Genomic DNA, 144,179 nt, shown 5'->3' on the forward strand with positions numbered 1-144,179 from the left:
GTTTACACACACATATATAGAGTATGTATATATATATATTTTTTGAGATTTCTTCACAATATATCTTTTTTACAAAGGTCTTCTCCGTTCCTATCAAAAAGGAAACAGAGTTGAAATAAGTGGGAAAGCTCTTGAAAAAATGGGTGGGTAACACCCTATGTCTACTATAGAAAAGAGGGGGGTTTTTTGGTTGAGCTGACCCTTGTGTGCCATAATCCTATTAATTAGAGAAAAAGGAACTCCATGATACAAAACAAGTTTGCTCAGGGAGATAGAGATTTAGTGGACTTTAAAGGCACATATTAAATGGGCAAAAGACTACCATAGGTATAAAAAACATATATTCTTTTATTTAACCAAAGTTTTTTTAAAAAAAAACAAAAGTTCAAGAAACAAAACTATACAATGACATACATATTATTTGAAAAAAGAACATTCATCGTATCTATAGGTCAAAATATTAGATATACAGATATTGTAGTAGTTACACTTTGTGAGTATTAGGATAGTGGTCTGAAGAGGTCGACGCGTTTCGCCTTAGCTTCTTCTGGACCTCAGACGCAAATATACAATTTATCTCTTTTAGTAGAAACAGAAACATGCAATTAGTACAAAGCATTTTATGTTACATTTTATTCCTATATCTTTTATTAAATTGTTAGTCAAAACAACACACCTCTCAAAATGCAGAAAACCGTGTGATCCGTGGTCATCAGTATCAGTATATCATATTGATCATAGAGTAGTGAAAAATAAGCGGGAAGTGAAGAGGGAGAACGAAGATAGAATAAAATAAGGACCAAAAAAATAACTTTTTCTAAAGTGATTTTTGGGGTGATAAGAGACATAATAATTATGATGTTATCCGATTTCTTTTATTTCCCTTTTTCTCCTTTCCTCTCATTGTTTTATTATACAATGTATTTGTTAGCAATAACTTTCTCCTTGACTTCCTGTAAAGAGTCCTAGATACAAGCCATATTCATAATGTAAAAATACCTTCTAAAGAATATTAATTCAAATGTTGATATATGATGTATATGCAAGTTATAACTAAAAGTATTATATATGCCTCAGAATAAACAAATATGAAATGTTCTCTCAACAGAGTGGATATATAGATTATAATATGCAATAAAAATGCAAATGACCTAATGATAATTTGACCCCTCTCTTTTATGCAGAAGCCGTTGTTATACTGGTCACAGTGATCTCATTTTGCATTCTGAGCCAGTAAGGACCTATCTGCGTTTAGTGACAGGGCGGCGATGACCCACCCTCCTACGAGGTTGTTGGTGAGCGCACGTCACTTCCGCGGATCATTCCTGACTTCATTGACGCTTCCGGCGAGTGCTCTTTCCGCCGAGCGTCATGACCGGATGTAAACAAAGGACGCACTTCCGGTCGCGTCCTAAGGTAAGAGACGAAGGCGGGAAAGTGACGCACTTCCGGTGCGCGGAGAGCAACAAACAAACACCAGATCACAATTCATTAGGTAATGATCAGGTATATATGCGACATGCACACACACCCAGGACATGGCGGGATACGAGCAGGCTGATGGAGGCTCTTGGCGCAGTAAGTTTTTTGAGCTTTTTAAAACTATCTACCCCAATCTTGGCAATATAGTCAAACTAATTTAGACATGCTTTTCTTTTGAAATCGTCTTAGGTCGCCCCCTTTTGAACCAGATGATTATACCTTCTCTATCCCTGGGAACTATATTCACAAGTAATTTCAGCTGTAATATCCATAATACCATTGCTTTACACTGGAATATACTCTACTATGTAAGTAACAAATATCTATATGTATATATGTATATACGAATATATACATTAACATAAGGGATTTAAATCGAGATATATACCCCCTTTTTGTGAATATAATCTACTATTATCTGATTACACCCTAGCGGATACACTACAAGTCTGGGGGGAATTTTTCCATCCAACGTTACAAGACACCTATATCTACTGCTATAAGGGGACTGGGTCCCAATATGGTCTAAGATTAGACAGAAGGATACAAAGGTAAAATGAATTAATTTGGAGATGTATTTATAAGTATAGAACCCTGTGGTTTTATATTTTTATGTTTTTGTCTCTCCACTTCTATTGAATGGATGAGACGGAGATATGGGGATACAAATAAATATATACACTACTTCTCTTATTAGACCTTCACGTGATACAGCCAATAGCAGCCTCCATATCATTGCTCTGATCCCGACCTGAATCCTCGATAGATTCCAGTGTGGGAATTGAGGTAAATATAACATAAATCATTACTAATATTTGAGGATACTGAGATACCCTTTTGATATTTATATGTTTCCCCTTTGCCCCATATATATAGGTGGCCCATTCCACCAGTTTTTGGGCCTTCGTTCTCCCTCTTCACTTCCCGCTTATTTTTCACTACTCTATGATCAATATGATATACTGATACTGATGACCACGGATCACACGGTTTTCTGCATTTTGAGAGGTGTGTTGTTTTGACTAACAATTTAATAAAAGATATAGGAATAAAATGTAACATAAAATGCTTTGTACTAATTGCATGTTTCTGTTTCTACTAAAAGAGATAAATTGTATATTTGCGTCTGAGGTCCAGAAGAAGCTAAGGCGAAACGCGTCGACCTCTTCAGACCACTATCCTAATACTCACAAAGTGTAACTACTACAATATCTGTATATCTAATATTTTGACCTATAGATACGATGAATGTTCTTTTTTCAAATAATATGTATGTCATTGTATAGTTTTGTTTCTTGAACTTTTGTTTTTTTTAAAAAAAACTTTGGTTAAATAAAAGAATATATGTTTTTTATACCTATGGTAGTCTTTTGCCCATTTAATATGTGCCTTTAAAGTCCACTAAATCTCTATCTCCCTGAGCAAACTTGTTTTGTATCATGGAGTTCCTTTTTCTCTAATTAATAGGATTATGGCACACAAGGGTCAGCTCAACCAAAAAACCCCCCTCTTTTCTATAGTAGACATAGGGTGTTACCCACCCATTTTTTCAAGAGCTTTCCCACTTATTTCAACTCTGTTTCCTTTTTGATAGGAACGGAGAAGACCTTTGTAAAAAAGATATATTGTGAAGAAATCTCAAAAAATATATATATATACATACTCTATATATGTGTGTGTAAACTATATACACACACATATATAATGGCGGACTATCTAGGCACATCTTTGGAAGGACTGATGCAAAAGGCACAAAAAGGTACTAAGGAGGAAGGCCTAAGTAATATAGACATCAATGACTTCTTTTTCAAACTAAAAAATACTTGATCAAAAAATCAAACCTCCACTGGCACATCAAATATTTTGAGCGCTATAATGAGGAGGGATTAAACCCCATAGGTTTAAGAGTGCAGATCTTTCCAAACCTTAGAATAATATCACCTGAATTTAGACAAAACTGGGAAAATACCCTCAAATTATGTTCAAAACAGATGATTACCCATCTATTGGAACAATATAGGGCTGAAATGCTAGAGTTAAATGATGAAATTAAAACGATCTATTCCAAAAACCAGGATATTCGGTTACTCCCAGAATATTTGGTGCGCAATAATGCGCTCCAGACTTTCTTGGAGAAATATAATGGAGAGATTGTAGATAGAAAGGAACAAAAGTATCTCCGGGACAAACTAGCCTTTAACAACAACATAGCATACAGGTGGCCAGTAGGGGGTTTTAGACGGCCCAGGACGTTTAAACAAAACATAAGAAATAGAGATTTTGAAAAAGGAGGCCATGAATCTGACTCCTCAAACACGTCTAATATGTCTCACAATTCACATTTTTCGCACGGTAACCACTGGAAATATCGACAGACACGTAAACGCTCAAAATCGGGTGATGGTAATACACAAGGCGGCGGTAAAAAACGCACTATGGAACATGCAAATAAAAAAGCTACACCTATCTCACAAAATGCACAAATTCCATCTACCTCAATGCACGTATTTCACGGGGATGGGTCGGTACGCCCCAAAACGATGTCCACTACACCCAACATACACAATCACACAGCCGAACCACTAGAGGATGATGGTTTTTTAGATCTAATGAACAGTCAATTGGACCTATCCAAACCACAAACAGATCTCACATTAAACCAAAGCACGATAGACAGATTCACAATCAAACTGAACCAACTACAGGCCTAGATATAATAAATATATCATCTTATGTTCTTACGAAAAATGAAAAGGAAGTTCTTTCCTTAGGTCTTACTTTCTGCCCAATTCAGGAGATGAATCTCTTTGAAATTGTCAAAGATCTAAACCTTTTTGGAAGGAAATTAACTTACAAATATTTATTTGATGAGGAAAGAAAAAAGAGGAAACAGGACCACATATTAAAAGAACAGTGGAAGGATTTCAAAGTAAGGGACTTCAGGGCTCTCAAAGACCTCATGGATCTCCTTGAGGAAAATGAGACCGCTGAATTGTCCTCACAAGCAAGTGGAATAGAACTCCCCAATATAAGAACATCTAATGACAACACAATAGAGACACCTACCCTAAGAGGAAAAGATTTGCCAATTCACAAAGTGAAAAAGAAATCAGATAAATTCCCCTCTCTACAGACGAATCCCAACATTGCAGCATTCATAACGCAGGTGACAAAACAAATTGAGGCCATTCAGATACCAAAAAATAGTAAAAACAACCTTACCCAACAGCAAAAACAAGCCCTGTTGTCTCTGAGTACCAACGACAAAATCGTGGTGAAACCTGCCGACAAAGGCGGCAATATTGTCGTAATGGATGTGGAACAGTACAGAGACATGTGCTTGAATATTCTAAATAACAGGGAATGGTACAGGCTGATAGAATCAGAAATGGTAAATACACTACAAAAAGATTTTGCTCAGCTACTTTTTAGAGCACAATTTGGAGGCCTTATAGATAAAGATACTTACCAGGCGATATATGTTAAAAATCCCAAAGTTCCAACTTTTTATGCGTTACCGAAAACGCATAAAAATTTAAGATCACCCCCGGGTAGACCGATAATATCAGGAATAGGATCATACACAGAGCCAACTAGTCAGTACATAGATTTAATTCTTAGAGAACATGTTACTTCTCTGCCATCATATATAAAAGATACTCCAGACCTTCTCAAACGTTTAGAAGGCCTAGTGGTACCACCGGGCACGATTTTGGTGGCCGTTGATATCGAGGCCTTATATAGTAGCATACCGCATACCAGGGGTCTGTCTGTGATAGAGGAATTTCTGTATGAACGTCCCCTCAAACAGAGGGGCTATATTGATTTTATTCTGGAGGCCTTGGCCTTTATTTTGACAGGGAACGCCTTCGTCTTTGATCGCTCCCACTACCTCCAGGTGCAGGGGGTGGCGATGGGGACCTCCTGTGCCCCATCGTATGCCAACCTGTACCTGGGGGGGTGGGAGCGAACCCTTTTCTCAGACGAAGGCCTAGCCCAATTTTTTCCGCATGTCCTCCTCTGGCTCCGCTACATAGATGACGTGTTCATGTTGTGGTCGGGGCCGGAGGAGGACCTGCGGAAATTCCTCAAATCTTTAAACAATAACCAATTCAACTTGAAATTTACCAATCAATGGAGTCACAAATCTATTCCCTTTCTTGATATCACAATATCCATCACAGAAACAGGAAAAGTAGAGACAACTCTGTATCGCAAACCAACAGCTGGAAACACTGTGCTTCATGCACATAGCTTCCATCCAAAATCACTGGTACAAAGTATACCGTACTCGCAGTACCTGCGACTTCGACGAATATGCTCAAATGATGAGCAGTTTCGTCTGGAAGCAAACAAACTTAGAAACAGGTTGCGAGCAAGGGGATATACAACCACAACATTACGAAAAGCGTATAACAGGGCATTCCAAAAAACGAGAGAGGAAACTCTCTTTTACAAAAAAGATAAAAATCAAGAGGGAAGGGTACGTATTATCACTCCATATCATCGTCCACATCACTTAGTTCGCAATATCCTACAGCAACATTGGTACCTGCTCAAAAATGATAGCATTTTAAGTAAATATGTGAACGATTACCCAGAGATTACTTTTAAAAAAGTTAAGTCAATCAGGGATAGAGTCATCAGAAGTCATTTTGATGATAAAAGAGAGAAACCAGTCGAGGATATACCAGGTACATGGCGTTGTGGGAATTGCAAATTTTGCGAATGGATCTACGAAAACCAATCATTATATCTACCTAATGGACAACTTCATTCTATAAAACACTATGTTGACTGTCAAACAATAGGCATAGTATATATTATGTTCTGCGATTGTGGCGCATATTATATAGGAAAAACAAAACGAAATTTCTGGCGCCGTATCAAGGACCATATAGGATACGGAAAAAATAATCTTTTGTCTACACCCATCGGAAGACATCTGGGGGTGTATCACAAAAATAATACAAAAGTAGTGAAATTCGCAGCCTTAGAACGTATATTGGAAAACCCGAGAGGGGGGGAATTCGATAAAATTATATTACAGCGCGAAGCACGTTGGATTTATTTGTTAAAAGCTACAACAAGTCCAGGACTAAATGAGGCACTAAGTTTCAAACCTTTTCTTTGAGGGGCTTCTCTAGAAGGGCCCCCCTGAGGAATCAAACCCCCCCCCCCCCTCATATGTGGAATAATCCTCCTTCACAGATAGAATAAAATAAGGACCAAAAAAATAACTTTTTCTAAAGTGATTTTTGGGGTGATAAGAGACATAATAATTATGATGTTATCCGATTTCTTTTATTTCCCTTTTTCTCCTTTCCTCTCATTGTTTTATTATACGATGTATTTGTTAGCAATAACTTTCTCCTTGACTTCCTGTAAAGAGTCCTAGATACAAGCCATATTCATAATGTAAAAATACCTTCTAAAGAATATTAATTCAAATGTTGATATATGATGTATATGCAAGTTATAACTAAAAGTATTATATATGCCTCAGAATAAACAAATATGAAATGTTCTCTCAACAGAGTGGATATATAGATTATAATATGCAATAAAAATGCAAATGACCTAATGATAATTTGACCCCTCTCTTTTATGCAGAAGCCGTTGTTATACTGGTCACAGTGATCTCATTTTGCATTCTGAGCCAGTAAGGACCTATCTGCGTTTAGTGACAGGGCGGCGATGACCCACCCTCCTACGAGGTTGTTGGTGAGCGCACGTCACTTCCGCGGATCATTCCTGACTTCATTGACGCTTCCGGCGAGTGCTCTTTCCGCCGAGCGTCATGACCGGATGTAAACAAAGGACGCACTTCCGGTCGCGTCCTAAGGTAAGAGACGAAGGCGGGAAAGTGACGCACTTCCGGTGCGCGGAGAGCAACAAACAAACACCAGATCACAATTCATTAGGTAATGATCAGGTATATATGCGACATGCACACACACCCAGGACATGGCGGGATACGAGCAGGCTGATGGAGGCTCTTGGCGCAGTAAGTTTTTTGAGCTTTTTAAAACTATCTACCCCAATCTTGGCAATATAGTCAAACTAATTTAGACATGCTTTTCTATTGAAATCGTCTTAGGTCGCCCCCTTTTGAACCAGATGATTATACCTTCTCTATCCCTGGGAACTATATTCACAAGTAATTTCAGCTGTAATATCCATAATACCATTGCTTTACACTGGAATATACTCTACTATGTAAGTAACAAATATCTATATGTATATATGTATATACGAATATATACATTAACATAAGGGATTTAAATCGAGATATATACCCCCTTTTTGTGAATATAATCTACTATTATCTGATTACACCCTAGCGGATACACTACAAGTCTGGGGGGAATTTTTCCATCCAATGTTACAAGACACCTATATCTACTGCTATAAGGGGACTGGGTCCCAATATGGTCTAAGATTAGACAGAAGGATACAAAGGTAAAATGAATTAATTTGGAGATGTATTTATAAGTATAGAACCCTGTGGTTTTATATTTTTATGTTTTTGTCTCTCCACTTCTATTGAATGGATGAGACGGAGATATGGGGATACAAATAAATATATACACTACTTCTCTTATTAGACCTTCACGTGATACAGCCAATAGCAGCCTCCATATCATTGCTCTGATCCCAACCTGAATCCTCGATAGATTCCAGTGTGGGAATTGAGGTAAATATAACATAAATCATTACTAATATTTGAGGATACTGAGATACCCTTTTGAGATTTATATGTTTCCCCTTTGCCCCATATATATCGGTGGCCCATTCCACCAGTTTTTGGGCCTTCGTTCTCCCTCTTCACTTCCCGCTTATTTTTCACTACTCTATGATCAATATGATATACTGATACTGATGACCACGGATCACACGGTTTTCTGCATTTTGAGAGGTGTGTTGTTTTGACTAACAATTTAATAAAAGATATAGGAATAAAATGTAACATAAAATGCTTTGTACTAATTGCATGTTTCTGTTTCTACTAAAAGAGATAAATTGTATATTTGCGTCTGAGGTCCAGAAGAAGCTAAGGCGAAACGCGTCGACCTCTTCAGACCACTATCCTAATACTCACAAAGTGTAACTACTACAATATCTGTATATCTAATATTTTGACCTATAGATACGATGAATGTTCTTTTTTCAAATGATATGTATGTCATTGTATAGTTTTGTTTCTTGAACTTTTGTTCTTTTTAAAAAAAACTTTGGTTAAATAAAAGAATATATGTTTTTTATACCTATGGTAGTCTTTTGCCCATTTAATATGTGCCTTTAAAGTCCACTAAATCTCTATCTCCCTGAGCAAACTTGTTTTGTATCATGGAGTTCCTTTTTCTCTATGTTGAAGTAGTGGTCTGGGTGAATCAACCTGAGGCTGCCTTTACCTGGTAACCACTCGGGCTGGGTGAGGTATGTGGCAGACAGCTATCTCTTCCTAGTTCTTCAGATTTAAAATGTTTGTAAAGTAAAAAAAAAAATAAAAACTGCATCTCTTTAAACAAAATAAATGTGATTTTTCATGCTTTCGCTGCATTTCACACTGTGCAAGTATGGGATATACCTGGCTGATCCTGCCTGTGCTGCTCCTCCTACAAGTAAACTGACCATGGTAGCATGGCAGCCAATCCAAGCTAACACAGTCAGTTTATATCTTGTGTGCTAGAACACAGCGTGCCTGTATCCTCCTTTGTCAGTGCTCAGACCTCTCAATCCAATTCCTGCTCTCAGATGGTGATGGGGAAGAGGTGGGGATTGAGTTTTTTTGCTGAGTCTGATTGTGTTACATTGTCACGGAGACACAGAAGCTCGGAGGCAACATCACTTCCTGTTCTTACGTAAGGCCCCAATATTGCACACACCCACCAGCAGGTCTGTGATCACTGTGGAGCTGACAGCAATCACGTGATCTGCAGTCCCAAGCTGGACAACACATCAGAGGCAAGTGTTTTTTAATAAAATATACTCACAGTCCAGTTTACTTTCATGTAAGCAGTGGCCACAAAAGGGTGCTTTTTAAGGGTAACAAGTTAACAACTACTTTAACAAGCAGTTAATTGAGGACTCAAGCAGTTGTGTCCAGATGTTCTTAATGTACTTGTATGTGAGGCCAACCACTGTACCGAAGAATTGAGTAAACACACATGGATACTTAACTTTGTTTATATTGTAGAAATTAAATGTTCATAGAAATAGGGCAATTAACAGTATTTGCGCCACATATGTTACAGGTCATACACTTTAGCCAGTATAGGACACTCTTCACAAAGCACTTTCCAATAGTTACATATAAGGCACTTAGAGAACAGAATGCCAGAGGAGCACTTCACTTGGAGCGACTATGATATTGCTTGGTCACACTGAGATCCCCAAATGTCCCTGCAGATGTCCGGCTGGCTGAGGGAGACAACCTAAAAGGTAACACCTACTCTTTTTCTCCTTGACAGGTACCTCCCCTAATACTGACACAGCATTCCACTATTTATGTAAATCCTCAGTTAGATTGGATTTCAGTGTCCAATCGGATTGTTGTCCTCCCCAAGGTGGCTGACTGTAGCCCATAGCAGGAGATTATTAGCCTTCAATAAGCACCTGCCAGCCTGAGGAAAAAGGGCACAGTGCCACCTTCTGGTTGCAGGACATACTTCAGCCTCCACCTGCCTACACTCATACGAGTCAAGCAATCATAACGCCTATATACACTAAAATATACACTTTGTGAAAATATTAATTTTCACAAAGTCTGCTGCCTCAGTTTTTATGATGGCAATTTGCATGTATTCCAGAATGTTATGGAGAGTATCAGATGAATTGAAATTCATTGCAAAGTTCCTGTTTGCCATGAAAATTAACTTAATTGCATGCAAAACATGTCCAGTGCATTTGTGAAGAAGGCAACAAGGAAGCCACTTCTATCCAGCAAAAACATCAGAGACAGGCTGATATTCTGCAAAAGTTACAGGGTTTGCATTGCTGAGGACTGGGGTAAAGACATTTCCTTCTGCAAATCCCCATTCTGATTGTTTGGCGCATCCCAAAAAAATCTTGCCCATAGAAGAAAAAGTGAGCGCTACCATCAGTCCTGTGTCATGCCAACAATAAAGCATCCTGAGACTATTCCTGTGTGGGGTTGCTTCTCAGCCAAGGGAGTGGGCTCACTCACAATTTTGCCTAAGAACACAGCCATGAATAAAGATGAAAAAAATGGTACAAAAACGTCCTCTGAGAGCAAGTTCTCCTAACCATCCAAGAACAGTTTGGTGAGGAACAATGATGGAGCACCTTGCCATAAGACAAAAGTGAAAACTAAGATGCTTGGGGAACAACACATCAAAAGTTTGGGTCCATGGCCAGGAAACTCCTCAGACCTTATTCCAATTGAGACCCAAAACCCTTTGGTCAATCCTCAAATGGCAGGTGAACAACCCCCCCTCCCCCTCCCCACACACACACAAATCCTAAAAAACTTCAAGCAATGATTATGCAAGAATGGGCTTGCCATTAGTCAGGACGTGGCCCAGAAGTTGATTGACAGCATGCCAGGGCGAATTGCAGAGGTCTTGAAAAAGAAGGGTCAACACTGCAAATATTGACTCTTTGCATAAACTTAATGTATTTGTCAATAAAAGCCTTTGACACTTATGAAATGCTTGTAATTATACTTCAGTATACCATGATAACATTTGACAAAAAGATCTAAAAACACTGAAGCAACAGACTTTGTAAAAATTTATATTTTATGTTATTCTCAAACTTTTGTCCACAGCTGTACTTAACACTGATGTGTTCAACACTGGGGCATTGTTTTCCTCCCGCTGATACTGGGGCATTTATTTAATCCTACTGACACTGGGGGATTTATTTCCTTCCACTTACACTGGGGCATTTATTTCTTTCCACTGACACTGGGGCATTTATTTCCTTCCACTGACAACGCTTATACTGGGGCATTTATTTAATCCTACTGACACTGGGGCATTTATTTAATCCTACTGACACTGGGGCATTTATTTCCTTCAGAGCCAAAAGCGGTAACCCCGAGCCACACTCGGGGTACCGCCAGAAGCATCGCTGGATCCTGTAAGCAGGGTTACTTACCTTGTTACCCGGATCCAGCGATGTATCTCGGCGGTGTCTGGCGGAGGTTCTTCCTCCCGATCCTCTCCGTGCCCCGGCTTCCGTCTCCTGTGACGTGACGTTCGCAGGGGGGTGGAACCGGCGGCAAATTCAAATGTAAAACACACCAAACACACTGATACAGTGCCCTTTCCTGAAGTTTTACTGTACTTTTTATGTATATATATATATATATATATATATATATATAAAATGTATACAGTTGGTTTGGGTTTTTGGGTTTGAAGCCTGAAATGTGGCAAAAGGTCACAAAGTTCAAGGGGGCCGAATACTTTCGGAAGGCACTGTATACATATATATATATATATATATATATATATATATATATATATATATAATGTATACAGTTGGTTTGGGCTGCTCATTCACAAGAATTACATGCAAAATAATGGTACCGCTTTCAGCACCTAAAATCCGAAAGAATCATACCACCAGGGAGGTTAAAGTAATGCAGTGCCGAATCGCAAAATATGGCCTGGTCATTAAGGGGGAAAATCTTCCGGTCCAGAAGTGGTTAATTTGTTAGTGTATCTAAAACGGATAGTACGTCTAACACTTCCCTCCCTACAGACTGAAAATGCCACTGTTCAAAGGTGCCTCTTGAGCTTCTTTATTCAGAGTGGAGGTACTCTAATACAGGAGGTGTGTTACTGGCCAGATTACCAGGTAAAAACAGAAGGAAAAAAAGGAAAATAATGCAGCCACCTCTAATGATTGGTAACAATATAACTTTTTTGGTTTTAGGTTAAATACTACTTTACAGTTCTCCATAAACTTGGAAGTAGTACCCTACATTTATATATTCTGAAAAAGACTTACTTACTGGTATGCACAATATACCTATGGAATATATTATAATACATACACAAAGCTGTATGTTGTGTATTTATTTGATTGTCACACATCAGATATTTGCAAAGTCAGAAGGCCATGATTTAGTGCAGTAGATCCTGTTTTATCAGCATATTATGTTGCTGACTCTAATGCCCCGTACACACGTTCAGATTATCGTACGACAAACCTCGCTTTCGACCTAGTCTCACGATAATCGGATCGTTAGTACACAGCTTTCGACAGCCGATCACGACAGTTGGTCCAACAAAATCCGAAGGGACAAACCTGAAAACATCTGTCATACGACATCTTCTCGAACGATAATCGTTTCGTCAGTACAGTATTCGTACGCTAAAAGTCAATCGACAAATACCACGCATGATCGGAAACAGTAAAATATTCCGCAGTGGTCAGACGTATATACATCACTTCCGTTACGTAGCTATGAAAAATACACTTGGTCAGTGAATCGTACGAAGAAAGTCGGATGGTTTTTAGGCAGAGTTGCTTTCGATTTTAGTAACATACAACAATTGCGAAACTTTAGTTGTACGATTATCGTACGATAATCGGAACGTGTGTACGGGGCATTACACACTCCTGTGTATAATAAATGAATAAATAAAAGGTGACGGGGTACTACCTTGTCTGTCAATATCACCCAGTGCATTTTTGGTTTGAAGTATACTGACACAAGTTGGGTAGACTGTCTTTTTAAGCTTCTCCAACACCAACTTGGTGGTACCTATGTTATCCAGCTTTGGCAGGGTGATATATGGTTAGCGGCTGTTTGAGGTATAAAGGAGGCAATACTGGACAGAAGAAGTGTAAATCTGACCCTATAAACACCAACACAGTCCTGTTTATTGTAGAGTGACCCTAGGGAACAACCTAACTTACCTTATTTGATAAGGGTCTACAAAAACCAATCAAGTACACAGTGCAATAAACCAAAACAAGCAATGCAACTTTAGTTTACTGAAGTAAGCTCAATAAAAATTCTGAATTTACGTGTTGCTCTTTGCTTACTAAATAAACATGCATAATGTATCCTACTTTCTTTTTCATTCCTGTTTTTCTCTTCTTTCCACCACTGTTCATGCTCATGGATTACTTCTGACGGTGTGGTTGTTGTCTGCCTTGTAAATAATGTTCCAGCTACTTTGTAATTGCTTCAGCATCCCCTCATTCTCCAAGGACCTCTTAGAAATGATTCTGAGCTCTTGGTTTCCTTCTGTTTGTAATTAAATTGCTGAACTGTGGGTAACATTTGTTTAGTTCAGCTGGCTGTATCAGCTGCTTCTTAAGGTTATTTAAAGAATTAGAAATGAAATAGAAAGGATTTTAAAGCCTCTGACTGTTATTATTCATTAAAGTGAAACATTATATTTTGGTACTGATACTTAAGCTCTGCCTAGAAGAAGAAATATAGAAATTCAGCGGCGGAGAGCTCACGTCTACCTCTCTATGACCCTCATTTCAGGTTACTATTACTTCTGATTTTCACTTATCTCGGGACCGTGTCTGCTTTCTCTCTAGGTTTAACATGCTGGAGACAATCAAAAAGATGCAGCTCCATGTACATAAATAGCTTAAACATCAATCTGTACTTTAAGACCCCTAGAGAAAAAAAAGATGTCTACGACATAAAGTTGGACTAAAAAAGAAGCACAATTTTGAATGGAGCCCACACTTCAATATATTTATAAAATTATTATCGACAGGTACAGTCTTAGAGATAGTCATATGAGAATACACATGCAAAATTAAAATGCATTCTAATCCCCTGTAATTGTAATCTAAGATGCTGATGTTCTGATTATATTTTACACACAGAGCTCTCTTGGTCGTCTGGAATTTTGTTTTTACAGGTTGAAGTCAGTCAATAAGTCAATATCTGTTCTGCCAACCTAATCCACACCTATAATTCAATCTTTGTTAATAAACTCATCATTCTTTTGAATGTATGTGTTGTTCCACAAAAGTTTAATTCAATATTAAAGTGTAAAAACCATACTGTAAAATACCCTCATTTACATAAAGCATATTAAGCAGTTATTTTCTTCCCTAGAGGGCCATATGCATAAGGCCCACCCTAGAGTACACCTGAAGAATAATTTATATGAAAAGTTATCTTTATATGAAAATATCTCCTCCAGAATCTGTCTCAAGCAGCCCTAAACCAGCTTCTGGAGCATATCTTTGTCAATTTGTATATAAATCATTTTCCAGGGCTATTTCTTACTTATCAATATTCTTTATCTGCTGTTGCCTTGAGCATATGTCAAGCCCTTATTAGGGACAAGCTTCTAGATGAGGTTGGGATTGTGATGAGCCAAACTTGATCACAGTTCGGCTGTTTGCCGTTATAGCAGTCAACCTACAATAATGCACTTCCTAGCCTCTGAACTTAGGTCAAGTGGCTTAAAATGGACAGTAATATGGGATTTGTTATGCACCAGCACTTCATTATAAAAAGGCAAGGTTCCCAGTAGCCATATTGAAATGATGCTTAGCTGTGATAGTGCTGCTGATAAATGACAGATAAAGGGACAGAAGGACAGATAAGTGCAGGAATTGTAGGCACTCGCCTCTTAAAGTTGACGTAAACCCTTGACTGAATATCTGTTAACCAGTTCTGGAACGGAAGGATTTGCCCCTTTAATGACCAGGCCATTTTTTGCCGTTCGGCACTGTGTTACTTTAACGGAAAATTGCATGGTCGTGTGACACTGTATCAGAATAAAATCAATGTCCTTTTTTTCCCCACATATGGAGCTTTTTTTTTTTTTTTTTTGGTGGCATTTGATCACCTGTGCGATTTTTAATTTTTGTGCTATAAACAAAAAAAGAGCGACGATTCTGAAGAAAAAAAAAAAAAAAACAAAACAATATTTTTCACATTCTGCTATATAACATTCCCAAAAAAATAAAAAAATAAAAATAAAATGTTTTTATCCTTTTAGGCTAATTTGTATTCTGCTACATATTTTTGGTAAAAAATATCAAAAAAAGTGTATTTTGATTGGTTTGCGCAAAAGTTATCATGTCTACAAACTAGGGGAAAGATTTATGTCTTATTTATTTATTTATTTTCACTAGTAATTGTGGTGATCTGCAATTTTTAATGGGACTGCAACATTTCGGCGGCCTGATCGGACCCCTAACTGACATTTTTGAAACTTTTGGGGGGACTAGTGACATTACTACACTAATCAGTGCTAAAAATATGCACTGTTACTGTAATAATGGCACTGGCAGGGAAGGGGTTAACCTAGGGGTGATCAAAGGGTTAAGTGTGAGCCTAGGTGAGTGTTTTCTAACTGTGGGGGGAGGACTTGTGAAATGATCATAGAGACCTGTGATCCTATATAGAAGGATCCCATGCACTCTGTGATCAATTCAGAGAGAACAACGGACAGCTGTGTTTACAACAGCTGATCGTCCTTCTCTCTCTTAGTGGGGAGCGATTGCGGGTGGCCGGTGGCAATCACGGCCATCAGTCCCGTTGATCAGCATCCCCGCTGCCTAGTGTACTCGCTCCCCAGCACCACTCCCGCAAACCGAAGTACCCCTACGTCGATTCGTGCAGTCGAGCCAGCCTGCCGCAGTAAAACTAGATAGTTAGTAGGGTAGAGACTGTAGATGTGTGTTCTGCAGCTTCTTTTCAGCCTTTCTAATGTCTAAGGTTATAACAGTCTGAATGTATGTTTTTAAAAGAGCATATTTTCTAATATTTTCTGGATGAAATGTATTTTTTTCACAGCCTTTCCACATATACTTTACTTATAACTGCCTGCATGTGTTCTTTTCATAGGAAACATTTCTTAATTGTTTCTGAGCGCAATTTTTTGTGTGTAATAATCCTGGGAAATGTGCACCAGCATGAATCGTTAAGCCATGTGACTTTCAGGCAGGAAATTATTGGAGACAGGGGCTGAGCATTTTTCACCCCATAAAACTAAGGGCACAAACAAAGACCTTTACACCAGCTGTTAAAGCTTATATTGTATTTTAGTGGTTGGGTTTATATCCACTCTACTCTACAAATGTACAGGATGCCAGGGATGAGTCCTGGATGGTAAATATGAAGCACCGTTGGTTGGGTAAAGGTCCCTTTTGGGGGGGGGGAGCGTCTTTGGAGTATCCAGAATTAAACTCACCTGTGAGACAGACTTGAAAAAAGCAGGAAGCAGCCAACAAGTCAGTGAGTAGGGCAGGACAAAGTAGGTTTGATTTACTAAAAGTGGAGAGTGCAAAATCTGGTGCAGCTGTGCACAGTAGCCAATCAGCTTCCAACTTCAGCTTGTTCAATTAACCACTTGCCAACCGCCGCACGACTATCTACGGCGGCGGTCAGCCCCTCACAGGCAAACTGACGTAGGTCTACGTCGCTTGCTTGTGAGGGTCTAGGGAGCGAGCGCGCGCCCCCGGAGGTGCGCTCCCGCGTGGTCACGGACCCCCCCCGCGCGTGTGACCGGCGGACTCGATGTCCGCCGGCCACTCTGCGATCGGCGGGGGAGAGGGAGAAAGTCAGGCAGCTTGTGTAAACAAGCTGCCTGTCATTCTCCTCGGTGTAAAGACACTGATCACACGGATCTACTATGTAGATCCGTTGATCAGTGTCCTTACAGCTCAAGCCACAGCCAATCACAGTAGAAAGCACGCCCCTAGGGACACACACACAGCCCCTCCCTCCCAAATAAAGTTAACCCCTTCACTACCAGTGTATTTTTACAGTAACAGTGCATATGTATAGCACTGATTACTCTAGAAATGTCACTGGTAACCCCAAAAGTGTCAAAAATGTCAGTCAAGGGTCCGATCTGTCCGACCCAATGTCGCAGTACCGCAAAAAAAATCGCAGATCGCCGCCATTACGCGTTAAAAAAACAAACAACAAAAATGACAAAAATCTTTCCCTTTGTTAGTAAACGCGATAACTTTTGCGCAAACCAATCAAAATACGCTTTTTGCGATTTTTTTTACCAAACATAGGTAGCATAAAACAAATTGGCCGAAAATGTTAAAAAATTTTGATTTTTACTTTTTTTGGGGTGGGAATTTCATATAAAAAAATGTGAAAAATATTGCTATTTTTGCAAAATTGACGCTCTTTTTTTGTTTATAGCGCATGATCAAAAAATCACACAGGTGATCAAATACCACCAAAAGAAAGCTCTGTTTGTGGGAAAAAAAGGACGCCAAATTCGTTTAGGTACAGCGTCGCACGACCGCGCAATTGTCTGTTAAAGTCATGCAGTGCCGAATCACAAAATACCCCCTGGTCAGGAAGGGGGTAAAATCTTCCGGGGCTTAAGTGGTTAAGCTTTGAAACAAAAAAACCCCCAAAAAACTGAAAGTTTATTGGTTTCTATGCAGAGCTGCACCAGATGTTTTATTCTCCAGTTTTTGTATATCAACCCCAGTGTGAGAGGACTGTGGGCTGTTTGTCTGACTGAGACTTCTATGCTCCTTTTCTGGAACTATGGAACATGCGGGAACTTCAAACTTCTGTAGTGAGTCAAGTATATGTTGGTGGCGAGCTGCAGCTTTGTTTTTGTTCCAAGAGTTTACAGACTGTTTTTGTCTTTTTTATATTGAAGACTTTTTTCAGCCTTTTGTAGAAATAAAGACTGTTTGTTTTTAACACTACATGGTTGGGTAAATGATCTGAACCTCAAATATCGCACAAACTATGCTTGAGTTTGGTGAAGTGCAGTGCTGGGGTACATTTTCCCATTGACTATGTGCACAAATCTTTGCAATCCAAATTATTTTTTAGGAGCAATATCTGAATGATAGTTAGCCTTTCAGTTGTCATAACCTTAGCTACTTTTTCTATAATTCTATAATTGATTTACTTAAACTTTTGAAGCTGACATTCATGCACAGCTGCACCGGATTTTGCACTCTCTAGTTTTAGTAAATCAATCCTTAAAGGCTCGTACACACTATAAGAAAATCAGGCGAATATTTTTATCCCAAGAATTTTCATACGATTTTCGTATAGTGTGTACAGAATTTAATACAGGCGATTCAGAATTTTCATACGAAAATTCTCGAAGGGACAAAATTTTTCTCGTATGGGAAAAAACTAAAGATTTTCGTTTAATGTGTACCGCTTTCGTACAATTTTTGTACAAGAAAAATCAAAAAAGAAAGACTGTGCATGATCAGAAACAATGAACAACAAAAAAAGCCTTTGTCGTACGAGAATTTTCGTACAAATTTTTGTAAGAAAATTCATGCATCGGTTCCAATATGCTGTGAAACAACGAGAAAAATTGGACAATCATTCGCCCGATTTTCTTATAGTGTGTACCCCAGTTAAGTTTTGAATGATTAGAGTGCATTAGGCAGTTGCTGACAATAATAGATTTAATGTTTTTTTCATTGTTTGAAAGAAAAAAAAATGCAAAAGCAGAGTGTATTTGTGTATTCTAAAACTCTTGATGCCATTACAAATAGGTAATTTTAAATAATCAGTTCGACGTAACAATAAAAAATTGAAAACTTTTTCCTATTTATAAACCATGCATAAAACAGTAAATGATTTAGTTTGTGCTTGAGCACACTTAGGCCTTACACAATAAGCTGCATATAGAGATAAAATATATATATTTTTTCCTTTTCCAGAACAGAAAAGATGATTCTTCCATAAGCATAGAATTTTTTTAACAAAGTAAGCTGGTGCATTCTCAGGAAGCTCTTCATGTTTGTCCGGCAAGTGAATAATGTGTTCTATGCAAAATATAGAAATATTCATGAGCTTTGAACTCCTTGATTTCCATGTGATCGCCACAACAAATTGAGAAGACCTTTTACCATGGCATCCACATCAATCCTCTTTAGATCAGGGAGTGCTATTGGTTTGAGTGGAATATCTTTATTACCAATGCAAGAGCACTAGCGCTCCCTGAAGCATGTCATTTAAAAGTATGGCCTGTTTCCTATGTCGCCTTCAAAGTCACATTAAAAAGTGTATCCTTCCCCCACTGTCTAATATTTAAAACTTTTTTGCAATGGTTCATTTGCAATTTTTAGGCTCCATGTACACGGGACGTTGTAAATGGCCGTTTAGGAGCAGTTGGGCATTTTTTTCAGAAGCCCCTAAACCCACCTGCATGTTATCTTATCTGTCCATGTACACAGGGTCGTTTACAGTCATTTGCAGGCAGTTGAGTTCAGGGATGTTTTTTGGAACGCAATTATTTGCGTTCGAATGTGTGTTTCCCAGAGTTTCAAATGCAAAAACGGGACCGAATGCGACCGAATTTGATGAAGTACGTTCAGCCACGTTATACGTTTTTTTTTCTTACATTCAAAATCAATGGTTCCCTATGGGAGCCTATTGATTTGAATGGAAGTCGCACCGCAAGTCGGATCAGCAAATGGGAAGTCGCACCGCAGGTCGGATCAGCAAATGGGAAAAAAACTGTGTGGGGCCCCCCCCAGGTTCCAAACCAGGCCCATCGGGTCTGGTATGGAATTTGAGGGTAGCTCCACACCGAAAAAACGGTGTGGGGTCTCCCCAAAATCCATACCAGACCCTTATCCGAGCATGCAGCCCGGTGGGGTAGGAAGGGGGAGGGGACGAGCGAGTGGCCCCACCCCCCCTGGACCATACCAGGCCACATGCCCTCAACATGGGGGGGTGTTGGTGCTTTGGGGCAGGGGGAGCTCGGCACCCCCCACCTCAAAGCACCTTGCCCCCATGTTGATGGGGACAAGGGCCTCATCCCCACAACCCTGGCCGGTGGTTGTGGGGGTCTGTGGGCAGGGGGCTTCTCGATATCTGGAAGCCCCCTTTAACAAGGGTGGCCCCCCAGATCCCGGACCCCCAAGAGTACAAAAACAGTTTACAAAATCACTACACAAAGGACAGCTGATAGACATTTGGCGGCTGATGCACCCAGGAGAACGAGACTATTCGTTTTACTCTACTTTACATCAACAATATTCCCATATAGACTACTTCTTAATTCCCCACGGTCAGCTACATGCAATAAAAGATACTGTGATAGGTTCAATAACTTGGTCAGATCACGCCCCAATTATCTTAACATATGAGTTACCTAATAAGAGACAAAGGGGAGAGACGAATTGGAGACTAAACGAAAATCTTTTACAGGACCAAGAGACCATGTCAGAGGTTAGAACAGAAATTTAATTTTTCTTCCAGACTAACACTACTGCAGATACAGACCCTGGTATCATATGGGAAACACATAAAGCATTTATACGGGGTATCCTTATTAAACACGGCACATGGATTAAAATGCAACAGACAAAACAATTAGATTGTTTATTTCAATCCCTACATAAACTGGAAGCAAGACATAAACACGCTCCAACAACCGAAGGGAAATCAGAACTTATGAAAATAAGGAATAACATCAATGAACTCCTATTTTTTAAGGCCAAAGCAATAATTCAGAAATCTAAAAGAATCTTCTACGAAGCAGGGAATAAATGTGGAAAATTATTAGCTAAATCCCTCAGAGATCAAGTTTCGACAACATATATATACCACATATAATAACTAATACAGGTCAGAAAATTACCTACCCAAAACAGATAGTACAGGAATTTAAAAAATACTATGAATCTTTATATAACCTACAAACCCCCAGAGTAGTACAGTCCCAAACGGAAGAATATTTAAATACCTCCCAAATGCCTCAATTAACAGAAGAAGAAAGCAATATCTTAGAACAGGTAATTACTCCAACAGAAGTAATGGAAGCTATAAAAAATACTAAAGTAGGGAAGGCCCCGGGTCCGGATGGATTTACCATTCAATACTATAAAAAATGAATTCCATACCTGAAAGATTTTATGGTAGATATGTTTAATGCAAACCAAAAAAGCACATATCAGTTATTCCTAAGGAAGGAAAAGATCCCACATCATGCAAAAGTTATAGACCGATTTCATTGTTAAATATTGACTTTAAAATCTTCACAAAGATATTAGCAACAAGACTTCAGAGATACCTGACGAAACTGATTCATCTGGACCAGGTGGGGTTTGTCCCAACCCGTGAAGCACGGGATAATACGACCAAGTTATTGAACCTATTACATGTAGTACATCAAAACCAGACCCAAAGTATATTTCTTAACACTGATGCCGAAAAGGCATTTGATAGGGTCAGGTGGGAATACATGTTTGCAGTGCTTCGACACATGGGGTTGGGAAAGAAAATGCTAAATTGGATAGCACAGAGTTACTCGACCCCCACAGCAAGGGTGAGGGTGAATGCAATACTATCGGAGGATTTCCAAATTACAAACGGAACAAGACAGGGATGCCCCTTGTCACCTTTTCTGTTTGTATTATCCCTTGAACCTTTCTTATGTAGAGTACGAATGAACCCAGATATTTCGGGGATCAAAGTAGGGAAGAACCAATATAAAGTATCCGCATATGCTGACGACGTATTATTTTCAATTTCAAATCCAATTGTATCATTGCCTAATTTGTTACATGAATTAGAGGTACATGGGACTCAATCAAATATGAAGATAAACTTTACCAAATCTGAAACAATGGGAGTAGAGATGCCATCACAACTCTTACAACAATTAAAACTGAACTTTAAATTGAATTGGACAAAATCGGCCCTAAAGTATCTGGGAACGCTGATTACACCTAAAATATCTCAATTATTTGCATATAACTTTAACCCTTTAATTAATTCAATACACCTATTGTTTCAGAAGTGGAGAGGAGGAACACATTCATGGTTTGGAAGATGCAATATAGTTAAAATGAGTATATTACCAAAATTCTTATATATTTTTCAAGCACTTCCTATCTTTATTCCATCCCGATATTTCAAGCAGATTGATACTTTGGTAATGAATTTTATCTGGGAGTTTAGACGCCAAGGCTGGGTAAAAAATATCTTACCAATCTTAAAATAGACGGAGGATTAGCGGTCCCAGACATGCGAAAATATTATCAAGCTGTACAATTGGGAAGACTAATCGACTGGTGTCGCCATGAGGAATATAAGCTCTGGCCAAGTTTAGAACAGGCACAGTGTGAGATACCCCTTAAAAGAGCTCCCTGGTGCTACGAAGTAGTGCCAACATCTATAAAAAAACATCCTATCATAGGAAATACAGTCAAAATATGCACAAAAGTACTTGAACAGACTGGATTAAGACGAAAAAACTCACTGCTATACCAAATATTAGGAAATCCCTATTTTGCTACAGGATATCAAGATAAAAAATTTAAACATTTGTTAAAGACAGGAATCTTTCAGGTATCCGACTTTGTAGCAGGGACAAGATGGGTGACAATGGATGAACTAACAGATACCTCAGGTCCTTTTTGTTTAGATTCATGGAGGGCATTCCAATTACGCCACTTTTTAGGATCTTTACAGCTCCCTAATAGAGGAGATCAAGAGTTAACATCGTACGAAAAATTATGTACACAAGATGGAACAGTAGATCATATAATATCCCAATTATATTTTTTGCTAAAAACAGCCTAGCCACATCCCTTTCTAAAGGAATGGGAAAGAGAAATGGATATTACACTCTCTTTGGAATGGGAAAACCAAATAATTAAATCAATATTTTCAACATCAATCTGTACAAAAGTACAAGAATTGAACTATAAAATATTGACTAGATGGTATTATACCCCAGCAAAAATGAATAAAGTGTCGGCAACAAATACTGACCGGTGTTGGAGGTGTGGAACAGAAAGGGGGACAATGCTCCATATTTTTTGGTCGTGCTCTAAGTTAGAGACATTTTGGGAACAGATTTGGAGCATAACTCAGAGAATTGCGAAATGTCAAATTCCTAGAGAACCGGCCCTTTTTCTGCTACATGCCTCCAGCACACCAATTCAAAACTATAAACAATCTATTATTCCACACTTGATAAATGCGGCTAAAATAGGTATTCCCCTCAAGTGGAAAGATGTGGATCCACCCAATGTTAATCTGTGGATAAAAAAGGTGGAAGAAATAAATCAATTAGAGAATCTAGTACTATCTGCTCATCAACAGATAGATAAATATCCAAAAAAAGGAGCAAGTAGGCGGGGCACTACGAGGGACTATAAACACCTGCTCAACCGGCGCTAAAAAACAAGTACCTTAAAATCTATTATATAAAAGATATATGAATGTTTGATACAAACAATATATCTAACAAAGCTGCTGCTATAAATGAAATGACATACAATAAAGGTGCATATATAATAATCTCACCAACAGGATATACTACAACACACTAGCAGCGCTAAGAGCATAAAAAATATATATATAAATGCAGTCCACTGGGATAAAGTCCATGTGCTCATATGATCATGCAGTGTGCCCAGAATATTCTCTCCTGACAATCCAAGGTCGTGAGTATGTTGGTGAATACACCGGACCCTCCACCTCACCAATGTGCTCCCCCAAATCAGAAACACTCACCAGAAGTCTGGTCAATAAGCGCCTGTAACATCAGCCAATCACAGGCTTAGAAACGATCTCCTCAGGAATTAACCAGGAGCGCCGGCACTTGAACCGTCTCAATCAGATCAATTCTTGTGGTATACCCACAGAAGGTTCCAATCAAACAGGGGTGGTACATGTGGAGATAATAACTCACATAGGGCAATATTGCATGGCTAAAACACCGCTTTATTATCAAAAGAATACCCCCAGTAGCTGATGCACTTACAAATAAACAGAACAAAGCAAGCTTGTCATAAAAGATGAGGCATAACCTGCGTGCAGAGGCCGGTCCCGGTAGTAGCAGTTCGCCGCTGGTACCAAGCGATGGCGAGCCTCGGGTGCAGCATCGGACGCCGGTCTGCCTCGTGACCGCGTGACCACGCCCTGACGCGTTTCGTTAGCAAGTAACTTCGACAGAGGGCGTGGTCACGCGTGTACGGTCTCCGCTATTTGACTGTACCAGAGGGGCGGAGGCACAATTCAGCCCAATGACGCTGGCTCTCCCAGCCTGTCGTCACTTCCGCCCACACAGGAAGTCATGTCATACAACACTGGCTTCCGCCCTTACAGAGCGTCACTGCCATCTCTGATCGAGGCTGTCCGATTCACACAGCGCCCCTAGGGACGAGCGGAACAAGCACTCGTCAGGTCATTAGCAGATCATATAGCCTGTATATACGTTTGTAGGCATATATAATACACAGTTCAATAGCGACATGTTACAAATATAATCATAATAAAGATTGCGATTACCATTAGATATATATAATCGCTAATAAAACACATACAATGTTTAAATAGATAAAATATCCTAAAACCATTCATAAAAGAAAAAATGATTACAAATCAAAATTAAAATTGAAATCATAATGAATTACAAAAACAGGGAAAGATATAAGGTAAAAGACCAAATCCTAAGCTTCAAAAGAGAATTGCATATTAGAAAAAGGGGAACATGATGTCAGTAGTCGCTTATGAAACAGTTGATATCTAAGTCAACGTTTAACCCTTTGGGGTGCAGAGAGTTGGTCAAAAATATCCAATGAGTCTCGCGCTTGGATAACTCTCTTACTCTGTTTGAGCCCCTCCAGACAGGTTTGACATTTTCAATACCCCAAAATTTCAACTCACTAGGATCTTGATTGTGATGATTTTTAAAATGTAGGGAGACATTGTGGTCCTTATAACCATTTCGAATGTTTGCAATATGTTCTGAAATACGTATTGCAATAGTTCTTTTAGTTCTACCGATATAAATTAAGCCACAAGGGCATTCCAGGCCATAAACCACATGTGTGGTATGGCAAGTGATGAGATCCTTGATGTCAAAGGTCTCACCATTCGCGGAAGAACTAAAAGAAGAAAACCCCCGCAGGTGGGTCCGCACCTGTCTGCATGTCTTGCAGCGACGACAGGCATAGAAACCTGTCCTGTCATCCCAAAACATGCAAGGCTTGGTAGGGGGGTCAAGGACCTTACACACCAGTTGGTCCCCAAAAGTGCGTGCTTTTTTGTATACAAAAGTGGGTGTAGGCGGGATGACATTACCCAAGATCCTATCCACACTCAAAACTCCCCAATGCTTCTTAATGATATCTTCCACTTCTTTATATTGGGAATTGTATTGCGTAAGGAAACTCCACTCCTGCTTATTCTCGGTTGGTCTCACTGTATCTGCAAGGCATTCCTGCCGAGAAATACCCAAAACTTCAGTGATGGTGCTGTCAAGCTTCCGCCCATCATAACCCTTCTCTAGGAAACGATGCCGGAGAACTTGTGCCTGTGTCAGAAAGTCCGTATCTAAGGAGCAGTTCCTCCTCACACGTAGGAACTGCCCCTTAGGGATATTCTGTAACCACCGGGAGTGGTGACCACTGTAAATGGGTAAATACCCATTTCGGTCAGTAGGTTTAAAGTACGCACGAGTCTCCAGTGTTTGATTTCTTATCATTACCTCTACATCCAAAAAATGGATGGACTCACGACTCCAATTAAACTCCAGTTTAACACCATTAGCATTGGAGTTAAGCGGGTCAGCAAAGTCTCGTAACGTATTTTCCGAACCTTCCCATATAAAAAATAGGTCATCAATGTACCTTCTGTAAACCTTCAGCTCATTCTTAGCTAGAGCGTAGATAAACCTGTCCTCCCATTCCCCCATAAAGAGATTGGCGAGGCGTCCGATGCTGCACCCGAGGCTCGCCATCGCTTGGTACCAGCGGCGAACTGCTACTACCGGGACCGGCCTCTGCACGCAGGTTATGCCTCATCTTTTATGACAAGCTTGCTTTGTTCTGTTTATTTGTAAGTGCATCAGCTACTGGGGGTATTCTTTTGATAATAAAGCGGTGTTTTAGCCATGCAATATTGCCCTATGTGAGTTATTATCTCCACATGTACCACCCCTGTTTGATTGGAACCTTCTGTGGGTATACCACAAGAATTGATCTGATTGAGACGGTTCAAGTGCCGGCGCTCCTGGTTAATTCCTGAGGAGATTGTTTCTAAGCCTGTGATAGGCTGATGTTACAGGCGCTTATTGACCAGACTTCTGGTGAGTGTTTCTGATTTGGGGGAGCACATTGGTGAGGTGGAGGGTCCGGTGTATTCACCAACATACTCACGACCTGGGATTGTCAGGAGAGAATATTCTGGGCACACTGCATGATCATATGAGCACATGGACTTTATCCCAGTGGACTGCATTTATATATATATTTTTTATGCTCTTAGCGCTGCTAGTGTGTTGTAGTATATCCTGTTGGTGAGATTATTATATATGCACCTTTATTGTATGTCATTTCATTTATAGCAGCAGCTTTGTTAGATATATTGTTTGTATCAAACATTCATATATCTTTTATATAATAGATTTTAAGGTACTTGTTTTTTAGCGCCGGTTGAGCAGGTGTTTATAGTCCCTCGTAGTGCCCCGCCTACTTGCTCCTTTTTTTGGATATTTGTTACTTTAAAACCTGGCTGCTATGGATGTAATATCCTTTTTAAAAAATAGGAACCTCAAAGAGGAAACTATTTTTTCTACCGAGTTCGTTGATGAACCATCACATGATCTAACCTCCAATCTCACCCTGTTAGGTAACTTGCTTGAAAAGCAAGTGAGAACATGGTGGTATATCTGTACCTTTAATCAATACATCAAAGAGGGCATCATAATGAGGAGTTTGAGGTGGGATGTTAGTCCCCAGGATGCCCTCAATGATGAGGTGTCAACTAAGGAATGGTTGGATTTCTTCAACAAAGCAGGCACTGAGTTGCAACAATTAGTATTAAAAAGGAAAAAACGTAAAATGGCTTTGCTCGAAAAGAGGATTGCCGAATTACAGGTAATCCTAGAGCCAGATAAAGATCTGGCTCAGGTTACTAAGTTCAATGTGGATGTAAAGAAGAAATTAGATAAAATAGACAGGGACACACATAAAAAGAAAATTAAGAAATATAAGAGGGACACACAGGACTTCAGGACTGGCAATGTATATGTTTGGCAAAATCCGCCTGGACAGTTCATTGCACAGTCCAGTGATTCTGTTCCTAGTACCCCGCTCCCATCCACTTCTAGTGGTGGGGGTGCGAGTTACTATGCCAATTCGGCACCACAGATGTCCAATAAAAAGGGAAAGAAAAAGGGAAAGACTAAATCCAATGGTAATAATTATCCACCTAACCATGATCAATGGCAACATGTTCCTTTTAGGAACGGTGGACAAGATGGATCTATTTATAGAGGAGGTCCTAATTCCCCCAAACCCCTCCCAACTTTTAACAGGTATGACGCATTGGGTGACACTAATGTGCCATTCACACCTGTACCCCCACCTCGCCCTTTTTTATGGAGGGGCGGTCGGGGCAGGGGAGGGAGACGGGGGGGCAGACCCTGGAGGGGGAGACCCATGGAATGGGGTCCCCCGAGTTACCCACCGAGGGCCGGTCCATCCTCCCAATATCCTCCTCGAGCGGAACACGCAAGCGAGGATGTCGAGCAGGGAGGAAGTACCAACAAAAAAAGAAGGCTGGTGGATTAACGGGTGTGTATAACTTGGCAGGCATTACTCTTACACAAAAAGAGACTAACATTCTAAATGCTGGTTTAAAGTGTGCCAAGCACAGACCCCTCAACAAATTTGATGTGTACGTCGATGTGCACAAGTATGTTAGAAAGATTAATCTAAAGAGACATTTTCTTAACCCTAACCGGGTCACCAATAATAATCGGTCTAATGATGTGATTACAACTGTGGGGGTGGATAGTGGTCTCAAAAACCGCTCCCTGTTTAATCCTCCACAGTCCTCTAACCATTGTGTTGATGTGTTCAAAAATCTGGTTCTGCAGGATGTGAGAGCCCTGCAGCCCAGAAAAGGGGTGAACCCGAGACACATCCAACATGGTTTGGAGGCTTTGGAGGAAAGGAAAAATATCATTATCAGACCGGCTGATAAAGGGGGAGGGGTAGTGATCCTAAAGAAAGATTTCTATCTGAATCAACTTAGTAATATGCTTTCAGACACAGAAACCTACGAGGAGTTGAGAGGTGATCCAACCCTTGAGTATAGAAGGATTTTGAAAGATCTTATACAGTTTGGTTACTACCATCGGGTTTTGTCCGATAAAGAGCAGAGATACCTTATGCCAAGTTTTAATAGAGTTCCAACGATATATACTCTACCTAAAATACATAAGGATGCACAAAATCCCCCAGCAAGACCCATCGTCAATGGCATCAATTCAGTGACCGCGAGACTGGGTGAATACCTGGACTTCTTTCTACAGACTAGTGTGGTTAGTCTGAGGTCATACCTCAAAGACACCAAAGACTTCCTCCTTGCCTTGAAGGACGTCCAGATATCCCCAGACAAAGAAGTCTTTCTAGTGACAGCGGATGTGTCCTCGCTGTATACTATAATTCAGCATGAGGACGCATTATTGGCTCTGAATTGGGCCTTCTGTAATCGCACCGACCTCCCAGACCCCCAAAAGAGATTTTTAAAATGCGCACTTGAGTTTTGCTTAGCGCATAACTATTTCTGGTTCAATGGAACTTTCTATAGCCAGAAAAGGGGCGTGGCGATGGGAGCCAAATTTGCTCCCAGCCTCGCCAATCTCTTTATGGGGGAATGGGAGGACAGGTTTATCTACGCTCTAGCTAAGAATGAGCTGAAGGTTTACAGAAGGTACATTGATGACCTATTTTTTATATGGGAAGGTTCGGAAAATACGTTACGAGACTTTGCTGACTCGCTTAACTCCAATGCTAATGGTGTTAAACTGGAGTTTAATTGGAGTCGTGAGTCCATCCATTTTTTGGATGTAGAGGTAATGATAAGAAATCAAACACTGGAGACTCGTGCGTACTTTAAACCTACTGACCGAAATGGGTATTTACCCATTTACAGTGGTCACCACTCCCGGTGGTTACAGAATATCCCTAAGGGGCAGTTCCTACGTGTGAGGAGGAACTGCTCCTTAGATACGGACTTTCTGACACAGGCACAAGTTCTCCGGCATCGTTTCCTAGAGAAGGGTTATGATGGGCGGAAGCTTGACAGCACCATCACTGAAGTTTTGGGTATTTCTCGGCAGGAATGCCTTGCAGATACAGTGAGACCAACCAAGAATAAGCAGGAGTGGAGTTTCCTTACGCAATACAATTCCCAATATAAAGAAGTGGAAGATATCATTAAGAAGCATTGGGGAGTTTTGAGTGTGGATAGGATCTTGGGTAATGTCATCCCGCCTACACCCACTTTTGTATACAAAAAAGCACGCACTTTTGGGGACCAACTGGTGTGTAAGGTCCTTGACCCCCCTACCAAGCCTTGCATGTTTTGGGATGACAGGACAGGTTTCTATGCCTGTCGTCGCTGCAAGACATGCAGACAGGTGCGGACCCACCTGCGGGGGTTTTCTTCTTTTAGTTCTTCCGCGAATGGTGAGACCTTTGACATCAAGGATCTCATCACTTGCCATACCACACATGTGGTTTATGGCCTGGAATGCCCTTGTGGCTTAATTTATATCGGTAGAACTAAAAGAACTATTGCAATACGTATTTCAGAACATATTGCAAACATTCGAAATGGTTATAAGGACCACAATGTCTCCCTACATTTTAAAAATCATCACAATCAAGATCCTAGTGAGTTGAAATTTTGGGGTATTGAAAATGTCAAACCTGTCTGGAGGGGCTCAAACAGAGTAAGAGAGTTATCCAAGCGCGAGACTCATTGGATATTTTTGACCAACTCTCTGCACCCCAAAGGGTTAAACGTTGACTTAGATATCAACTGTTTCATAAGCGACTACTGACATCATGTTCCCCTTTTTCTAATATGCAATTCTCTTTTGAAGCTTAGGATTTGGTCTTTTACCTTATATCTTTCCCTGTTTTTGTAATTCATTATGATTTCAATTTTAATTTTGATTTGTAATCATTTTTTCTTTTATGAATGGTTTTAGGATATTTTATCTATTTAAACATTGTATGTGTTTTATTAGCGATTATATATATCTAATGGTAATCGCAATCTTTATTATGATTATATTTGTAACATGTCGCTATTGAACTGTGTATTATATATGCCTACAAACGTATATACAGGCTATATGATCTGCTAATGACCTGACGAGTGCTTGTTCCGCTCGTCCCTAGGGGCGCTGTGTGAATCGGACAGCCTCGATCAGAGATGGCAGTGACGCTCTGTAAGGGCGGAAGCCAGTGTTGTATGACATGACTTCCTGTGTGGGCGGAAGTGACGACAGGCTGGGAGAGCCAGCGTCATTGGGCTGAATTGTGCCTCCGCCCCTCTGGTACAGTCAAATAGCGGAGACCGTACACGCGTGACCACGCCCTCTGTCGAAGTTACTTGCTAACGAAACGCGTCAGGGCGTGGTCACGCGGTCACGAGGCAGACCGGCGTCCGATGCTGCACCCGAGGCTCGCCATCGCTTGGTACCAGCGGCGAACTGCTACTACCGGGACCGGCCTCTGCACGCAGGTTATGCCTCATCTTTTATGACAAGCTTGCTTTGTTCTGTTTATTTGTAAGTGCATCAGCTACTGGGGGTATTCTTTTGATAATAAAGCGGTGTTTTAGCCATGCAATATTGCCCTATGTGAGTTATTATCTCCACATGTACCACCCCTGTTTGATTGGAACCTTCTGTGGGTATACCACAAGAATTGATCTGATTGAGACGGTTCAAGTGCCGGCGCTCCTGGTTAATTCCTGAGGAGATCGTTTCTAAGCCTGTGATAGGCTGATGTTACAGGCGCTTATTGACCAGACTTCTGGTGAGTGTTTCTGATTTGGAGGAGCACATTGGTGAGGTGGAGGGTCCGGTGTATTCACCAACATACTCACGACCTTGGATTGTCAGGAGAGAATATTCTGGGCACACTGCATGATCATATGAGCACATGGACTTTATCCCAGTGGACTGCATTTATATATATATTTTTTATGCTCTTAGCGCTGCTAGTGTGTTGTAGTATATCCTGTTGGTGAGATTATTATATATGCACCTTTATTGTAGATAGATAAATATAGGGAGAAATGGAAACATTGGAATGACTATGTTAACTCGGAAGAGTGCCAATCTTTAATCATGGAATACAAACCATTGATGGAAAAGGGATAAACGGAATACGATTAATGAAATGATGATGTTCATATGGCCTCCATGATTGGATTTCTTTTTCTTTCTTTTTTTTTTTGTTTGGGGTTAGTAGGGGTTATTTGTTTTAGTAGTTGATAGGAAAAGAGTAAGAAAAGGTGATTTGAGATTGGTTATAACTATATATAAGTAAGTTGTCTCTAGAAGAATTATTATGTTTTCTTTGTTATGATGTGGGGGAATTTAAAGATGGACTGTAATGTACAGATTGTATATGTAACTGAACTTAAATAAATAAAGACAAAATTTGTAAAAAAAACGCTGCTTAAAGCAACGTGGCCAAACGTGCAATAACGCCAATGGAAAAAGCTACTGAAATCACATTTAACAGCTGCTTTTTCCCGGCGTCAGAACTAGCTTTGCAGCACGTTTTTGCTAACGTCCCGTGTACATGGAGCCTTAGACTTCAAATTGGATTTAAATGATGACCCATAAATCAGCACAAACACATTGGGGTTGATTTGCTAAAGGCAAATAGACAGTGCACTTTGCGAAGTGCAGCTACCCTGTGCAAGTGCAGGTGCTCCAGAGCTTAGTAAATGAGGTAAGGTACACTTTGCAAAGATTACCCAATCAGGTGCAAGGAAAATAAAAAAAATAACATTTTTGCTTTCACATGATTGGATGATGGAAGTTAGAAAAACTTCTGCTCATTTACTAAGCTCTGGAGCAACTGCACTTTTCAAAAAAAAAAAAAAACGTTTTTTTGCCTTTAGTAAATCCACTACATTAGTTCATCTCTATCCCTAATAAAGAGAGAGACCTTTAAATTATTTTACCTTTCAAAAAAGAAAACTTTTGGACTTTATACATTTCTGACACTTTATGGCATGCACACTAAAAATACAAATCTGTCAGAGAGGCCCATCTAATCAAAAACTAAAATAAAAGTTTTAATTGAGTTTTACTTTAAAGAAGAAAACCTTCCAATAGCCTGTTGTAAGAATTTTTTTGGGAACTAAAAACCAAGGAAAACTGACAGGTAATAAAAAGTATTGATGTATTGATGCTTGATAGTATTCATGCTTATTTGAAATACAATATGTAATGTATATTGATTTATATTGTTGTTTATTTTAGATTTTATGGTTTGCAAATCTGTCTGACATATATATATTGCATGGATCCTGAGGAAGCTAATGCAGTGAAACGCGTCGGTCCACTAGCAGATCTTGTTATGGATTTCAGATATACTGTTATACTCCTAGAGAAATTATATATATATATATATATATATATATATATATATTTATATATTGTATTGTCTGTATTTTAATAAATGCTACTTCTTTTTCAATTTATGGCTCTTATGGTTGATATATATATATAGGCACAATTAAATCCCCATTTCCAGGATATGGTAGCCAAACGCCTACCAACCTGGTCACACCTATATTTCAAAAGGTAATAAAAAGTCTCTATCACAAAGAAACACATCTGTGTTCTTAAGCTGAAATGAAAGCAGCAAATACCTGACTTTCAGTTTATGTCACATTCTAATTCTACAAAAGTAAAAAGTAACTATACAGTTGGTTAGTCCATGCCTTGGGACTTGTCACACTCACCTGTTCCACACTCCAAAGCCAGATATGTCCCTCTGTGTGCAGCCTCTGACTTCCAGCCAATCTCAGGGAGGGCACTGTTTTCACCACTTCAGTACCGGGTACTTTCACCCCCTTCTTGCCCAGGCCAATTTTCAGCTTTCAGCACTGTCACACAGTCAGTCACAGTTACCCAGTCACACAACACTGTACCCATATGATTTTTTTTTTTTCATTTTTTTTTTTACACAAATAGAGCTTAACTTTGATGGAATTTAATCACCACTGAGTTTTCTATTTTTTTGTGCTACAAACTAAAATAGACCAAACACTTTGAAAATAAAAGTGTTTTTCTTAGTTTCTGTTATAAAATTTTGCAAATAAGCAATTTTTCTTCATAAATGTTGACCAAAATTTATACTGCTACATTTCTTTGGTAAAAATGACCCAAATCTGTGTATATTATTTGGTCTGTGTGAAAGTTATAGAGTCTACAAGCTATGGTACCAATTATTGAAAATTGATCACTCCTGGTGTCCTAAGGGCCTATCTCATTTCTTGAGGCCCTAACATGTCAAACAGTGAAAATATCCCCCCAAATTACCCCTTTTTTAAAAGTAGTCAGTCTAGGATATTTAGTAATAAGCATGGCAAGTAATTTCTCACACATGGCAAAGGCATACTTGCCACTACACCCCAAAACTGCTCCTGAGTATGGCGATACCACATGTGTGAGACTATTTCACAGCCTAGCCACATCCAAGAAGTACCTTCAGCCATTATCTACTTTAAGACCAGACCTTGTTCAAATACTTTTTGTTTATAAGTAAAAATCTGTATTTTTGCATAAAAAAATTAATAAAACATCCAAAAAATATATATGTTTGTAGCAGAGGCCCTAGAGAATAAAATGGTGGGTTTTGCAAATTTTTATGTTACACAATATTTGTGCAGCAGTTTTTCTAAAGCAATTTTACAAACTAACGTATAAATACATTTGAATGCTTTTCAATGCACACTGAGACAATATAATACCTGAATTCTAGGTAAAATATAAAATATGATGTTGCACCAGGTAAATAGATTCTAAACATATCATACTTTAAAATTACGCACGCTTGTAAAATGGCACCAAACTTCGGTATTTAAAAACCTCCATAGGCAACGATTTAAAAGCCTTTATTGGCTACCAGGTTAGAGTTAGGGATGATCGAACTTTTCAAAAGTTCGGCCCGGATTTGAGAACCACATTGAAATCAATGGGACCTGAACTTCGGTAATCAAAAAACACCATTTTGAAGCCCTAAAACCCAATAAAAAGTGCCTAGGGTTCTGGGTCATGCCCCAGGGACTATTAATAACACAAAAAAAGTTCTCAAAAATTGTCATTTTTGATAGAGTGCCAATTATTGAAAAAATTATTGAAAAAAAAATTAGATTTCTTTGGATTTAGTGTCTGGGGGTCTAAAAAGTGTGCCTGTGAAGTTTCAGCTCTGTAGCATGTCCAGAACCAGAAAAAAAAAAGATTGTTTCTCTTAGGTCACTTATAGAACAGGGATATGGCTCCGCTATTTTCACACCTTGCCGGTTTTGTAGCAAGCGTTTTTTTGGGCATTTTTGGGGGGTTATTGGAGGCAGGCATAAGATCAGAATATATATACACCTACACATATATAGGTGTGAAAGTAGCAGAACACTATACTTGCGCTAATGAAATAATTAACACCAATATGTCTCCGTTCCTATCACACCTATATATGTGTATGTGTAAAATACATATAAGTGTGTGTGTATATATATCCCTATACAGAAGTTCAGATGTTTTGCCTGCCTCCAAAGACCCCCAAAAAATGCCCAAAAAAAAAAACGCCTGCAATAACACACCTGGGCGTTTTTTTTTTTTTCGGCGCAGGTGTTTTTTTGGGCATTTTTGTGGGTCTTTGGAGGCAGGCAAAACATCTGAACTTCTGTATAGGGGTATATATACACACACACACTTATATGTATTTTACACATACACATATATAGGTGTGATAGGAGCGGAGACATATTGGTGTTAATTATTTCTGTCACGTACCTGATCCGAAGCCGGGGTGTAGAGAGGGCTCCCCTTGTGGCTAGGTGCAGAACACCCCTGGAGGTGAGACAGGGAGTGCTGTGCCCAAAGTAGCACGGGTTGCTGGCTGGGATGGCCAGATGGTGGCTGCGGCCAATGGGTGATAGGTCTAAGGCGGATCTGGAACACTTGATAAGCCAGGCAGGTGTGCTGCAGGAAGAAAGGTAAGCTGGGTAGCCCACAGGAGACTGGTAATGCGGAGTCAAGAGCCAAGCCGGGTCAGACACTGGAGAAAACAGAGGAGAGTCCAGGGACAAGCCAAAAGGTCAGGAGCCAGAGGTATCAAGAGGAGTTGAGGTCAAGCAATCCGGGTCGGCAACAGGAAATCCAAGATAAGCAGGCAAAACAAGGCACAAGGGACACGGGGAGCTAAAGATCATCCAGCAACTAGTGACTGTCATTGCTGAGCTTAAATAGGCCGTTTGTCGCCAAGCGCCGTCACGTCCTGCGTGCACGCATGCGCATTGGCGCACGCACGTTCTTAGTTGATTTTGCCCAGAGTTGGCCGCGAATGCGCTGATTACCCAAACTGTTGGAGTTTACCTGACAGTGCCCCCTCCCCCCCTGAGGGCCTGTTTTCCAGGAAATTTTTTTAAAAAGTCCCGTAACAGCCTTGGAGCATGTATGTTTTGCGCAGGTTCCCAAGAACTTTCTTCCGGAGGATAGCCTTTCCATTTCACCAGATACTGGGTTTGCCTTCCTCTTCTGTGGCAATCCAGAATGGATTCAACTTCATACTCTGTTTCGCCATGTACTAGAACTGGAGGTGGAGGCAAATCATCTCTATTAGGAAAGGGACCAGGATTGGCCGGTTTGAGCAAGGACATGTGGAACACTGGATGAATCCTACATATAGTATGCTCATGTGGAATCACACCAAAATGTGCCACATCCCGTAATGTAGAAGCTTATAGAAAAATTCCCCTTGGGGTGGGACTTTTTAGGCACAAATAATAATATAAAGTTTGAAAACAAACATATACAGTTAAATAAATTTATTGAAAATTACAGTTACAAAAATTGATTAAAAACATATGGCCAGCTGTGTACAATTCATAGGGTCATGAGGCAGATACAAATACCGCTGTATAAAGGTGAGTGCCCAACGCGTTTCAGAGACACAACAAAATTCTTTCTTCAGGGGCAACCTTAAAGTGGCGGTCTGCAAGTGATCAATCATATACTAATCAATCATTGGTAAAAATAAAGAGCATATAACAGTATTTCATAGTTATTACACTTCATGCATAATTTAAACACAATATATCTATGATGAAACACTTACAGAATCTGTCCGATGACACTTTAGAGTGTATGCCTGCCCATAGTGTTTTAAAAACAAAAAGCTGGAATGCTTTCGTCCCTGTATTTGGGTGCCGGATTGAGGAAGGTGGATAACAGAGATTGGAGGTATACCATGTAAGCACGTTCTTATTAATGTGTGCCAGTCAGTCCATAGACCGAATGGGGACAGCTGGAACCCAGAAAAAATTGGGAGATCTGTCTGGTAGAAGGAGGAAAAAAGAAACAGTCACCAAAAAAGGTTGTGTTTCATTTGTTCTACAAAATTAGAGCATGGGTTTTAAACAGTGTGCTGTTGGGTAAGGCTGATATTTGCACAGAAGCGCTGCATAGGTGAAGTAATTTATATATATATAGTCTAAGCATTGCTTTGGTCATGGAAATAACCAGAGTTAATTGGAGTGGATCATGGGAATAGTTTGAGTCCCAGACAACCCATTTGATCTATAGGACACACAGCCAAAGAGAAAATAAATAGATGTTCTTCCAGGTAAAGAAACCCCAGCAATGACTGGACTTTTAAATGATATACAAAGAAAATGTTAAACCAAATGCAGCGCTAATAGCAAGGAGTCAGCCACCATACAGTCACAGTATAAGATTGAGAGAAAAGCATTAATTTACCTTAACAGTTGCATGGGTTCATACAGGACCGTGCATCAAGGCATCCACCTTCAGGCAAGTGATCAATATAAATCACTGCCCGAAGGGGAGCTATATATATTAGGCAATTGATTAGCTTAATTGAAATTAGCTGGATGTGTTTGTCCTTAGACCTCCTCCTTTGCAGTCTCCCTATGGGTTCCCTGGTGCTCAGCCGCCGAACCGACTCCCGACTGCGGCTGCGCAAGCAAGACGAGGCGGAAGTCCGTGCGGCCGATGCGCTCCACCGGCACGGACACTTCCGTCGGCGTGGGACGCAGGCGGAAGTGGATGGGCGAAGCTACAGGAACTCAACGAGAACCAATAGCAAACGCGCAAAGGCGGACAATTCAAGAAATGTCCGCCCACCGTGCCGGGCATGTCACCAAAGGCACACAAATGGTTTAAGAATGCATAATTGTTTAAATTAATGGCAGAAGAACATCTCAACAATTGAGACTATGGAAAAGGACATAGAGATTACTTATTCATCTGGGAAAAACATTTGAAAAGAAAAAAAGGTTTTTTTCCTTCTATGAAGGCACGGTTTCCAAATTTGGGGGAGGAAAGCAGACCAGTTACATGGTGTGTAGGGTATCAAAATTGTTCCCTCAATGGAAAATAGCTCTGAAAAACAATAATAAAGAAACAATTTATACATGCCACAAATTCATACATTTTATATATTATTAAGCAGTTTTGCTTGTGCAAAGTAAGATATTTAGAAATAAACAAGAGCAAGAGAAAAGAAAAAATTTTTTTTTGAAACAACCATTGGCAAGTATACCAATGGATGCGAAAAAGACAGGATAAATGTAAGAAGACATCTTTTGTATCGGGATCTGTCAAAAAAAAGATTATTGTTCCATGCCACCTGATGTAAACCCCTCTAAAAAAGGCCTGAAAGAAACCATTTCGTTCAGGCCTGGGGGGTCTGTGGCCTTCAGGGTATATATCCATTGTAGTTCCATCTGTAAAAGAGTTTTGTTCCAGTCCCCTCCACGGGGACTGGGATGTATTCTATCAATGATCAAAAATCTAATTTTTGGAAACTGTCCTGCATGTACCAGGGAGGTATGTCGTCCCAGTGGTAGGTCTGGATTGCAGGTCTTCATACTTTTGACATGTCTGTTTGCTCGTTTGAAAAATGGCAGTTTAGTTTTCCCAACGTAGAAACAGCCGCACCCACAGAGGAGTAGATATACCACTCCGTGGGTGCGGCAGTTGGCAAAATGTTTAGGGACAAAAGTTTGACCATTGGGTAGTGTGGGATTTTTGGTGGTTAGCATATATCTGCAATAGTTGCAACTACCACAGATATATGTGCCCTTAAGTCTGCAGGGATCTTGGTTTTTAAGATTTTTGAATTCGCTTTGTACCAATCTTTCTTTTAAGGCTGGCACTTTTTTGAACTTGAATTGTGGGCGTTCCGGAACAAATTTCCCCACAGTGGGATCAGTACTGACCCTGGATCCCACTGTGGGGAAATTTGTTCCGGAACGCCCACAATTCACGTTCAAAAAAGTGCCAGCCTTAACCGCTTCCATACAGAGCAGTTAGACCCCCTTCCTGCCCAGACCAATTTTCAGCTTTCAGCACTCTCACACTTTGAATGACAATTGCTCAGTCATGCTACACTGTAACCAAACAAAATTTTCATCATTTTTTTCACACAAATAGAGCTTTCTTTTGGTGGTATTTGATCACAACTGGGTTTTTTTTTTCGTGATATAAGCAAAAAAAGAGCAAAAATTTTGCAAAAAAAACACTTTTTTTTAGTTTCTATTATAAAATTTTGCAAAAAATTAATTTTTCTTCATACATTTGGGCCAAAATTTATACTGCTACATATCTATGGTAAAATTAACCCAAATTAGTGTATATTATTTAGTCTGTGTGAAAGTTATTGAGTCTAGAAGCTATGGTACCAATTACTGAAAATTGATCACACCAGATGTACTGATGGCCTATCTCCTTTCTTGAGGCCCTGAAATGTCAGGACAGTACAAATACCCCCCAAATGACACCTTTTTGTAAAGTAGACAGTCCAAGGTATTTAGTAAGAGGCATGGTGAGTTTTTTGAAGTTATAATTTTTTCCCACAATTCTTGGGAAAATGAAGAAAACATTTTTTTTTCTTTTTTTTTCCCAAAACGTTGTCAATTTATAAGCTATTTCTAACACATAGCATGTACACAGCAAAAATGACACCCCAAAATTCATTCTGTTACTCCTTCTGAGTATGGTGATACCACATGTGTGAGACTTTTACACAGCCTGGCCACAAAAAGAGACTCCACGTCCAAGTAGCACCATAAGGCGTTTTAGGAGCATAAATACACATAAAACTTTCTTACTACCTATCACACTTTTCAAGGCCCTAGAGCACCAATACAATGGAAAAGTCCACAAAATGACCCCATTTTGGAAAGCAAACACTCCAACGTATATTCTATGAGGCATTATGGGTCCTTCGAACATGTCATTTTTTTCCACAAGTTTTTGGAAAATGTGGGAAAAAAATAAAAACTTTTTTTTTTACACAAAGTTGTAAATTTATAGAATATTCCTAACACATAGCATGTACATAGCAAAAATGACACCCCAAAATACATTCTGCCACTCCTCCTGAGTATGGCAATACCAAATGTGTGAGACTTTTTCACAGCCTAGCCATATAGAGGGGCCTAAACATCCAAGGAGCATCATCATGCATCCTAGCCACTTGCCTAGGCCTATTTTTGACATTTGGTGTTTACAAGCTAAAATCAGTTGTTTTTGCTAGAAAACTACTTAGAACCCCAAAAGATTATATATTTTTTTTTTAGCAGAGACCCTAGAGAATGAAATGGAGATTATTGCAATATTTTTTATCACACCGTATTTGCGCAGCGGTCTTCCAAACGCAATTTTTTGGGAAAAAAATCACTTTTTTTAATTAAAAAATAAGAAACCAGTAAAGTTAGCCCAATTGTTTTCCATAATGTGAAAGATAATGTTACGCCGAGTAAATAGATACCCAACATGTCATGCTTCAAAATTGCGCACGCTCACAGAATGGTGACAAACTTTGGTACTTAAAAATCCCCATAGGCGACATTTTAAAAATTTCTACAGGTTGCTATCTTAGAGTTACAGAGGAGGTCTAGGGCTCAAATTATTGCTCTTGCTCTAACGATCGCGACGATACCTCACATGTGTAGTTTGAACACTGTTTACATATGTGGGCGGGGTTTCCGTATGCGTTCGCTTCTGCGCGCGAGCTCGCGGGGACAGGGCGCTTTAATTTTTTTTTTTTTTTTTTTACTATTTATTTTATTTATTATTTTTTATTTTTACACTGTTTTTTTTAAAAAAAAAAAATTGATCATTTTTATTTCTATTACAAGAAATGTAAACATTACTTGTAATAGAAAAAGGCATGACAGGACCTCTTTTTTGTGAGATCTGGGGTCAAAAAGTCCTCAGATCTCACAAGTATACTAAAAGATAGAAAAAATAAAAAAAAAAAATAAAAAAAAAATAAATGAAAAAAAAAAAAGGGACCTTTAAACTGGTTGCTAGGCAACGACGTTTGCCGTAGCTCCGGTCCTCCAAGACCATAGAGTCGAGTGAGGGCAAACTTGCCCTCACTCGACATCCTGTCTGTGAGGATCTGGGACCGGATAGTTTTCCCCGCTGCCGGCGGGTCCGGTAAGCAGGGAAAAGGACCAGAATGCAGCGGGAGGGGGGGGGGCACCTCTTCCGCCACCCCGGAAGGGTGATCCCGCGGCGAATCCGCCGCTGGGACCACCCTTATCGGAAAGCCAACCGTCCACCGTTTAAAAAAATACCAGGGTTATGGCAGCTATCTGCTGCCATAACACCGGTATTTAGGTTTAAACGGACGGCGTATATAAACCTTTTTGGACTTGGACATGGTGGCTGTATGAAGGGTGACAGGTACTCGGGTACTTTGCTGGGCAGGTGACAGGTACTCTGGTACTGATGAGCAAGTGGCAGGTACTCGAGTACTCCGATACGCAGGTGACAGGTACTCGGGTACTCTTATGGGCAGGTGACAGGCAGGTGATAGGTACTGATGAGTAGTACTGATACTGATAGGTGATACTGATACTGTACTGATGATGGGTATGGATGATCAGTACTGATACTAATAGGTGATAGGTACTGATGGGTACTGATGAGTACTGATGAGTAGTGATGGGTAATGATGAGCAGGTGGCAAGTACTCTGGTACTTCAGGTGTCAGGTACTCTGATGAGCAGGTGGAAGGCACTCGGGTACTCTGTTGGGTAGGTGAGAGGTACTTGGGTACTCTGATGGGTAGGTGACAGGTACTCGGGTACTCCGATGACGGGTACTCCGGTGACGGGTACTCAGAGTCCCCGAGTACCTGTCATCAGCGTACCCGAGTACCTGTCATCAGAGTACCCGAGTACCTGTCATCAGAGTACCCGAGTACCTGTCATCAGAGTACCCGAGTACCTGTCATCAGCCCATCAGAGTACCTGAGTACCTGTCATCAGAGTACCCGAGTACCTGTCATCAGAGTACCCGAGTACCTGTCATCAGAGTACCCGAGTACCTGTCATCAGCCCATCAGAGTACCTGAGTACCTGTCATCAGAGTACCCGAGTACCTGTCATCAGCCCATCAGAGTACCCGAGTACCTGTCATCAGAGTACCCGAGTACTTGTCATCAGCCCATCAGAGTACCCGAGTACCTGTCTTCAGCCCATCAGAGTACCTGTCATCAGAGTACCCGAGTACCTGTCATCAGAGTACCTGATGGGCTGGTGACAGGTACTCGGGTACTTTGATGGGCTAGTGACAGGTGCTCTTTATTGGGGGGGGCAATCAGTGTGGTTGGGGTGCACTGTACTTGGTAACTAGCTGTTACCACAATTTCCTCCTCACACAGGATCAGTGTGTGAGGAGGAGAACACGGTGACAGCTAGTTACTGTGTTCTCTGATGACATTTGTGACCGGCTGTGATTGGACACAGCCGGTCACGTGGTAAAGAGCCAATTTCATTGGCTCTTTACCTAGATCGGGGATGGGCTCTGTCCGAGGGACGAGCCTCGTCCCCGATCGCCGCGCTGCGCGCCCCCGGGGGCGCGCATTAAGGAAGGAACGAGCGGCTCGCGCTGGAGCCGCTCATGTGATCGGCTGTGATTGACACAGCCGATCACGTGGTAAACAGCCAATTTCATTGGCTGTTTACCTTGATCGGGGTTGGGCTCAGTCCGAGGGACGAGCCTCACCCCCGATCGCCGCGCTGCGCGCCCCCGGGGGCGCGCAGTAGCGGGGAGATCCGGGCGCCGTCATATGACGTCCGCCCGGATCGAGAAAGGATTTGTGCCGACGTCATTTTACATGACGCGGTACGGAAGGGGTTAAAAGAAAGATTGGTACAAAGCGAATTCAAAAATCTTAAAAACCAAAATCCCTGCAGACTTAAGGGCACATATATCTGTGGTAGTTGCAACTATTGCAGATATATGCTAACCACCAAAAATCCCACACTACCCAATGGTCAAACTTTTGTCCCTAAACATTTTGCCAACTGCCGCACCCACGGAGTGGTATATCTACTCCTCTGTGGGTGCGGCTGTTTCTACGTTGGGAAAACTAAACTGCCATTTTTCAAACGAGCAAACAGACATGTCAAAAGTATGAAGACCTGCAATCCAGACCTACCACTGGGACGACATACCTCCCTGGTACATGCAGGACAGTTTCCAAAAATTAGATTTTTGATCATTGATAGAATACATCCCAGTCCCCGTGGAGGGGACTGGAACAAAACTCTTTTACAGATGGAACTACGATGGATATATACCCTGAAGGCCACAGACCCCCCAGGCCTGAACGAAATGGTTTCTTTCAGGCCTTTTTTAGAGGGGTTTACATCAGGTGGCATGGAACAATAATCTTTTTTTTGACAGATCCCGATACAAAAGATGTCTTCTTACATTTATCCTGTCTTTTTCGCATCCATTGGTATACTTGCCAATGGTTGTTTCAAAAAAAAATTTTTTTCTTTTCTCTTGCTCTTGTTTATTTCTAAATATCTTACTTTGCACAAGCAAAACTGCTTAATAATATATAAAATGTATGAATTTGTGGCATGTATAAATTGTTTCTTTATTATTGTTTTTCAGAGCTATTTTCCATTGAGGGAACAATTTTGATACCCTACACACCATGTAACTGGTCTGCTTTCCTCCCCCAAATTTGGAAACCGTGCCTTCATAGAAGGAAAAAAACTTTTTTTCTTTTCAAATGTTTTTCCCAGATGAATAAGTAATCTCTATGTCCTTTTCCATAGTCTCAATTGTTGAGATGTTCTTCTGCCATTAATTTAAACAATTATGCATTCTTAAACCATTTCTGTGCCTTTGGTGACATGCCCGGCACGGTGGGCGGACATTTCTTGAATTGTCCGCCTTTGCGCGTTTGCTATTGGTTCTCGTTGAGTTCCTGTAGCTTCGCCCATCCACTTCCGCCTGCGTCCCACGCCGACGGAAGTGTCCGTGCCGGTGGAGCGCATCGGCCGCACGGACTTCCGCCTCGTCTTGCTTGCGCAGCCGCAGTCGGGAGTCGGTTCGGCGGCTGCGCACCAGGGAACCCATAGGGAGACTGCAAAGGAGGAGGACAAACACATCCAGCTAATTTCAATTAAGCTAATCAATTGCCTAATATATATAGCTCCCCTTCGGGCAGTGATTTATATTGATCACTTGCCTGAAGGTGGATGCTTTGATGCACGGTCCTGTATGAACCCATGCAACTGTTAAGGTAAATTAATGCTTTTCTCTCAATCTTATACTGTGACTGTATGGTGGCTGACTCCTTGCTATTAGCGCTGCATTTGGTTTAACATTTTCTTTGTATATCATTTAAAAGTCCAGTCATTGCTGGGGTTTCTTTACCTGGAAGAACATCTATTTATTTTCTCTTTGGCTTTGTGTCCTATAGATCAAATGGGTTGTCTGGGACTCAAACTATTCCCATGATCCACTCCAATTAACTCTGGTTATTTCCATGACCAAAGCAATGCTTAGACTATATATATATATATAAATTACTTCACCTATGCAGCGCTTCTGTGCAAATATCAGCCTTACCCAACAGCACACTGTTTAAAACCCATGCTCTAATTTTGTAGAACAAATGAAACACAACCTTTTTTGGTGACTGTTTCTTTTTTCATCCTTCTACCAGACAGATCTCCCAATTTTTTCTGGGTTCTAGCTGACCTCATTCGGTCTATGGACTGACTGGCACACATTAATAAGAACGTGCTTACATGGTATACCTCCAATCTCTGTTATCCACCTTCCTCAATCCGGCACCCAAATACAGGGACGAAAGCATTCCAGCTTTTTGTTTTTAAAACACTATGGGCAGGCATACACTCTAAAGTGTCATCGGACAGATTCTGTAAGTGTTTCATCATAGATATATTGTGTTTAAATTATGCATGAAGTGTAATAACTATGAAATACTGTTATATGCTCTTTATTTTTACCAATGATTGATTAGTATATGATTGATCACTTGCAGACCGCCACTTTAAGGTTGCCCCTGAAGAAAGAATTTTGTTGTGTCTCTGAAACGCGTTGGGCACTCACCTTTATACAGCGGTATTTGTATCTGCCTCATGACCCTATGAATTGTACACAGCTGGCCATATGTTTTTAATCAATTTTTGTAACTGTAATTTTCAATAAATTTATTTAACTGTATATGTTTGTTTTCAAACTTTATATTATTATTTGTGCCTAAAAAGTCCCACCCCAAGGGGAACTTTTCTATAAGCCACTGGATGAATCCTGTACGTATTAGGAAGACACAATTCAAAGGCCACAGGGTTAATTATTCTTTTGATCAGGAAGGGACCAATGAACCTTGGCCCCAACTTCTTAGATGGGCAGGACAACTTGAGGTTAAGGGTGGACATCCACACCTTATCTCCCACCTTCAAGGGAGGACTGTCTTTCTTCCTCTTGTCATAAAATTGTTTGTAGTTTTCTTGTGCTTTTTGCATAGTCCTTTGCAGGAGCAGAACATTTTCTTGGAGGAAGGTTGTCCTATCTTGCACAGCAGGTACCGTAGTTTCAGGTATCGGGCTAGGCAGAAAAGATGGGTGGAAACCATAGTTCGCAAAGAACGGAGACTGATGTGTGGAAGCGTGAATTGAGTTGTTGTATGCGAACTCGGCACACGGGAGCAAGGCTACCTAATTGTCCTGTGAAAATATAGAGAAGCAGCGGAGATATTGTTCAAGGGTCTGATTTGTCCTTTCTGTTTGGCCGTTACTTTGCGGGTGATATGCTGATGATAGACAGACCTCGATGTTAAAGATTTTGCAAAGGGCCCTCCAGAATCTGGAGGTAAATTGTACTCCTCGGTCGGACATGATGCTGCTGGGCAGACCATGATAAAGGTATGTGCCGTGTCCACGGCCGAAGGAGTGCCAACCATGGGCACAAAGTGAGCCATTTTAGATAGGCGATCTACTACCACCATGATTGTAGAGAATCCCTCTGGAGAAGGTAGGTCCACTATAAAGTCCATGGATAACATTTCTCAAGGTTGTTTAGGAACAGGAAGTGGTCTCAATAGACCCCAGGCTTGGACATGGCTGCCCTTACTCCGAAGGCAGGTCGTGCAGGAACTCACATAATCCTTACAGTCTTGTCTGACACTCGGCCACCAGTAGGATCGTTGGATGAGTTCCAGAGTCTTACGAACCCCAAAGTGACCAGCTAATTGGTGTTAATGGAATGCTTTAAGGACCGTGAGTCTGGCTTCCTGAGGTACAAAAATTTTATTATTATGCAAGAAAAAATTTCCCTGTTTCTGGAGTGTAGAAGTCTCAGGGGTAGTGCATTGGGTAGAGGCCCGTTCAAGGGTGGTCCTGAGATCCGGCTGGATTAACAGAAAATTTTGGGCAGACAAAATTGTGCTAGGGGTGACATCCATAGGAGTTTCAGGGAACATCCGTGAGAGGGCGTCTGCTTTCCCGTTTTTTGGATTCTGGCCGGTACGTAAGATGGAAATTAAACCTTGAAAAGAATAGGGCCCATCTGGCTTGTCGAGGTCTCAAGCATCTGGCAGATCTGAGATACTCAAGATTTTTATGATGTGTAAATATCATAATTGGATGGGCTGCACCTTCCAACAAATACCGCCACTCCTCAAGTGCCGCCTTCATGGCCAGCAATTCTCGGTCCCCTACATCATAGTTCCTCTCAGGCTGAGTGAGCTTTTGAGAAAAAAAAGCTACTGGGTGGAGCAAAGCTTTAGGTCCCTGGCGTTGAGAGAGGATTGCTCCCGTGGCTACCTCTGAGGCATCAACCTCAAGGACATAAGGAAAAGCCGGGTCCGGATGCTGTAGCACGGGGGCACTGGTGAACACAGCCTTGAGTTTGTCACACGCCCCTTGAGCCTCTGAAGACCAGTGGAAGCGGGTGTATTGCCGAGTTATTTGAGTAATGGGGGCAATGATGCGGGAAAAGTCCTTAATGAATCTGCAATAAAAATTTGCGAAACCCACAAACCTCTGGATACCTTTCTTGTCCGTGGGAGCAGGCCACTCCAAGATGGCAGACACTTTCTGAGGGTCCATTGCTATTCCATCCGTGGAGATGATCAGACCTAGAAACTGTATTGATGATTTCTCGAATTCACATTTTTCTGCCTTTGCATAAAGCCCGTGTTTTCTGAGAGTGGCCAATACTTTTTGCACGTGTATTCTATGTGACTCCAAGTTGGCAGAAAAAACAAGAATGCCACTCTAAGTAAACGATGAGGAATTTGTCCAGGAATTCTCTGAAAATATCGTTTACTAGATGCTGGAAGGTGGCAGGGGCATTGCACAGCCCAAAAGGCATAACCAGGTATTCGAAGTGCCCGAAACGGGTTCGAAATCAAGATCTAATTTAGTGAAGACTTGAGCGGAGCGGAATCTCTGGAAAAGCTCAGGAACGAGAGGAAGCGGGTACCGGTTCTTTATAGTAATTTTATTTAGGTCTCTGTAATCCACACAAGGCCTTAGGGTATGGTCCTTCTTTTCTACGAAAAAGATGCCGGCTCCGGCCGAAGAGGAGGAAGGACGAATGAACCCTTTTTTGAGGTTCTCGTCAATGTATTGCCGTAGGGCTTTAAGCTCAGTCTCTGAGAGCGGGAAGATATGGCCGAAAGGAATTTCGGCACCAGGTAACAACTCTATCTGGCAATCGTAGGGACGGTGAGGTGGTAATGAGTCTGCTTTCTTTTTATCAAATACATCAAGAAAGTTGTGGTACGCAGAGGGAACATCTTGGCCGACATTGGAAACAGGCTGAATGGAAAGACAGCCGGCAGGAGGCGGGGTCTCAGGAGCCACACAATGTTGGCGGCAGTATGCTGACTTAAAAGATACTTCCCCTCTTGACCAGTCTATCAGCGGGTTGTGTGCCCGGAGCCAGGGGATTCCCAGAATTACAGGAAACATGGGTGAAGGAAGAACGTCAAAGTGAAGAAGTTCTTGATGGCCAGGGCCGGTTTTGGCAAGTATAGGTAAGGTTTCCTGGATGATGGGCCCGGATCTAGGAGTAGTGCCATCTGCAAGGTGGATTTCTAATTTATGGTTCTTGGTCTGGAGAGGTATGTGGAGGTCTCTTGCCAATGAGATATCCAGGAAACAGCTGCAGGCTATGGAGTCAATGATGGCTGGCAGCTTGATCTCCCCTCCTGTCACCTGCAAAGAAACAAGGAGGACCAGGTGAGTGGGGGAAGATCCAGGGATCTGAAGATGCATATGACTGGAAATAAGAGGCTTACTTGGTCTGACTGGGCAGTTACGAAGGAAGTGTCCATTGTCCCCACAGTACAGACATAAGTTCAGTTGCCTGCGACAAAGTCTTTCCGCAGGGGTTAAGGCTGAACGCACCACCCGGATCTGCATAGGCTCCTCGGGTGACATTGGGTTAGCAGCAGTTGGTAAAGGTGCAAGAGGTGGTGGCACCTTGGGTAGCATCCAACCAGGCTGAAAGGACTGAGCACATTCGGACCGACGTTCCCGCAAACGTCTGTCTAACTAGATGGCCAATTGAATGAGCCCCTCTAAAGTGGTGGGGGTCTCAACCCGTGCTAACTCATCCTTAAGAGTTTCCGACAGGCCTAGCCGATACTGATGTTTGAGGGCAGCCTCATTCCAGCCTGTGTCTGCAGACCACCTGCGAAAGTCCACGGTGTAATCTTTCACGGGGCGTCGGCCTTGCTGTAATTTATGAAGTGTCGCTTCGGCAGTGGCTGTACGTTGTGGGTCATAGTACAGCTGGGCCATTGCCTCAAAGAAGACCTCAACAGAGTCCAGAGCAGGATCCTTCTGTTCCACCAAATGGTGGGCCCAGGACTGGGGTTCGTCAGACAGCAGGGAGATGATAAATCCTACTTTAACTGTCTCCAAGGAAAAAGTTCTGGGTTGCAGAGCCAAGTATAATAAGCAGGCGTTCTTAAATGATTTAAACTTCCTGCGATCACCAGAGAAGCGTTCAGGCAGGGGTACTCTGGGTTCAGGAGGAGGAGCCATCATGGCAGGAATAGAAGCTGATTGTCCCGAAGCTGAAGGAGCAGGGTTAGAGACTGCAGCGGATGGATCCGAAGGAGCCGCCAGAGATGGTGGGAAAGCGCCCTCACGTCCTGCGTGCACGCGTGCGCATTGGCGCACGTACGTTCTTAGTTGATTTTGCCCGGAGTTGGCCTTGCATGCGTATTCGCGCCAATGCGCAAATGCGTTGATTAGCCAAACTGTTGGAGTTTACCTGACAATTTCATTAGCGCAAGTATAGTGTTCTGCTATTTTCACACCTATATGTGTGTAGGTGTATATATACATACATGTGAAAAAACAAATTTAAACCCGCGCTACACAATAGTAATAAATTATTCAGTGAAAAAAACTGTGAAAGTGTGCAGCTGCTGCAAACACTAAGAAAATTCTTAGAATAAATGAATAAAAGCAAATTTATGCAGCGCTAGCAACAAATTTGTGACAAAAATTAATTAAGATGAAACCAATCATATAAATTCAATATATATTAATAAAATATATCAATCACATTAAAGTGCATAAATATTCTATAATGATAAAATATAGTGCATGATTAAACTCAAAATTAATAAATATAATTTCCAAGTGAAAAATTTAAAGTGCATAAATAAATATAATTTGCATTAATAAATATAATTTCCAGGTGAAAGATTTAAAGTGCATAAATGGTGAAATACAGTCCTTATTGATGATCCGAAAAGGTGCCAAAGTGCCAAGTGAATAAGGTGCTTGTGAGGTGAAGGTGCCCTCTTGGTTCCCCACTCACCGGAATTAGATTGTATAAAAGCCCTTGGTTTTATTGCACATTTGCCCAGGATCTGATGTGGGATTCCTCCGATGTGACCTCCGTGTTGAAATCGTCCCCGATATCACCATTAAAAGAAAAGAGGGCCATACATCGTGAAGTACGTAAGGTGTATTTTATTTCCCCAAAAGCGATTTAATACTTACAAGATAAAAACGAAAAAATGGCATATAGCAAACAAAGCAAGTGGCGCCGCTATTAGCGTGCGTTCCACATACAGGAAGTTCCCGACCGGAAATGACGTTACGTCCGCAACCGGAAGTGCCAAGGGACCAACGTGTGCATTCACCTTTGCTCATGAGCATGGGGGCCCTCTAAATTTTTTATTTTTAAGGCAACCTTGGAGACTCTATGTTGAATATGTTGTCATGTGCGATATTCACATCTGGTTTGTGAGTATAATGCTTATCCTTTACTATTTTGATAAACATTTTTTATTGGTAATGCACTTGGTCGGTGCGCCCCTTTCTTTTGTTGTTTTCCAGTTGTTTTCGGATACCCTTGGTCCTGAGGGGGCAGCAAGACCAGTAGTCATATCCATCTAAGCCCGTTGGAAGTATTCCTCTTTTCCCCCCATTGTGTTTTCACTCGAGCGCAGGAGGATTGTTTTGACATATGTTTTTGTGCAGTGGTACAGATGTGATGGGACACTGTGACAGCTGTCATTGGACACTGACAGTGGTGCTTGGTGTACTATGTGTGAGGGTGGCTTCAGTCTGTGTGATCTGTAGCTTCCCCCAATAACCCCCCCCCCCCATGCAATAAGCTCAGCGGCTCAGCGTGGAGAGCTGTCACAGAGACACGTTTCTCTGTTTACACTGTGAAGGCTGTGATCGGACACAGTCACCACATGATTGGGAAGGACAATCACAGCGACCATATCCTAATCTGTGCTTTGCTGTGTCAGATAATCACAGCCATCACAGAAATCTGCTGTAATGCGGCCTCGGGGCTCTGCGCAGGCACCTGTTTTGAAGGATGTTTATGTACGTCCACTTAGAATGGTGATGCTCCCACCTGGCCATTTATGTACATTGGCCAAGTTGGAAGCAGTTAAAGTGCTAGATAGCAACATGTCCACATGCCAGCAGCCAGATGCCCTTTGTTCCCTAATGACTTTCCAAGTATTTTCCTGTGCCTACTAGTGTTGTATCCATGATTTATAGTGTTCCCAGTGTTCACCCAATCTCTATCAAGCTTCTGTGTACCTTCAGTGATCCCCAGTGTTTCCTAGTGTCTTGGGGGAATCCAGCCTTGTGTTCTCAGCATGTCTCAGCCTGCATTCAACCTTGTGATTTCAGTGTTCCCCAGTTTGTATCTTGCTCCAGCTACCCCATGCAGTCCTGCCAGCCTCCAGCCTTCCTTCACGACTTTGTCTCCCTCTGCACTTAGCCCATGTTCACATTGGCCTGATTTGACATGCAATTTTACATATCAAAGCGCTTGTCAAATCAGGGCCAATTGCCGGCGATGGCACAGTTCGAATTGGCGCGACGCTGACTTTGTGGCACTGCACCGATTCCCAAAAGTAGTTTCTGTACTACCTTTGGTGATTTGGGGGGGGGGGGCAATTTCCATAGATATATGTGCAGGAACCAGCACAGATGTTTGTGAAATCACCCCCAAAGTCGGACTGAAATTCCGGCTTGAAACTTGCAAGTTCAGCTTAACTCGCACAATTTCAAAACGGCCTCAGTGTGAACCTGGGCTGAAGTAGGTTACCTGCTTCTCTGCACTGGTGTGTTTGCCTGTGAGTTCTAGCCAGCCTCTAGTTATCAGCACCTGTGGACTTCCAGACTGTGTTTATTTTCTGTGCCTCTGTGTGTTCCCATGCACTCCTACTAAAACTCCTACAATACCGGCTGCCTAGTGAATCCATTGTCCCAGTGCTGCAAGGGGCTTTGCTCTCAGTGGCAGCCTGCTCAGGTAAGTCAGAGTACTGAAACATTAGTATCACCTGCAGTATAACATCTCCATTCCTCAGAGCTCTGGTAAAGACCAGGCAATAACTTAAACTCTGCACCTGTAGGGTAGAGGACATTCAGCTGCTACAACTAGATCCTGGTCAAGCACACGGCCCCTATTTGGAATGGGTTTCCAATTAGAGACAGCACTAGTATCAATTCCTTTTTTGTCAATGCCTTGAAACTAATTTGAAGCACACATTTAGGGAATGGCTACATCTATCAAAGCCTTTTTTAATCATAGTGAATTTTTTTTGTGACTTTTAGTCAATGTATTGCTAGCTTTAAAAAAAGAACTGTGTCATGTCAGAGCTGAAAAATTACATTTGCTTATACGGAACTGTGTGTAAAATATACTACTGCTGTGACAATAAGCATGTGTATATTTGACGACAGCATTAATAAGTCAAATCCTTCCCATATTACAAAATAATACTTCTAAAGGGATGCAAAATACCAAATGATTCTATCATGTTCACTTTCTCCTATGATGGGAGCACATATTTTGACAAGAAAATAAAAACAAAAGAATGGATTTAGAGTAAAAGCTTCACACTGCTTTATAATCCAGTGGTTGTGAGTGAAAGGCCATTATTTCTCATAATGCATGGTGTCATGTCATCATGGAGCTTGCCCTTCTGTATAGGAAGTATGCTGTTAATTCAACAGAGAACAAAACAAATTTTGAGAGAATTAGTAATCATGTCATTGTGTTAAATGAAGTGCATCATTAGTAGCAGTGAGCCCTAAGGAAATTTTGGGTAGATCAAAATATACTAATGAGGATGCCAGAAAAATATGTATTCCTTCTGGATTAATTAATCAGTGACATAACTAAGCTAGATATAAACAATAGGCAGACAAAACAGCCATATTGACTTTCTTGCTTGTACTTGAAAGGTGATAGCCAGAAAAGGTCAATGCTTGAAATAGTGTATATAGGAAAAATATTTCAGTGATTTACAAGTACCGCAATTCCTCATCATTCATGATTGCTTTCTGTGTTCTTATGTAACTGTGTTTAGGTTTGTACATTTATTTGCATAATTTACAGTTGAACCTATGTTTAAAAACAGTGGGAATTGATAAAGTATATGTCAAACCTGACAATTAGGTTCTCTTACATGGTCCTTTTTGGTCTGTTAAAAAAAAATACCCTTTAAGAGCAATATCTTTATTTGGTTGATAATTGCAAAAAAAATAAAAAACTATCGATCTTGCCAAAAATCTTGTGAGCTGATCATTTCCTGTGTTCTCTGCCTGTGCTGTTTCCTGTGTTCTCTGCCTGTGCTGACTGTTATCAATTACAATTGCTCTCTCTACAGAACCACACATCTATATGTTATGAAAAAAGAAGATGGGCAGAGTTCCGTAGCCCTAGTTATATTCTGCTGTCCTGATACAGTTGGGTGAGTGAGCTTTGTCATCCTAGCAAGGGCAATGCATTACTGGCAGAATAACCAAAGAAAAAAAAAATAAGAATACAGCCACAAAATAAGGGGCAATATAAATAAAGGACTATAAACTGAAATCGAATACAATTTTTGTTTTGGGTTTAGACATGCTTTAAAGTACACAATAATGACAGGCTCCAGTGCTACAATGAAAGCACAACATGCTGTCTGCACACACTTTTACATGCATTTTGCAGCATTACTGAATCATGGGCCTTTCACAAATATAAATGTTAATGAATGCACCTAGGAAAAAAGAATCCCTTCAGAGGGCACAACACTGCAGGTACAGTGTTGGCCAGCACTACAGAGGAAAACGATTTGAGGGTATTTATTTCAGACTAGCCTTTAAGCCCGTTAAATTAACGGGCGCTAGAACATATAGCCTCTGTCAGCTCTGTGTCCCTGTTGCCCTAGCAACGTCGGGGACATGCGCAGAGCTGTCTGAGTGGCTCTCGCTTACTCGTTTTTTTTTCTAACAACGCGAGAGCCGCATGACATAGCCAGCTCTGCGCATAGCGTCCCTGTTGCCCTAACAACATCGGGGACATGCGCAGAGCTGACCGAGTGGCTCTCGCGTGTGAGCGCGCACCCGCCGCGTGCCCGCGCACACCCGCTGCTTCAATAGTTTCGCCCGCCCGCTGGAAGTCTCTGTGCTCCAAGTCCCAACTGCTGTCCATGGGGCACGTGCGCAGTAGCCCACGGACACAGGGATTGGACGCAGAGACACTTGTACTTTATATAGTAAGATAAGAAAATACAATGTGTTCTTTCTTCCAGCCAATCACAGGCCAGCTCCAGGCTGCCTTCATTCTTGTACATCCTATTAATAATAAAGAGATACAATGTGTCCCTCCTCCAGCCAATCACAGGAGGGCTGCTCTGGGAGCCCCCCCCCACTGACTGACCGATCACCCCCCCAACCCCCAACATCTCCATCCTCCATCGTGGTACAATCCATACCCCCCCACAGACACTTGGGATCCTCTATGTTATCCCAGGCTGCATACAGTGCGGGGGGGGGGTGACGGGCACCTAGTCAGTGGCGGAGTACACTCACCATTGGCGGAGCCCCCCAGGTTGACAGGGAAAGGATCTCCGGACTCCGGGGCTGAAGACTGCTGCTGGCACCCACCACTACCGCTGCCTATCATCCTCCTCTGGCAGCCATTGGCTCCCGGGCTGGGGGGAGGGGGAGCGCTCTATAGGACTTGATGAAGCGGATTAAAAATGCAAAGGCAGACCTGTGAACACACAACACACTCAGCCTCCGCTATCGCCAATACTCAGCATGGCCACTGGGGGCGCTGCTACGAAGGGATGCACAGACACCCTCTTCATCTGCATTCATGTGTACGGAGACAGAGCAGCCCTCCTGTGATTGGCTGGAGGAGGGACACATTGTATCTCTTTATTATTAATAGGATGTGGCTCCAAGTCCCAACGGCTGTCCGTGGGGCACGTGCGCAGTAGCGCAATCCCACGGACACAGGGACTGGGCGCAGAGACACTTGTACTTTATTAAAAGTGATGATTGGAAAGTGAACAGTGTGTCCAGGCAGTGGGAAAAGCAAATAGAATTCTGGGATACATCGCTAGAAGGATCACAAGCAGGAAGACGGAGGTCCTGACTCTTCTAACTAGATCTTTAGTGAGACCCCATTTAAAATACTGTGTCCAGTTCTGGGGACCTCACTTACAGAAAGATATTGATAATATAGGATTAGAGAGAGATGGGTAACAAAAATGGTGAAAGGTCTTAGGGGTAAAAAACATACCAAGAGCAACTTTAGGGAACTCAATGTGTACAGCCTGGTGAAAAGAAGGGAAAGGGAAGATTAAAACCTTTAAATACATCAAGACCGGTGATTAAGGTTCAGGAGGGCAGCTTTTTCAACGTGAAACCTAAATCAAGAACACAGGGAAATTACCTCAAGTTAACTGGAGGAAAGAAAAATAGTAATTGGCTTCAAACATGCTTGGGACAAACATAGATCTATACTCAAATAAAAAAAGTTAATAATAAAAAAAAAAAGGGGGGCACTGACATCACTTTTCTATGTTTCTATGTAAATTATAGTGAACCAATAGAATCAATGCAGGAGATGGCAGAGGCATTGTCACAGCTTAACATTGTTAGAAACTATTCAACCATTGTGATTACAACAGCTTGGTATTTGGGTTACCTGGGATGCCCAAGAATGAATATGAAGGTTTATGCATGCACTATTTAGTACCAGCTAAAATGCTGGTACTAAATAGTGCATGCATGCACATTCATATTCATATTCACCTTCATATTCATTCTTAGGCATCCCCAGTAACCTGAATCCCAAGCTGTTGTAATCGCAATGGTTGAATTGTTTCTGACAGTGTTGCTGTGACAATGCATTTGCCATCTCCTTCTTTAGTTCTATTGGGTTATCGCTATAATTTACCTTGAAAGTTAGAAAAGTGACAGCAGTGCCCTCCTTTTTTTTTTTTTTGTTCATTAACGTTTTTGGTAGCGCTGGAGCCATCAGTAATGTTTATGTTTTGATAGGAATAGGTTAAAGGGTCAGTCCATGTAAAAGTTAAAGTCTTGAGTGCCCCTGCATACTTTTGGGTATACATAAATTTTTAAAAAAAAATTACACAAATTTAACAGGTAGACTGGGAACCCCTCATAATGGATACAGGAGGTGTACAGAGCTAAGAACTCGCATATCACGGATCTTAATAGCAGTCTTTAAAGAGATGTAAGAAACCGTCAGGTGGTTTAACTTTCCGGCATATACAAAAACTAAAATAAGACTTTTGGGTGGATTAAACTTTTAAAGAGAAGTTACATTCTAAAAAAAAAAAAAATAGGGGCTGTAATTGTCAGGATACAATTGAAATCTCTTGATATTATCACTACTAAATCTTTGCTAAGTACTGTTGAGAGTCAACCCGGCCACATGTCAAAACTCTGTTGTATTTTCAGAAATTTAACAACTCTCCCTTTAAATATGTTTATTGGATTCCCATTATCCCCATCATTTTAAGAAAGGGTAAATGCATAGGTGGTCCATTTAGTGAACTTAGTTTAGAGTTATTCACTTTTAAATCATTGCAGGGGACAAGGGGGGACTTTTTTTCATTTAAAAGAAAAGAGATTTATCCTCCATATATGGAAAGGCTTCTTCAGAGTAAGAACTAGTGCTCAGTAGATTGTTTTTTTTAAAAAAAAACTGGATGCATTCCTGAACTCACAAAATATAACTGATATTAACATTCATAGGTAAAAGCACCAGAGTTTGTTGATTCAGAGAATATCCAATTTCCCCTGGGGGGAACAGGATGGATAGACAAAAGGTGTACAGTTTGAGCCTGTGTAGGCAGGTGTCATTCTCACTCCATCAGTTCAGCTTTAAAATATTCTTTGCTGATATCACAAATTTTGTTCAACATATTAAAATAACTGGTGATGTTGGCCTTTATAGCCCCTCATAATATACTAGTCAAATCTAATAAGTTAACAGCCATTTTCTTTAATAGCAACGAGTTGCACATTGTGACCGAAACCAAAAATAATGATTCTCCTAACACAGGATTTTAAACTCCAATAACATCAGAAGATGAATGAAGCTTTAAAAGATATATGGAAATTAAGTTAGTTTCACAAAATCAGTTTAAGCTTTTAAAGGCCCTCAACAACATTTAGCACACTGGCAATTTTTTTTGCAAATGGGCAGCGTAAAAAGTACACACTGTATACAAAGTGAATTATTTATGTTTTGCTTGGCTGACAGATAGTGCCCTTTCTGTATAATTTGCATGAGGATCGATATGTTTTAGGACAAGAAACAAAAACTCAACTTTTTTCCCCAAAAAAAAAAAAAACATGTGAAAGAGGACCGACAGCTTCCTTTTCTTAAATCTTGTAATAAATGTCAAAAGCCTACAAGTCATGTCTGGCTGTTTCTCCTCTGTCAAACAAAGTGCATTACAGGATCCTCTGGGAGAATACCTGGTGATTATACTTCCTGAGAAACACATCATTTCAGATCACAGTTCTTGTCATTTTGAAATGAATCACAAACAAACATCAAGAAGAAAGTTTTGAGTTTTACACCCTGGCACGACACAGAATAAATCACAAAACAAACAATAGAGGTTTTGAGCAGGTCATTAATGAACATTCTGCTAAGCGCTCTTTATACCTGAACTGGTAACATCACTCCAACGGAATTCTAGAAAATCTCCCTTTGTGTGGGAAAAAAACACTGGGAAACGACTGCCTCCAACAGCTTTAAACACATAAAGAAATTTAAAAAGGCCAGTCCACTTCTTCTCTTTATTTTGTCATATCTGGTAAAAATGACAGCAACAAAATGAGTGAACTTAGAAGCCATGTGTTTTGAACAACCTAAGATCTATCTCCTTGCTACCATTCGCTTGTAAACCTATAGGACACTTATGGGCCATACACACTGTACAATTTCCTTTAGATTTTTTCCTTCAGACTTACCAAAACCATATAATATGAGGTCAAACCTAAACACTTTCAATTTGTATGCAATCAGGCAGGCCCTTGCACTACATAGAAAAGGTAAATCTAAAGGAAATCTGACCACAAAAGTTGTATAGTGTGTATCCAGCTTAAGTCTATACCAGATGACGCGAGATTGAGACGCGAAATGCATTGTGGTCCTTACTGATACCCGGAAACACAGAGATCCAGCAACGTCATATCCTTCCTGCTTGAGGCGCATGCCGCAGCTGCTAATACGCTACCACGGTTGTAGAGGAGTCTCTGGACAAACAAACAGAGCAACAGAAACAGACCCTTTTACATACAAACAGCTGTTTCACCTAGTGCCAGGAAAGGCACTAGGGATGATCGAACTTTTCAAAAGTTCGGTTCGAGCAGAACACCCGAACGTCCCAGAAGTTCGGCCCGGATTTCAGAACCCCATTGAAATCCATGGGACCCGAACTTCGGTAATCAAAAAACACCATTTTGAAGCCCTAAAACCCAATAAATGCCCCTAAAAAGTGCCTAGGGTTCTGGGTCATGTCCCAGGGACTATTAATCACACAAAAAAAGTTCTTAAAAATTGTCATTTTTGATAGAGAGCCAATTATTGAAAAAATTATTGAAAAAGAAAAAAAATGAGATTTCTTTGGATTTAGTGTCTGGGGGGTCTAACAAGTGTACCTGTGAAGTTTTAGCTCTGTAGCATGTCCAGAACCAGAAAAAAAAGATCATTTTTATTAGAACACTTATAGAACAGGGATATGGCTCCGCTATTTTCACACCTTGCCGGTTTTGTAGCAAGCGTTTTTTTGGGCATTTTTTGGGGGTTATTGGAGGCAGGCATAACATCAGAACTTCTGTGTAGGGGTATATATACACACACACTTATATGTATATATACACATACACATATATAGGTGTGAAAGTAGCAGAACACTATACTTGCGCTAATGAAATAATTAACACCAATATGTCTCCGCTCCTATCACACCTATATATGTGTATGTGTAAAATACATATAAGTGTGTGTGTATATATACCCCTATACAGAATTTCAGATGTTTTGCCTGCCTCCAAAGACCCACAAAAAATGCCCCAAAAAAAATCCTGCAATAACACACCTGGGCGTTTTTTTTTGGCACAGGCGTTTTTTTGGGCATTTTTTGTGGGTCTTTGGAGGCAGGCAAAACATCTGAACTTCTGTATAGGGGTATATATACACACACATGTATGTATGTATATATACACCTACACACATATAGGTGTGAAAATAGCAGAACACTATGCTTGCGCTAATGAAATAATTATCACACCTATATATGTGTATGTGTATATATACATATAAGTGTGTGTGTATATATACCCCTATACAGAAGTTCAGATGTTTTTCCTGCCTCCAAAGACCCCAAAAAAATGCCCAAAAAAAAAACCCTGCAATAACACACCGGGGCGTTTTTTTTTGGCGCAGGCGTTTTTTGGGCATTTTTTGTGGGTCTTTGGAGGCAGGCAAAACATCTGAACTTCTGTATAGGGTTATATATACACACACATGTATGTATATATACACCTACACACATATAGGTGTGAAAATAGCAGAACACTATGCTTGCGCTAATGAAATAATTAACACCAATATGTCTCCGCTCCTATCACACCTATATATGTGTATGTGTACATATACATATAAGTGTGTGTGTGTGTATATATATACCCCTATACAGAAGTTCAGATGTTTTGCCTGCCTCTAAAGACCCCAAAAAAATGCCCAAAAAAAACCCTGCAATAACACATCTAGGCGTTTTTTTTGGGCGCAGGCGTTTTTTTGGGCATTTTTTGTGGGTCTTTGGAGGCAGGCAAAACATCTGAACTTCTGTGTAGGGGTATATATACACACACACACTTATATGTATATATACACATATATAGGTGTGAAAATAGCAGAACACTATGCTTGCGCTAATGAAATAATTAACACCAATATGTCTCCGCTCCTATCACACCTATATATGTGTAGGTGTATATATACATATAAGTGTGTGTGTATATATACCGCTATACAGAAGTTCAGATGTTTTGTCTGCCTCCAAAGACCCCAAAAAAATGCCCAAAAAAACCCCTGCAATAACACACCTGGGCGTTTTTTTTTTTTTTGGCGCAGGCGTTTTTTGGGCATTTTTTTGGGGGTCTTTGGAGGCAGGCAAAACATCTGAACTTCTGTATAGGGGTATATATACACACACACTTATATGTATATATACACATACACATATATAGGTGTGATAGGAGCGGAGACATATGCCTGTTAATTATTTTATTAGCGCAAGCATAGTGTTCTGCTATTTTCACACCTATGTATGTGTAGGTGTATATATACAGACGTGTGTGTATATATACCCCTATACAGAAGTTCAGATGTCAAGCCTGACTCCAAACTTGTCCTCAAAAAAGCCCTATGAACGCCTGCAGCAAAAAGCAGGCTGACCGGCGAGAAGCCATATCGCTGTTCTGTAAGTGACCTAAGAGAAACAATCTTTTCTCTATAGCGGTCACCCTGACATGGAAGGGTTTGGTCACCCTGCCATAGCAGTCAGAGTCAGTTAACCCTACACTACACTACGGTCACCCTGGCACTTAACACTTTCCCTACAGAAACTACATTATTAAAGCTAACTAAAGTGGAAAATAGCAGCCTAACTACACTAGATAGCCCTTTCCTCACACTAAAAATTGCTAAATGACACTTTGAAGCAGAAGTAACAGAACTGCTTCCACTCTCTTCCATGTCCCTGTATTACAATGCTAGGAATTTGGCGGGGGCTATCTTATATACTGGGGGGCATATTCACTAATGATTGGCCTCTGGACCCCCTAGTCACTCCAATCACATTCCTAGCATTCTCCTGCCCCCTCAATTGGCTTTTACTGATGGTTCTGGTCCAATCACGGGCTTTTAAAGCCCATTTCCTGTCCCATTGCATTTTGGGCGGTTCTGGTTGACGAATTTCCGAACTTTTTCAGCAAAAAAGTTCGGAATTCGGCCAAACCTCGAACAGCCAATGTTCGGGTCGAACCGATGGTCGACCCGAACCGTTCGATCATCCCTAAAAGGCACTACTTCTTGTAAGCAGCCATTTCTTATTTTCACATTTATTTAAAAAAATAAAAAGCGGTATTATACTATATTTGACTTCCCCACTATTTTTCCTATATGCACCTGAGTGAGATCCAGAAAGAAGAGTGGAGGAGTTTGGTGTAGGACTGATCCATCCTATAAAGGGATCAAAAGCAATTTAGGTCCTGGCGACCTAAAGCCATCTGGTAAGAGGCAGAGATTGCTTATTTTATCAAGAGCACATTTGGAGCACAAACTCACTTTGAAGAACTCATTTATTTTCACTGACTATTCTCACTTGTTGCACAATTAACGTTGTGGATACATCTTTTTATTGCATATGTTTTATAAATATTTTATGAATTTTTATTAATAGCATTATTATTAATATTTCACATCACCATCACCAGTGTCACTAATTTATTATTTGCTTTTCACAACAAGTCACCAATTATGTACAATGTTTGTGTCCAAATATTTAAAATTATTAGAATTTTACCAAAAATGTTCATTTAATGGTATTATAATTTTATTTGAGTTACACACTGGTTGCACTTTAAATTGGATAAAGAACACTAACATAACTACCAGAAAACATTTAAAACCATCCAGATTTCCAAACACATCTCTAGCCTTAATGAATCAATTCACATTAACCCATTAATTCCCATTAACCCATACCATTGCCAGTGCCCATTTTTTCATTGATATTACTCTACAGAAACTGCCTTCCTAATGCCCCATACACACGTGCAGATTATCTGCAGACTTTTGTCTGCAGACTTACCTTTTCTATGTAGTGCAAGGGCCTGCCGGATTGCATACAAATTGAAAATGTTTAGGTTTGACCTCATATTATATGGTTTTGGTAAGTCTGCAGACAAAAGTCTGCAGATAATCTGCATGTGTGTATGGGGCATAAAGCTTAAAGGTTTTGCTTGAATATTTAAAAGCTGCTCTTTGTAATCGCTAGTGATGGGCGGAACACCCCCTGATTTGGTTTGCACCAGAACTCCCGAACAGAGAAAAAGTTCGGACCCGAGCCGCAAACTCTATTAAATTCTATGGGACCTGAACATGAAAAAATTAAAAGTCCCCATTTTGAAGCCTTATATGTAAGTTTTTGGTCAAAAAAGTGTTTGGGGCCTGGTTATTGCCCAAGGGTACATGTATCAATGCAAAAAGAACTTATAAAACAGTTTGTTTTTACAGGAGCAGTGATTTTAAAGATGTTTAAAGTAAAACAATAAAAATTATTTTAAATACAGTGCCTGGGGGGGGGTCCCCTTAGTCTACATGTAAAGTGGCACATCTGTACCATGTAAAGAACCTGCTGTAGCAAAACTGACATTTGCAAAGAAAAAGAAAATTTCATTTAAATTGATTATTGCTGCTGAAAATTTTTGCTGGTAATAGAAAAAAAAATGGCAGGCATTTTGGGTCTGGTATAGATTTTATAGGGGAACCCCATGCCAAATTATTATTTTTTAAATGGCATTGGCTCCACCCAAAATCCATACCAGAGCTTTTTCCGAGTATGCAGCCTGGCAGGCCAGGAGGGGGAAGGGGGACGGGGGAGCACTCCCTCCTACTGAATCTGAAAGCACTCTTTAATGAGAGGGCCCCCAGATCTTGGCCCCTCCCTATGTAAATAAATATGGGGTACATTGTAGCCCAACTCATTCACCAAAAAAAGTGTAAAAAATTAATAAAGATAGCAGGCAGTTTTTGACAATTCCATTAATAAAAAAATAAAAAACAATGTCTCCCTATGTAGATCCATCATCAATCATGATGCCCACTGCTCGCTCCCCCCCCCCCCCTCTTTCCTGGACTGTCAGGTTGCATGCTCAGATAAGGGTTTAGTATGGATTTTGTAGGGAACCCCAACCCACTTTCTTTCCATTTTGGCATGGGTTCCCCTTAAAACCCATACCAGACCCATTTTTTTATTTTGCTGGCAATTACTTGCAGTCCCTATAATCAATTTAAATGTCATTTTTTCTTTATAAGTCAGTTTTGCTGCAGCAGGTTCTATACATGGTACAGCTGTGTCACCTTACATGCAGACTAAGGGGACCCCCAGGCACTATATTTAAAGGAATTTTTCATTTGTTTTGTTTCACTTTGAGCATCATTAAAATCATTGCTGCTTTAACTACTTCTGGGGTGCCTTTTGCATATATACTGTGGCTGTGCGGCCCGGTTGCACAAATCAATTATATGTGCATGAGTTTTCACGCCTCTCACACAGTTATTGGACACAGCGGCAGCCAATCAGCATGTCTGGCAGCTGCAATGGCTGCCAGGACCCGCTGATCCTTCGGTGGAATAACAGAATGGTGGTCTGTCCATGTAAACAAGGCAGACCACTGTTCTGTGAGGAAGGAAAAGACAGATCTCTCTTTTCTTCTAGTGCATCCACTCTCCCTACAGTTAGAAAGCACTACCTAGGAGCACACTTAACCCCTTGATTGCCCCTAGTGTTAACCCCTTTCTTGTTAGTGTCATTTATACTGTGACAGTTAATATTTTTTTAGCACTGATCACTATATTAGTGTCACTGGTCCCCAAAAAGTATCCCTTAGTGTCAGATTTGTCCACCGCAATGTCGCAGTCCCGCTTAAAATTGCTGATTGTCACCATTACTAGTAAAAACTATTTAAAAAAATCCATAAATGTGTCCGATAGTTTGTAGACGCTATAACTTTTGCGCAAACCATTTAATATACACTTATTAGGATTTTTTTTACCAAAAATATGTAGCAAAATACATATTGGCCTAAATTGATTAAAAACATTTTACAATTTTTATATTGAGAATGTTTTATAGCAGAAAGTGCCCCCCCCATCCCGAACCATACCAGGCCACATCCCCTCAACATGGTGGGGTCTTTTGGAGCAGGAGGGCTTTGCCCCCTCCCCACAAAGCACCTTGTCCTCATGTTCATGGGGACAAGGGCCAATTCCTGACAATCCTGAGCTGTGGTTGTGGGGGTCTGCGGGCAGAGGGCTTATCAGAATTTGGATGCCCCTTTAACAAGGGGGCCCTCAGATCATGCCCCCTCTACGTTAATAAGTATGGCATACATTGCACCCCTACTTATTTACTCGAAAAAAGTGTCAAAAATAAATAAAGACAGGAGGCAGTTTTTGACAATTCCTTTATTTAAAAATAAAATAAAAAAAAAGTCCCCCAATGTAGAGCCATCATGATTTGTGAAGCCCGCCACACCCCTGGACCCGAAAAAAGGAAAAAAAAAAGATCTGCCCTAAACGAAGGCTAACCACCGAATGCCTGCTCAGTTGCATGACAGTTCTTAAATAGGTAATGGGTGTGGCCACCTTGTGGGGAATTGTCAAAAACTGCCTCTTGACTTTATTTATTTTTGCCACTTTTTTTGGTGAATGAGTTGGGGTACAATGTATACTTATACTTATTCACATAGGTAGGGGCTGGTATCAGGGGGCCCTCTTGTTTAAGGGTGCTTCCAGATTCAGGAGGAGGGAGTGCTCGCCTGTCCCCTCCCCCCTTTCCTGGCCTGCTAGTCTGCACTACTCTGACTAAGAGGACCCCCCCAGGCACTATAATTAAAATAATTTTTCATTTTTATTGTTTTACTTTAAGCATGAATGAGTAGGGGTACAATGTACTTCATACTCAGTCACATGGGGAGGGGGGGTGGGATCAAGGTGCTTTGGGGGGACAGAGCCCCCCTGACCCAAAGCACCTCCCATGTTAAGGGCATGTGGCCTGGTATGGTTTAGGCAGGGAGGCACTTGCTCACCCCCCTTTTCCTGGCCTTCTGCATGCTCAAATAAGGGTCTGGTATGGATATTGGGGGGAGGGGGGTCCCTATGCCTTTCTTTTTATGTTTTAGTGGGGAGTTCCCCTTAAAATCCATTCTAGACCTGAGGAATGGATTGGGGGGGGGGACCCCCACGCTATTTTTAAAAATAAAAAAAACTTTTTATTGCCTGCAAATTCCACAATGTTCCTGCCCGCTAACAGCTGATAACTCATCAGTTGTTAAGGACATGGCGGCTGGCTCCCTGGCTCTGCTCCTTAACAACCTATTGACTGTGCACTTGGTGGACTAACATCCCGCTGAGTACACAGAAAATGTGGGTGTTCAGCGAAAAACCAAATGGGCAATGTTTGGGCCAAACCTATACTTGTCCCCAACCATTCGCCCATTCTTAGTAATCACCCTTGCCAGTGTTTGTTTCATCCATGTAAACTGATGCATGGAGAGTTTGTGCTGCGAAAAAACTGACTTGCTGGCTGGATTACCAGATGAAAATAGAAGAAAGAAAGAAAGCCTAAAAAAGGAAACTAATAAAGCCACCACATCTAAGAATTGGTAAGCTGCAATAGAATAAATGTTTGCTTTTGGGTTTAATACCAATTTAAATTGGGCCTCTCGTTCTGGAATATCTCAGTATGATTACTGACAAACAGTATATAAGTGTATTTTCAGAGCCCTTTCACACTGAGGCGCTTGGAAATCGCCCATAAAACGCTGAGCACTTTGGCTGTGCTTTTGAGGCCCTTTTCAAGTGCTTTTTGGGTGTCATCTATGCTCTTTTTTTAAGGACACGTAACTCAAAAACTGCTTTAAGGACCGTTTTGAGGTTTTGCATGCGCTTTTCAGGCCCTTCCCATTCATTTCAATGGAGAGGGGTGTTTTTGAGGCGCTTTTTTAGCGCTCCAAACATGCTCCAAAGATGCTGCTTGCAGAATTTTTTTCATTGCCCTGCCAGCGTACCGCCCTAGTGTGAAAGCATTTATCGATTTTAATGGGAATAGATTTTCGTGAGCTCTTCAGGCACTTTTGCTAGCACCAAAGCACTTTAAAAGTGCCTCAGTGTGAAAAGGGTCTTATGATTATGCAACACAATTGAATTATGTAATGGCTATTATGTACAGTAAATATAATGTATTTCTCAATGTTTGATGTTATAGAGATGGCACCCATGGCTTCCTGATGAAGCAGGAAAAATGGCCTACAAAACGTGTTGAAGAATTAGAATACTTCTACCTGGGGCTTGAACTGGTAACCACTACAAGGATAAAACAAATGGTAATCTTACAGAGAGTTTATGTGGCCACACTCTGGGGTGATTTAAGGATATTATCTGTGGACAAATTTATTAGAATTCTATCATATCAATTGTACTTCATTTTTCATGTAATTATTTTGAGAAAAAAAATAAGAATTAAAAAAATTAAATAAGCTTTTTACCAATGCATTGATTCAATATGTTTGTTTATTTTTGCTGGTGTCATCTAAAGTAATACTAAACCCTCAGATTTTTATTTATTTTTTAATTCACTGAAGAGGAGGTTTACACCAGACATGGGAGTAAGTCACACATATGCAAGTCACAAGCAAGTCTCAAGTCTTAACCTTCAAGTCTCAAGCAATTCTTAAGTTACTGTGGCGAAAAGCAAGCAAGTCAAGTCGAGTCCCTGCTAGAAGTGAAGCAAGTCAAGTCAAGTCATTTATTTCGGTCAAGTCACAAATCAAGTCAAAATACTGATCTACCCCAATTTTCACCTTTAAATCAGTTAAAAGTCAGTGGTCAGGAAAGGTTTTGTTTTATTTTCAACATTAACAAAACTGCTTAGTGCTTTTTTCTTGGCATATGAAAGAAACACTTTGAATGCCCAAACAGCTCAAAATCCTTCCTCCGGTCATGTTTCAACACCACGGTCACTAAAAATATGTTAAGTATTTCCATTGTTAAACAGCCGGTGTCCTAAAAATCAGAACACACTGAGGTGTTTTAAGTGACTGTGGTGTCAGAAACATAACAGGCACATTCATTTTGCTTTAACACATCTTGAGAAAATGCAAATATTTAATAACTTCAAAAAGTAAAGTCATTTCGAGTCATATGTCTAAAGTCAAAGTCAAGTCTCAAGTCATGAATACCAAGTCAAAGTCAAGTTGAGTCTTTTATTAATATTAGTCAAGCAAGTCTCAAGTCCTCAAACTGGTGACTTAAGTCTGACTTAAGTCAAGTCATGTGACTCGAGTCCCCCACCTCTGGTTTACACATACCTATTATGTGAAGTCCTCTTCTTCTGAAATGTCCCGTTCTTCTGCAGCCAGAAGACCCAAGGTCACTGTACCCAGCTGCTTGTATGTGAAAGTCTCCTCAACCAGTCCTGTACTAAGGATACACCCAATGTGTGCCCCCTCCCTGAGATAAGCTGTGTGCATCCATAAATGCACACAGTGCCAGCAAACCATGCCCCTTTACCCTCCTCCCAGCAGTTTGACTGCTTATCTCTCCAGTACCCTCAGTATCTGCTTGGGCACAGTAAATTTGGGGAGTTGTGCTGTTGGATCCTAGATGCAGTGGCTTTGATGGCAGATAAGTGTTTGGAAATAGGGAGTTAGTAAAAGCACTGGGACTTGAATTTGTTAAGGTAAAAAAGTTTAGCCTCTATATCTACTTTTATTACCACTAACTACTTACTACTAAATATATTCTTTAATAGCTGAAAAAGATAAACATGCATTTTTTGGAGACTTTTTTGCCTTTGTAAACCAAAATATTATCTTGAAAAATAGTGGAGCTTTCATCATTGTGCTGCACATAGCCTGTGCAAAGAGAAGACCTGTGGCAGGGACTAGTGTTGGGCGAGCAGTTCGGACCGAGCATAAGTTCGGCCCTAACATTGCCTGTTCGCATGTTCGGCAAACACCCAATTTGACAAACAGCCCACAATGCACTGCGTTCTGCACAGTGCTTTCTAGGGCCCTAATTGGATGAAGCACCTGGTGCAAGGCTTTGCCCAATCAGGGCTAGGAGCACTGTCAGAGCCCTAATTGGACTTTACCCAATCATGGCTCAGTGCACATATTCCCACCCAACACTATAAAAGGTTCCTTCCCACTGGAAATTTTTGCAGTGTGTTGTTGGAGATAGACAGAGCAGGGCTCAGTGAGAGATGGTTAGTGTGTTATTGGAATTTTGAGATATATTAGGTGGATTGTGAGGGTGCCTTAGCACACACTGGGAGTCATGATAATAATATACTGTACTAGTAGGTCACCAACCCAAATACATAGCAGGAAATAATATGAAGAGAGACAAAGTGGGTGTTGTAAGGGTGACCTGCTGGTATTTAAATGATTATCCAATTACACCAAAAACATTTTATAAAAAATGCATACAATGGTTAAAAACATCCTAAAACATAGTTGGATCCACATATGAAACAGTACAAAAAAGAGACAGAATTACTGTCCAGTGCAATGGTTCAATTACGTCTCTTTGTCTGACAGAGAGGGGACTCCCCTATCCACAGATGGTATGTGCTGTATTTGTGGCGAATGCCTGCCTGTTTGGGATTTGGTAGGTGGGTCCCCTGGAGGCCGGGAGACTTTTTAAGGGTGGGGGTTGTATTCAGTCTGTCTCTCTAACTGTGGCTTGTGGGGAAATATTCTCTGTGTTTGAAAATGGTGAGGTAAGCACTTTGTAATAAACAGTATCTATAGCTTTTGACAGTTTAGGCAGTGGCTCTTGGGGCCTTTTTACTTTTGATTTAATTTTCTTTTATATATTTAAAGGTTTGGTTGCTTTGATCTTCTGACTTGAGGGAAGTGAGTGTGCAGCAATCTATACTGTGGTTAATATTTACAAGCTTCTTTTACACACTTTCATCAGCTCTATTTTTGGTGACTCCTGAGAAATTAACCAACACATAGAACTTTGGATTTAATACTCTATACCTGCCTTACATTTAGGCGCATACCACTACTCCGCAATAGTGTGTACCTTACTTGGGACTAATATAGCCTGTGGTGTTGGTATATTTTAGCTTATTTTTGATTTCTATACTGTAGGACTGGCTCCCGTCACTTTTGGTCTTTACACTTGCCTCTCCACAACCCGGGATGAACTGAACTTTTTTCTTTTGCATCTTTTTGATTGCTTTTATAAGCATTTTTTTTTCTCAAGGGGATAGTGATGCTTTTTCCTAAAAGTTGTATAATGTAATGTTATATTCAAAAGTGGTGCCGTACTCCCAAATGCCAGTATACCTTTAAATCTGTTTGCATAGCAATTTTCAGAATCAGAAGATCATATCAAACCATATATAACATTAACAAAACAAAACAAACGATGTATCAGTCCATAAAGTGTCCTTTGGTATGAATTTTCTTGCATATGCTCAATCTTTCATAAAAAACAGGCTCGTGTTCACATATAAAAACGACTGCTCCCTTTATTAGTGTTCACCACTATGTGCTTTAATCATCCACATACATTAGTGATAATCCCCTCATCTGATGTGCCCTCAACTGGGGGGATAAGGCCAACCAATGGTCTATATGCACTTTTGTCGGATCTGTTTTATGCTGTTTCACTCCTTTGATGGCAATCTTGAGTTTAGAATCCTCCTTCTCTTACACGTATCTCCATACGCCCAAATGATAACGAGAGAAAGCTGGACATAGTGCTTTATCTTTTTTCAAACAATTGGTGTATTAGACACTAAATTTAAAAAACACTCACATTTTCCTGGTGCTTAGAGTGCACCAAACTGTAAAAAGCATTCAGCAACAATCAGACAGTATTACCACAGTATGCTCACAATACGTGCCTCACTGTTATGCCACACGGCCACGTGGCTTCCTCAAGGCGATATACCTGCCATCACGCCATGCACAACTTATATATTGCCCGATACCAGGTATCGTAACAGAATGTGAGGGGAGCAAGGGAACAGAGGTGGCTGTTTTACATGCACTTTATCCTCCCATTGCCAGCCCAAGGGGGCATTCCTGTGATTTTGTCGCATTGCAAGGGAGGTTACTTCAACTGGATTTATAGACAAGCTAGTTGGGTCCTAGAGACCTGTAGCCTTCTTGTGAGTGGCCCCTTTTTATCAATGGGTGGAGGAGCACCAAGCACAAGCACTTTATGAGTAGATTACTGAGTACTTTGGTGCTTTGATGATCGGGATATTGTTATGGACTTTTATGAATTGATTTTCATTAATTGTTTTTGATTATTTTGATTGCACTGTTGCATTTATTCCTATACACTATTTCCTATCTAGCACTCAGCACTTTGTGATTTCATTTATATACACTACTACACAGCGCCTCAAAATTAGGTTTATTTCTTTTGTTTTGGTTTCACCAAAATTGATGGCTGCTGTTTCTATGAATTTTTAAATAATTTTTAACACTAGGAGGCGCAATTTTAATACATATTCATTTCACTAGGGTAAGACCAGCTTAAAAAATAAGTTTGGGATTTTTTTTTAATGTATTATACTTATCTAGGTGGAGGCAGCATCAGTCCGATACTGAAGCGCTAAGCTGTGGAGGGGGTGGGAGCGGCTGGTCCAGGCTCTCAGGGGCTCACTGAAAGGCTGAGCTGGGTGCCGGCCAAGGCATCTTTTTAGATTCCGACTTTATGGTCACGATCTTTCCCCAGCTTCTACGGACTCTGTGACATCAGCTGAATGTATTTACATAATTAACAATACATAATATACTGTCACATACCTTCTGGTAGAGCCTGACGAGCAGAGGAAGGCCTCTCGCACTGCCCCGGTTCAGGGACCACTGAGGTTTGCAACAACGGCCGCTAGAGCGCTGCGGGGTAAGTGTGCCTGCAAGCTTCTCTGTTGGTCAGCAGACAGAGGAAGCTGATGTCAGCAGACAGAGGAAGCTGATGTCAGCAGAGGTAACAGGTGCTGGTCTTCTGCGGATGCAGGCACATTGTGGATGCAGGTGTGCTGCAGATGCAGGGATGCTGAAGATGCTGGAAACTATGAAGATGGGTGCAGAGTCAAACAAGCCAGGTTATACACAGGAGATCCGAAACATCAGAGACAGCAAGCAAAGAATGATCAAAGTTCAGGCAGAGGTTTGGGAACAGAGAATCAGGTAGATGAAGATAAAAGGCAAGCCAAGGTTAGGAATGGAGAGAATCAGGATGGTCATGAAGTCGGGTTAAACATGATCAAGGACAGATACAGGAACAGGATGCAGGGAAAACTGCAGATCAGACAGTGCTGCCCTAGTGCATCTGTCAACTTTTTATATACAAAAAGGTGCCAAGAACACTTAGTGCACATGCGCCTCTGGCGAATATACCCGAACATTTGAGTGCCTTTGCCAATTCTGATGGCTAGCTCTGTAATCGGGCCCACACAGCTGTCTGGTTGCTGGGTTTTCCTGACTTTGCCCACTCCCAACCGGCAGTCTCCGGATGCCTAACTGCCTCTCTCTTTCAGGGTGAGCATGGAAGAAGGTCTGTATCAACCCTCTTCCATGGTCATTTCCTCCAGGTTCCCAAGGTCTGTCCTCTGGACCATACCCCTTCCACTTAATAAGATACTGCAGCTAGTTTCTCCTTCTTCTGCAGTCCAGAATTGCCTCTACCGCATATACCCCATCATTGTTAACCAATGCTGGTTCAGGTAGACCCAACCTTCTGTCAGGGAAAGGGTCTTGTACTCCAGGTTTAGCAGTGACACGTGGAATACAGGGTGAATCTTAAATCAATCTGGCAAAGATAGTTCGTATGATACCTCATTTAATTTCCTTTTTAACCGCAAATGGGCCCACAAACTTGGGCGCACGCTTTTTTTTTTGATGGGCATGCCAGTCTGAGGTTTGCCATGGATAGCCATACTCGGTCTCCCAGTTGGAGGCTCAGCTCTCCTCTCCTCCTTCTGTTGAATACCCGCTTGTTATATGCTTGTGTCTTTCTCACCACTTCTTGCAGTACTTTGTTGTTGTGGTTGAAAACCTCCACTGTATTCTGCACTGCTGCAACTGATGACTCAGAAAGAAAATCAGGCAAGAAAGACAAGTAGAAACCATAATTAGCAAAAAACGGGGATTGACCGGTGGCGGAGTGACTAGCATTATTACAAGAAAACTCTGCCAATGGCAATAATGACACCCAATTATTCTGGACGAAGGATGTAAAGCATCGGCTGTACTGCTCAAGTGTCTGATTTGTTCTCTCTGTTTGTCCATTTGTTTGGGGGTGATAGGCTGAGGACAAGGATAGCTCAATCTTCAAGACCTCACATAAGGCTCTCCAGAAGTGTGAGGTGAACTGCACTTCGCTGTCAGATACAATGTTTACAGGAACCCAATGTAGCCTCATAATATCCTTAATAAACACCTGGGCCATCTTCATGGCAGACGGGTTATTCTTTAATGGCAGGAAGTGGGCCATCTTTGAAAGCCTATCTACCACCACAAAGATTGCTGTGCACCCCTCGATGGTGGGAGTTTTAAAATAAAGTCCATCGAGATCATCCTCCATGGACTGTCGCAGACAGGTAATGTATTTAGTAACCCCATGTTCTGCTTCTTGCTGTCTTGCTTCGAGTGAAAACTGGACAAGAATTCACTTAACTCTTGAGAATCCCTCTAGCGCCGGCCACCAGAAGGTGCGATGTACTAAGTCTATGGTCTTTGTAATACTGAAGTGACATGCCAGTGGATGATCATGAACAAGTTTTAAGACTTTTACTTGGACCAGTTCTGGCACAAAGATCTGACTCTCCCGCCATAGTAACTCATCTCCAAGATAACTCTGGCGTACTACTAGCACCTGTGGAGAGTTGCTTAATTTGTTACAAAAGATTAAACAGATTGTAACAGCAAAAGGTTACCCGGGGGCAGGAGGAAATCTGGTACGGGAAGTTCCTTTGGATCATCGTACATCCGCGATAGGGCATCCGGCTTGACGTTCTTAGATCCTGGTCGATAAGAAGGTCATGCGGTGCATTAGGTCCTTCAATCCTTGGTGCTGGGAGACCAATGCTCCTATTGCTGTCTCTGAGGCCTCTACCTCCAGAATATAGGGTAATGAGGGATTAGAGTGGCCAAGAATAGGTGCTGAACAGGCCCGGACTGGGACAAAAAATAGGCCTGGGCATTTTAGACAGAGCAGACAATTACATATTTACTGGGAGGCACTGGGAGCAAAGGAGGGGGGCAGAGAATGTGTGGGGGCTGAAGGGCACAGGGGGCAGAAAGCACTATGGGGGTGGAGAGCACAGGGGGGGCTGGAAAGCATAATGGGGGTCAGGAGAGCACAGGGGCAGAGAGCACAGGGAGGGACAGAGAGCACAGGGGGGGCTGGAGAACACTTGGGGGGAGAGCACAAGGAGGGTGGAGAACTGGGGGGGGCAAAGAGGACTAGAGGGACCAGCAAGCATGGGGGCTTGAGAGCGCTGGGGGCTGAGAGCACAGGGGGGAAAGCATAAGGGGGGCCAGGTAAGCCCGGGGGCAGAGAGCACAGGGGGACTGGAGAGCATCAGGGGGGTTTGAGGGAACACTGGGGGGGGGGGGCTGGAGAGCCCTGGGGGGTGTCAGAAAGCATGGGGGACTGGAGAGCACTTAAGGGGCGCAAAGAGCACTGAGGGGGTGGCAAACATGGGGGGGCAAAGAGCACAGGAGGGGTGGAGAGCACAGGGGAAGCTAAGAGCACAGGGGGCCTAAGAGCATGAGGGGGGGGGCGGAGAGCACTAGGGGGGTCTGGAGAGCAGTTGGGGGCCAGAGAGCAGTTGGGGGCCAGAGAGCAGTGGAAAGGAGCCTGAGAGCACAGGGGGAGAGCACTGTGGGCTGGCGAGCACTGGGGAGGTGGAGAGCACTGGAGGGCTGGAGGGCAGTTGGGGGCTAAAGAGCAGTGGGGGGAGCCTGAGAGCACTGGTGGGGGGCCTGAGAGCACTGTGTGGGGGAAAGCAATGGGGGGTAGGCAGAGAGCATGGGGGGAAGTAGAAGGATAGAAGGACCAGCTCTATATACAGTAGAAGGATCAATCTCTCAGCCGGCTGTAGAGAGGCTGAGTGAGTGGCACGGACTCAAGGAGCAGCCCCACTGCCTTGGCCCGCAAGAACAGTGAGAGGGGGAAGAGCACTAGGGGAAGCCTGAGAGCACAGGGGTGAGAGCACTGTGGGCTGGAGAGCACGGGGGGGTGGAGAGCACTGGAGGGCTGGAGCGCAGTTGGGGGCTGGAGAGCATTAGGGGGAGCACAGTGGTGGGGCAGAGAGCAGTGGGGGGAGAGCAGTTGGGGGAGCCTGAGAGCACAGGGGAGAGCACTGTGGCCCAGGGGGCCAGAGAGCAATGGGGGGGCAGAGAGCATGGGGGCAGTAGAAGGATAGGAGGACCAGCTCCATATAGAGTAGTAGGATCAATCTCTCAGTTTTTCTCCTGCAGCCCCTGAATGCCTGCAGGAGGGAGAGAAGAAGAAATCTTTCAGGGGCTGCAGGATAAATAAAGTAGAGATTGTTTGTTTCTTCTACTGTATATGGAGCTGGTCCTCCTATCCAAAGGCAAACATGGGGAGCTGCACTTACTTTCCCTCCCATCTGGAGCCTCTTAATTTTTTAAATGACTCAGGCATCGGAGGAGAGGATAGCGGTTCTTAACCGTGATCTTGTTTAATTCCCATTAGTCAACACATGGTCATAATGAATGGTCCTTCATAAAGAAGATTCCAGCCCTTGCGGGGGATATAAAAGGGCGGATGAATCCTTTCTTCAGGTTCTCATCTATGTACTCCTTTAAAGCCTCCATTTTCCACTCCGACAAAGGGAATATACATCCAAAGGGAATCTCAGGCACAGGAAGTAACTCAATCGAACAACCGTATGGTCTTTGGGGAGGCAGTGTGTCCCCCTCCAATTTGCTGAAGACATCCTGATATTCATCGTAGACCCTAGGTACGGGTTGACAAGCTCCTGGATTGGAGTCCATACATAGCAGTGTGGCTGAGGTCTTGAAGAGTTTGGGGAAACAGTGTTCTTGACAATACTGTGACTGTGACTGGAACTTGATCTCTCCGGAAATCCAATCGATCTTGGGGTTATGGGCTTGGAGCCAAGGTAGGCCCAGGATGATGGGAAATAATGGAGAAGAGAAAGCATCCAGGCTGAGGAGTTTCTTATGTTGAGTTTGAGTAGTGACAGGCATGGGTGGTGTCTCCTGAGTGACAAGTCCTGACTTGATGCAGGAGCCATCGGCCAAGTATACGGACCTTGAGTTTTTGTTCATAGTGGGAAGTGCTGCTGCTTGGCAAACATCAGGTCTAGAAAGCAACTGCATTTCAATAATGGCGTTGACCTGCACCGTTCCTTTCAGAAGCTGAAATGAGATTAGAAGAGCTAGATGAGTTGCTTGAGCAGACAGGGATGACAGATGGTTCAAAGGCCGATTAGGACACTTATGCAGTTTTGCTGGACAGGAACACACATAATGGCTGGTCTCTCCGCAATATAGGCATAGGTTACCCTGTCTGCGGCACAGACTTTCTTCGGAGGATAATGTAGAACATACTAGCCCGATCTGCATGGATTCGGCCTCATTGGATGCTGGCTTGGCAAAGCTTGCACAGGTTGGAGCTGGACCTGATGGTGTATGGTAGAGTGGAATAGGAACTCTTGGCATCATCCAGACAGGGCAGTTTGGCTGAAGGAACCTCTCTTTTCTGCGCTCCCGGAGCCTTTGATTGATCTGAATGACCAGAGTAATCAGAGCTTCCAGGGTGTCGGGTACTCCCACCCGGGTGAGTTTATCCTTAGACTCTTGAACAGGCCAAGGCAGAACTGATGTTGCAAGACTGAGTCATTCCATTGGGTGTCCGCACTCCAGCATCTGAAGTCTGTGACATAGTCCTTGGACGCACGACGCCCCTGCTGGAGTGCGTAAAGAGCCACCTCTTCCATGATAGTTCGCTGAGGGTCATTGTATAGTTGTGCCATGGCATCAAAGAAGCATGACATTTCCTGAATTGGTGAAAAATTCTCCTCCAGTAGTCGGTGAGCCAGGGACTGGGGTTCCCCCTGCAGCAGAGTGATGATGAATCCCACCTTGGTGGCTTCCAGAGAGGAGGTCCATGGCTGGAAGGCAAAGTATAGCTGGCACACATTGCGAAATGCCTTGAACTTGCTCTGGTCCCCTGAGAATCGCTCAGGTGTGGGAACCCAAGGTTCTGGTGGTGACATCATCACAGTAGGTAGAGGAGTTGCCTGGGCTGCAGCTGAATCTGTCGGTGGACTGGTTGAGGTGGCTAATGACTGCATCCGTTCCTCCAGTTGTACATAGCCTTTTTGCAGAGACTTGATGGCTTGTGTCAGGGCTGCGAGATGCTGACAAATTTCATCCATGGGAGAGGGTTCTCTTGCAGACTAAGTCATGGCTGTCTAAAACTGTCACATACCTTCTGGTAGAGCATAAAGAGCAGAGGAAGGCCGCTCGTACCGCCCCACGTTAAGGACCACTGACATCAGTAATTTTTTCACTGCACCTGAGCAGTACACTGAGGGGCGGCTTGTGACGTCAGATCCCTATAAAAGAGCTGTCAAAATCAAAACAGCTCAGAGCGCGGGAAGCGTCCGGAGAAGCAGGAGCTTCTTCTTTTTTTTCTATTTTTCGGGGGGGAAGGGGGACTGATTATCGGGGGACACTATTTTTTTTATTTTTTAATAAAGGGAGAATGTGCTTAGCTTAAGCAGGCTTAACGGTGGCGTAGGTGGTAGAATACCGGGCTTGTAATGAGAGGGCTGTGGGTTCAAATCCCCCAGCCAGCAAGTGATTTATTGGAATTTAGAGGTCAGTCCATGATGATGTGGGAACTCAAAGTTCCTGCGAAGAAGCCCATTTGTTTGTCATTCAACGAACGAGCGAACAGCCAAAGGTCATCCCTAATGAAGATCAATGGGCTTTAATAATAAAATTGTAATCCAAACATGACAGGCATCAAGGACAAGGAACAGGAACAATTGACGCGTTTCACGAACTAAATTCGCTTAGTCATAACTTTTTATTTATTAATAAAGCTCATTGATCTTCATGTTGGAGTGCGGTCTACTTTTCCTGTTCTTTGGCTAGTGCATCTGTCAACCTTTTATATGCAAAAAGACAGCAGCAAGAACACTTAATGCGCACGCACATACATGTGTGTGCGCCTCTGGCGAATATTCCTGCACATGCACACATTTTTTGCGCCTATGCCCATTCTGATGGCTAGCTCCAGAATCACATCTGTGCATGCGCATGTGCCAGGCAGCTGTCTGGTTGCTGGGTATTTCTGACACATACTGGAAATGAAACAAAAGACATGAGCTAATGGAAACGGTATAAAAGGCACTGTGGATATTGATGGGAAAGGTCCAACTTTTTGTGCATCAATTATATATAAGTATAAATTTGCATACACTCAGTATCTGGGGATGGCCAACTAGTGCAGATGTTGATCCAGTGGATGCCGATGTTCCATTTCCTATAAGCAGCTTTCACAGGGATGCAATTTTCTTCTTCAAGTGTTATTTATTTGCATTTCAGAGTTTAAACTTGATTGATACTGATGATTTTTTTTCCATTCCCCATTTAAGTTGTAAACACTTTGCTACAGTAAAATACCTTCTCTAGGGAGGGCTTTTGCTGATCATTTTAGCAAATGTTCTTATCTCTGCAATACCAGAATAACAGTCTAATTTCCTGATCACAAAATAATAAATTCAAAGGAAGCTCTCAAAGAGTGTTTATTAAAGTGAGAGTATATCTTCTTACTGAGCGCTAATTACTATTCCTTGAGAGGAAAAAAAACTCTTTGCCATGTATTTGTTGTTCTATTTTTAATTAACAAACAGACTTCTGTAAAAAGCTATATTTTCAAATCTTCTTATTATATGAAATGTTAAAGCTTTTTTTTTTTAATCTCAAGAAAATATATGTGAATCATTACTTGGTAGCATACTGACTCGTATTAAAGTTAACTTGCAATCAAGTTTTCAGTGCAAGTACCATTAACTAAACATGACGCAGTAAACTATCATGTCAAGCAAATGAGTTCTGACATTATACTTTCTGTGTTGGAGAGAGTACATAGAAATGAATGATGTGGCATGTTAGAGAATTGGGTTAAGATAATACAGCAGACAGGTTAATAGTGTTTAAACATGGCTTTCTCTTTTTTAATTGGTCCTCAAGGCAAAGTATTTTGAAGTGAAATGATTTCCACATGACATACATAGAAGCCACTACTTGTCTGTAGGTTTTCTTTATGTGGAAACTCCAACCATAAATTACAAGATACAATGTGATAGCTCATTAAAAGCTAAAATAAAAAAAGCAAATCTTGGTGCCATATTTACCTACAACCCTGAGCTGCCCCCCCCCCCCCGTATTCTTCTTTTCCACCACCCACTAGATGTCCTAAGTGTGATGACCAGCAGTGAAATGAAGCAGTCCAGTGAAGCTCCCTTTTGGCTGCTCTCTTAGTTGAAATCTTCCATTTTATTTGCACCCCTCCGCAGTGGTAATCTTTCAGTGCAATATGGGATAATTTGAGTTGCTGGATGTCATATACGCTCGTTAGTAGTGCTGACGATGCCTGTCTTTTCTGCCCCCTCCTCCATTTATAGAAGCTGTATTGTACCATAACAACAATGAAAAGTGCTCTATGAATGGGGGACAGGCAGGTGAATGAAAGGTCTGCCTCCTCCATTCATAGAGCACTTTTCATTGTTTGAAGCTGTAGTACAGCTTCTATGAATGGAGGAGGGGAGCAGAAAGGGTGGGCATAGTTGGCAAATGCCTATGACAAGTACAGTGGCTTGTATTAACACCCATAGCACCAGATGATTACCTCTGTGGGGGTAAGGAGTGATGGGAAGAGGATGGAAGATTTCAACTAAGAGAGCAGCCATCTCATTCAATGTAAATATCATCCCTTGTGTGATTTAGAAAAAAAAAAAAAAAAACGAAACTTAGACTTTAACACAGGCAAACAGATAAGTACACAGCTGAAACACAAATATGTGAACTGTTTAACCTGCCAAAAAAATTTAAACTATGTGTATCCATTCTTTGCATTCACGTAACCTGGAAGGAGGCACCACTGTTCTCTCCTGCAGCTTCTGCCACCTGTCTGCTCGTTGGAGAACATACAATCACACAAATCTAAGGTTATCCTGTTCTCACTTCCTTCTATCATCTGTCATTCTGTTGCTTTCAGTGCCTGAAAACAATTAAAATGACAGCATTATGCCATGTGAGACTGCTTTGATTGGCTCACATTGCCTAGAGTCTTCTATTCTTGGACAGTTTCCTGCTCTGCTGGGGGTAGCAAGATAACTCAAAAATAATCAAGCTATACTTTATTTTACATTTTTTTTTACTTTTAGGTAATATACACTATATTGTCAAAAGTATTGGAACACCTGTCTTTACATGCACATGAACTTTAATGGCATCACAGTCTTAGTCCGTAGGGTCCAATATTGAGTTGATTCACCTTTTGCAGCTATAACAGCTTCAATTCTTCTGGGAGGGCTGTCGACAAGGTTTAGGAGTGTGTCTATGGGAATGTTTTACCGTTCTTCAAGAAGCGCATTTGTTAGGGCCAAGTTGATATCATATAATTTTATAATTTCTGTACTTATAGAAAGCCTGTTGGGGGAGAATATGTAATATACCCCCCACCCTGTATTGGGAACCCCCGAGTGCAAATGCCTAACTTTTCTGATGCTTTCCTACTGTTCTTTTTTCCATCATTGCTTTGCAAAATTCCTGTTACATCCAAGTATGGAGGAGCACATAACATATTACCACTTTGTTCCAGCACTAGAAATTGGGGGGAGCCCAGAGTTGCAGAAAGGAAAATATTAGACCAACTGTTCATGTTCTGAGGCTAAACACACAAATACCAATATTACATTAGCAAGCCACTAATTATTGCACCTATGAAGATATAAAGGTACTTGCACACAGGCACTGCTGGGGGACTTCAGAACCATTTTAATAAACACTGCTATAATGCAGAAAATGGTTTTCACCCTATACACAATTACAGCACAGTGAATGACTGAAAGCATATTCCAAAAGCTTCACTAAGAAATATGGTGTCTTGCAGGCATACCATTATTAGTGTGCATACATCATGTTACTTCTCTGTTAGCTGCCTGCAGAAAGAAGAGAATGTGAGAAAGACAATCTAATTCCATGAACTATTTCATCTGTTCTATGAGGCATCTTGGAGAATGTATTTTAATTTTGATCTGCACACATTACCTTAAAGTGAAGTACTGTAATAGTAACACTCAACTTTATAAAAATGGAGCAAATAATTACGGCTCTTACTGCATTCAATATTCTTTAAGATGAAAGAAGATTTCCAAAGTCAGCCAAGATTATTTCAGGACAGGTGCACAATGTGAAAATGATAGTAAAGCAAAAAGGATATGCCATGATAGATGTACAACACTAGGTTTAGCTAGAAATAAATACTTGATTGGGTTTACAAAGCTTCTTACCTTGCCAAAAATAGACTGGATGTTGTGTTTGTGGAGTGTATATACAAGTTTTACACATTTTATTTTTTAAATATTTATAATTTAAAAACGTTTTTTTTTAACATTTTTAGCTTTTCCTTGTAAGGTTGCCCCCGCACTGGTCAAGCAAACACAGGAAGGGGTGGTAATGCAAACTGGGTACTCTACATGGGCAAAAATAAAAAAAAGGAGACTTTGGATAGTGGAAGTGAATGGACCTTTATCTTATCAAGTAAGCTACATGAACATTCAATTTTGCAGTTAAAACAGTCTCTAGCCATTAGGTAATTCAACCCCAGTGACTCAGAGCTGGATAGTGGTAAACTGAAGGTCATTTTTACATCTGGATTGACGGCTAATCCTCTAATAAGCCACTAATTTAAACTTGTATAGTGTCCTTAAGAAACAAATCATATCATTGAGCAATTAATTTAGCTTCTGTTGTTCACCTTCTATGTTCCAGTTTATTATTTGAAGGTATTTTTACTGTAAAGGAATGTTTTTTTAGATATGTTATGATACTCTATTTACTTGATACTCTATGGCTCCATTCCCTTGGAGATCTGTGCATTTGTTGTTCATCAGGTAGATGTCTACATTTATACATCCTTGGAAGAGAATGGTCAAACAACAGTTAATTTAAAATACATTTATATTTATATATTTATTTATATTTGCTTAGGCTTTTTACCTTTTCCTTTATTGCAAAAGGTACAACAACCATGAGTACTAAGCCTGGGACAAGGTATTTTCAATGGGAGATTATATATAATTTTATAATATATAAAATGTTATCCACAAATAGATCATAAATCGTTATCATTAACATTACAGATATTCCAGGTTCTGTTACTTCAAATCCAGGCCATTTCTGACCTTTCTCACATACTTTTGCTATAAAATTACTTAGAACCCCCAAACATTTTATATTTTATGAAATGAAATGCCTTGGAGAGTAAAATAATTGCTGTTGTTTTTTTTTTTTTATGTTACACAATATTTGTGCAGCAGAAGCGCAAATTTTCAGGAAAAAATATATTTGACAGAATATTAGGGCACACAAACACAATATAATACCCGCTTTTTTTGTAAAATATAAAAGATGATGTTTTGCTGAGTAAATAGATATCTAACATGTCACATTTAAAGCTGCCTAAAGTGAAGTTCTGGCCAAAACAACTTTTTTGAGATAAAAATATCCCCCCTATTCCTAAGCTATCCCCAATTACACTAATACTATTCCCACATTACAGTAGAGTACAGTAAATGAATATAGATAAAATCTTACCTTTAAAATTGATTGAAGAGCACAGCCATCTCCGGTATGTAAGGCGTCTGAAGCCACTGTGTCCCCCGCTGTGTCCTTCTTCCTGGTTTCAGCTACCCAGAATGCTGATCGCAATCTCGCGCATGCACTGTAGATTGCGATCTGCAATAAGAGTAGCGGCCGGTCATTCCCATTGCATCCTGGGATTGATGATGCTCATCTCCCAGGACGCAATGCAAAGGAGGAAGTGACGTTGGGGGCCGCGGCCGCATAAGGAGGAAGAGGAAGGAAGGTAAGTTAATTTTCATTAAAAACAAGGTAAGTGAAACAAAAAAAAAAATATTAATTATCCAATTCTTTTTCAGGTTTTTTTACTCTAACTGAAGCTGCAAAGTTCGTTTTTAGGGTGGAACTCCGCTTTAGCTGCTCAATTGCTCAAAGGCTGCCTCCTCCGTTGACTGTTTGCATCCACTGCCACAAGTACCATTCTCCTGCATTTTAGCCTCATAGACTTCTATGGGGTTATGTTCCAAGGCCTTTCAGATCAAGAAAAGTATGCATCTATAGAGAAAGGGTGAATTTGATTTAGGTCAGGACAATAAAGCAAAATGATAAACATACTTTGTCTCAAAGTGCGCTTAGCCTTTAACTTTTAGCTTGGAGTTCAGTTTTAAGTTAACAGTAATGTCAAATCGAACAAAACACAGCAATGCAATTAAATGAAATACTCCATTAAACTTGTAATGCTGGATACAAACTATCCTTAACAGAAGATTATATCCCTGTATTACACATAATATAGCTGAGCCCAAGGATTTGTACTGTAGGATTATTAAAAATGCAAGAATGAACACAATGATCTTTTATTTATTTAAATAGGAGATGAGCTTCAAACACCGGATTATGAGCATAATCTCTCTTTTTAAAGAATTCTTAAACTGGATCTATATATTTTATCACAAATGTGCTCGCTTTCATCTGGCCCTCTATTTCTGACAGAGTTAAAGTTTTATCATATATAATATTTTAATAATATGCTGACAAAAGGAACTATAGTCTTGTATTATGTCTCTGTCCTTGATAATTTCCCATATAATGTGCCGTAGTAGAGCTAGAGTAATATAGTCATGCATCATTTCTGCTTTCTTTCAAGAGATGAAAGCCTAGAAATTGTTGAAATATCTCTCTATTTCATTTCATTATGCCGCTAAGATGTTCAATGGGAAAAATCCACATTATTTATTATATTCATGTACTATAGAATATAATAAAGATTGAACAAAGGGCAATTTACTTGTAATAAGTTTTCTCTGTGAGATATTATCATGTTTTTTTCAGCAATGTAAAAATTATGTTTTTGTACACTTCATCCTATTGTGTTTAATAGGCATTCAGAGGGTAGCACCATTATATAAATGGTGTCAACTATACAAAAAAATGGGGGGGGGGGTCACAAATACTTAAAAATATGCTGTTTTTTATTTAATATGCAGATAGACCATATTATTGTAAACCAGTCATGATAGAAATATGATGGCTGCCATTTCTAACCTCTCTTTCTGAAAATGATAGTTGCTTAGTTGGTATACTTGTCTTAGTAATTGTTTGTGATTTGCTGTTTTGTAAGACCTCTCTCAGATTTGGTGCTCAGGGCTGGCGTCTGGGGTGGGCAAACTGGTCAATTGGTCAGCCCCCATCCCCCCACACACACATTTTTGGAGCCACAAAAGCATCCAACCACCTGCCCCCCATACCTGAAGCTGAAGATTTCAACAAGCGTATCCAATTTCAGCTCCAGGAGAAGAAAAGAACACAGTTTCAGCACCTGGCTTGGGCCACCTTCTTCTCCCAGAAGCAGAGAAAATACATTCTGCAGGACAGGGAGAACTTCTATTCTTTATGTGTAAGTATTCTGGAAAGGAAGGGGAAGGGCAGTCTGTGATTGTATGCATAACATAAGCATTTGTGCTTATGCATATAATGTAGTGCTCTGTGTATGTTTGTATAGTGCAGATTGTGTGCATATTGTAAATATATTAAAACTCCGCGCTTATGGTCTATATGGATATGTAAAAAATTTATAAATAAATATAGGGTATTAGGCTGCAGCCTCCCTAAACTATAGTCAAAAGACTATATGAAAAATAGAAAAGGAAGGTAGGGAAATGGCGCTGCCTAATGAGGAAAAAAATGATGATGCTAATAAAGTGCTAGTGTGCTAAATAAGATATAATGCACTATAAATCCAATTTGAGAAAAAGCACTATTGGTGCAGTGGTATAATGTGGACCAAAAGCGTATTGTGACGAAAGTGTCACAGATATATAATGTACATATATTATTCAGATAAATATTGAAATTAAAGTGACACGTGCATGTATGTTCTAGAGGGATGTGACTGTTACAAAATGTATTTGTACAGACTAAGAAAGTGCAAATATGTATAAGTGCCGATGCCCAAAGTGGTATGTGCATAAGTGACTACACAAAGTGTTATTTAAAATACAAGACCATACATTGCATCAAAAGGTATGAATCATACAATATAAAACCTTAAACAAATTGAAGTGCTGTGTGCATACAAAGTGGCCTGTGCACGGGGGGCAGGTGGAAGTAAAGATAAATATAAATATGAACGTGACAAAAAGTGCCCAAGGTGCAACTATGATCTATAGTATAGGGGTGGGGTGACAATAAATTAGGTAAAAAATATATAAAGTGATAAGAAAAGTCCAATTATTGTTAGCAGGTGACAATGTAGGGGTGGGTTGACGATGAAATTAATAAATAAAATATAAGGTGATAAGAAAAGTCCAATATTGATAGCAGGTGACAATCTTTGTGTACAAAACTATGATAGGTGACCCCGTGGTGGGTAGTGAGGTGCTTGGTGACCCCTCTAGTGAATAACACACTTTGTGTAGTCACTTATGCACATACCACTTTGAGCATCAGCACTTATACATATTTGCACTTTCTTAGTCTGTACAAATACATTTTGTAACAGTCACATCCCTCTAGAACATACATGCACGTGTCACTTTACTTTCAATATTTATCTGAATTATATATGTACATTATATATCTGCAAAAAGGGGCAATGATCTAGTTCCCACCCAAGCACGCCTCCATCCCAAAATAATGTAAACACAGAAAAAATGGCCCGCGGGACTTTATATGAGGTGGGTGCTAGTGGCTGGAGATAAAATGGATACTACAATGAATATGTATAACAGTATATAATTTTATTAACATAGCATAGACAAGTATTGCGAATAATGATAACATGTAAAAATATATCACATAGCATAGCTCAATGGCCATAATTGCATAGTGTATACAACATGCACAACATTAAAAAGCATATAAGTAGGTATCCTGGTGTCACCACTTAGTTTCAATGATAGCCTAGATGAGGTATTAAAGTTCCATGATGGTAGATTAAAATACATAAGGATCTGACGCGTTTCGGGAGCTACATCTCCCTTCTTCAGAGATCAATGCATTTACGTATATCTACAAAAGAGCAATAAATTTGAGTATATATTGGAGGATGTAAGGATTAAGTATACAAATCAACAAGGAGTAATGATAATACCAAAGGAGTATAAATACTCACAGGTTAATGAAACTTGATGGAAATTGGATTTCCGTGTAACAACGGCGGACCAAAATCTGACCCGGGAGCTGAAGGGTCCCATGGAGAGTGGCCAGAGAGGGGGGGTCCGTGGCAGGTGGGTGGTGAAAGAATGATGGGGCAATGAACCTTCCAAATCTGTTGTGTGTGTGAAAAAAAGGGAGAAGAAATGGTGCTGTCAGTGGTGTGGAATAGAACATGGACAGAATAAAATAAAAAAAAAAAAAAAAAAAATAATTATATATCTGTGACACTTTCGTCACATTACGCTTTTGGTCCACATTATACCACTGCACCAATAGTGCTTTTTCTCAAATTGGATTTATAGTGCATTATATCTTATTTAGCACACTAGCACTTTATTAGCATCATAATTTTTTTCCTCATTAGGCAGCGCCATTTCCCTACCTTCCTTTTCCATGTGTGCATATTGTGGTTATAGTGCAGGCCTTTGTTTGTGAGCAATGTACAGACTGTGTGTAAAGTAAAGAGTATGTCTATACTTGTTAAACATAATGTAGGCCTATGTGTATGTTATTTTAAAAGATTGTGTGTATATTTGTGTTGTAGCGCTAAACCCTTAAGGTGGTGCCGCTAAGCCCTCCTAGCTTTTGCACTAGCACCAGGTTACTTGTTGAGCCACCGGTGGGATGGTGTTTGTTTACAAGATACCCAAACAACATAAAAATCCCCATGCTCAAATATTTATGGCCTACGCTGTTTTTAAGAGCTAAGAGTGTGTCTTTAAGCTGAGACTAGAAATTCAATGATCAAGCTTACAGAAAATGCTCTCTTTTTTAGCCACATTTCTATCTTCCATTACCTGGCATAGACCCATTTCTCATTCTCTGTGACTGGATTCCAAAACCAGAGATGTATAGTAACGAAGTAGAACTACTTAAGTACTGTACTTAAGTACCGAAATGCGGTATCTGTACTTTCCTAGAGTAGAATTTTTTTCTCCTACTTCTACTTTTACTTCACTACATTTTTTCGATGATTTCGATACTTCTACTCAAGTATTTTTTTTTTGTGCTGCATAGTTACTCGTTACTTTTAAAAAAATTACCACTGCCAGAACAGTAGATGGCAGGTTGCATAAAGCTCAAAAAAATGTGTATAATGTCATTTGTAAATCAGCGCATACGGAAATAAAGGCTGTGTATAATAAAAGCTGCTATACCAGATCTTTCCAATAAAAAGAAAATATGAAACAAACAAATAAATGGTGCTACAGCGCTTAAAGTGCATCAAGAAACTACTAACAAACACAGGTTAATCATTTGAAATAATAAAAAACAATATGATGTTCAAACGTTTGACTTCTTTCTTTAATAACTACATAACACAGTACTTGTACTTTTACTTTCAGTACTTGAGTAGAATTTTTTTTTCAAAACTACTGGTACTTTTTACTTTTAGTACTTAAGTAGCAATTTTTTTTAAAAAACTACTTGCAATACTTAAGTAAAAAAAATGTTGAATACTTTAGTACTTCTACTTAAGTAACTTTTTCTGCGAGCACTTCCACTTCTACTCAAGTCACTTTTTGATCGAGCACTTGTACTTTTACTCAAGTAGAACTTTCGAGTACTTTATACAAGTCTGTCCAAAACTGATAAGGGCTCCCCAGACAAAGAGCCTGAAGGCAAAAAGGCTCCGCACAATTGGTCCCCTCTCCAGGGAGTAAACCCTTCTAGAAACATTCCCTAAACATTTACTGTATCTTCTTCTTCAGCCAAATCACTGACAATAAACTTCCCAGTGATTGTCCAAGGTGAAATAAATATTCATAACCCATAACAATTTATCTTCTTGTTCTATCTTCTGCAGAACACTCTCCAACAACAGGCAGAATTGAACAGTGTCCTAGGTTTTGGGAAACCTAATGCATGCAGAAAACATTAAAAGAGTTTTGGCCAAAGCTTTTTATTTTTTTGCCTTATTTCTCCTATGGATCACAGGATCGAACTTTGTTCTGCACTCCTGTGACCCATTTCCAGTCATCAGCAGGCTAAGGCCGCTGTTGGCTGACATCCCTTAGTTGGGCCAGTCTCTGGAGAAATTCCTATTTTAATGTTGGGATCCACCCAGTTGTCTGACCGGCAGCTGCCTCAGCCTCTCAGAGTCTCTGAGATCTTGAGCCAGCCTCTCCCGCCCCCTCCACAGCCAGACACCCCAGTGAGTGCTGAAGGGGCAGAGCAGAGAACCGTTGACCGAAAGTCATCAGCTCTCTGCTTACTAAAGACCGAGAACTGTGGTCTTTTATTGCTTAGTTCTTAGTCTTAGAAGCAGTGGGGGACCAATGCTGCATCCACCTAGGTGAGTATATTTGTTTTTAAAGAACCCCATACTTCTCTTTTAACCATAGGAACTCAAACTGGCTGCACCATAGCTGCCAACTAAATTTTGAATAGTGGCACTCCAACCTGGACAGGGCCTACAGTGTGTATAATGCAGGGCTATGTGTATGTTTGTGTGCAATGTGTAAATTATATACTTGTGATTATAGTACAAGACTATGTGTATCTTTTGTTTGCAGATTTTATTTAGGTTTGTATATATAGCAAAAGACTATGTGTTAGTGTTGTTCAGAATGAATGTATGTTTATGTATTAAATTACTTTATATAATCAAAATCAACAAATACATTTTTCGTGTGTCCTGAGTTCAAGGCGCAAAACACATTTTTTTGCAATACAATGTGTTGTGGTGATATGTGTTGGCACGTGCACTACCACCACTTATGACATACACATTCGCGCTTTGCGGTGTCACTTAATTATTTAATTTTAATGTCACTCTAAAGCAGCTCCAATGTACATGCTTTTCAGCACACCACAAAAGCATGGTAACTACTGTGCATTGCAGGAGTCAGGTAAATGCTGCATGTCATGCTTTTTTAGACATTCAAAATTTGGTTTTTTAAAATAAAATCAATTTTTAGATGCTGGTTCTTTACATGTTCTTTACTACTGGTCAGCCTTTCATTTTAAGCCTGTTAATTTATTTTAAATAGCCTTTGACCTTGATTGCTCTGTATTATTTTTTTCAAATATGAAGTTTGCTCTGTATTATTTATCCAGTTAGTAAAATGTGCATTTTTTAGGAAAGTGAGAAAATCTCTCACAATTTTTGCCCCTTAATATAAGAAGTGCCAGCTATATCTGTCAGCAGTACTCATCCACTGTCACTCCCTTCTCAATAGGTCTTCTCCTCCATCTACCCTCTCATTAATGTTGCAGATTTTGTTCTTTCTTAATTTACCATAGCATTGTTCATCTACTCCACATTTTTTGTCTACAGTGTGATTCGTCTCCTCCACTTCTAACATAGTGTCATTCCTCTCCTTCACCGCCGGTTTTATCACCCCTCCCTATTACCCCTCCCTATCACCCACCTAAAACCTACATACAGCTGGAGAGGCTGTTGCCATGCAGCAGCTCTGACAAATTTAACAGAGCATGTTTAGTTGACAGGTTGAACTGCCTGTTAACTTTGCCTATTCAAATCAAAAGGGCCACACCACATCCGCGAGGCAAATATCTGACTTGCGGTTGTGACACATTAGTCTTTTTGAAAATTGGTGCTAGGCATAACAAAGCAAAAATAAAAATATTAGGCATTCAGGAGGGAGTGGCAGGATCAGTGGGACAGTGGCTGGTTAGCTGCACTCTGGCCGTGGATAGCTTTTCAAAGAATATACAAGTGTGCCTTTCATCTTAGGAAAATGAATAAGCTATAGTGCTGACTAGAACCCAACCGTCATTTAACAGGGCACATAGAAGGGCCAGGAGTGTGGTATGTGAAGTGGAGGTAGCTCCTCTCAGATTTGGTCTTGAGATCCTAATGCACATATGCAAATCAAACGCAAGAGGGTGCCTCCATCCAGTAGTAGCAACTTATTAAAAAAGAATAAACGGTAATAAAAATGCACCAAAACTCAAAACTGCACCTCTCTCGGCTGAGTGAAGGTGACAGGAAATGGAGGGGTGTGGCTACATGTTTCGGGGCAGACAGGAGCGCCCCTTTATCAAACCATAAGAAGGCGATTGGCCAAAGGACAAATATTTATATGCTGTGAAGAGTGGGAGGGGGCAGGAGCAGGAGGCCAGTATTATTAACTCTTGTTTAACCTAACTAACGCTAGACAATGCATGCGAAGGAAACAACAAGGGGATACATAAGGCTAGTGGTAATTAACCCTAGAGAGACCAACACTTTCCATAATCAAAAAACGGAGAAAATAAATATGACTAAATAATAAAAATTATTCAAAAGTGAATAAATAAATAAATTGTGTTTGACTTTTGTCTTCTCCTCTCCAAAATGCTGCTTATCTTCTCCACCTCTCTTTTCTTTAGCGTTGTTCCTCTCTACTACTTCTTCCGACTTTCTCCCTTCTTTATAATGCTGCTTATCACTTCTACCTCTATTCTCCATATTGCCAATTGTCCCATTCTCCTTCTCTGTGCACAGCATTACTTAGCTTCTTTATTTCTACTCCAAAGTGCCATTCATCCTCTCCCCTGTTCTGTATTCATTAAATCGGTATTAAAACCCAAAACCAAAAGTGTAATATATTGCAGCTTAACAAGCTTTTACATTAGATGTGTGGCAGCATTCGTTTTCTTTCTTTTTTTCGCTTTTTCCCTCTCTTTTCACCTGGAGATCTGGCCAATAACACCCCTTTTATATTAGAGTGCGTCCACTCTGAATGAATGAATGAGCACATGGGGGCACCTATGGATAGCAGCATTGTCAGTCTGGGGGGAGGGTAGCGTTAGATACTCTAACAAATTGAAGCTAAACTCCACCTAATATTTTATTAGCAGTTACAGCAACAAATGTTTCTTATTTTTTCGGGATAAAGGTTTTACATTGATAAATAAAAGCTGATCATTGTAAGCACCCCATGTCAAAGGTAAATGGTTTATCTCAACATTATTACTGCTACATTTGTAGGAAAGCTGTATCTTTTGAAAAACAACAAATTTACTGGCTGGATTACCAGATAAAAATAAAGAAAAGAAAGTGGAAAAAAAAGAAAACTAATGTGGCCATCACATCTAAGAATTGGTATGCTGCAATACAATAAACATTTACTTTTGTGTTTAATATCACGTTTATTATACATTAAATATATTTTGTAAATACCAGCAATGTAAGTACCTGAATTTGACTGAGTATCAGCCTCTTGAAATCCCTGTACCAAAGGGCTGAAGTGTGAGAGGAAGAAACAATACAAGAAGCCATGTTAATTTACTGAAAGAAGCATGCTGATAGGATGAGAAAGCAGAGTGTCAAAGAGATTAAGTCATTGTTGTGCTGCTTCTCCTTTCTCCAGTTATAAGCTGGGGCTGCTCGAGGACAATCCGGGTACAGAGGAAGTTGGTCAATGATGCTGGCCATCAGACCAAGGAAATCTAGTGGCATTGAAAGATACTGGGGGGGTGGGGGTGGGGGTGGGGGGATCACATATATATATATATATATATATATATATATATATATATATATATATATATATATATATATATATATATATATATATGTTGTGCAACAGTACACAAGGAATTTATCTATTTCTTTTGATCTACTCTTACCTCCTGTCAGCATGTTTCCTGTCAGCACATGTGCAAACAGCCTGATTGCCTTCTAGTGCTGCCCCCTATCCCCTCCCAATCTAATTTCCAAAAGTGTTTTATATATATATATATATACGGTGTATGTATATATATACATATATGTAGCCCTGCCCTCTTGAGGGTGACTGGATTTCTCACCTTTTCATGTCCCCTGGGTTGCAACTGTATGCAGAATCTTAACACTTTACTTTCTGGCTCAGTCAATGAACAGCCTATGGGTTGTTGTTTTTGTTGTTTTATTGTATATGTGGATAGGAGAAGGGATGAGTGGGATACTCCAACACTTGAACTATTCACAATGCTGAGGACTTCTATCTGAGAAAGTGCCACTAGATGAATCTGAGATAATGTTCTTTAGCACTTATCTTCAGGGCACTCACCTAGTACTCCCTTTTTATCCACCAGCGGACACCCATCCTCTGACTACTCTACCCAGGAGTGGCCCCCTTTCTGGTCAGGCCCGTAGACATGATCTCCTGTACTCAAGATGCTGCAATTCAGATTCTCCAGTGTCTCAACTCCTCCTAGTCAGCTCTCCTGAACCTCTGGGTTCAGCTCCACACTTCTGGCTCACCAGGCCAACTGCCTGTGACCATACACCAACCATTACAGAAGAAGAGGCCGCCACCACCCTCCATTCGGGACTCTGCTCACCAGCCAAAGACCCCGAGCACATGTGCTTCTGGGTTTTATACCACACCCCACAATGCACCGAGACAGCAATCTGTGCCAATCATGGGGACTTTATCAAAGCCTGTGTGCCCATTGGTCAGGTTACCTCCACTATCCAATGTGCCTCCCTATTGGATCAGTGGGGACACTCCCTCAGACCACATGAATCGCGCACTAAGAACATTGAGCAGACCTAACTCACAGATCCTGCTCTCTGTTAAGCAGAGTGCTATATAGAATTTACCTGCTGCTCCTCTGATAGACAGACATAGTCAAAATCTATACTCACTCTCTAGCACCTACCTAGGAGGGTGCTACATATATATTGTATATTGCTGGAAAAAGCTACATGTTAGCAAAACCTTGCCTGCTTTTCCAGGTAAGTTTCCCGTAAATATATAAGCCCTCCCTGATATTCATTGCTTTTGCCATCACAGTGGACAGTTCGATGATTTCTTATGTTACATATGTCAGAGATTTTTTTTTTTAACACTTCTCTCTATTTGCTAGTGTTATATAAAGCATAAAATATAACAAAATCCCTTTGATAATTCAAAGTAATCTCTCACATTCAGTGAATTTTTATGTACTTTGTATTTAAATAGTATAATAGAACTTGACCTATTAAGCTATATTTGAACTTGAGCTGGCCTTTTTACAGGAACCATATAAATGCCATACTGAGCATCAATTTTCCTTCAACTGAAAAGATTATCGCTATACTGCATGCTGCTGCCACACTTCTCATAAACAGAAAAAACATTAAGGAGTGATATTAAAGTGCAAAAAAAAAAAATCTGCAAATACGGCAATATTGGTTAACAGCGAATAAGGCACTGCAGTACTGTCAGAAATAAATGAATATAAATGTCATTCTCAGCTAAAATGTACTTCATTGACTGATTAATGCAGGAAATAAATTTGATATTTTCTGTGTTTCATTTGAGTGCTCTAATCTCTTCTAAATCATTTTCACCAGGTGACACCACCAAGGCACTGATTAATGACATACTAATAAAGCTCCCTTTGGCAGCCTGAAACTAAAATGTCATCTGAATTGGGCATGAATAATTTCCAGTTAAATAGAGTCTTCTATCAGCACCATAATGTTCTTGTTCCCTAATGTTCAAGGACTTTATTTTTTAAGCTTTTTCAAAATAACTGTAAGTAGAAGAATGGCCCACATAAATCCAATATTTAACATTTTATTTAGAACATGTTGTCCTATTGTGCTTGTAAAATATACTTTTATGCCCAACACTTTTAGAACTGCCAAGAAAGAGGAATGCTGTTTTGTATCACATCTCTAATAATGGATGGTGACAATGGCATAATATTCTTTTGTACTGGCTGAGCCACGTCACATTATTCAAGCTACTAAAAACGGATTATGAATATAAAACCACATTAAGAGATTGTGTACATGGGCCCATTTATGTCCTACTGCTTTCAACTGCATTTGCTGCTCAGAGATCTGAGTTAGGGCTCTTTCACACGGGCGTTCCGTATGTCCGTTTTTCATCCCATCCGTTTGCGGATGAAAAACGGACATAATGTATCTCTATGTAAATACGGATGTCATCGGATGATCATCCTCTGACATCCGTTTTTTGTCAGTTCAGTTCAGTTCAGTTTTTTTGAACGGAGGAGAACCCTATTTTTTCTTCCTTTCAAAAAACGGAACGGAAGCAAAAACGGATGTCAGTGGTGTCATCCGCAGACATCCGTATTTACATAGACATGCATTATGTCAGTTTTTCATCCGCAAACGGATGGGATGAAAAACGGACATACAGACCGGATGACACAAGTGTCATCCGTGTCCGTTACAAAAAAAAAAAAAGGACCTGATCGGGCAAAAAAAAAAAAGGAACGCCTGTGTGAAAGAGCCCTTATGCTGGCTCTTCTGGAAGGGTCCATTGAACACAGCTGTGTATGAACCTTTTCCAGACAAGGTTGTTCGAAGCATTGACATTAAAGTGTATCTAAAGCCAAACCATAGTTTTGTTTTACTTTTGGATCGAGTGGTGAGTTTTAAGCCTGGTACACACTATATTTTTTTTCTTCGTTTAACCCAGCAGGCTAAATCAAACAAACTCTGACAGATCACTGTACTAACAAAAGCAATGTTAGAACAGTCATCTTCCCTGTTGTGCTATTTTGTTCTGACAGAAGCACCCCCCCCCCCGCCAGAACACATTGGTCAGCATCGCAATCATTGGCTTCCAGCCCCGATCGGATGCCAGGCGGATGCTGGTTTTCCAGCACGTTAGTTCGACAGAAGTCGGTTGTGAGTGGGGCTTCTGCCGGATAGGCAGCTGTACACACAGGGCAAAAATCGGCTGTTTCTACTTTACCATGTGATTTATTATTATTATTATAATACTGGTTTTATTTAGCGCAAACAGTATACGCATCGCTTTACAATAAAGTAGGGAGACAATACACTTACAATACAATAAAATGCAAGAGGATTAAGAAGGCCCTGCTCAGAAGAGCTTACAATCTAAAAGGGTGGGGCAGGTGGTACAAAAGGAGTTGATGTATACGATTAGTTGGAGAAGTGATAGACTTTCCTGAAGAGATAGGTTTTCAGGGATCGCCTGAAGGAAGCTAGAGTAGGAGATAGCCAGACAGGTTGAGGTAGAGTGTTCCAGAGGATAGGAAAGTCTGGAGAACTCCTTGAGATGAAGATGGGAGAAGGCGACAAGGGAGCTTAAGGGAGGTCTAGAGGGGAGCAGAGAGGATGGCTTGGGTGATATTTGGAGACAAGATAGGTGATGTAGCTCAGAGCTTTGTATGTTGTGGTTAGTATTTAGGATTTAATTTGCTGGGTGATCGGAAGCCAGTGAAGGGACTGGCGGAGAGGGGTGGCAGACACTGAGCAGTTGGTAAGGTGGATAAGCCTGGCCGCAGCATTCATGATAGACTGAAGAGGGGATAGCCTATGGAGAGGTAGGCCTATGAGAAGGGAGTTGCAATAGTCGAGACAAGAGATGGCAAGGGAGTGAATGAGTATCTTGGTTGCTTAATTTGTTAAAAAAGGGCGAATTTTAGAGATCTTACGGAGGTGAAGTCTACACACTTTTGACAGAGCTTGGATTTGGGGCTGAAAGGACAAGTCAGAGTCTAGGATTACACCTAGAACCCTGGCATTAAGGGGGAGGGGGATTGATGGTTGCCTTACTAATTTTGATGGAAAAGTCATGGAGGGGGGCATGGGCGGGAGGGGGATATTACCATCACAATTTTAGAGAGATTTAGTTTAGGGAAGGGGTGTGACATCAATGCTGATATGTCAGTTTGTAAGTTAGTAATGCGTGAGGAGACTGAAGGAGTCAGGTGAGGAGTAGACAGATTTGGGTGTCATCGGCATATAGATGGTATTGGAAGCTGTGGGTGGTTATTAAGTGATCAAGGGAAGAGATGTAGCTAGATAAGAGAAGGGGTCCAAGAACAGACCCTTGGGGGATGCCCACAAAAAGGAGAAGACAGAGTTGTGGGTAACACTGAAAGAGTGCTGTGATAGGTAGGAGGAGAACCAGGATAGAGCAAATGTGAATGGGAGCAGTGAGATGGGTCTTAAGTTGTTCAGGTTGGTTGGGTCCAGTGAGGGCTTTTTAGGTATGGGAGTGATCTGCACATGTTTTAGAGGGGAGGGGAGGGGAAGACACCACTAGAGAGGGAGAGATTGAAAATGTGAGTGAGGGAGCATAGGAAAGAATAAGAGGGTGACTGTATTAGTTGTGAGGAAACAGGATCCAAGGGAAAACATTGGTTTAGGTGGGCATCTGATAAAAGTTTTGTAACCTCTTCAGTAGTAGCCAGTTCAAAAGAGGAGAGTGTTGACTGTGCTGTTAGGCAAGGCATGTTGAGTGGGGAAGATGAACGCACAGTGGAGGTGTCCTCATGTATTGCATGAATCTTGTCTTTGAAGTGATTGGCAATCTCTTTGGCATTGAGTGAGTAACTGGGTAGAGGGGGTGGGGGACAAAGCAGAGAGTTAAAGGTTGAGAAGAGCCTACAGGGACTGGATGACAAAGTATTAATGAGAGAGACAAAGTAGGCTTGTTTGGCAGCATGGAGGCACGAATTGTATTTTAGGAGGGCAGATTTATATAGAGTGAAGTCCTGCAGACATTTGGTTTTAAACCATAGTCTTTCAAAAGCACGACAATATCTCTTGAGATTTCAACTGTTGCCAGTTTGCAAGTGATGCAATGATTGGGGCCTGACTCTGCATGTATTTAGAGGAGCAAGTGCATCCAGTGATGATGAGAGTGAACTGTTGTAAACAGAGGTGGCCAGGTCAGGACAGGACAGGGAAGAGAATATGTCATATAGGTGGTCAGTAGCAGAATAGAGAAGAGAAGTGTTAAAGTGGTGAAGGTTCCTAAAAGTAAACTTTTGCGGCTTGGAGGGATGGTTTGGAGGCAAGGATACAGTGAAACTAATGAAGTTGTGATCACATAGAGGAAAGGGGGTGTTGGTGAAGTTGCCAGGAGTGCAGAGATGGGAGAATACAGGGTCAAGGATATTACCATTGGAGTGAGTGGAATTGTGTGTCCATTAGGTTAGGTCAAAAGATGAGGTTAAGTTAAGGTGAGGTGAAGTTGAGCTGTAGCTGGGCTGTTAACATTGACAAGGATGTTGAAGTCACCAAAAATTATAGTGCGTATTTCAGAGAAGAGAAGGTAGGGTAGCCAGGCAGTCATCATAAAAGCACAATACTGGTCCAGGAGGCTGATAAATTGCTGCATGAGTGATAAATACAGTGGAGCAGGCGACGCCCAATGGCGAACAGAGAAGCCAAACACCACATTGAGTTAAATTGAGTCACAGATCTAACAGAACCCTGCAGCAAGGAGGTAAAAATTTCACAAACAATCTGCAGGCTAGATCATGACAGTAACCCCCCCCCCCCCCCACTTACAAGGCTTCCACATCCGTTTAGGGCCAGGCTTGAGGGGGGGAAACTTTAGATTAAAGAGTTTCACCAAATAGGGGCAGAAACATCTGTAGAAGCAGTCCAACATCCTCCCTCAGGAGCAGCGACATGAGGAGTAAATTTTGCAGAGGGTATTCGGAGACAGATATTCTTAGCAGAGAGCCAGACATTGTCACCAGAAACTTAGAAATCTGGGACTCACACGCAGACAATCTGTAGCTGCTTTGTATTTGGAAGCTGTCAGATGTGAGTTCTTAGAAACATCTGCCTCTAAAGGCGCAAGAATGGGAAAAAACATAGACCCTGAGTTCTTCAGATGCCAGCATAGCTGGAAAATAGGTGCTAAACGATCCTCTGGGGGGGACTAATGTGGACAAGCCCTTTTCAGACCTCGCTTCTGGAAGCAAACATCAATTTGGGGGCGATTAAGTCATCCAAGTTGGAGGGTATGCTTCTGCCAGCAAGTTCATCCTTATTAGGATCTGCTAAACCCTGCCAAAAGGTTGCAGTAATGGCCTCATTATTCCATGCTGGTTCCGAGGCCAAGGTGCAAAACTAAACTGTGTACCGACCAACAACAGTCATGTGTCCTTGATGAAGCTGAAGAAGTGCTCCAACAGCAGATGAGGCCCTGCCAGGCACATCAAAAGTCTTATGGAAAGCTTGCTGGAAGATGGGAAGACAGGAAATTATAGAATCTTGACGCTTCCACAGTGGCGAGGCCAAAGCCAGATCCTCACCAGAAAGGAAGCATATAATGTATGCCACCTTGGAACGATCAGTAGGGAAATGGTGGCTTGCTAGCTCAAAGTTAATCGAGCACTGATTAATGAAGCCCCGACAAGCTTATGGATCACCAGAGAAGAAGGCGGTGAAGTCAGCTGGAGTTTTGAAGGACTGCCCTCCCCTGGAGGGACTGAGGGAGCTGGAGCAGCAGGGGCTGACACAATAGCTGGAAGAGAAGATGAGGAAGTGGGCACAACCTGCAGCTGATCCAAACGGGAGGAAAGTTCCTGCAGACACTGCATAATCCATTCTTTATAAGTCTGCTGGGCGTCAACTCTCTGTGCCAAACACTGAAGTTGATCCAGAAGAGGCTGTGGTGTCACATGTGATCTCATGACCTGAGCAAACTATCAAAAATCTGTAACAGTGAGCCCTTGTAGTACACCAACTCGAAGTTCCCCAGGGCACAGAATCGAAGCCACAGCCTGCTTCTTCACCAGGGCCCCTGATGGTGGAGATGGCTTTGCAGCAAGCTGGAACCAGGTCGCGGGCACACCGAGCTGGGAATGCAGACACCACTTAGTAAGTACAGAGTACAACAAGAATTTGAAGAAAAAACAGCAAACAAGCCGAGATCAGGGTGGGCAGCAGACAAGCACAACAATAGACAACGCTGGGATCGGTACACAGAGAGTCAGACACAGGATATACAGGTAGTAACAATGAGGAGCTCAGTGAACTGTAAAGTTGCTTAGGCAAGGAGCACTGCACTGAGCACATGTGTATATATATATATATATATATATATATATATATATATGGAATCAAACAGGGAGGTGACCCAGGTGACCCAGGAAGTAATAGAAAGGAAAAGGATATAAACCCACAATGGAGCAGGCGACGCCCGATGATGAACAGGGAAGCCAAACACCACATGTGAAGTAGAGTCACAGATCTCACAGAATCCTGCAACAATGAGGTAAGAATATCATAAACAATCTTTAGGCTAAACTGTGACACTATGCTATCTATAGCTATACAGTATTGTAAGAATATTTAATTATATGTAAGAATATTTAATAATAAATATCTCGCGCTCGTACTTATGTCAGAATATTTATACTGCTCTGAATATAGCAGTGTATTTATTTATGGTTAATAAGCAAAGATCTGTGAAAAAGGAGAGTCTTCACCTATTGCCATAAATCAATGTCGTAAATTCTTTTTAATTGATTAATTTCTTTTTAAAAGCATATACCAATCTTAGTGAGTACAGTCTACAGCGTGGAATATATATAAAAATATTTATTCTCAAGACATGTAAACACAATATATGATCAAACAAGAAGTGACACAAAACAAATAACTCTAAATAAAATACTAACTTCAAACAATCAATGCAATGTGATGTTTAGCTCAATAATGAAAGTGAAAGTAAAACAAAGTGAAAGCAAAAACAAAGTGAAAGTAAAACGAAAGCAAGATGAAAGTAAGATTACCATTTCTTCCCAGGTATAGTATAAGCCATAAATAAATGTTCTATATAAACAGACTACAATGGTCTGCGCAATGCATAGCCCAAAAGTCATTCCACTGCAGATGAAATGAGAATAAGCCATGTAAAACGGAAGACTTAAAATTGCAAATAATGCACTAAATCTGATATATATAAAAATGTATAAAAACAAAAATCAGCTTTTTAGAGAAAAATCTACCATGGTTTATACGGCTGGGATTGTAATCTCATTACCCTTAAATATGCAATATAAAATATAGAAGGAAAGAATAAACAATTGTTGAATAAAATCAAATAACATAGCAAGGCATAATTACCACACTTAAGATGGTGCTAGCTTCAAATGGGCGTTACCAGAGTCCTAAGATGGATGCCAGTCTTAAGATGGTGGATTCCCTTCAAGTTTCAGATGAATGATGTGGATCAGGGAGTATGTCTGGATGAGTCTATTGAAAAAATGTAATAGCGTGTGTGGTGTAAGTGTGAGGTGTGTTGTCAGTAGTGTAAAGTGATGTCTCCCCCTCTCATCTGGGTTGGTCTTTTATATGGTAAGAACAAAGAGCTATAAAAATTACCATAAGTAAAACCCAGAGGGATGAAACATTATCCCAATTGGTCGGGATATTCTATACCTAAACTGGTGAGATCATAGACACACCTCTTTAAATAATTAACCCTATACCTTGGATAATAAAATTAAGGATGATTCCTCTATATGTAAGATTAATCATAAAACACAACATAAAACTTTGTCCAGACTCCCAGTACATACATAAATGTCCACCTGTATCTCCATCATTCACCTGGGCAAGTAATGCCATTTCAATAATTATATTATTTAACACAATATAATATTTTTATATGGGAATATCTAAAATTATCTCAAGACTGCACCTGGTATTTCGCCTCCAGAGGGCAGTATCGTACCGTTCATTAGATTTTGTATTTAACATAATTTGAAACAATTACCCATCCTTCTTATCTCATGACCTCTGACCTGTCGGCTAGTGAAAAGCAATGACTTATTTGACTATGCCATAGGGCTGTCAGACATAGTCTAGGTTTGGGAATATTTACAACACCTTGAGCACTAAACTAGTCCAAAGCGATTCTTATATAAACACTCCTACCACATGCCTTAACATGAAGTAATTCGTTTTCACTTTAGTTTTAAGTCTAAGTAAGATACTACTATGAGAATATAAACCTAAAACGTGATACAATGTTCCTAAATATATATGTATATGCCTTACATAATATAATGATATAATTATGGCTAATATCTTCTCACATATGATAATGTATCTATAAAAACTTATATGGTTCATCTTTAAATGTCTGCTAGAATATACTGGGGTATTGTCCATTGTTATATACTTATAGACAGACTGAGATATCCCCCCTTAACATAGTGTCAGACTGACTGAGTCTTATCTGATAAATATGTCAAAAGAAATCTTATTTACGATTACATAGAAATACAAAGATCTCTGTTAAAAACCACAGACCCTTTGTAAGCCTGTGAGAGACATTTTGAAAATGAACCTTCTTTGACCTTAGAAACAACATGGAAGCCATCCTGTTCAGAATCTCTTATGCATAATATGAAATATACATGGCTTTTAAAATCATTTTTCTTTTTACCTATTATTATTTTAATCAACCCCCAATAACCCCGACAGTATGTTGCCTTTCAGTTTTGAAAATTGTTGTTATTCTTTGTTATTGTAATACCTATAGATACAGTCTTGAAAAGGGTTGCAATAGTGATCATAGATGGAAAAGGTTCTGATGATGCCTAAGGAGGTTTAATTGGACTGAACTGGGAAGTACTTAAAATGTTGCAAGGAATATAGACACACAGAGCAGATGTTCTTGCAGTCACAACATACTGTAGATGTGCCATAGTCTCTTCAAAGTAACAAACAGACAGGGTGTCACTGGTGTACATCCAAGACAGCCATCAGGAAAGTGAAAGCAAGCTGTTTCTTTTCATATAAACAACCCTGTTAGCATAAACTAATTATGGTTAGGAACAAACCATAGTGGGTCTTTAGGATTGTACAACCTCCAGGAAAATGTTATTAGACTTTCCTGAGTCAGACGGTTTGATAACCCTGGAGAGGTGTTTAGTTACACAGAGTAGTGTCAACAGCAATCTGTGCAATTCTATGCATTAAGATAAACAACCTTCTGTGTGCAGTAGCCCCCCTCAGCCCCCCTAATACTTACAATACTTACCTGAGAGAGACTTGGCTATCTGGGACTCTCCCTTCTGATTGGCTGAGACACAGGTATTGCCTCCTGTTGCTGTCAATCAAAGTCAGTGAGTCAGTGAGTAGAGGGGGTGGGGACAAGCAGTGGCTCTTTGTCTGAACAGACACACAGAGCATCAGCTCAGTTGCCCCCATAACATGCTGCTTGCTGTGAGGGCAGAAGGGAGGGGCCAGGAGAGCCGGCAAGGGACCCGAGAAGAGGAGGATATGGGCTGCCGTGTGCCAAACTGAGCAGGTAATTATAAAATGTTTGTAATTTTTAAACAAAACAAAACGAGACTTTAATTTTACTTTAATATAGTGATAGATATGTTTTATCTTCAAATACACACATTTTCTGTGTTTAAATTGCCTCAACAAACCCCTTAATGGGGCCCTCTTCCACCCCTAGGTGCCATATCAGACAATGGGTTAAGTCCAAAAGAGCAAGTACCCATTCAGTGAGTTTAAAGCGTAACTCCACTTTTGTTGGGAAAAAAACATTCCCCTCTGGGTGATCTCTGTACATTACAAGGATTATAACAACCTATGTTGCAGATTCCTACCTTCTGTTATTCTTAAAAAATCATTGTTTGTTCCTCTATGCCTCTGTGCTGAGTGGGTCTAATGGGAATGGTTTCATAATTATAAATCTGCTGTGCAGCTTTAGAGCATTAATGAGGAAATCTGATGGGCCTGCATCCCTTTAGATGTGTTCTTATTGGGAGTATCGCACCATAAATGACATTCTTGTTGCAGGGGATGCCTGAAATCTGACTTGTATCTTAGGCAAACTTTTGAAAAAATAGGCAAGCCAATCACACAAGCAGGAAATTATGTTTCTGGGGTGTGTTCAGTATAACATACAACCCCAGGTAGCCACATTGCATTGCATTTTCATAAAATGACAGCTGCTGCAGATTAAAAAGTAAAGGTAATTTTTAATAACATTCAATTACAATATGACTTGTGTCACAATTGTATATGCTATATTATGTTTTTCTTTATTTGCTATTTCTTTTCCCTACCAAAATTGAGCTACCCTTTTATGATCCAAATCGGTTCCAAATAGAACCAGCTACACTTTCAACTTGGACCACTGTACAGCATTACCCAACTTTGGGTCCATATAGCAATAAATCTAATCATATTCCTTTTTCTACTCTACAATACTTCTACTCTACAATACTTCTACTTTACAATAAGAACACAGGATAATCTATTCTAGATGTTGGTTCTTAAATTTTACAACAATATACAAAAACTGCAGCTCGAATTATTGACCCAAAACAATTTCTTATCCATCTGAAAGATTTTTGCAGCTCAGTCCTTTCTCAAACAAAAGGCCTAATTACGCTGTAATATTTTTGAAATGACTCTAAAAAGGATAATGTGTTCTATTTTACAGTAAACAAAATAAACATATTGGAGAGAAAATGTTATGGATGTAGCTTGTCCTATGATGATTATTTTTTTCTGTATTTGAAATCCAAGTCTGTATTATGGCTGCCATGGAAACAACCTGACCTTTGATTTCCTGATGATTTTATCATTTTAGATTCTTTTCACAGCAATGTATTTATTTTTAGTATAATAGAAATATCACAGAAAGTCTCTTCTGACAGATACACAGGCATTTGGTTTTTAATGCATTGTTTAAAAAAAAAAATACACATCAGAATTGCTTCTACTTCTTATAATTTTTTTTTACAATTGTTAGGAAAACAGGATGAATTGATAGACTTGTGAAATTCCTTTTGGCATCTTCTGCTTATTATGTGCTTCACTTATTGAATGTACAACTACAATTCTTTACAAAGCATGCATTCAAATGAAAGTTCCTCAATTTATTCAATTCTATTCAAGAAATTACATTTTCACTTACTTTAGAGAAGGAACTGTCTGTCGTAGCGAGTCTAAGGCATGCACTGATATTACAATGAAAAACATTGAGGATTTGTTTTAAAATAAATAAGTTAATATTATTATTTTTTTTTTCACAATATTTAAAGGAAATCTTGATTGAAAATTGAAATATTTTGAAGAATATTATAAATCATGCCTACACAACCCATTCCGTAATTTGATATTAAAAATTACCTTTATCTGCTGTCACTCGTAATTTCTTACCATGACAACCATGTTAAGACTATTACATTTTTAGGCAGGCTTAACCACTTAAGCCCTGGAGGATTTGGCTGCTGAAAGACCAGGGGGTATTATGCGATTCGGCACTGCGTGACTTTAATGGACAATTGCGCGGCCGTGCGACGCTGTACCTAAACAAATTTGACATCCTTTTTTTCCCACAAACAGAGCTTTCTTTTGGTGGTATTTGATCACCTGTGCGATTTTTTGATCATGCGCTATAAACAAAAAAAGAGCGTCAATTTTGCAAAAATAGCAATATTTTTCAAATTTTTTTATATGAAATTCCCCCCCAAAAAAATGTAAAAATCAAATTTTTTTAACATTTTCGTCCAATTTGTTTTATGCTACATATGTTTGGTAAAAAAATCACAAAAAGCGTATTTTGATTGGTTTGCGCAAAAGTTATCGCGTTTACTAACAAAGGGAAAGATTTTTGTCATGTTTGTTGTTTTTTTTTTAACGCGTAATGGCGGCGATCTGCGATTTTTTTTGCGGTACTGCGACATTGGGGCGGACAGATCGGGCCCTTGACTGACATTTTTGACACTTTTGGGTTTACCAGTGACATTTCTACAGTAATCAGTGCTATATATATGCACTGTTACTGTAAAATTACACTGCCAGTGAAGGGGTTAACTTTATTTGAGAGGCAGGGGCTGTGTGTGTCCCTAGGGGCGTGATTCTAACTGTGATTGGCTGTGGCTTGAGCTGTAGGAACAATGATCAACGGTCCTACATAGTAGAACCGTATGATCATTGTTTCTACACAGGGGAGAATGACAGGCGGCTTGTTTACACTAACCGCCTGCCTTTCTCCCTCTCCCCCGATGATCGCTGAGTGACCGGTGGACATCGGGTCCGCCGGTCACACACGCAGGGGGGTCCATGACCGCGCGGGAGCACGCCGCCGGCAGTGCTCGCTTGCTCCCCAGAGCCTCACAGAGCCTCCCCTGTGGGGGGCTGACCACCGCAGTATGTGTACTTGCGGCGGTCGGCAAGTGGTTAAATGTTGTAAAGACAAAAACTGCATTGAGACGAAGGACAGGGTCATCTTTTTTCCTCAGTTGTATAGTACAGCCCTTTCTGATTCTGGAAATCAAGCTCTGAGGAAGAGGGTTTGTTCCTCTAAATGCATCAGCATTTGTGTTTAACCACTTGCTGACCACCCGCCACAGATTTACTGCGGCAGGGTGGCACGGCTGTGTGAATTGACGTACCTGTACAGTAACACACACACTAAACACCTCCATTACTAGTATAGTGTCTGAATGGATCAATATGGATCAATATCTTTGATCAGCTCAGAACTATACTAGTGTCCCCAATAGTATAGTATAGTGTTCCCAAAATGCAGCGTTAGCAGGATCAGCCCCGACATCTGCCTGCACCTGCATTTAGCCCCTGCACCCAGCACCCAAGAAGGTAAGAATCTGTAGATCACTGTCATTTTCGATACACAGCACACAAAACCGCAGCGTTAGCAGAGTCAGGCCTGATCTCTGCTACCACTAGCAGTTACATTTTTTGGTAGCAGTTCAAACAGTCCCTGACAACCAGGTGCTTTTTTACCTGTGAGTCTCACTAGGTACCTATAAATTTATTGACCAAAATGTCCAAACAGAGGTACATTAGTAAAGAGGTCTACACAATGCTGAGCATGACAGATGAGATCGATGGGGAAGACTCACTGTCAGAATCCGGTTCAGTTCTTGAACCTGTAGAGAGCAGCGGCACCCTAACTGATAGCTCTGATGATGGAGTAGTGGTCCGTGCTAAGGTCAGACATACCTGACCCCGTTCCCAGGTTGCTTAGGTGCAACAATCACATGGTTCTCATATGCAGCAGAGTGTCGGTACTAGTACCGCTTAACCTTCTGGTGAACTGGCGAGCACCAGTGGCCTTGTACATCCTGGTCATAGTAAAACCAGCACTGCAGTAACACTTGTTGATGTGGCGTGTCCCATAAGTGCAGTTCAAGCTGGTGTCCTGCAGCAACCAAAAATTCTAAAATAGGCTCATAGAGCTCATAGTGTCCTTCCTGATGCGCTTGCAAATCCTGATTGGGAGTCAACCACTTCTGCAGCACCCATACTTCCCCCATTCCATAGCCAACCCAGAATTCAGATGGAAACAGCAGATTTTACCCCCCTTGGTTTTTATAAGCTGTTTTTCACAGAAGATCTGTACAGATCTATTGTGGACCAAAGCAATTTATATGCCGTAAATCCAAATTTGACCCTTGGCAGAGAATTTGCATGGAAAGGTATCACTGTTTGCGAATTTAGAACCTTTCTGGGCCTATCCCTCATCATGGGCATTACTAAAAAGAGTGAATTACAGTCATATTGGTCCACTGACCCAATTCATCATATGCCCTTGTTCTCTGCTGCCATGGCCAGGACTAAATACAAGCAAATCTTGCGATTTCATGTATTTCAATGACAATGACAAATTCAGCCCCCCCCCCCCCCCGTAAATTACTTCAAACAAAAATTTGCAGCTTTGTATATTCCCTAACAAGCTGTCTGTGTTAATGAGTCCCTGATTACGTTTTCTGGCTGCCTTGTTTTCAGACAGTTTCTCCCCAGCAAGCATGCCAGATATGGGGTCAAGATGTATAATCTCTGTGATAGGGCAACAGGCTATACATGTAGTTTCCTGATTTTTGAGGGAAAATATAGTAGTGTGGAGCCCCGCTACATAGCCCAGACTGCCCAGACTACATAGGGAGCAGCGGCTAGATTGTTTGGGACTTGGTGTCACCCTTATTCGGAAAGGGGTACCATTGATATGTGGACAATTTTTACATAAGCATGCCACTTTTCAGTCACCTTTTTGATTCTGGAATTAGCGCATGAGGCACCATGCTTCCCCCAATGGCTTGTAGATGCTCACATTAGATGGGGGAGAGAGACTGCTTGAAGTGTAATCAATTTCTTGCAGTGAAGTGGAAGGACACATAGAATGTTTTTGTTATGTTTTTCATTCATGCATATACCACAGTCCAAATTACAACAGTGACTGTTGTTGTTAAGAAGCCCCTCTGTGTCCACGATTACAACCTTAACATAGAAGTGGTTTTTACCCCTGTAGGAGATGCAGTATTTGCAAACTTAATACTGCAGGTAGCAAAGGATTGATTCATTTCAGTGAAAATGCAACACATCAGGTTCATAACATCAAACCATTTATCTCCTGCTTCTCTAGGTACAGTATGTTGTATATATGATTAGGTGTCCGTGCGGCCTAGAATATGTGGGCCGCGCGATTCGGATGCTTAATGTCAGACTGAAGGAACATGTTGCCAATATCGTTTAGGGTATCCTAAACATAGTGTCTCTCGGCAATATGATTTATGTCATAACAGGAATCCGAATAGGACCATGTTCCTTGGAATTGACAGGTTCACTGGCAACTGCAGAGGTAGTAATTTGAACAGAGGTGTATCCAAATTAGAGACGAATTGGATATATAAAATTAAATCTTTTGCTCCTTTTGGCCTAAACATAGAATGGGATTTAGAAGCTTTCATTAGCAATTCCTAATGATTATGCTGGCCTCCGGTTTCTGGTTTGAACATCAAACAACATTATGCATCTCCATTAAGGATCCAGCCGTTATGTATTTTAGTCTTTATTTTTTGTCCCTTAATATTTTATATTATTTGTGTAATAATTGGGGACGTTTTTCCTCTTATTTTTTGCTCTTTTTAATGTATAAATAGTCCAGCTTTTGTTATTAACTTAATATGATGTCTTGTATATTGTTTTTGTATTTAAGTGGCAAGCTGTTACATGATTGTTCTTGTTGAGCTGATTTGGTTTCTGCCAGTAAATGGCGCCGTCACCCGGTTCGTTTCTAACATGCTATGGTGTGTTTTGTAAATGGGCATGCTAATGGTGTCCAATTAGGCTATGTAATTTAAGTGTCCGTTTCTATTTGAGGATTTATTGTATGGACTGCGATAGATTAAATTCACCTTGACATTGACATCGGTTAATTCCTGTTGACAAGTGGCATTTCCGGTCCCTGGAACGCTTGGGGCTAAGCTTCCGGGTTCTGGGAAGAGATCGAGTGTCCCACCTTCCCCCATCTATATAATGGAGCATCACCTCCGACACACCCATGACGACGTCAACAACGTATGACAAAACGCGCTGGGTGGAATCTATGGTCGACGACACATGCGTGATCGGGGGGGGGCACGGCAGCCATTTTCTTGGTTGGAAACCCAGTTACGCTGGCAAGTAACATCGTGATATGCCGCTGCCATTCTACATTCATGTAAGCTGCTTCACTTTATTTTAATAAATCTGCATAAACTTACTTCACTATGAGAGGCATTTTTGTTTCTTATGAACGGTGAGAGGAATAAGGAGTGACATCGCTGGCTATTGCAACAAGTTGGGAGAGTATATTAGAGCCCTACTCTCGCTTACCTGCTACATGTGATATATGACCTGTTTAGGTCTAGCCATCTGGTAAGAGTGTATTGATGAGTACCTGATGGTGGATCTCTATCTCCCTGCACTATAAGGCTTGCTGGTGTGGACAGTATTATTCACGTGGATTCTATATTATATTTTCCATGGACTTGATTGCCCTTGTTATGGACTAGCGCTACACCTTCACTTATACAACCTTAACATGGGAGGGGTGAACTTCAACGACCAGATGATGGCGCAGTACTTAATTGCCCGGAAGGCCAGATGCTGGCACAAAAAAGTGTCTGTATACTTATTCCAATTGGCTCTACTGAACACTTATGTGCTATACAAAGTGTCAGGAAGAAGTGGAGCCTTCCTAAAATTCCAGTAGAAGATCATCAAAGCCTTTCTATACCCAGAAGGTTCTGCGGCTCAAATTTACAATCCAGAGGCAATGAGCTGGCTGCAGATGTTAGATGGCTATCGCATTTTAAGAGACCCTAGCCTGGAACGTAAAAGTTTTTTTCAGGTACAAAAAAAGTGTAAAAAAAACTAAAAAAAAAAAAAAAAAAAAAACCTCATAAAAATAAAATAACTAAAAAGCCAAAAAATAGTTGTTGTTTTATTGAAATAATTTTCCGTTCTTACTGTTTTACTGTACTTTATAATATATTGCTATACCGTAAAATTTTTACTGTTTTTCATTGTTAACTATAGTTTGTTTTGCAGATACCGCCATTCTACGGTTTTACTGCACTGTATACTATGATATTGTAATGTTTATTGTTACTGTGTTTTTATTGTTAATCATTGTTTGTTTTTCAGGTATGCCCATAAGCTGCAGCACTAATCAGTTTATACTGACAGCAACAGCATTTGCTCTCAGCATATACGTAAGTCAATGATTGCAGTGTTGTAGAAGGTGATTTCACCACGCAGTTAAAAAAAGAGCATATATGGCGAAGCATAGGGGATCAGGTGGACACATAGGGCGGATCTCCCCTATACTTCGCCATATATTTTTTAACACTTTTCTTGGCAGAGATTTTTTCATCCACATCGATCAAAGTGAATGGAGGAATCTGTTATGTTTTTTTTTTTTTTTTTTTCATGAAAAAAAAAGAACATTACAATGTATGCGCAGCAAGGACCAGCAACGTACTGGTACGTCGCTGGACTTTAAGTGATTATACCGGGATGATGCCTGCAGGTTTATGACTCATTCTGGTATTGTTTTTTTTCAGCCAGTGGTCGGCTTTGCCGTAAAAGCAATCCTAGCAGCTAATTAGCCTCTAGACTTCTTTTCACAAGCAGTGGGAGGGGACTCCTCCCTCCCGCTGCTTTTCACGGTTTTCTTATGTTTTCCTGTCCCACTGGGTAACCCAAGAACGCAGTCAGTGGTTCTGCCAGCTGACCATAGTGCTGATCGGAGACCAGAATGGCTCCAATCATCTCTATGGCCTAAGATACCGGAAGCTACGAGTATTTTATCACTTAACTTTCGCCAGATATAAACAGCGGCATTTTTAAATTGGGAAAGCATCTTATCAAACTGATATTGGTTCGGTCAGATGCTTTAAGGGCAGAGGGGAGATCTAGAGTCTAATAGACCTCCATTTTTTTTTTTTTTTAAAGAGTACCTGTCACTACTATATTACATTCCCTGTGATATCAATAAAAGTGATTGAAAAAAAAAAAATGAAAGGGACCGTGTAAAAAATAAAATAAAAAAGCAAAATAAATAATAAATTTAAAAAATAGTAAAGCAACCCCCCCCCCCCCCCGGGCATTGGTCTTGCTTCTTATATAAACAACAATTGCATCATGCATGTAAGGTATCACTGCGAACGTCAGATCAAGGGCAGTAGTTCATAGCAGTAGACCTCCTCTGTAAATCTAAAGTGGTAACCTGTTTTTTCTCCCAAATTACCCCTTTTTTGAAAGTAGACACCTCAAGCTATTTGCTGAGAGGCTTGTTAAAGTCCATGGAATTATGTTTTACTACAAGTTTCTGGAAAAGTAAAATTTTTTTATTTTTTTTTACACAAAGTTATCACTAAATGATATATTGCTCACACACTCCATTGGTATATGTGGAATTCTTTCTTCATTTTCCAAAAAATTGTGCCAACAAATGAGATCTGCAAAATACCCACCATGGCTCTTAGCAAATAGCTTGGGGGGGGGGGGGGCTGTGTTATCTTGGCATTTCAGTGCCTCCACAACTTTGATACGTAGTGAGGAAGTGAAACTTACACCTTTGAAATTATGAAGGTGGTGGTTTTCAGCACCAGTATGTGGCTAGGCACCCAAAAAGTCTCACATGTGGGGTATCCCCGTACTCAGGAGAAGCAGCTGACTGTATTTTGGGATGTTATTCCACATATACCCATGCCATGTGTGTGATCATCATATCATTTCAATGACAACTTTGTGTAAATAAAAAAAAAAAAAAAAAAATTGGCATTTTTTAAACACTTGTGACAAACAATTTAAATATTCAATGGGCTCAAAATTCCTCTCTGCAAATTCCTTGGGGTGTCTACTTTCCAAAAAGGGGTAGTTTGGGGGGGAGGGTTGTAATGCCCTGCCATTTTAGCACTTCAAGAAATGAGATAGGCAAACCAATAAATATACGCTTATTGAGAATTTTTTTAACCAAAGAAATGTAGCTAAATACATTTTGGCCTAAATGTATGACAAAAATGGAGTTTATTGGATATTTTTTTTATAAGAAAAAGTAGAAAATATAATTTTTTTCTCAATATTTTTGGTCTTTTTACTTTTATACTGATAAAAAATAAAAATCCCAGAGGTGATCAAATACCACCAAAAGATCTATTTGTGGGAAAAAAAAGTACATAAATTTTGTTTGGGTACAGCTTTGCATGACCGCGTAATTACCAGCTAAATGTGTGCAGTACCAAACTGCAAAATTGGCATGGTCATTAAGGGGGTAAAACCTTTCGGTTTCTGTCCTTAAGTGGTTAAGTGAAGCCCAGGTCTCTGTATAGTATATCGACATCTCAGTTTTGATGTCAGCACTTGGGTTTTATCTGGTTCAACACCTTTAGCCATATGGCTTTTTTAGGTATTTTGTTATAGTTCTGTTTTTATTTAATAAATTGTTTTATGGTGCACTAGGCCTTCGAGTCCTTTGTTTGCTATATTTTCCATGCATCCTTTCTCTAATGCATCTGTGGTTGGCTCTCTCAAAAGTCTGAACAGAACATGCCATCAAATTGCAAGGTATATTGCCAGAGGCGTAACTAGAACCTTTAGGGCCCAGGTGCAAGAAACCATGAAGGGCCCCCCGGACCCCTTTCTGGGGCCCTTCCCTTCAAGCATGGGGCTCTTCCCCTGGGGTGACCAGGGGAGAACACAGGGGCCCAGAGACAGCAGAACACAAGTGAACTGGATAGGAGGAGTGGCGGGGGCAGCATACAGAGGAACCAATCTCCTCTATTTTCCTCCTGCAGCTACAGGAGGAAAAAGAAGGACAGTGATTTCTCTACATGCTGCCCCCCGCCGCCCCTCCTATCCAGGTGTACAGGGTAGCCGCACAGGCCCCCTGGAGCATGGGGCCCGGTTGCATTTGCAACCCCTGCAACCCCTGTAGTTACGCCCCTGTATATTGCATCCTAATGGGTTTTTTTTTTAAAGCCGGTGGTGTGTGAAACACACTCAGACTAATACCCGGTGCATAAAAAAGTGCACACACACAAACGTGAGAAACACAAAAAGTGCACAGGGTGTGCAAATGGTCCACTTCCGAAGAGGATGGACTCTTATCTTGGTCCCCCGGGGCACAAGACTCCTGACAGGGACTGAGGTACTCACTGGTTCGCCTGGCCGAAACCAGGCAAACCCCAGTTCTCTGGCAGGATTGCCAAAACAGCCCACCCCCGAATAGAGATCCTATGACAGAAGGCAAACTAAGCCAGAAGGCCATATCCAACCCCTCCCAAGAAACTGGTAATTAACTGCATTAAAATTGCAAATATTGAGTACAATGGGGTTGATTTACTAAAGGTAAACAGTTTGTGCACTGCAAGTGCAGTTGCTCTAGTTCTGAAGGGCACGTGCAAGGAAAATAAAAAACTGCATTTTTTCTTGCACATGATTGGATGATAGAAATTAGCAGAGCTTCTGCTCATTTACCCAACTCTGGGACAACTTCAGAATTTCAGAGCTTCCCCTCAGATCTAGAGAAACTGCACATTCTAGTGCACAGTATATTTGCCTTTATTAAATTAACCTTAATGTATATATTTTACCTGGAGTGGATTTTTTTATATAACAAAACCAGAGTTTCATTTTAAGTGTTTTAGTCCAATGAAAACGGATAAATCGGAAACTCTCCTCTCCAGATTCTCTTCCTGGTTACTATAAACAAGGTGCAGTATCCCCTTCATATTATTACAAAGACTGCAAAAGCAACCAGTAAATTTTAACTTTACTCAATTCAGATTAGTTACATTCTGCAAATGGGAGTTTTATATTTTACTAGATATGCCTGCATGTAGTTAGTGCTGTTATCTTTGTACCAACATGCATACCAGACCGACATGTAATGTAAACACCAGCAGGGAAAAAAGAGAACGAGCACAACTGAAATGCATCATTCATTATTTGAACAGGAGCTACAATGCTAATCAATAGGTACAATGATATTCATATAATGGAAAAAGGAAAGTCAAGCATAAAGCTGCCAGCATTTTCATGATTGATTTGAACAGTCCCACCTCTTAGAAAGACAGGGCATTAAGACAAAGTACAGCATTAGAGTATTAAGTGTACCTAATGACACAAAGCTAAATTAAAAAGAACAATGCTTTTTACTCATTCTTAAAAGGACATCGTCATTATTTAGTTTACCTTTGACATGTATTATGCAATCATCTTTAACCACTTGCCGACCAGCCTCTGCAGTTATATGGCAGCAGGTCGGCAGGTTCCTGCGAACTGCCGTACCTGTATGGCGGTTCGCAGGAGCGCTCCTGTGGGCGTATGCGTGCCGCTGGAGGCGTGGGCCCGGGCCCACTCGACAGCGGGGTAGCCAAGGCATGGGGCCGGTGGCCGCAATTGCTGCCTAAGGGCCGTGATCGCTCTCCGTGAAGAGAGAACAGTGGTCTGCTGTTGGACACAAAACAGACCGTTGTTCTTTCTGGTATCAACACAGAGCCCCTGTGTTCCTGCTATTTAGGAACACAGGCCTCTGTGTTGATATTACGAGCCCAAACACCCCCTAGGCTCACACTTAACCCTTTGATCGCCCCTGGGTTAACCTTTCCCTGCCAGTGTCATTATTACAGTAACAGTGCATATTTTTAGCACTGATTACTGTATTAATGTCACTGGTCCCCCCAAAAGTGTAAAAAATATCAGTTAGGGGTCCGATCTTTCTGCTGCAATGTCGCAGTGCCACTAAAAATCGTTGATCACCGCCATTACTAGTAAAATATTAAAAATAAATAAAAATGACATAAATCTTTCCCCTAGTTTGTAGGCGCAATACCTTTTGCGCAAACCAATCAAACTATGACTATTGGGATATTTTTTTACCAAAAATATGTAGCAGAATACAAATTGGCCTAAAATGATGAGGGGGGGGGGGGATGTTATATAGCAGCAAGTGAAAAATATTTTTTTTTTTTATTTTTTTTTTTTCAGAATTGTCGCTCTTTTTTTATTTATAGCGCAAAAAATAAAAATTGCACAGGTGATCAAATACTTCCAAAAGAAAGCTCTATTTGTGGAAAATAAAGGACATCAATTTTATTTCGGTATAGCGTTGCACGACTGCACAAACATCCGTTAAAATAACGCAGTGCCGAATCACAAAAAATGGCCTGGTCATCTTCCGGTCCAGAAGTGGTTAAGCACATCTATCTATCTATCTATCTATCTATCTATCTATCTATCTATCTATCTATCTATCTATCTATCTATCTATCTATCTATCTATCTATCTATCTATCTATCTATCTATCATTCTTTTTCAATATATTTATAATTTTAACGTTCTAGATCTAGTCATTTTTTTCTGAGAGATCATTCCAGCACCATGGACATAGCAAACTGCAGATGTAAGCCCTCCACACTGTCATTCCAAACAGAAATTGCATTATGTAGAATGGTATTACATAAACATTTTTGTAAGAAATGCAGTTAGAAGAACACTAAGTAATAATTTAGAGAATCTCTAGGGAGTTTTCATTTCTCAGATGTTATTTTGCATTATAAAACCTGCTCTAACAGCTCTGAATTGCATTGTTGAGTAAGCTTGATTGCCCTTTGACCAAATTATATGTCCCTGAATTCCATTTCAAACTGCGCATTTGAAATTTGTGTAATGTTTTTTTAATATAATTTTGAAATTCGAAATAGTTAGTTAGTAGCACAGTTTTTGTTATATTTAAAAGAAGGAGTATACTACTGAACTACACGCAAAGGGGGAAATACTCCCATACTTCCATACTGTACAACATGTGTGGGAGTTGTCAAATAATTTGTTTTTGTGTCCACCCAGTCTTGAGATTTATAAAGCAAAGCTAGACAGTATAGCCTAGTTGGAGACCTACATTTTATTTACTGCAGTTAGGCAAAACAGCAAGGTCACCTGCCTTCCCCCAGCCTGTGAATGTAAAGTGCAGCAGTGGCAGCAGCAGGGGCTGATTGGAAACTTTCAGCCAAGGGGGCAAGTACAATCCAGAAGCCCATGGTGCAGCGACTTGGTCCCCCTCCCACTCTCCCTCTCCCTCTCCTCCTGACTCCCATTCCAGGCTGAAGCTCTGCTCCAGGCATATGGCCAGCAGAGGGTGGTTAGGGGAGCTTGGACAGCTCGCTTGGGGCTGTCAGGGGGAGAAGAGTCTCCAGTGGGGCATGGAACCAGCCTCTGCTCACACACAGTTTACACCATCCATGCTGGGGGGAGGCCTGCGCTCTGTCCTTGTCTTTATCCGGCACACAGTAGGTCAGTGGTGGGGACTTTTTACTTCTCTTCACCAGGAATCCTTTAGGCATGTCTGTGGCAGAAGCAGTGCAGCCTTTATATGGGGCATAAGAACGGCCAGGGGGGCAATTGTCCCCCTGCATCTGGCCCAGTCCTCCCCTGGGCAGCAGATCAATAAGTTCATTCCTCTGGTCACTCTGCCCCTTCATCCTGTCAGTATGTTACTTGTCAGCACATGTGCACTACAGCCATACCTGATTGGCTCCTAGTGTCAATGTTTTTAATCCATGCTGAGGACTGCTTACAGCACATCCCAAAATGCAATTCATGGCCTCAATAACTCTCCAAAAAGACGCATGCTGAAAAAACATGCAAAAATGTATCAGTTCTTCTATTCTCAGTATAGATGAACAAAACAGTTTATAAACAGTTTTCTATTTGCAGTGAGACCCATTAGGGGTGCCTATTATCTTCACTTATTTTCATACTTACATTACCCAATTAGATTTCACACAGATATCATGGAACTAAATACAAAACATGGACAACATAAATTAGTGTCATATGCTGATGAGCTCATCTTGTTTGTCATCTCACTGAACATTTCCATTGCAGTTCTGCTTTTAGAACTAGAAGTATATTGCAGTCTCTCAAACTTTAAAATACACTTTTCAAACCTGGAAGCAATGCGTATAGCTATCACAGATAGTTTACAGGAACAGATAAAAAGAAACTTCCCTCTTAACCACTTTACCACCGGAGGATTTTGCTGTCTTCCGTCCAGGCCACTTTTTGCGATTCGGCACTGTGCGACTTTAACTGACAATTGCGCGGTCGTGCGACGCCGTACCCAAACGAAATTTATGTCCTTTTTTTCCCACAAACAGAGCTTTCTTTTGGTGGTATTTGATCACCTGTGCGATTTTTACTTTTTGCGCTATAAACAAAAAAAGAGCGTTTATTTTGAAAAAATAACAATATTTTTCACATTTTTTTATATGAAATTCCCCCCCAAAAAAATGTAAAAATCAAATTTTTTTTTAAATTTTTGCCCAATTTGTTTTCTGCTACCTATGTTTAGTAAAAAAAATCGCAATAAGCGTATTTTGATTGGTTTGCGCAAAAGTTATTGCGTTTACTAACTAAGGGAAAGATTTCTGTAATTTTTGGTGTTTTTTTTTTTAACGCGTAATGGCGGTGATCTGCGATTTTTTTTGCGGGACTGCGACATTGCGGCGGACAGATCGGACCCTTGACTGACATTTTTGACACTTTTGGGGGTACCAGTGACATTTCTACAGTAATCAGTGCTATATATATGCACTGTTACTGTAAAAATGACACTGGCAGGGAAGGGGTTAATTTTATTGGAGAGGGAGGGGTTAATGTATGCCTGGTGCTTACTGACGTGTGGGGGGGGGGAGGTGACTGTGTGACAGAAGGACAGAACGGATGTCCAGCTATGCTGAACACTCCGATCTGTCAGTCCCTGTCACTATGGAGATCCGCCTGCTGTGTTTACATACAGCGGGCGGATCTCCAGACTCGATCCCCGACGATCGGGGCAGACTCCTCCGCTGGCCCGACTCCCGCTGTGAATGAACACAGCGGGAGCGAGCCTCCAGCGGCGCGCGAGCGCCGCCCACAAGGGGCGGAGTCCAGCGACGTAGGTCTACGTCGCTGGACGGGATCGCGGCACTTTGCCGCAGTAGCCTCCATGTAAGCGGAGGTAAAGTGGTTAAGTGTTCCAATGTCACACATCAAATATTTAGGAATTAACATTACTACAAATCTACAACATATTTTTTAACTCAATTGTAGTCCTTTAGCTAAAATAATCAAAGCATTTAGTTTATTCAGCTGCAATAATGTAATAAATATAATAGCTCTTCCATGTACTGTATATTATATCCCCTACAAGCGCTTCCCGTACAGATCCCTTCGGGATTTCTAAAAGACTTTCAAACACAATTCTTACAAGCAGTGGTGGCCCGTCAATAGCGGCGCCCCCCCCCCCCCCCCCCAAGGCTAGTCATCCTAGTCATCATCATTAAAAAAGAAATAAATCACTTACCTTTAGTGTGTGATCTGTTCCTTTAAGAGTGTGCCGGGCGCCGGACACACTGGAGTCTATGGAAAGCGAAAGGGGTTTGTAATCACGTGACTGGGTCCTGGCAAGCTCATTGGCCTGCGTTTAGACTGTCCTCGGGGCGCAGAGTGATGCGCCCCGAACACTCCCACTATTGCATTGGGCTCCTGTGATTCGATGGATGTAGTAGGCAGGGCTGATCCTGGGCTGGGCGGGTGCACAGGGTGGAGAGGAGGGGAGCCAAAGCTGTCAGTGCTGCCTGGCTCCTATGCACACACAGATCCTCTCAGTCTCTGGGAGATTCAGGCAGCTGTCTGGGGGAGGGGCATTGATGTCATGCAGCTACAGCCCGAGAGGAAGAATATCTACCATGCTGCTGCTGAGATGAGGTCAGTAAACAGGGAAGATTGTGCATAAACTGACCTTTGGGGGTGCAATGATTGTACTGGGGGGCAGACTGCTGCTCCCCTCATGTCAAGTGCAGTGCCCACCATGTGCTGTACTGTGCCCACCAAGTGCTGTACTGTGCCCACCATGTGCTGTACTGTGCCCCCATGTGCTGTACTGTGCCCACCATGTGATGTGCCCCGTGTGCTGTACTGTGCCCCCATCTGCTGTACTGTGCCCACCATGTGATATACTGTGCCCCATGTGATGTACTGTGCCCACCATGTGATATACTGTGTCATCATGTGCTGTACTGTGCCCACCATGTGATATACTGTTCCCCCATGTGCTGTACTGTGCCCACCATGTGCTGTACTGTGCCCCCATGTGCTTTACTGTGCCCCCATGTGCTGTACTGTGCCCACCATGTGCTGTACTGTGCCCACCATGTGATATACTGTGCCCCCATGTGCTGTACTGTGCCCACCATGTGATGTACTGTGCCTGCCATGTGATGAACTGTGCCCACCATGTGCTGTACTGTACCCGCCATGTTCTGTACTGTGCCCACCATGTCATGTGCTGTGCCATGCCCACCATGTCATGTGCGGCTCCCACCATGTCACGTGCTGTGCCATGCCCACCATGTCATGTGCTGTGCCATGCCCACCATGTCATGTGCTGTGCCCACCCTGTCATGGGCTGTGCTGTACAGTACCCATCGTGTAATGTTATGTTCCCACCATGTAATGCAGAGTGGTGTGCCCTCTGTATAATGTGATATGCTCACCATGTAATGCATAGTAGTGTGCCACCATGTAATGTGCTGTGCCATGCTCACCATGTAATGCGCTTTGCACACTATGTCATGTGCTGGGCCGTGCCCACTATGTCATGTGCTATGCCCACACTGTTATGGGCTTTGCTGTAGAGTGCCTACTGTGTAATGTGCTGATCCCACCATGTAATGCAGAGTGGTGTGCCCACCATGTATTGTGATGTGCCACGCCCACCATGTCATGTGCTGTGCCATGCCCACCATGTCATGAAGAGTGCCCACCATGTAATGTAGAGTGGAGTGCCCACTGTGTAATGTGCTGTACCCACCATGTAATGCCAAGTGGTGTGCCCACCATGTCATGTGCTGTGCTGTACAGTGCCCACCATGTAATGTGCTGTGCCCACTATGTAATGTGCCGTTCCATGCCCACCATGTCATGTACTGTGCCCATCCTGTCATGGGCTCTGCTGCATAGTGCCCACTGTGGAATGTGCTGTGCCTATCATGTAATGCGGAGTGGTGTGTTCTCTGTGTAATGTGCTGTGCCCATCATGTATTACGGAGTGGTGTGCTCTCTTTGTAATGTGCTATGCCCATCATGTAATACGGAGTGGTGTGCTCTCTGTGTAATGTGCTATGCCCACCATGTAATTTTGAGTGGTGTGCCCTCCATGTAATGTGCTGTGCCATGCCCACCATGTCATGTGCTGTGCCCACCATGTAAGGTGCTGTACAGTGTCCATTGCGTAAGGTGCTGTGCCCACCATGTAATGTGCTGTGCCATGCTCACCATGTAATGTGCTTTGCACACTATGTCATGTGCTGGGCAGTGCCCACTATGTCATGTGCTATGCCCACACTGTTATGGGCTTTGCTGTAGAGTGCCCACTGTGTAATGTGCTGTACCCACCATGTAATGCCTAGTGGTGTGCCCACCATGTCATGTGCTGTGCTGTGCTATACAGTGCCCACTGTGTAATGTGCTGTGCCCACTATGTAATGTGCTGTGCCATGCCCACCATATCATGTGCTGTGCCATGCCCACCATGTCATGTGCTGTGCCCACAATGTAAGGTGCTGTGCCCACCATGTAAGGTGCTGTACAGTGTCCATTGCGTAAGGTGATGTGCCCACCATGTAATGCTGAGTGGTGTGCCCATTGTGTAATGTGCTGTGCCCACCATCTAATACAGAGTGGTGTGCCCTCTGTGTTTTGTGCTATGCCCACCATGTAATGTTGAGTGGTGTGCACTCTATGTAAAGTGATGTGCCCACCATGTAATGTAGAGTGGTGTGCCCTCTGTGTAATGTGCTGTGCCCATCATACCATGTGTTGTGGTGTACCCACCGTTTAATGTGCTGTAATGTACAGTGCCCACCGTGTAATGTGCCATGCCCACTATGTCATGTGCTATGCTGTACAGTGCCCACCATGTAATTCAGAGTAGTGTCCCCTCTGTGTAATGTGCTGTGCCCACCATGCCATGTGCTCTGCTCACCATGTTATGTGCTTTGCTGTACAGTGTCCACCATGTAATTTTGAGTGGTATGCCCTCTGTGTAATGTGCTGTGCCCACCGTTTAATGCAGAGTGGTGTTTCCTCTGTGTAATATGCTTTGCCCACCATGTAATGTTGAGTGGTGAGCCCTCTGTCTAATGTGCTGTGCCCTCCATGTAATACGGAGTGGTGTGCCCACCATGTAATGTGGAGTGGTGTGCCCTCTGTATAATGTGCTGTGCCATGCCCACCATGTAATGTGCCATGCCCACCATGTCTTGTGCTGTGCCATGCCCACAATATCATGTGCTGTTCCCCCCATGCCATGTGCTGTATTGTGCCCACCATGTAATGTGCTGTGCCCACCATGTAACCAACATCTGTTACATGATCTGGGTTGGAGGCAGAAAAATAACACGTGTATATTTACACAAACAAACTTCCAAATCAGAATTGATCTACAGGTGTTCTCTTCCCTGTGAGTTGAAACCTAATAATCCAGCGTAATATTAGAGTGATCTTTAGTGAGAGGCAGCCTTGAACGGCAATCTCTGAACATCTCTTCACTGTCTCTGACCATCTCTTGTATCATGTCCTCAGTCTCTGACCATCTCCTGCAGTGTGTCTGCAGTCTCTGACCATCTCCTGTACTATGTCTGCAGTCTCTGACCATCTCCTGTATCATGTCTGCAGTCTCTGGCCATCTCCTGTAGCATGTCTGCAGTCACTGACCATCTCCTGTAGCATGTCTGCAGTCACTGACCATCTCCTGTACTATGTCTGCAGTCTCTGGCCATCTACTGTAGTAAGTCTGCAGTTTCTGACCATCTCCTGTATCATGTCTGCAGTCACTGACCATCTCCTGTTGTATGTCTGCAGTCACTGACCATCTCCTGTTGTATGTCTGCAGTCTCTGACTGTCTCCTGTAGCATGTCTGCAGTCTCTGACCATCTCCTGTAGTATGTCTGCAGTCTCTGACCATCTCCTGTATCATGTAAATATGTCAAAAATTTCCGCGCTAATGGATAAGAAAAAAGAGATTGTAGGAATGGCTGCTGCCTACCTCAATATATAGTATAAACTATATTCATAAGTAAGGTGAATGGGGAGGTAATTGGCGCTGCCAGATATAATCACACAATAAGTAAAGGGAAAAACTAGGGTATGTATGAATATAATGAACCAATATTTAAAACGTTAGTATGTGGTGCAAAGCACAAATGCCCAATATTAAATATCAATAAATGGATAAATATATGAAATAAATATGTGCAAATATTGGGACCTTGTAAATTAATGAATAAATAGGTGTATCATATAGTAAACCAGTATTCCAAAAATATGATATAATGCTCAAATTACTAATAATAAATATTAATGATAAATAATACAGTAATACATAAGTGCAAATTGGTGACAGTGACCTTATAGGTATAAATGAGTCTTAATATAAAAAAATGTGACCATTTAAAAGGTGAATGTTAAATAAAACAATTAATAAACAAAATTGAAATATAGAGTGATCAAAAATATACGTGAAGACTAACCAATGTGCTAAAGGTGACCAATTGAGGTGATCTCAAGAGAGAAGTATATAAATCAAATAAGTGAAAAAAGAAAATAGGTAAAGTTGAGATATATGGGCAATATGCTCTAAGACTTCAATAAAAATTGGTAAAAAATATCAAATATAAAAAATATAAAAATACATCCTATAAAAAGTCCATAAATAAGTGAATGAAAGTCCAAGGAGAGTGGAAAAAAGAAGTGGGTCCCTGGGTGATCTGAAAAAAACATGGGTGCTGGGTGAGGAAATCAGTGCTCCCCTCTTATCACTTCCCGCACTCACCAGAGAGCGGCACCACTACAGGGATAACCAGCGTTTCAAGAATTTTGAATAAGCCCCTCAATCGGCTGACCAAAATGCGTACTCCACTCTTGTCTAATTAGACAGATTTACACTCTCCAATATAGGTAGATTATGGACGATAAATCCTCATGTATATCTCCTGTATCATGTCTGCAGTCTCTGGCCATCTCCTGTAGCATGTCTGCAGTCACTGACCATCTCCTGTACTATGTCTGCAGTCACTGACCATCTCCTCTATTATGTCTGCAGTTACTGACCATCTCCTGTATTATGTCTGCAGTCTCTAACCATCTCCTGTAGTATCTCTGCAGTCTCTGACCATCTCCTGTAGTATGTCTGCAGACATGATACAGGAGTCGTGTGACTGACGTCTCTCAGACTCTGCACTTCTGTTCTGGACTGGTAATTGACTTTTATGTCTGTGTGCTCTTTCTGTGGGATAGGTGATGGGGAATATCTGAATATATTTGTATTGGAAATTCTTGTACTAATGGGGAATATCTGAGAATATATTGAATGGGGGAATTCCTGTACTAATGGCCCATTAGTACAGGAATTGCCCCATGCTATATATTCATATATTACCTATTAGTACAGGAATGGGGAATATCTGAATATATTGCATGGGGCAATTCCTGTACCAATAGGTAATATATGAATGTATTGCATGGGGCAATTCCTGTACTAATAGGTAATACAGTATATGAATATATAGCATGGGGAAAATTCCTGTACTAATGGGCCATTAGTACAGGAATTGCCCCATGCTATATAATCATATATTACCTATTAGTACAGGACTTTCCCTGTGCAATATATTCAGATATTCCCCATTAGTAATTAACCTCTTTTTTTGCCGCAAATCAATGCCTATGTCTATGGACCTCAAAAAGTTAAATTTTTCTGTTTGCGCCCCCCCCCCCCCAAAAATTTTGAGCACCAGCCGCCACTGCTTACAAGATATATGGGTGTGAAAATTCACCTTTGAACTTCCAAAATCCAGCAGCGGAGCTGATTCCTGGATCCTGTAAAATATCATGAAGCCATTCATCTCACCAGTCTCTTAGATTGCTCTACTCAAAAAGACAGAGCAGTTTGGATGAGTCATAAACAATCCTTCCTTTTGACCCCATTGTTAGGCGTTCCATGGTTGGATAAAGACAACTGGATATCTCTTAAGTTCATAAATCACCCTCTAATTGGCTCTACAGTTAAAAAATTCAAGCTTGTTGTCAAACCACGGCCTTGTCTCACATGCTACCTCATGTGACCCATGTCCTGGGTTCCCCACAATTCTCTCCCCAGAACTTCAGACTCTCAATTTGCAACACTAATACAGAAGAGCATTTTTAGGCTAGTCCGCTTCTCTTATCATTTTATGAGACATTCACACCTTAGCTCCTATCTTAGATCTTTACCAGATACCCTAAAGGTGCTCCACACTAAAATCCCATTTGAAACATGCATAGATCAAGCACCAATCCAGCATGAAGACTTCATTACTACATTAACATAGGTCCAAAAAGATCACATTGTTTTCACACAAATCATACTGAGCATGAGCAACCCTGTCCAACAATCACCAAGAAAGTGGGTATAACATTTTTACACATTGGTACAGGACCCCTCAGAAATGTCATTGGATTTACCCCCAGATGTCTCAATTATGCTGGTGGTTCTGAGAGGCAGTAATCATGCTCATTCATATGTTCTGGGACTGTTCCCAACTATATGATTTCTTTACTATTGTTAAAAAAATATTTAGTGACCCTGACAGGTGTGTCTCTTGTGAACAAACCATTGCATGGACTCTTAAGCCCCGTACACACGTACCGATCGTCGGCCGAACTATCGGCCGTCTTTTGTCCAGGGCTGTCGTGTCTGTTGAAAACTGCAAAAGACTGCACACGAATTTTGTTGGCCAACAACAGCCGACTGCAGAAGTGATGTCATGTGATGGTTAACTTTCCTTGTCTTTTTTCTTTTCTGAGCATGCCCAGTCTTGCTAATCGGCTGTCTGTCGGCCGAAATCTGTACTGACTGGCGAACAATCGGCCGTTCTGGTGTTGGCCAACAAAAATTTTAATGCCTGCACGACAGAATCTGTTCGGCCGAAAATGCGCTGTCAGCTGTCGGAAGCATCATACTAACAAGCCTACAATCGGCCGATCGGTCGTCGGCCGAATATTTACGGCCGACAATCGGTACGTGTGTACGGGGCTTACGACATCTGTTTGTCTGTTAAACTAGTAGTAACCCCATTTAAAACCTTCATTAATTCGTTTTTGAATATTGAAAACACATAAGTTCTTGGATTCCATTTATCAGCAAACTCTCTAGAGTCTCCAAACTAAAACATTCCGAGTAACCTTACAATGTGCTTTTATGCATTGCTGTTTTTATTTTCTTCTTACTTATGTTACTTATGTTCCATATTATGTTAAGAAGGGTTGCGTCCCTACCTCAACACTGAGTAATTACATTATCACGATCTCGCCCTAACCTGGGGGAAGTCTTCTCTCTATAACAGTGGTTCTCAACTCCGGTCCTCAGGAGCCACTAACAGGCCAGATTTTAACTAGAATACTGCAATCACTGAGCAGCAAAATATATCACCTGCGATATATTTCAGTTATCTTGCAAACCAGGCCTGTTAGTCGGTCCCAAGGCCCGGAGTTGAGAACCACTGCTCTATAACATCCTATTGTGATACAGTGACATTGTGATATGTGAAATAAAAATTTGAACAAGAACAAACCATTGCACTCCTCTAATGATAAAGATTACAAAAATGTGCAGGCAAGTCTGAAAATAAATTATTATTGTTGTATTATAAACATGCAGGGTTGATGGCTATTGGAGTATGAATGCTCAAAAATATAACCCATGTGGGGAGACAGCATACTCACAAATATAACCGTGTCAATAATAATTTATTTTCAGATTTGCCTGCACACTTACACTCCTGACGAGTGGGCAATGTGACCCACGAAACATGCGTCGAGTTTCAAGACATTTGTATTAATGTGCATATTGTTACTGTTATGAGATATTTTAATATATTTGTATGACCATGTTCTGCTTTGTGTATGTCAAACATTCATGTTGTTTTACTTTTGTATATTGGTTCTATACAATAAACCAGATACATTTCAACTTGAGTTTTATGACTATTGGGTCCACCTCATTTAAAGTCCCGCAGGCAATATTCTCCTTTTTATATGTATTCAATTGGGATGGAGGTTTACTCAAATAAGAAATGACAGTTTAGGTCCATTTCATTTTTTTGGCAATGGTATGTATACCAAACAGTTATTAATCCTTCTATTACCCACCTAGAAAAAGCATTTTACATTAAAAAAAGATGCCATGCTGTGCATTTTGGATTGTGCTGAGAGTACCACCACCGTCAGGCATAAAATAAACACAGAAGCTCCATAGTCTAAAACCACTTGGTCACTTTATTAACATAAAGGTAAAGTACTCACATTTCAAATGTAACAAGAGAGACAAATCGGAAAGAACTTGAATGCTATTTCTCCTAGCGGGCTGGCGTCACTCCTGCTGGCCACCCCGATGGTTCCTGGTCATTTTATACAGTATCATCATTCCAAGGGCTACCTGGTCTTCCATTAAGTGCATTAGACCTCTTATAGGGTGGGAGTCTATCCTTTTGGTGTGACATTTGTTCTGGTGGAGAAATACACAAGAGGATTCACACAGAAGAATGCGAATGGTCATATTTTGGTTGAATAAATGGACTTGTGTCATTTATGATTTTTTTATGCACTTTGGTGATTGCACATGATTTATTGTATTCACTTTATTGCATGAATTTGAAATCTATTATCTATCTTATTATGGCTTAAAGGCACAGCACAACATTATTAAGTGTATTCATTTCTTATGCTGACTAAGTAGCCACTGGCAAGAAATTGAACAGTGTTTAAACAGAAGCTTAAGTAGTGAGGAGGGGGGACTATATTCCTCCTTCCTTTGACCTGACAGCACTGAATAGGACCCCTCTGACATCTTTGGCAAATTGGCTGTTCACTTTGCAAGGAGATTTTTCCTTAGCTTAGTAAATGTGGAGAAATTTTACTTAGCAATAAATGCCCAATTAATGTAAAATGGAAGTCTGCAAAGCTTCACTTGGTTCATTAAGCAAAGAGAAAATGCCCTTGAAAAGTGAACAGCCTATTTACCTTAAGTAAATTAACCCCGTTGTATGCTGTACCTCCTTTATTCTTCCACTTACTTGCATGCATCACTGCACTGGTTAGGGGTCCAAGGAATCCATTGGGAAAAGGGGGGGACCTCCTGGCTTGCAGCTGCAGTGCAATATTTTAATACAAAATCCCCCTTGGGATATAAAGACCCTCAGGAGGTCACAATATTGCCTCCTGAATGCCTATCAGATGCTGCTATACTGCCCTCTGAAAATTGATCCACCACAGATTGCTTTCCAGAGGGCTGTAAGCACTGCCACCCATGAGAAAGAGACCAAAATAATTAATAAAAAAGTTGGGGTGAGCTGTGTGTCTGGGAAAACATAAACAACATGTAGTGGGCTTTTCTCAATGTTGACTGTAAAAGTGAAAATATACTTTAAGGGCTCCTTCATACCACAATGCATGCACATTGCGGTGCATTGCAATTTTTGTAATGGGGTATGATGCATTGGCGTGCTTTTGAGCTTTTTTTGCCTTGATTCACCCTGCTGTGCCTTGCGTTTATGCAACTGAAAAAACCCAACAAGGCCACACTAAAAACATGGAAACAAGTCAGATTACTCTAATGTGTAAAGTGCCACATATAAAAATTTCAATCATAAATATAGTAGTGCAATAATCAAGGAAATGCAAGTGTAAAATAATGCAATATAGCAAAAAAACATGTGTTTCACAATAAAGATCAAAATATCAAATAGATATACAAAAGTGCAAAGTCCACATTTATTGAACACATAATATAATGTCCAAAAGGATCCATATCCAAGAAAATAGATATTCCGTGTTCCTGAATAAAATAGAGGGATCATCACAAGTGCATCAGTCACCATGGGGGAAAATCATGAGCGCTTACCAGAAATGATGGACTCTACTGCCAACAGCAAAGAGTCAAACAAGCAGTAGGCTATGAGCCTTATAAATATGACCCTTAATTGTCTGTACCTCTTCAGATCTCCCAAGTGCTCAAAAAAACAAAAGATCTCCAAAGGATCAACCTCACATTTGGCCATCATTTGGCCATCCTAACCTCCAATACATCGCAAAACATGATGCGGGGATACCTGACCGTAAAAAACCCTCCCCCACCCTGACCCGATCCAGACCGTCTCACATCCCCTCTCCTTCCACTATTATATTGCTGCACTAAGACACTACTATATACCATGTCTTGTTTATTTTATTTATTTTTTCCTTATATGTACCTAACTGGTGTTTACACTTCTGTACAGTGTATCACCTTAAATATATCACATATATTGCTATGATACTGTTCGTCCACCTCTTTTGCTCATTTCCAGAACTCCAGGAACTCCCGGCACGGAAAGCCCCGATTCCCCTTTTGGATCGGGGCATCTTTAAGCCAACTGGTCAGTCCTGTACCCTCCACTATCCCCCTTGGGGGTTGCGGCTTTCATTCCGTGTCGGCGGCCGTAGGGGCACGTCCGCACGGCTACAAGGGATGCCGCATCTGCCGCACGCAGACGCATCCCTCGTCAGACCACGGACACCGCCCATAGGCGTCACACAGCACATCACTGCGCATGTGCGACAGCCTTTAAAAGGCCGGGGAACACCTCCAGATCCTCAGTCTCTCCCGGATCGCAGGAGGACAGGACCTGGAGGCAACATGCTGTGATACTACACCAATACCCCTCTACAAAACGTAATCATAGACCTGGAAAAGATGTGCAAACATCTTTCAACCAAGTCCTAATTCTTTATACAATTCCAAAACTTTTAATTTTTAGTACTTCAACTAAGGATGTTCTACTTTACCTTAAACCACATCCTTTACTTTTAATATGTACTAAATTTATATACCCCGCACCACAGATGATCTCCATCAATGTGCAAACACCACAGATGATCTCTATCAATGTGGAAATCTATATATCATAGCCACATTGAACCATTTGGACCAGAAAAACGTGGCCCAAGAAGTAATTATTATTATACTTTATATTATTTACTACAAACAACCCTTCATGTTGTTTTTCACTTGTGGCTCAAATTACAACCCTACCACACCTTTTTCACCCAATACAGCATTGTTCCTGCAGCTCCCGGAGAAAGTCTGGGAAAGCAATACTCCAGAAAGTGGACAAAAAATATGTATGTTACATTACAACTCTATATATAATCTAATCTGAACAACTATATATTATTATTACTGACAATCTATTGTACTTATTCCTAGAATCGGTAACATCCTTGATAAAGGCCGCTACAGGCCGAAACATGTCGGAATACCGATCAGGCCCCTCTCTGCAACCATTTCCCATTCTTTGATACGAGGAACAGCAGAGCAGGACCATCTACTTTTCTTGTCTAAGTCACCGTTTTCACGTGTAAACACACCTACTACTTTCTCTTCACTATCACAATGGGACTTTACCCATCAATTCACTCAAATTTCTGTATATAATTATACATGTGAATAAATTTTATCTATAAACTGTACCACTATTGTTTACTCGCTTTACTCCTGCCCTTAAAATCCCACACCTGACTTGAGGCACCACAAATCGACAAAACTCCACATAGTGTAATAACTTCAAAAATAAGTTTATTTAAAAGGTAGAAAACTTCCATTTTCCATGTAATAAGTAGGCATTCAAATTGTGATCACATAACAATCTCCAATGGGCGCAATATCATGGAATCTGCTCAGTCCAACTCAACATACGTTTCTTTCACATGGACTTCATCTGGATCTGCATTGCGTTTATGTGCATTTGCATGTCTTTGAACATGTTACATTTGTGCTGCTCTAAAAAAAGTAGTGAATGCCATACTTTTTTTCAGTGGTGTAAATGAACCCTAAATGTTTTTAGTCTGTCATACCAGATCTCAAAAAGAAGAATTCTGTGTATTACTTTTTAATGGTAGTCTTTATAAATTTGCGTTTCAAAATACTATTTGCTATAGTTTACCATGTAATTGTAGTAAACACATGCAAAATGCAACAACTATGCTCCCATCTATGGAAGAATACAATTGTTTTTGGCTCAGCGTTTAGAGGCAGGAACAAAAAAAAAAAAAGCTTCTGGCTTGTGTTTCTGATTGGAGCTTTCTGGCAGACAAAATGCAAAACTCTCCTAAACTCGTCTAAACTTTGTACAAGAATACTCTATAAGAGTGATGTACAAGAAAAAAAAAAGAAGAATAGGACACCAACTTAGGTCTGGATGCTATTCACATACTTAAATAAATTAAATTAAATAAATTAATTACATATAAACAGTAACAAACAAAATGACAAATTATCTGCTCCTTAATAGATATTTTTAAGGAAATGTTTGCACTTTTGTAAATTCCTAATTTAAGGAGATTGTTTCTATATTGGATACTAGCCATATATACTGTATATCCTTATAGAATAGCATAATGGATTTCACAAAAGCATGATCACTAATGAGATTTTCTGGAAATGTTCCAGGTATCAACAGCAGGTGGTACCAGACTTGAACCAGTCTAAAAAAATTCTAAGCAAATGTATTGTTGCTTTTACTATGGGTAGGATCTACAGTATCTCACAATAGTGAGTACACCCCCCCACAATTTTGTAAATATTTTATTATATCTTTTCATGTGACAACACTAAAGAAATGACACTCTGCTACAATGTAAAGTAGTGAGTGTACAGCTTGTATAACAGTGTAAATTTGCTGTCCCCTCAAAATAACTTAACACACAGCCATGAATGTCTAAACTGCTTGCAACAAAAGTGAGTACACCCCTAAGTGTACATATCCAAAGTGGGCCCAAAGTGTCAATATTTTGTGTGGCCACCATTATTTTTCAGCACTGCCTTAACCCTCTTGGGCATGGAGTTCACCAGAGCTTCACAGGTTGCCACTGGAGTCCTCTTTCACTCATCAGCTGGTGCCGGTGGATGTTAGAGACCTTGAGCTCCTCCACCTTCCAATTGAGGATGTCCCACAGATGCTCAGTAGGGTTTAGCACTAGAGACATGCTTGGCCAGTCCATCACCTTTACCCTCAGCTTCTTTAGCAATGCAGTGGTCATCTTGGAGGTGTGTTTGGGGTCATTATCATGTTGGAATACTGCCCTGCAGCCCAGTCTCCAAGGGAGGGGATCATGCTCTGCTTCAGTATGTCACAGTACATGTTGGCATTCATGGTTCCCTCAGTGAACTGTAGCTCCCCAGTGTCGGCAGAACTCATGCAGCCCCAGACCATGACACTCCCACCACCATGCTTGACTGTAGGCAAGACACACTTGTCTTTGTACTCCTCACCTGGTTGCCACTACACACACTTGACACATCTGAACCAAAAAGGTTTATCTTGGTCTCATCAGACCACAGACCATGGTTCCAGTATATCATGTCCTTAGTCTGCTTGTCTTCAGCAAACTGTTTGCGGACTTTATTGTGCATCATCTTTAGAAGAGGCTTTCTTTTTGGGAAGATAGCCATGCAGACCAATTTTATGCAGTGTGCGGTGTATGGTCTGAGCACTCACAGGCTGATCCCTCACCCCTTCAACCTCTGCAGCAATGCTGGCAGCACCCATACATCCATTTCCCAAAGACAACCTCTGGAAATTACGTTGACCATGGGCACTCAACTTCTTTGGTCAGCCATTGTGCGGTCTGTTCTGAGTGGAACCTGTCCTGTTAAACCGCTGTATGGTCACCGTGCTGCAACTCAGTGTCAGGGTCTAGGCAATCTTCTTATAGCCTAGGCCATCTTTATGTAGAGCAACAATTCTTTTTTTCAGATCCTCAGAGGGTTCTTTGTCATGAGGTGCCACGGTAAACTTCCAGTGACCAGTATGAGAGAGTGAGAGCGATAACACTAAATTTAACACACCTGCTCCCCGTTCACACCTGAGACCTTGTAACACTAACGAGTCACATGACACCGGGGACGGAAAATGGCTAATTGGGCCCAATTTGGACATTTTCTAATAGTTGTGTACTCACTTTTGTTGCCAGCGGTTTAGATATTAATGGCTGTGTGTTGAGTTATTTTGAAGGGACAGCAAATTTACACTGTTATATAAGCTATACACCCACTACTTTACATTGTAGCCAAGTATCATTTTTTCAGTGTTGTCACACGAAAAGATATAATAAAATATTTACAAAAATGTGAGGGGTGAATTCACTTTTTTTTTTTACTAGTAATGGCGGCGATCAGCGATTTTTAGCTGGACTTCGACATTGCGGCGGACAGATTGGACACCTAACTGACATTTTTGACACTTTTGGGGGGGCCAGTGACATTACTACAGTTATCAGTGCTAAAAATATGCACTGTTACTCTAATAATGACACTGACAGGGAAGGGGTTAACCCAGAGATGATCAAGGGGTTACATGTAAGCCTAGGGGGTGTTTTCTAACTGTGTGGGGATGGGCGTGTGAAATCAAATTAAATAGGAGGAACACAGAAGCTCTGTATTGATTCCTGAGAGAACAACGGTCTGCTGTGTTTGCAACAGCAGACCGCCGTTCTCTCTTCACGGGCAGCGATCGCTGGTGCCTGGATCAGCTTCCCAGCTAGCAAGTGGGCATGCATCCTGTCCCTGTATAACTCCGGCAGCTGGTCACCAAGTGGATATATTAGAAACTTTGTCCATGGCACAGATAAAGGAATAGTATAGATAATCCATCCATGAAAGGTACAAATAGAAGTTGATCAGAAGATTGACTTCTGTCAAACAGCCATGCTGGAAAAAATGTGTTTGAACAGTGACTGCAGCCGCTGATCAGTATATTATGATAGTGGAAGAGTCCCGCTGTCAGAATACAATGCACAGTGGGGAAAATTCTGGCCGAATGAACAAAAACTTTTAGTTTACACCCATCTTAACTCTATTGAGCAATCAATTTAACAGCTCACTCCCACTCATGTTTCAAGGTTGCTCATAACAGCTTCTGTATGTCCTGCTATTGTTTGTGGGCTTTATTCATGCTTACATTGCAAAAAAAAAACACTTACACATTGTAACAATACTGATACAGTATACTTTTGGCCTTGTGTTTTCGTTTTTTTGTTACTATTTGCATTTATGTAGTACATTTCTTCTTGTGCTTATTCATTTTTATTGTATTTAATACAGTATATCAATAGACAAAGTTTCAAATCAGGTGAACAAATCCCCTAAACCAAGGGCTCATGTAGCAAAGAAAGGATAGGAAGATAATGAATAAATATCCTAAAAGGATGCTTATGTCCACCTCTAGCTGCTGCTATAATAATATTACATTGTATACAAATAATGTTCAGCAAATGCTGATTTAACAGCCAGTCCTTATAGTCCTTATGCGATAGATATACTTACTGTAGTGTTCCGTCACCACACCTCGTGTGTCAACTTCCCAATGCAAACTGCACTCACCAGATGTCATATTTATTATCCCTTTGTATTAACCCGTCTCCTCATTATGGGATCTCAGGAACTGGCATTTATGACTGTAACGGATCAACTGGCACCCCAACTGGGTACCTCCGTTGACAGATGCTCATAGTGCTTCCCGAGGGCTCCAAGCACTCCACCAGACACCATAACCACCGCAGACTCTCACCGTCTCCTACCCACCCTGGACCTATGACAAGGCTCCAGGTTACAGTGAGTGAACCTCTCTTTCCCCAGAGAGTGGAACAAGCTCTTATAAGAGTTAGTGGTTATTCAAGGGACTATGAAGAGCATAGCAATCCCTTGTAGCAGATTCCCCTAATAAGAGACAGGACTCTAGATTGAGGGTGAAGTAGAACTCTAGGTTTAATGGTACAGCTGCTCTTTTATACAGTTTTCCCCAACAAGGTTACCGCCCAGGTGGACCTTGTGGGGGAACAGGACATGAAATTCACAATCCAATAAAAACAGAGTTTTACACTCAGTCACTTTTATATAGTGTACACAATCCCTCCCCTCTTCCTGATTACATTATCATATGCAGATGAAATTGTATACAGAAACATAATTAACTTGAACTAATTATCTAGCCATCTGGACAGAACAATGTGAGGTCATTAACATTTAACAATGGGACAGGCAGACTAAACACAATACACATCCCACCTCAAAACAGACAACAGGACAAGATTGCCAATGACAGTCTGTCCGTCTCCTACATTGAAGTACATGGAATACATATCTAGGTGTCATAGACTTCATGGCAACAGGCTATAGATCTCACAGTGTAAAGTGGGGATAAATCTTCATATTTCTTGAGACATATTGTTGATAAATATTACTCTCCCATTTAAAGTTTTCCAAATCATTTTGTCAGTGTCCCTTAAGTATCTGTCTTTCACTCCCAGTGACAGTGAGTACCGTCACAATGACCATATGCACGCATTGTCCCTAGTTAATCTTCAATCCTTTCTATATAATCTCAGAAGATGATATATCTTGCTCGTCCATATAAGCCACATAGTGTAATACTGCTAAAATGTATTTATTGCAAACAAAACCCTCTCTCCTTATACGCACTCCCAATCATTAAAATAATCACAGCAATGACAACATATTATATACAGAGGCAGATCCACATTGATTAATTATTTGCCACCTGCTCGTACTGCACAAAACTGGATTACCTATCCCAGTGGGTTTGAGAGCGGAGATTCCCGAGTTGAGAAGCACAGCTGGCAGAGTTGGGTGTCGCATGGTCACGCCCAGATTGATTATGACTTCCTCAGCAGGTGTGGCCACACGACACACGCACCCATATTTAGGGACCGCTCTGGTCATCAACTGTACAGAGTAACCAAAGGCAAACAATCCGTCTGATCTGTTAACTCCATACACTCCCATATAGGCTGACATTGGATCATGTGTTTCCCAATTGCAAACCCATGGCAACCTCCACCACTATTGGGCATGCGACGGATAAGGCACCTCCAAGGGCAGTGGCGGCTGCTCCCACATGTCCGGACACTCCCAGGGGGGAACATGCTGTATCCGGGCATAGGGGGCACCCATCAAAAGCGTGTATGCCATCTCGGGGTGGGTAATTCCGAAGAAACCCACATAAGGGGTCAGTGGAGGTAAGTGTTCCGGCCCATGGGCGGAGTCGGGTCTGCGGCTTGGGGGGAGCAGAGGAGCATCCGGGTGGGGGGGGGCGGGAGGGAGGGAGAGGAAAGAGGGGGCAGGAGGGTTGGGGGAAAAACAAGAGGAGAGGACGTTAGATAGGAAGAAAGAGAATAAAGGGAGAGCGAAGAGAGAGATACTCAGATGGGGGGCATGAGGCCCGTGGTATCCGTGAGAGGGACTCGACCAAATAAGTGTCATACAAATCTCTTTTTAATTACATGGGATTGTGACACATAATCCATATCCAGGGTACAGTTCTTCCTAATCCTAGTGAACTGCCCTTTCGGTATATTTTTAAGCCATAAGGGGTGGTGCCCACTATAGATAGGAAGATAACTGTTCCGATCAGTTGATTTTAAAAAAAACCTTAGCGGCTAATTGATTAATACTATTATACGTCCACAGTGACTAAAAACACTTCAAATTGATCTAGTAATGACAACGCTTTCAATCTTAAGGACACAAAAGATTTATTACAACGTTTGAAAGCAGTGTCATTACCAGATCAATTTGAAGTGTTTTTAGTGATGAGGAGATGGGTTAATACAAAAGTTATATTAAATCTGATAACTGGTAAGTGCAATTTACATTAGGGAGTGGACACACAAGGTGTGGTGACGGAACACTATATCTATTGCATAATGACTATAAGGACTGCCTGGTAAATCAGCATTTGCCCACATAGGACCCCTTTTTTATTCACTCCATAGGAGAACACATGGTGGTGTTTTTATTGAATGTTTTTAAAAGTGGTTCATGATTTAAAACATTATTTATATACAACAGCTCAAGTTTGTGAAAGGTTTATTTTGAAAACACAATCCACAGAAATAAATCCTATAGAGTACAGAAATGCATATATGGTTAAAAAATGTATAAAGATAAGTAAAACATAAACTAAACAGTAAGTCCTACGTCACACTGAATCCGACTTTGAAATCATGCGACTTGATTTGAAGCCACGCAATTTTAAAGTCCCATGTCAGTGTGACTTCAGGTGGGACTTGGAAGACATCTGTACGACTTTATGCACAGAAGTTTATGCAAGTCGCACCTGAACTTGCAATAAGTAGTGCAGGAACTACTTTAAAATTCGCTGCAACTCCGATGCAGTCAGAGTCGCACCGATTTGACTGCTTCCTTTGGGGACAATAGGGTATAACTTGTCATGCGATTTGAAACTATCAAATCGCATGACAAGTCACAACAGTGTGACTGGAGACTTAAAGACTGTGCATCATAAAAACTGCCACAATGATTTTTTTCTTTAAAAAATATATATTTTTTGCATCCTTTTTTTGCACAGTTGATCTATTAAGCTTGTATGCAGCTGCAGTAAGTTTAAATGCAGGAACTCAGCCATCCTCTGCATATCATTGCTAACGGCAGGGTTCTTGATGGTAACAACAGTGGAAAATGCCTTTGCAATGAGAATTGAAAGGATGAGTTTTAGTAACCACTTGGAGCATGTGTCAGGGTGTCAACTCAGGGAAGAAAATCTAAGACAGGAACAGACCACTGTCATTCCATATTAGGAGGTTTGGGTAAGATTACCAGGTAATATTTAAATTTATAAAACATATTTTAAAACATTGAAAATTAGTTGAAAAACCACAGGTTGCAGGAAAATAATTTGCTTGATCCCCCCATCTATTAGTGTTGGTGTGGGAATCCCTACTTCTGGGCCATTTTCTTCTCCCAGTGGGAGGTGGGGGCAGGCGGGGGAAGCCTCCTGCCAGGAGAAGAATGTGATTATTGCTAGTGGCTATATCAGATGCTTGCGATAATCGCATGAGAATCCAGCAGGCTGGTTGTACCCAAGTTGATCAATCGATCAACTTGGTACATTTAGGCTCCCCATTAACGTTTCAAATGTCGGCCGGTTCATGCCGAACCAGCCGAGATTTGAACCATTGATTTATATTAACAAGTAAAATATTATATGACATATTTCTATCTGTTTTTACATCTACAGTACTTTAGGTATGAAGGGAACTATTTTATCTTGTTGGTGGGCCAGAAAGAGACCCTTAATCACCAGTTCTGTGAAATAGCAAATATTTTATCTTGTACCAAGAAAAGATTTGCCAGAAGGAGGGAGTAGTAGAAACTGAAAATCCGCACCTTTTGGTTTTACTTCATTGTGACATTTTGTTTTGAGATCAGTTTAATTCTTATCCTTCTTATTGTAAAGCAACCATTTCTATTACAAATCCCAATTTCACATTGTCAACAATAAATTGCCTGCTTTGTACTTGTAGAAGTTTATATTGCCCAGGTACAATCCAAATCTCATTCTCTAGACAGCAGAGATTTCTTATCAGTAACCATGAGAAAGGGAAAGAGATTTATTTGGATTTATTTTTAGTGCCTGATCAACATAAACAGCTGAAAAATAAATTACTTGTATTCTGAAATAAACTTTTGTTTAGGAAAACAGTGACTCTCCGTAGGAATAATTTTCTTATTTTGCACAGTCTTCCTTCATACTAAGGAGAATATGAATCTAAAAAAATTCATAAAAACACATATATAATTTAATTAGCTTTAAAACTTGCTGGTTACATTGTGATAGCTGCAGATGTATGTTAATGAAAAATACAATAACAGGCTTTTCAAAAAAATTAAATCATGAATAAAGATAAGTAAAACATTAAAATGTGCTGATTTGGTCATATCACTGTCCTAATAACTAGGTACAATTAGCACCTAATAAGTCAGAGTACTTTTCCCATATTGGGCATTTGTCCATTTTGGCAGCATTATTTGTAAGTCCATTTCCGTACGGAGTTCATATCTGTACCCAGCTTCTAAAACCATTGCCAGCAATACCAATACATTGGCCTTGATTCATCAAAACTACCTGTACATTTTCAGACCTGCACCTGCAGTAAAAATTTCTGACACATCAAAGTATACAGCAATAAAATAAGGCCTCATTTACACTTGTGGTTGGGGGGGGGGGGGCTTTAAAAACATGTGGCTGATCAACATTTTTATACTCCCCCTTAAAGGCATAGTTCACCTTTGTAGAACTCCCCTGAGCCCTGGAAGCATGGTGGTAGCCCCGGAGACAGCATGGGCTGACATTTTACCTTAGGGTGTAGATTTCTTAGGCAGTAATGGGAAATCTGAACAGATGTGTGCTAGTTACTTTTTGGTTAAATAAAAGGGATACCATGGAAGAGAGGGTTTTGGTACAGGTGCTCCATGTTTAAAGCAGAACTCCACCACTTTCATGTCACAGCACAGTAAAAGTGCCAAATCCAACACTTCTGTGTTTTGAATGCCTTTGTAAACAATGTACTCAGCAACTTTTTTTTTTTTTTTTTCTGAGAGTCTTTAGCAGGAGAGTCAACCTGCCTCCTAAAGTCCCAGGGAACACATACATGGTTCTACAGGTTTAATTAGGGATGTAGGCAGCCCATGTACATATATTTTTCTTGCACGACCACTCCCCTCTTTTTTGATCTTGCATCCAGATAGGACCAACTTCCATATGCAGACACACCCTTCAGACAGACAGGCCCAAGGAAGTACTTCCAAACAAGTGCACCCTCCAATGGCCACAGCCTGGGGGGAAGAGATCCTGTTTTAACTCACTTATAATATTTATACACATTCCCATTATACACCACTTGCAAACAAACTCCTAGTGGTTGTCTGGAAAAAGAGAGGAATAGTTACAATCTGGGCCCACTGTGTAATCTCATGCCAATGTCAGAGGTAACTGTGCCACCTACTAACAGAAGGGATCACTGACAGCCGGGCTGAACTTAAGAGAAGGCTGAGCAAACATAGACTACAATTGGAACTGGCTAACTGCAGCCATGCAGACTAAATTTAAAGAGACACTCCTGATTACAGCAGTGTGGCTACACCTTGAGGCTACGTTCACATGTTAGCGTAGGGGACCTCGGCAGAATCACAGCGATTCTGCCCGCGATCCGGAAATCATTGCAAATCGCAGGACGCCTGTGTGTTGCCTTTGATTTGCAATGGCACCCCAAATGCTGTGCGATGTTGCCGCGATTTCCGCCTGCCGAATCGCGGTAACATCGCGCAAACTAAATCACGAGTCGCATGACGCCCCAAAGAAGCTCTTGGGCAACATGTGACCCGCATTTTTGTTTGCGCGATGTTACCGCGATTCGGCAGGCGGAAATCGCGGCAACATCGCACAGCGTTTGGGGTGTCATTGCAAATCAACGGCAATGCACAGGCGTCCCGTGATTTGCAATGATTTCCGGATCGTGGGCAAAATCGCAGTGATTCTGTCAAGGTTTGCTACGCTAACATGTGAAAGTAGCCTTACCAAAAAACTGTATATGTAGATAAGGGACACCGGTAGATAAAAACAAACTGTGCAGGTTTACTAAAGTTAAATAATGCCCTTGCAGAGGTGTAAGCTATTTACATACTGTTAACAAAATACAAAGACAAATAACGGTCTATCAACTCTGTGTAAACATATAAAATGTAAAGTGCTTTGTCACTTAATTTCAACTTATTTTTAGTTTACAGCATAGCACTATACATTTTGTATGTTTACACAGAGTTGATTTTTAGGAGTGCAACTTGTCTTTGTATTTTGTTAATTGTATCAAGCTGCATTTACTGTGAGACACACAGCCCTTATTTAATGATTATTTAGTATTGTTCTTTTGCGCAGTCGCTCTTTATTATATTCAGCATTTACATATTGTACCTCATGAAGCCTGACTAAAAAACTCCAATCAACCACCAATCACTCTTCAGAAAGCAATACAAGTGTAAATGAGCCTTAATTTTCACAAACGATCTTATGTCATTAACAGTGAACAATAACTATGCTTAACTCTGAAATTAAAAACCAAGGAATATGATGTATCCAGTCTTCTGCAAGCAAGGTTATTATGCAATAATAGTGAGGCCACTTTAGCCTGCAGTAAGTACACTTCAGAGTTTCTTAAATGCTATTGCAATTTGCAGACAGTTACATTTTTGTGTTAGCAGCCAATTGCCCCTTGCTGCTACAGTCAAGTCGCCTGGCCACAGACATACTGTATGCTCACTAGTTTACAGCAACACAGTGTTTATTATATTACAGTTCTGTGTTCTTATTGTATTCATTTTTTCATATTCCAATTTCATTCACCCTCTAACTAAGGTATATACTTCAGACTCCTGCATATTGTTTTGTTTTTGGAAGATAATGGAGTTGAAGACCATTTATCTGCACGTCAGACCACACTCATGCTACAGGATAACATGTAGCAAGGAAAGAAAAGCTGCCCACAGTTATAGTTCTCAACACATTGCAGTGCCTGAACATTGCAGATAACTGTTTAACATGGCGGCACCAAACTACATTTTCTTTGACATAATAGCATAATGCATTATAACATTAATCTTGATGCTGAAATGTTTGGTGTTGTTTTCCTATGTTACAGAGATCAACCTTAAAACTTGCAGGTAAAAGCATAGAAATATTAGGTGTTTTAACTGCCTTCTTGCAGTGTTTTACCTTTGCATAAACAACTTTCTATTAAAATGCATAGTGTCTTGGAACTAGCTAGAATATGACCACTCCTGGAAAAGTAAATTCCTTAGCAAAGCTACAATTCTGCATCCCTCCTGCCACATGATAGCCTTATCTTCTTCTTGTAGTGTCTAATTATTCTCTATGCTGTCACAGCTTTTCCTCCCCTCCCTTAACCTCCCTACGTAACCTTTTAGAGCAGAGTAGCCTTTCTCAACTAGGGCTCCTCCAGGAGTTGCTAGGGGTTCCTTGACCAAATCTAACCCTTAATATAAAGGACATTCTTCCACCAAATTTCCAGCAGTGTAAGTGGTCCCTTGTACTACTGACCATAACTGTAACAGGCCCTTATCCATTAACCATCAATACAGGGGACAGTTTGCTACTGCCCATTGTTGTAAGAAGGGCCTTTTCCACTGGTCACTAATGTGAAGGGGGAACTACAATTTTTACTGCCTGCTTTTCTTTTGTTATCATTATTATTGCTTCATTTTAAATTTATAATTATATAGAGCATGAGGATTTTAGAAATGATACACTTTGAGTGTTAGATATGCTAGGTACAACACGTTTTTTTGTCAATTTATTTTTGGTTATAACGTTAACTTACCAATTATTTTATTTTACTGTCAGATGTGGATACAATAATTTCTAAGTGGTTGCCTGGGACCTGGAAAAAAATTTATGGGTAACCCTCGGTTGAAAATAGTGAAAAAAAAACTGCTACAGAGAATCACTTGAGGGAGTCTGCACACAAGTCTGTTTGGGCTGCTTTATATCCAAGATGGTGGCACCCAGCAGCAGTATCAGGCCTTGTAGATGTCTACACAAGGGAGGCTTTTACAGGTAAATAATGTGTCTAAAATATGAGTGAGTATTTTAACAAACGGTCATTGCATTCTAAAAGACCATAACTGTCCCAGCTTCAAGGTCCTCACTATAACTTTCTCAGTGTACTTCTTATTCACAAGGAGCATAAGGTTGTACTAAATGATCTTTGCATGAAAAACTGAATTTCAAATGTGTTCTTATTGCTTGCTCTTATAATTATACTTATTCAGCAAGGTTAAATTGCTGTCATTTTGCATTATGGTTAGTTTGCCCTTGTAAATCAAATGTCTCTTTAAATTGAAAATTAAATTACTTTGAAAAACATTCAAAGGAAATCTTTCTATAATGGTATATTAGAATTAGTAAATTATTTTAACTAAATAAATTTGTAAAACTAGATGAATCATATAAAAATGTAAATTAAGATTTCATAGAAAGAATATAATACTTTTTTCTTGATTATGCATATGTTGTACTACAGACAGAAATCTAAGAGTTAAGTATCATACCTTATTCCTAATTTATTTTTATTATTATTTTTTTTTTTTTTATTGTTTCATTGTTTTTATTAAGGATTTTCAGAGCATAGAAAATTGGCAAACATTCAGATATGATATATTCCATGTCTGATTATTGACATAGTAAGAACATATATGCAAGGCTAAACATAGACAATGCAATCTATGAGGAACAAATTGAGTAGTAAGTACAATAATGAGTATGGGGGTTTTATAATATACTGCTGGAGATGGAGATGCCGGCTATGCCTCCAGGACACGTGAACATCACACATGGGAGCTAACTATGATGGGGTGGAGACCTAGCCGGTCCTCCATCTCTTCGGTATCTTTTCCCCTATTGTTTTGAATATTAGGGATTAAGAAAGACATGTGTGCAAATAAAACAGTGAATTATATACTTAAACAACAAAAGGTGTCTACAGGACGCATAACATTACAAATAAAATGTGTAGAACAGAAAAACTGTCAGAATTGAGTAACTAAATAAAAAAAAAGTGTAACTGATTTATCTTATCGGGAGTATCTGAAGACCATATGGGGGGAACCCTGTCCCAACTGTGTGTAGTTTTACTAGGATTTGTATTTAGTCTTAATGAACAAAGTTGTCATAAAAGGAGGGTAACCATGAGGATGTCGAGTCAGGTGAGCAGAGCAGGTAAATGAGTGGTGCTGTACGAGGAGAGGAGAGGAGAGGAGAGGAGAGGAGAGGAGAGGAGAGGAGAGGAGAGGAGAGGAGAGGAGAGGAGAGGAGAGGAGAGGAGAGGAGAGGAGAGGAGAGGAGAGGAGAGGAGAGGGGAGGAGAGGGGAGGGGAGGGGAGGGGAGGGGAGGGGAGGGGAGTGTTGTTTAATTGTTCGTGAGAGGATGGCAATATAGAAAACATTACCAAAGTGCGCTAACAAATAATGAACCAAGTGTTCAAAGGTACATGGATGGTAACCGGATTTAAAAAATCATATGCATTCAGTCCAAAACAAAAGTGCAAAAACTGTGAAAAAGTCTTTCTTTTCAAATTGGAGTGAAGGTAAGGGAGTGTTGGGAGGTGGGTGGGGCCTCGTCCCAAAAAATGATCCAAAGTGATTCTCAGTGGCCTGATATACACATGTGGACACCCAGTGTTAGGAGTGGACTCTTACCACAATGTGGAGAGATGTGAGCATGTACTTGGTTGTGTCTAGAAGTCCCCAACTGATCAAGCTGGCAGGGATGGCTCTCGGAATGGACCGGAACAATCAGCTGCTTCCGAAGTGGGGAGGGATCTGTAGGCTTCCAAGCAGGGGGAGATGCCAAGACAGAGCAACCCAGAGAAAAGAAGAGGACTATAGTGCATTACCTTCGACTTTAATGATAAAACGAATGAGGGTACACTTACACATTCCGGACGAACAAACAGCAAATACAGGGCGGTCGCGGGTGTCTGCAGTACAAACCGGGACCTATGACAGCACGGCTGGCTCCCCCCGACGCGTTTCCACTAACAAGTCGGCTTCTGGGATTGGAGCTACAGCCGCGCTGTCCACATCTCTCATTTAAGTGTTGGCAAGTGGAGACTTCCGGTGCGGACTCGGCGGGGACTCGGAAGTGCAATGACGCACTTCCGGTTGCGGAGTTGGCCAATCATAGCATATTCCTCCGAAGACCCGGACGTGCAATGACGCACTTCCGGTTCCGGAGTCGACCTATCATGATCGTAATACTTCAAAGACCCGGAAATGTTACGATATCTTTCCGGATTCTTGTTGGGCCAATTACAGCGGATGTCAACAAAGCAATTGATAGGTGGTACTAAAGTGTCCAGAAAAGGAAACGTACTTTACCTAACAATGCATGGACTAGTGGTGCAATGTAAGAAGGCAAGCAGTGTGGCCATGTTTACCTTTCTTAACGGCTAAGAAGAGAATCATTTGATTAAAAGGCAAAAAATATGGTTAAAAAATGCTAATCTTCACGGTGAAAGAATTATCTATTGGTGAGAGTGAGCAATTTTGGAGGATAAATTATAAATGGCCACAATTTGGACTAAAAACTAAAAATCCAATAGGTGGACATATTTTAATCAATGTTAAAAATTGATTTATTTTAAAATTATTAAAAAACTTTTATGTGTAAAACAAAATTGTTGGTTAGGGTGGATCGCAATCCATCCGCCAACTGGTATATTTAATAACAATGCATGTATAAAATACCAAATTTTCCATATATAAAAATATAAAAGTTGTCTAAAAAATTTTTAAAAAAATTATTAAACACCAAATTTAAAGAAGGAGAATAATAATGAAGGAGGAAAAGATTGGCTGAAAGAGAACAGACTATGAAAAAAAGTGTGTATCAATTGTAGGAAGGACTAGTCATTGTTTATATGGGCATTAATGTCCCACTCTACATTCATGCCCCAGGGCTGGTAACACTTTAATTCATGAATCCAAAACGTTTCGCGCCTGGAGATAGTCCTTTTCATATCACTCCCTCTCCAATGGGGGGAGTAGCCTTCAATCACGACGGCTTTCAGTTGTGCATAGTTTTGATTATGACATCTGTCGTGATGGGCTGAAAGGCTGTGTCCAGGGAATCCAATTTGTATGTTGGTAAGATGCTCCCCAATTCTTATACTAGGGGTTCTAATCGTTCTTCCAACATACTGCAACCCACATCCGCAAGTCAGGAGATATATAGCTCCCCTACTTTGGCATGTAACAAAGTTTTGGATATCGTACTTTTTCTTGGTTACTGTAGAGTTGAAGGTTTTAGTTCTCTGTGTTTTTAACTCTTTACATACCCGGCATTTTTTACAAGGAAAAAAGCCTTTCATATTAGAAAACATTCTAGGGATGGCAGGCTTCTCAACTGGAGTAGGAGCAATCAGGTCTTTCAAATTCCTGGTTCTCTTATATATGATGGGGGGTCTTTCGGGAAGATTTGGTCCTAGGATTCTATCTCCCTTAAGTATATGCCAATACTTCCGGAAAGTCTTGTTAACCCATCTGTATCCAGTGGAGAAGGAGGTAACAAAGGCATATTCGAATTTAGAAAAGGCGCCAGTTTGTTTAGGTTTAGGGACCACTAGTTCTCTTTGTGGTACATCTTTAACTTGGAGGATGCTTTGTTCCAAAGCTTCTTTTTTGAAACCTTTTTCCAGGAATCTATCCTTCAATATGTCGCTCTGAACCATGAAGTCGTGAGAGTCCGTACAATTACGGCGGATCCTCCTAAACTGACTGGTGGGGACCGAAGATAGCCAATTAGGGTGGTGGCAGCTATCAAGGGGGATGAACCCGTTCTTATCCGTGGGTTTAAAAAATGTCCTAGTGCCAAACTTACATCCTATCCTATAGATGGTAAGGTCTAGGAAGTTGATGGAAACCTCACTGAACTGGTAGGTGAGGCGAATGCCCCAATCGTTGCAGTTCAGTCGTTCCATAAAGAGTTTGAGGGAAGGGGTGTCACCCTTCCACAGCAGTAGGACATCATCTATATATCTCCTCCATAGGAAGATGTTAGGCTCACGGTTATCATAGATGTTACGGTCCTCCCATAGTGCCATAAACAAATTTGCAAGGCTGGGAGCAAATTTTGCTCCCATCGCCACTCCAGTCTGTTGCAAATAGAAATTCCCACCGTAATAGAAATAATTGTGCTCCATTCCGAACTGTAAAAGCTCCAGAATGAACACTTTTTGTTTGAATGGAAGGTCAAAATGGTTGTCAAGGAAGGTGCTGACAGCTTCATATCCCATTTGGTGTGGTATGATGGTGTACAGGGATGAAACATCCGCTGTAACCATCAATACCTCACCATCTGTCTCCAGGTTGGTGAGTTCCTGGATGCACTGGGAGGTGTCTTTTAAAAATGCGGGGGTTTGCTGCACAAGAGGCTGGAGGAAATGATCCACATATTTACCTATACGTGAGGTGACTGAATCTATCCCACTTATTATTGGTCTACCTGGGGGCTTTATTAAGCTTTTGTGGACCTTGGGTAGATAATAAATAAGTGGGATTCTGGGGGCTAAAGGAACTAAATGTTCTTTTTCTTTTTCATTGAGGATGCCCTCTTCATAACGTCTCAAAATTAAGCGTTCAAGCTTCCTCTTGTATAGGTAAGTAGGATCATTTGGGAGGATCCGGTAAGTCTCACCATCAGACAATAAACGG

The sequence above is a fragment of the Pelophylax lessonae genome (assembly GCF_965119305.1).
Source record: "Pelophylax lessonae genome assembly, chromosome: 5".
NCBI classification, from domain to species: Eukaryota; Metazoa; Chordata; class Amphibia; order Anura; family Ranidae; genus Pelophylax; species Pelophylax lessonae.